Here is a 144,179-nt window from a genome sequence, read left to right as displayed (position 1 = left end):
CAGGACAATGGGACAAAACAGCACAATGGGAGAACTTGATATTTCCAAAAGTAGTGGAAAGGCAGAGAGAAAGTTAGTGAGCATTATAAGCAAGAAATTCAGACAAGTGGAAAATCACAAAATATGCTTAAGGTAGGACAGACTGTAGAAAGTATTTTTATTTTGACAGTTTTTTAATAAGTACATTGATTATTAAGCTTATGTTTAAAAACAATAATGAAAAATTATAAAACTAATGATAGCCCACTTTACTCTGTGCCAGGTGCTATTATTTTGCAGATATTGATCTCTCATCTAAATGTCCACAGCCCTTCCTACCCTGCTTAATTCTCAAATAAGAAATCTGAGGCACACAGAGGTAAATAGACTCTCCCAGACCATCAGTCTAATGATTAAGAGAGCAAATTTCCAAACCAGGACATCTGGTTCCAGATACCACACCCTGGATATTTATATTTCATCCTGAATCCACTCTGAAACACTGCAGGTTCTTTAAAGACACAAAGAATAGTTCCTTTATTGTTGTCCCCGTCAAATTCATACATAAATAGAGCTTAGCAGGTTCACAAGTTGTTCTTTGCCTAGGTTTCTTAATAATACCTTCTCAAGTTTCTGTAAAGATATATGATCTGATGTATGTAAAGTGCTTAGTACCGTGCAGGACATCACGTATTACAAGCACTTAACAAATAAGCATTAAGCAAATAATAAAGAAATAGTAATGGAAGAAGTAGCCTCAGAAGGGAGGAATAATATTGAAGCAGTAAGATAATAAACACATATCTACTTCTTACTCTGTGCTAAGCATTATTCCAGGCACTTCATGTTTAAATCATTTAGTCTTCAAAATGCTCTAAGACTTTGGTGATATTATTGTCCTTATTTACAGTTCAGAAAACTGAGGCACAGAGTTTATATTTCCCAAAAGTACACAGTTCTGGAGTCTAAACTCAGAAACATTGTACTAAATTGCTTTTTTTGTTGTTGTTCATGTTTTGTTTCTTTTAAAGATTTGTTTACTTATTTGAGAGAGAGAGAGAGAGTGCATGTGAGCAGAGGAAGGGGCAGAGGGTGAGAGAGAATCTTAAGGGCTCCATGGACCCTGATGTGGGACTTGATCTCATGACCCCAAGATCCTGACCTGAGATGAAATCAAGAGCTGGATGCTTAACTGACTGAGCCACCAGGCACCCCTGTACTAAATTGCTTTTATTTAATATGCATTTATTTCTCCATAGATCAGTAATTTCCAATCTGAAGAAGCACATCTTCCAGAGATCGAGCCAGAGTGAGCCATGTAGGCTATGTTTAAATCATACCCATTCCTTCTTGCTCAAGCCCATGGCTGTATGAGCTTTTGCAAATGATAGGTATATTTATTTTACTGGGGTGGGGGTTATATGGTAGACACAGTCAACGCTAAGTTATGTTAGATTTTCAAAAATAATTGAGCTTATTTCTAATTCTGGGATAAAGAAGTAAATTTGAAAATGCTTCAGAGATCAAATTTCTGTTAATTTTGCCTTTAGATTTAGGTTTATTTCTTGGATTAAAATATCTCTGGCTCTTATAACTGCATGAAAAAATTTCTTGCCTAACACTGAAGGGTGTTAGCACAAAGTTCCACCATAAACCCTGCTCATTTCTTCCTCTCTCTCTCTCTCTCTCTCTCTCTCTATATATATATATATAGAGAGAGAGAGAGAGAGAGAGAGGGAAAGAGAGAAAACATATATGGTATATATGTATATGTATTTTAGTTTGACAGAAAATTTGCAAAGATAGTAGTGCTCTCAAGTACTAGTTTCTAATATTATTAACATCTTACATTAGTATAATACATTTGTTACAATTAATAAACCAATTTTGATACATTTTAATTAAAGTCGCAACTTTATTTAAATTTATGTAGTTTTTTTTCTAATGTCCTTTTTGTGTTCCAGAATCTCATACAACATACCGTATTACATCTAGATGCCATATCTCCTTAGGCACTTTTTGTCTGAGACAGTTTCTCAGACTTTAAATTTTTTTAAGCAATTTTATTTAGGTATGATTAACATAAAAAAGCCATGCATATTTAATGTATGCAACTTAATTAGTTTGAAGATATGTATCTGTAAAACCATTACCACAATCTATGCCATAAACATATCCATCTCCTTCAAAAGCTTCTTTTCATCCCCTTTAATTATTATTATCCTTATTATTATTATTATTGATGAGAGTACAACATAAGATGTATTGTGTTAGAAAATTTTTTTAAGTTTACAATATTGTTAACTACAGGTAAAATGCTATATAGTAGATCTCTAGGAGTTATTAATCTTACATGATTGAAACTTTGTCCCCTTGGACTAAAAATGCTTCATTTCCTTCTCTTCTTTAGCCCCTGTCAGCCACCATTTTACCTTCTGTTTCTATGTGTGTGACTATTTTAGACCCTTCATATAAATGTAATCATGCTGTATTTGTCCTTATATGTTTGGCTTATTTTACTTAGCTTAATGTTCTCCAAGTCCTAAATTGTAACAAAAGGAAGAATAATATTCCATTGTATGTATATACCACATTTTCTTCATCCATTTGTTCACAGGAACTTAGACTGTTTCCATATCTTGCCTATTATAAATGATGCTGCAATGAATATGGGAGTGAAGATATCTCCTTGAGATCCTGATTTTAATTCCTTTATATATATTCCCAGAAGTGGGATTGTTGGATCATATGATAGTTCTATATAACTTTTGGAGGAACCTCCATACTGTTTTCCATAGTAACTCTACAAAATATATCCCCACTAGCAGTTTACAAAGGTTCCAGTTTCTCTATATCTTTGCCAATATTGTTAACTTTTGTTTTTTTTTATTTTTTATTGTTTATAATAATAGCCATCATAACATATATGAGATGTCTCTTCGTAGTTTTAATATGCATTTCACTGACAATTAATGATGTTGAGCATCTTTTCAGGTTCTTGTTGGCCATTTGTGTTTCTCCTTTGGAGAAATTTCTATTCAGTTACTTTGTTCATTTTTTAATTGGGTTATTTGATTGTTTACTCTTGAATTGCAAGGATTACTTGAATACTTTGGATATTAACTCTTTATATACATTTGGCAAATATTTTCTAACATAGGTTTCCATTTTATTTTGTTGATTATTTCCTTTGTTGTGTGTAAGATTTGTAGTTTGATATAGTCTCGCTTGTCTACTTTTGCATTTGCCTGTGCTTTTGGTGTCGCATCTAAGAAATCATTGCCAAGAGCAATGTGAAGAAGCTTTTTCTTTATGTCTTCTAGGAGTTTTATGATTTCAGGTCATATGTTTAAGTCTTTAATCCATCTAGAGTTAATTGTATTTATAGTTTAAGATAAGGGTCCAATTTCATTCTTTTGCATGTGGATATTTCATTTTCCCAGTACCATTTATTGAAGAAGCTATTCTTTCCCCATTGTACATTCTTGGCACTCTGGTTGAAGATCAGTTGACTGTATTTACATGAGTTTATTTCAAGGCTTTCTGTTCTAATCTATTCTCTATGTCTATTTTTATGTTAATACTATATTGTTTTGATTACTATAACATTGTAGTTTGAAATCGGGAAGTGTGATGCCTCCAACTTTGTTCTTCTTGCTCAAAATCACTCTGTCTATTCTGGGGCTTTTGTGATTTCCATATGAAACATGATGTAAAAAATTCCATTGAGATTTTAATAGGGATAGGATTGAGTCTATAGATTACTTTAGGTAGTGTGGCCATTTTAACCTATATTAACTCTTATTCTTTTTTAAGATTTTACTTATTTGAGAGAGAGAGAATGAGAGATAGAGGGCACGAGAGGGAAGAGGGACAGAGGGAGAAGCAGACTCCCTGCTGAGCAGGGAGCCTGATGTGGGACTCGATCCCGGGACTCCAGGATCATGACCTGAGCCAAAGGCAGTCACTTAACCAACTGAGCCACACAGGCACCCTATATTAACTCTTCTAATCTATAAATATGTGATGTTTTTCCATTTATTTGTGTTAGCTTTAATTTATTTCATGAATATTTTATAATTTCAATGTATAAGTATTTCATTTCCTTGGATAAGTTTATTCCTATTTTATTCAATATAATATTATATGGGATGATTTTCTTAATTTCATTTTTGTGATTGTTCACTGTTGGTGTATGGAAAAGCAACTGGTTTTTGGATATTGATTTGTATCCTGCAACTTTACTGATTTTGTTGATTAGTTCTAACTGTTCTTTGAATGAGTCTTTAGGGCTTTCAACATAAGGGATCATGTCATCTGCAAATGCATGATTTTACTATTTGCTTTCCAGTTTGGATACACTTTACTTCTTTTTCTTGCCTGATATCTCAGCCTAATGTCTCAGCACTTCATTGAATAGAAGAGGTGAAAAAGGGGTTTTTGGAAAACTACGGTTGAGTAGGAAGACACTAGGCTCCCCTTGTCACACAAACATTATCAAATCATCCTAAATACTCCAGTTGAACTGAAGACTGACAGAACAAATTCCACAGCTAAAGGGAGAGAAGAGACCACACTGAAAAAGGTAGTAAGTGCAGAGGACATGGTTTAGAAGCTAAATGGGTCATGGCTGCTGTGGAAAGGAGGGAGCCATGGTCACAGAGAGGGAGAGAGAGGAGCATGAAGAGGAATGCACAAGAATGTTTCTCCAATGGCATTGACTTGGAAAACAAGAAGGACTGAATTTCTTGAGTTCTTGCAACTAGCAGGGCTTTAAAGCCTGAAATTTTCAAGGTCAGAGGGCTTGGCTGGCCTAGAACCCAGAGGGCAGGCAAACAACCCCAGGGTGGGAAGACAGCATGGAAATAGCAATCTGAAGAACATCTGGGGCACAGAGTGGAGAGATTATTCGCTCTTTTCTGAGCAACAGCCTGAGAGGCAACATTAACAGAGACACCTCTCCAGGAACAAAGAGGCTGGCCAGTGCCACTTCCCTCCCCAACCTCACACCAGAAACACAGAGACACCTGTGAGAAGGCTGTCTAACTTGCTTGTACCAAACCTGCCCCCCTGCACTCTGGTGGGACTGCCTTTCTCAGTCATGCTTGCCTCAGTCCCAGCATGATGGGCCCCTCCCACAGAAGACCAGCACAAACCGCTGCCCACACCACATCTCCTGGCCAGAGAGTTCTACAGGGGTCAGTTCCAGTGGAGTGACAGTCTCATTTCACAAACAGACCAGAGCACACTTGGCTAAAACACACCACATTCAGTCCAGGGACCAATCACTGCCACAGCAGGCAAAGAGAGCCTCTGCAGAAAACTGACCTGAGGATAGAGCAGCCAAAACACAAAAGTAGAGCACACACAGCACACACCAGAGACACTCCCAGAAGCACACGCCCTGGGCACTACATGACTTCCTCATTGGAAGGCCATTATTTCAGGAGCAGGAGACTTAACTGGCTTTTTTAACACAGAGAAGAAGGAAGAGACCCAGACAATATGCCAAGATGGAGGAATGTGTCTCAAATGAAAAAAAACAAAAACAAAAACAAAAACAAAAACATGATATAGATCTAAGTGAGATAGATATAAGTAACATGCCTGATGGAGAATTTATTATTTTTTTTTAAAGATTGTATTTATTTAGGGGGCGGGGCATGAGCAGAGTAAGGGCAGAGGGAGGGGAAGCAAACTCCACACTGAACTCTGGCCTGATGTGAGACTTGATCCCATGACCCTGAGATCATGACCTGAGCCAAAACCTAGAGTTGGACGCTTAACCAACTGAGCCACCCAGGTGCCTCTGATGGAGAATTTAAAGCCACAATCATAATGATACTCACTGGGTTTGAGAAGAGAATAGAAGATATCATTTAGACTCTTACCACAGAGATAGAAGTGTTAAAAAAGAATCAGAGATGAAGAGTGCATTAAATGCATTTGGAAACTGGCTTGATGCAGTGAAGAGCAGGCAGGAAGTAGAGGGATGAATTAGTGACCTAGAAGACAAAGTAATGGAAGTTAATGGAGTTGAACAAAAGAGAGAAAGCAGAATTACACCGCATGGGAATATACTTAGGAAACACAGTGACTCTATCAAATGTCATAATGTTCATATTTTGGGAGTCCCAGAATAAGAAGAAAGAGAAAAGGGGGCAGAAAATTTATTTGAAGAAATAATAGCAGAAAACACCCCTAATCTGGGGAAGGAGAGAGACATGCATATCCTGAAGGCACAGAGAACTCCCATCAAAATCGGGGCACCTGGGTGGCTCAGTCGTTAAGCGTCTGCCTTCGGCTCAGGTCATGATCCCAGGGTCCTGGGATCGAGTCCCACATCGGGCTCCCTGCTCGGCAGGAAGCCTGCTGCTCCCTCTCCCACTCCCCCTGCTTGTGTTCCTGCTCTTGCTGTGTCTCTCTCTCTGTCAAATAAATAAATAAAATCTTAAAAAAAAAAGAACTCCCATCAAAATCAACAAAAGCAGGCCAACACCAAGACATATTGTAATTAAATTTGAAAAATACAGGGACAAAGAAAAAATCTTAAAAGCAGCCAGACAAAAGAAGTCCTTATCTTACAAGGAAAGACCCATAAGACTAACGGGAGATAGCTCAACAGAAATGTGGCAAGCCATAGGGAGTGGTATGATATATTCAAAGTATTAAATGGGAAAAAAAAATGCAGCCAATAATACCCTATCCAGAAAGGCTACCATTCAGAATAAAAGGAAAGGGAAAGAGTTTCCCAGAAAAATAAAAACTAAAGGAGTTCATGACCACTAAACCAGCCCTACAAGAAGTATTAAAGGGGACTCTTTGAGTGCAAAGGAGAAACCAAAAGCAACAAAGACAAGAAAGGATTAGAGAAAACCTCCAGAAACAATGACAGAACAAATAATAAAATGGCAATAACTATTTTGAATGTAAATGAAGTAACCACTCTAATCAAAAGACATACAGTGTCAGAATGGATAAAAAAAAAAACAAGTCCCATTTCTATGCTGCTTACAGAAGACTCACTTTAGACCTAAAGACAACTGCAGGTCGAAAGTGAGGGGTTGGAGAAACATTTATCATGCAAATAGACGTCAAAATAAAGCTGGAGTAGCAATACTTATATTGGACAAACTAGACTTTAAAACGAAGACTGTGGGCACCGAGGTGGCTCAGTTGGTTAGGTGACTGCCTTCAGCTCAAGTCATGATCCTGGAATCCCGGGATTGAGTCCCGCATCGGGCTCCCTGCTCAGCGGGAGTCTGCTTCTCCCTCTGACCCTCTTCCCTCTCGTGCTCTCTATCTCTCATTCTCTCTCTCTCAAATAAATAAAATCTTAAAAAAAAATAAAGACTGTAAGAAGAGATGGAGAATGGCACTATGTCAAAATAAAGGGGCAATCCAACAAGAAGATATAACAATTTTAAATACTTATGCACCCAAGATGGAAGCACCCAAATATATAAAATAGTTAATAACAAACATAAAGGAACTCATTGGTAATAATACAATAAAAGTAGGGAACTTTAATATCCCATTGACATCAATGGACAGATCATCTAAACAAAAAATAAATAAGGAAATAATGACTTTGAATGATGCACTGGGTCAGATGGACTTAACAGTTATATTCAGAACATTCTATCCTAAAACATCAGAATACGGATTCTTTTCAAGTGCTCATGGAACATTCTCCAGAATAGATCCCATATTAGATCACAAAACAGACCTCAACAAATACAAAAAGATTGAAATCATACCATGCATCTTTTTTGATGAAAACACTATGAAACTAGAAGTCAAACACAAGAAAAAATGTGGAAAGACCACAAATATGTAGAGGTTAAACAACATGCCACTAAACAGTGAATGGGTCAACCAGGATATCAAAGAAGAAAAATAACCAGGGAAACAAAAGAAAATGAAAACACAACAGTCCAAAGTCTATGGAATGCAGCAAAAGTGGTCCTAAGAGGGAAGTGTATACAATATAGGGCTACCTTAAAAGCAAGAAAAATCTCAAATAAACAAACCTAACCTTATACCTAAAGAAGCTAGAAAAAAGAACAACAAAGCCTAAAGCCAGCAGAAGGAAGGAAATAATAAAGATTAGAGCAGAAATAAATGATATATAAACTAAAAATTAATAAAATAGAATAAATCAATGAAACCAGGAGCTGGTTCTTTGAAAAAAGTAATAAAATGGGTAAACCTCTAGCCAGACTTATCAAAAAGAAAATAGAAAGGACCCAAATAAAATCATGAATGAGAGTGGAGAAATAACCAATACCACAGAAAATACAAAGAAGTATAAGAGAATGTTATGAAAAACTATATGCCAACAAATTGGACAACCTGGAAGAAATGAATAAGTTCTTAGAAACACATAAACTACCAGAACTGAAGCAGAGAGAAATAGAACACTTGAACAGACAGATAACCAGCAAAGAAATTGAATCAGTAATCAGAAAATTCCCAAGAAACAAAAGTCCAGGGCCGAATGGCTTCACAGGAGAGTTCTACCTAACATTTAAAGAGAAGTTAATACCTATTCTTCTCAAACTATTCCAAAAAATAGAAGAGGAAGGAAGCTTCCAAACTCATTCTACAAGGCCAGCACTACCATGATACCAAAACCAGATAAAGACTACACTAGAAGAGAACTACAGCCCAATATCCTTGATGAATATGAATGCAAAAGTGTTTGATAAAATACTAGCAAACCAAATCCAACAAAACTTTAAAAAAAAAAATCATTCACCACAATCAAATGCGATTTGTTTCTGGGTTGCTAGGGTGGTTCAATATTCTCAAATCAATTAATGTCATGCACCACATTAATAAAGACTAAGAACCTCATGATCATTTCAATAGATTCAGAAAAAGCATTTGACAAAGCACAATATCCATTCATGATAAAAACCCTCAGCAAAATATGTTTAGAAGGGACATACCTCAACATGATAGGAGCCATATATGAAACTCCCAGAGCTCAGATCATCCTCAATGGGGTAAAACTGAGAGCTTTTCCTCTATGGTCAGGAATAAGTCAGGGATGTCCATTCTCACCACTGTTATTTAACATGGTACTGGAAGTCCCAGCCACACCAGTCAGACAATAAAAAGAAATAAATGTATCCAAATCATCAAGGAAGAGGTTAATCTTTCACTACTTGCAGATGACATGATACTCTGTATAGAAAACATGAAAGACTCCACCAAAAAAACTGCTAGAACTGATACATGAATTCAGTAAATCTCAGGATAGAAAATCAATGTACAAAAATCTGTTGCATTTCTATACACCAATAATGAAGCAGCAGGAAGAGAAATTGAAGAATCAATCCCATTTACAATTGCACCAAAATAATAAATAAACCTAACCAAAGGGGTAAAAGCCTTATATGCTGAAAACTGTAAAACACTGATGAAAGAAACGGAAGAGGCCACAAAGAAATGGAAAGACACTCCATACTCGTGGATTGGAGAACAAATATTGTTAAAATTCTATACTACCCAAAGCAATATACCCATTTAATGCAATTCCTATCAAACTACCAACAGCATTGTTCACAGAGTGGAACAAACTATCCTAAAATTTGTATGGAACCACAAAAGACCCTGAACAGTGAAAGCAACCTTGAAAAAGAAAAGCAAAGCTGGAGGCATCACAATTCCAGACTTCAAGTTATATTACAAAGCTGTAGTGATCAAAACAGTATGGTACTGGCACAAGAATAGACACGTAAATCAATAGAACAGAATAGAAAACCCAGAAATGAACCCATACTTATATGGTTAATTAATCTTTGACAAAGCAAGAAAATAATATCCAGTGGGAAAAAGTCTTTTCAACAAATACTGTTAGGAAACCTGGACAGCCACAAGCAAAAGAATGACACTGGACCACTTTTTTACACTATACACAAAAATAACTTTCTGGGGTGCCCCTGTGGCTCATTCAGTTAAGTGTCTGCCTCAGCTCAGGTCCCAGAGTCCTGGGATCGGGCCCCATGTCAGGCTCCCTGCTCAGCAGGGAGTCTGCTTCTCCCTCTCCCTCTGCCCCTCCACCCTGCTCATGCTCTGTCTCTCTCTCTCTCAAATAAATAAAATCTTTTAAAAAAATAACTTTCAAACTGTATTAAATGTGAGACATGAAACTGTCAAAATCCTAGAGGCAGTAACCTCTTTGACATTGACCATAGCGACTCCTTTCTAGATATGTCTCCTGAGGCAAGGGAAACAAAAACAAAAATAAACAATTGGGACTTCATCAAAATGAAAAACTTCAGCACAACCAACAAAACTAGAAGATATTTACAAATAACATGTCTGATAAAGGGTTACTATCCAAAATATATAAAGAACTTAAAAACTAAACCTCCCCCAAATGCATAATCCAATTAAAAAATGGGCAGAAGACATGAATAGACGTTTTTCCAAAGAAGACATACAGATGGCCAACAGACACATGATAATATTCTCAACACCACTGATCATCAGGGAAGTGTAAATCAAAAACTACAATTAGCTATCATCTCACACCTACCAGAAAGGCTAAAATTAACAACACTAGAAACAATAGGTATTAGCAAGGATGTGAAGAAAGGGGAGCCCTCCTGCACTGTTGGTGGGAATGCAGACTGGTACAGTCACTGTGGAAAACAGTATGGTGTTTCCTCAAAAACTTAAAAATAGAACTACTCTACGATCGAGCAGTTGCACTACTGGGTATTTACCCAAAGAATACAAAAATACTAATTCAGGAAAAAAAAAAAAAAACTGATTCAAAGAGATAAATGTACCCCAATGTTTATAGCAGCATTATCTACAATAGCCAAATTATGGAAACAGGCCAAGTGTCCATTGATTGATGAATGTATAAAGAAGAAGATGTGTGTGTGTAATATTACTCAGCCATCAAAAAGAATGAAATCTTGGGCGCCTGGGTGGCTCAGTTGGTTGGGCGAGTACCTTTGGCTTGGGTCATGATCCTGGAGTCCCGGGATCCAGTCCTGCATCGGGCTCCCTGTTCAGCAGGGAGTCTGCTTCTCCCTCTGACCTTCTCCCCTCTCATGCTCTCTCTCTATCTCATTCTCTCTCAAATAAATAAACAAAATCTTTAAAAAAAAAGAATGAAATCTTGTCAGTTGCAGCAACATGGATGGAGCTAGAGTGTATTATGCTAAGTGAGTAGTTAGAGAAAGACAAATACCATATGACTTCACTTATATGTGGAATTGAAGAAACAAAACAAATGAGCAAATGGAAAAAAAAGAGAGAGAATGAGAGAAAGAGAGAGAGAAAAGCAAACCAAGAAACAAACTCTTCACTATAGAGAACAAACTGATAGTTACCAGATGGGAGGTGGGTTGGGGCATGAGTGAAATGGGGGTTGAGGATTAAGGAGTGCACTTGTGATGAGCACCGGGTGTTGTATGGAAGTGTTGAATCACTATATTGTACAACTGAATCTAATATTACGCTGTATGTTAACTAGCTGGAGTTTGAGTTAAAAAAAAAAGGTGAGAGAGGGCATCATTTTCTTGCTACAGATCTTAGAATAAAGGCTTTCAGTTTTTCACCATTGAATATAATGCTGGCTATGGGTTTTCATATATAGCCCTTTTTATGTTGAGCTAAATTCCTTCTATACCTAATTTGTTGAGACTTTTTATCATGACACCTTGAATTTTATCAAATGCCTATTCTGCATCTATTGAAATAATCATGTGATTTTCATCCTTCTGTCTGTGGATATAGTATATCACGTTGTTTGATTTATGTATGTTGACCCATCCTTTCATCCCAGAGATAAATCCCAATTGGTTACGCTGTATGATTTTAATGCTCTGTTGAACTCAGTTGCTACTATTTTGTTATGGAATTTTTAATTCATGTTATAAGAGGTATTGAATGGTAGTTTTGTTTTCTGTGCTGTTTGTATGGCTTCGTTTTTAGGGTGATGCTGGCCTCATAGAAAGAATTTGGGGGTGTTCTCTATCTCTTTTTGGGGAGAGTTTAAGAAAGATTGGTATTTGTTAAATGTTTGTAAAATTTGTCTATGACGTCATCTGGTCGTGGGCTTTTTGTTGTTGGGAGGTTGTGCTTAAGGATCAAATTTCTACTTGTTACTGGTCTGTTCAGGTTTTCTACTTCTTGATTCAGTCTTGGTAGGTGGTATGTTTCTGAGAATTTGGATGTGCCAAGCATAATGCCAGATATTATGAAATCATTACACACTCCACATGATGTTGGCATACTTTCTGTTTTCCAGAGAAAGTCAGATTACTTGCTGATCATTCACCTTTACTGAAAAAGAATTCAAAATTAAATTTGGCTAAAATCTTATCTGTATGCTTACCTCAATAAAACATACTTTTTGGTACAAGAGTCACAGTCTTCCCATTCCTTCATCAATTGTCAATGTTGCTTAGATTTCTGTGTATAGTTATACCTCTATGAGAGACACTAGCAAATGAAAATGTGTCTAGAAGTAGCTTCATTGGGGGAGAAGAAAAGTTTTAAAATTCTAACATGAATGGTTAAAGAGTTGAGGACTGTAATCTGTAGGAGAGAAAATTAAGCAGGGGTGGTTTTTTGCTGAATTATATCTCTCTAAATTCATTTGTTGAAATCCCAGTCCCTCAGAATGTAAGTATTTTTTAGACTTGAAGTCTTTAAAGAAGTTATAGAGTTAAATTAAGGCTGTCAAGCTGGGCCCTAATCCTACATGACTGGTATCCTTATAAGAGGAGGAAGTTTGGATACACAGATGCACAAGGGAAGTAACAGGACAAAGTAACAAGAGGGTAGCCATCTGCAAGCCAGGGAGAGAGGCCTCAGAGGAGATCAACTGTACTGGCAATGTATCTCAAACTTCCAGCCTCAAAACCTAGGAGAAAGTAACTTTCTGTTGTTTAAGCAACCCAGTCTGTGGTATTTTGTTATGACAGCCCTAAAAATCTAGCAAACTAATAGAGAGGATGTGTGGTAAAGTCATTGGATATCTGAAATAGTGTCATATCGAAGTATACACATAATTGTTTTGAATTATCCCATAAGGAAAAGAAAATGAGAGGCAAAAATTTCCAGAGGGCACATATTGAATGGAGCACTGGGTGTTATACGCAAACAATGAATCATGGAACACTACATCAAAACTAACGATGTAATGTATGGTGATTAACATAACCTAATAAAATTACATTAAAAAAAATGGATAGTTGTTCCATTTATGTTGCTTTAAATGGCAAAAAGGGGAAAAAAGGGCGGGAGAAAGAAGAAGGAAGAGAGGTTATCCCTTTTGGCTATATAATTCTTATATTTAGGTATCAAGTTAGGTAATACTTTAGGAAATACTTTGCTAATCAGACATCCTCTAGCACTCAGTACATTGTCTTGAAAGTGGTTGGTATGTGCTTGCTTTCTTTCCTATCTTCCATCCTAAAATACAAGAGGATATAAACCAGATCTGTTTTTAATCTTCATATCCAATATTTAGCCAGACTGGAAGAGAGAACAAGCAGTAATCATTTGCTGGAAGGAAGGGAGGAGGGAAGGGGGAATAGGGCAAGAAAGGAAGGAAGGAGGGAAGGAAAGGAGGAAGGGGTGGAGGGAGAGGATAGAAGAGAAGGAAAGGAGGAGAAGAAAGGAGGAGGGGAGGGGAGAGGGAGGGAGTGTTGAAAGAAGGAAGAAGGAAAGAAAGCAGGCAAATGAATGAATGAGGCAGTGTAGTCCCCCTCAGTTGGAATTATTCACAGAGAACTAAATGACTGTTAGGAGTGCTGGAGAAGGAATTCCCAAAGGTGGGTTATTTAGACTAAATGTCTTCTATCTCTTTTTAAGCTTGAAAATTCTATGAACTTATTATATAATGTGTTGAGAAACACTTCAAATATCAATATATCCTTCAAAACTCCTTCAGTTTTCTAATAAATGAGTTGACATATGTAGCATTTAAAATAGCAATTGGTTCTAGTCTGATTAATTGCTTGTTAGAATAATCATGCTCTCTACCTTCCCCAGGGAGCACTCAACTTAAGTGACATTCTTTATAACACATTATGTGCTTCCTCTTTTGAATTAAAAACCTTTAAAAATAGCCATATAATAATAAATGAGCAAGTAAACATCCATTTGCTCTTATTTGGTGGCTAATTGGGAGATAATTCAGAAGTCATTTTTAAAGTTGAAATTTCAGGATTAGTTCCAATAGTTTTTTTTTTTAATCCTTTTGTTTTATTTGGATGAAATGGATTTTTTAAAAACATTTTTTAGCTCTGAAAAGCTGAGGCTATATCTACATTACTTAGGCCCAATTTACACTCATCTAAAAAATCTCTCACCAGTGATAACCCATTTTTGATATATTTTTAATGAACCATTCAATTATTTTTCTATTGTAAAATTTAATTTGCCATTTTAGAGCCAAGTATTTTTGTACAGGATTTCCATACTTAACAGAAACTTTTTGAAGAGATCTGTACATTCACATTCAGTCACAGAACCAAATAATTATAATAATGCAATGATAATCATAATAGTGAAACAAGTCTAGGCAATTAAATGTCTTCTCAACATAGCTCATATTTCCCTACCTATTTTGGGAAGCTTTTTTCATAGCTTTCCATTTAATAACTGAAAACAAGTTGTTATGCTGAAGTTAGAAAATTATACATACTTTAGTCAGTTTAATGAAGTAAATGTAGCTTTTTATTGCCAATAACTGATGACATCTTTTTATAGAGCTCCTGTCCCATATAGATAGTGGAGAAAAACCAACGAAAAAACAATCTTAGTCTAACTGCAAACTCCCCTGTGAGTAATATAGGCAGTCTCTTGGATAACTCAATATTATTTTTTAAAATACTCAGTGTTATGGCCCAATAGAGGGGAATACTCAGTGGGTCCATAATCCTTAGTGTTCTGGATATATCTGGATATGTGTCCCCTACAGATCAGTGAGGGATATTGCCTCACTTCTGATTTCCAACTTCTTTACATCATCCCCCAGAAACTGGATGGGGGACGTTATTTCTTCTATGTAATATCCAATTTTAAACCTGTGTTAATAAAATGCTATGTCTAATTAGGCAAACCTAGTTTAGGATGAGCCAGATTGAAACTACAATAATTTAGAAAATCCTTTTCTGTCAACAAGCCTTCACTTTCAGAAATTGTTATTTCTATATTTTCTCTTCTAGCAAACAAAAGCTGAACATTGACTCTTTATTTCTCTTATCATTCCAGGGATATCGGAACTAATCAATGACACTCCCAATTTCACATCAATCACCACTATTTTCTCCTTGCCAAGCCTTAAGAGAGAGAGAGATTTTGACTGAGAAAGAAGAATATGTTATATGGAGAAATGCAAAAGGGAAAAGCCAACCAATTTCTGATTCCTAATCAATCAAGATGTTTGAGAGTTCAGGAAAAGAGGTAGCATTAATTTGAAAATAATTGGTATGTTAGAAACTGGGTGTCTGAAACAACAGAAATTTATTTTTTTCTCACATCTGGAGTCTAGAATTCCAAGATCAAGGCACTGGAAGGGTTGGTTTCCACTGAGGTCTCTCTCTTGGTTTGAAAATAGCCACCTTCTCCCTGCTATGTTGGTTGTCCCTCTGTGCATGTGTGTTCCTGGTGTCTCTTCTTTTGATAAGGACACTGGTCCTTTTAGATAGGGACCCATTCTTATGACTTTATTTAACCTTGATTATCTCCTTATAAGGCCTCATTTCCAAATATAGTCACATTGGGAATTAGAGTTTCAACATAAGAAATTTGGTGAATCCAATTCAGTCCATAAATTGAGATCAAAGAAAATATATTTCCAAGTATTTCATGCTTGTTCCTTGTTCTTTTCATAAATTTCCTTATTGTGCCTTTTTTCTTCCCTTTCAACTCTAGCAAAGCTTCAAGTGACTTTTATCCAAGAAAGTTAAGTAGACCAGGCAGTTACTGGTATATTTTCTTCACTGGTCTGTGCAGGTTCCCTCTGTTATTTGCTTGATTGATTGAGTGATGGATTGATTGATTCCATTTTATTCCCCTCCCCACCTTCACCTCCCATAAGCAATGATTCTAATGTTTTAATGGATGCCTTTTCATATACTTTCTTGCAAAATTGATACTGTTTTGTGTGTATCAATTTATATAAATGTGCTGTATATATTGTTTCTTTTTTTTCACTGAAAACAAGGTTTTTAAGATCTCCTGTTTCTATGTGTGCCTCTAATCTGTGTTTCTAACCACTATAAACATTCCGTGGTATGCATCCAACACATGGCTTTTGAATTTTGACGATTATCATTGTCATCTTTGAGTTAACTGAAATAGGGATCTATTCATATACCCACAGTTGCATCAACTGTGCATCAACAAAAGACCCCTCAAATTAAAACAAACAAAGAAAACAAGCCCAAAATTACAAGTGCAAATATAATATAACAATAATGATAACAATAATAATAGACTATAATGACAATAATCAACTGTTACATGAACTCATTTAAGCAAATCCAAAAATTAAATAAGAAAATATGAGCCTCCATGGTCTTCTGAAATTTTCTAATAAAGAGGCATGATGGGGTTAAACGTATGTGTATAAATAACTGAAAGATGAAACAAAGAGAGTAGAGTAAGGTGATTTAGCTTGAATTCCCTGGGAGCAAATCCTAAGGTAAGTAATCTGCACAAAGACCTATTAAAGAAATTTCCCAGGAGAAACTCTTTGGAACTGGGAGAAAAGCAGAATGAAAGGAAGAAGCAAAGCAAGAGTTCCATTTTAGGCAAAATGCCAGCTACAGGCTGTTCCTGCAGGAGAATCCTAGAGCATAAATGCAACCTCAGGGCCTGTCCGGATTTGTCAGAGGATTTGCATACAGCGCCACCCAGTTATTGAATGGCCTCTGAGTGGCTAAGTGCTGCCTGGAACTCTCCTGGGGGAGGGAAGTTTCTGAGTCCAGCACTCCTGCTCTTGTTGGCCAAGTGGTTACAGCAGCCCAGGCACAATTCTCTGAAGAGAGTAACAGGTGCAAGTGTATTAGGAATAACTGCACAGAAGCCAAGGGGTGGGTCTGAGGAAATGATAGGTGGGATCAGATGGGATCTGAACAGAACACTGATAACGTCTGCTATGTGTGAAAGATTGGAGAGATATTGGTCACGTGACTAGATTGTAATGCAAGATAACACCCATGTAGGACTGTGGATTGCCAGATTTTATGATTAACCAATGTTGTTAAATAACACTTAATTTACTTACTGCTGTTTTAGTACTACGTAAAATTGTTCTGGCTATGACTTGAAAAATACCTGACAGTTTTCTTCTCAGTTCTAGACCAGCACCTTCCTTTTGCATTTGAGATAATCTGAAACCTAGAAGGGTTAGGTGACATCTTTCATGCCCTGCCGAGTGCCAGTATAAGTTCTGGGACCCATGATTTCTGAACTCCATATTTAATCATGAATTTTAGAAAAATAATCATTTTACACAATAACATTTATAATCACACAATTTCTCAACTGCTTTAAAATGAAAACCTTGAAAATTTAGGCATTTTAGCCAGTAAAATTTAGAAGTACATACATGTTCAGGATAAAGAGCATAATGGACACAGAGACGTGGGAAATTAATTTTAATTAAATGAGGGGATGAAAATGAGAACACATAGGTGTGATAGTGGTGAATATAAAATTGGTGGCAGTCTGGATTATTTTCTTTAGGAATTAGCATATCTTAGAAGAATGCTTGTTCAATGTATTCAATTCTTAGAAGAGCTTTTAAGTTGGTCTGCTCAGTTAATCATGGTTTAAAACCTGTCAGTGAAAGCACATAAAAAAATGAAAAAAAGAAAAACTATCATTTTTTAATGTCCTATCTTTGACCTATTTTCATATTTCAAATTATTCCTTATAATTCTTCCAATATAACCTTCTTGAACTTAATAGTACTTTTAAATGTAATGCTTCTCTTTAGCTAGGTAGGTGATTTTTAGCTCTTCAAGTTGGTGTCATAAGTAGGTAAGCATAATGAAGTATATAGAGAGCAATGAAAATAAGCAATTTTTGAAAAGTTGTAGATTTAGGTTTGAATTGTGGGCTCTTCTAAGTCTTTTTAATCCAAAAAAAAAAAAAATCAGGCAGCATTGTTTATAGTTCAAACCATTTTTCTACTATCAAATACAGCTTCTTTTCCAGATTTTTACAGAAAATGAAAAAAGATTAAATAATTAGAAAATACCTTACCACATTTAAATGAAGGCTCTAGAAAAATGTTTTATTTTAGTGTGACACTGATAATTTATACTTGATTATAAAATAAAAATATGGTATATCAAAATAAATTTATCAAGTATTCAACATTTCAAAATTCAGTCACTTTAATGTATCTGTATCTTTCCTGCTTAAATTATATAACATATTTTTAACTTTTAAATTGAGAATTTTCCTTAAAACCTTTAATAAATAACCAATAGTATAACATCATTTTCCCAAATTAAGGTCAAGTTAAGGATCAATAAACAATTCAGATAAATTAAGCAAAAAATAATTATATGTATCTCTTTTATTTTATTGTATGATTGATTTTCTCTTAATTTTTAATGAGCATTTTAGGAAAATTACAATGAAATGTGTCAAACAGATTTAATTAACACTCATTTAATATGCAAAAAACCCTCCATTTTTCATGTCAGTGGGATTCTTATGTTTTTTTATCCACTATCCTAAAAAAATTGTGTCAAATTTTAAAAATTAATGTTATCATTAATACCAAACATGAAACATATGTAATTAGCAGAGTTGGTTCCAGGTTTTGTGGAACAAATGCTTATATAATTTGTGGGAGCTCTTTCAAAATAAAATGGTTCAACCTTACAAATATGAAATTAGTATACATGTGAATGTTTATTTTACACTGTGAAAGTAATTCACAAAAATTCATAAGAATATTTAAAAGGTGACAAATATCACAAATATTTTCTTTAAGAGACACCTGGGTGGCTCAGTCAGTTAAGCGTCTGCCTTCAGCTCAGGTCGTGATCCAGGGGTCCTGGGATTGAGCCCCGTATGGGGCTCCCTGCTTAGCGGGGAGCCTGCTTCTCCCTCTCTCTTCTGCTTCCCCTGCTTGTGCTCTCTCACTCTCTCTCTGTCAAATAAATACATAAAATCTTTAAAAAAAGCAAATATTTTCTTTACATTTAGATTTTTTTACTTCCACTAGGATTCTTCCTTTCCATCACAACTGAATCTGAAAATAATTCTGAATCCCAATAGCTCTGAAAAAATACAAAATTAACACTAAATTACACAAAATAATTGTAATGAATTTTAAAATTAAAACCATGTTGCATTAAGCCATTAAGGGTAATTAAAACAGTCATGTTGAATTCCTGATGAATATGTGTAGTTTTGTTAGTGGAATACTTGTTTATTTCCGTCACTTCCATATGTCAGAAGCAGTTTGTATGACTGTTTCTTCTTTAACCACTATTCTTAACAGTGAAAAGATATGTCAGGTACTTTGTAAAATAATCCCGATACCTTGGGTGGCATAAAATATGTAACTTTATATATCAACATATCAGCTGTATCCTGCTATTATATGAAAACTATTTTATTTGAGTTAAATTCACATGAAAAAGAAAACTGTGGTGTGTCTATGATTGTTCATGTTGTATTGCTGAGTATTTTTCTGACAGGAAAGAACTTTCTATTTGAGTAGGTCTTGCTAAGAACTTAATTTTCTGCTTTGCTTACAATTTTATGTCTGAAGATTATAAAAGTTTCCACAGGATAGTTAAAGACGCCATACCTTTTAGATCTTATTTCTTTTCCAGTTCACCACTACTAATAATGAGATTTAGGACATGTTGATATCACCGTAGCATCTCTTGTTTTCTACCTTTGTGTTATTATCCTGGATGAGTTGGCTCAGTGAGTGGTGAGGGTATCCTCAGACCCATCCCTCTACCTGGATACCTAGCAATAACTGCTCCCAAGAGTATGAACTACATAAGATTATCTCACTAAAACCAAACTTAACATACCCCAACATAAATTCCCCCTTTGCCATTTGACAAAAAGGCTTGATCTATTTCAATTCTAGTGAAGGAATTAGATAGTGAGGACATCGGGTAGAAATACATATCAGTCTTGACCAACTAGAGATTAAACCATAACATCCTATGAACCCACTCAAGAGCCTTACCATGCCTCGGGAAGGGCCCCACTGAAATGAGAATTCCTCAGCTGGTAAGTGTTTGCCTTCAGCTCAGGTCGTGATCCCGGGATCTGCGGATAGAGGGCTTCATTTTGCTCCCTGCTTCCCCTTCTCGTCCCATGTCCCCGCTTGTTTTATCTCTTGCTATCTCTATCTCTCTCTCAAATAAATAAATAAATGAAATCCTAAAAAAAAAGAAATGAGAATTCCTGAACCTTCCCTTCAGTAACTTCTTGTAAATCCAACTAACTAAATATATAAAGAAACACATGCAGCGGTTTCTAATGACTCTGCTACTGAAATCTACACTGAAGCAGTGCCCGAGAAACACTACGTTAAAGCACCTGAAGGATAATGAAAGCACACAGGGCTGTTCCTAATATGTGTTCCAAGACCCCAGAAAGAATCCCTGCTCCAGTCCCCCACCCAAAATACTTTTCATAGTTTCTTATTCACACAGAGATGTCTTTCTCAGGCTTAAATACAGACTTTTGGAAGAGCAGTATATTAATTCGAATCACTTTTGGGTATTATACACACAAATTTCACACATTGCATGATTTTCCTTAAACAGAAAAGAATATGATAGTGAAAAAATATGTAGAAAAACTCACAAAGGAACTGAGTTATTAAGTTTTTCTTTTTCCAGGCAGTAATAGATAAAGAGCTTTGCTGTGTTTCCAGCCCATTGGTAGGAGAATAGTGCGAACACATGTCAGAAGATTATACAAAATCATACATAAGGGATCAACATAGGGTGGATATTTATTAGATTGGTGACATAGGAAAAGCAGTTGAAGTAGGTAGTACTTGATCTATAAATTATAAGACAGATTTACTATAGATGAAAACATGTAAGGTCTGATGCCACCGCTTTGCTTGCTTACTGAACCAGAATTATCATTCAATACTCAGTCAAGTGGTAACTAACCCAAAAAGCTTTCCTCAACACTTCCTTTCCCTTCAGGAGAATTGGATCTTTGTTTCCTCTGTTTTCCTTCTATCATGTGTTCATATGATGGCAATTATCACTGTAAATGATAACTGCAGTCAGGAATATCTTGTCATTGGATAGTTACTGCATTCATGGCTTGATTCCGTCTTGTTCATTTTGCATGCCCAGTAAACAATATGTGCCACTTTGTTTGCATTCATGAAATGTTTGTTGGCTATAAGAATAAACATAGGAGCAATAGAACTTGTCAGAGTTATGAAAAAAAAAGCACATGGTTTATATTTGATGAATAGTAAGTTGATTTTGTCTTTATAATTTTTTATTATGTTATGTTAGTCACCATAGAGTACATCATTAATTTTTTGATGTAGTGTCCCATGATTCATTGTTTGTATATCACACCCAGTGCTCCATGTAATACGTGCCTTCCTTAATTCCCCATCACCGGGCTCACCCATACACTGTTGGTGGGAATGAAAGTTGGTACAGACACTTTGCAAAACAGTGTGGAGGTTCCTCAAAAAGTTAAAAAAAAATGTAAGTTGATTTTGATCAACAGTTGTGAAATATACACTTGAACAGATATCCAGAAATCTAGGCTGCAGCAATATTGAAGAGAGTTCTAAATACCAGATGACATAACTTATACTAAACTTGGTAAGTATCAGCCAGTCTCTAAAGTTATTTTAGCCAGAAGGGGGCATTCTTGAATCCTGACAAAGGAAGAATTGTGTTGTCATAAAAGCAGTTTACAAGCAGTGAAAAAAAAAAAAAATTAAGTACCTCTTTTTAATGCAAGGTGTATTCAGTTAACTATTGCCTGTTGATATAATTCAGAATTAATATTCTTTAACTGCATTATTGTGGACTCCAAAGAGCAGAAGAATGAAATTTATGTAGAAAATATACTTAAGGAATTAACTTTGAGCTGAAGAAGAATATTTTTGTAAACAATGTGATGTAGTGACATATACAGACACATAATTTTTCAGGAACTCGGGAGGAAATTGAGTTTATTTCTGATTGCCATGTGTCCTCTAGAAAGTAACAGACAAGGTCATTTGTTGTGTGGGTAATTGGGTTGAGGAAAAATGTAGGTAGAATTTGATGAGTTATAAAGAAAAAATAGCATTTGTGCGTCTGTATAGGAAGAGATGAGACCAGTGATTTGGAGAAGGTGATAGGGACCAAGCTAAGTTTCGAAATCATATATAATATATGGAACTGATATGTCATTGCTTCTTGTTTCCCTCCTGCAATGGAAAGCTACCATGGTATCAGATAACAAAACAGCATACAGATTCCATGAACATTTGTATTTTGCCAGTTTAGCTACATAAGAACTCCTTTTCCCAAAATATCTTTCTCTGAGCAATTTCATGTTAACATGACCTATATCTTATTCACATAGACATCTTTTGACTCGCATAGACATTTTTCACAAGATTTGAAAAGCAGAATGAAAAATAACAGCTATACAGCAATGATAGGTAGATAGATATATAAATATATAGGAAGAGCTCAGAAGGTCAGTACAAGGCATGAGGTGTTATTACTGCCTACACACATTATCACTCATGTGTTGGTTCCCCTTATCGGCATGGGATTGCATCTAGACTCACCGCTTCCTTAGACCTTGCCAAATCTTCCTTCAGTGTCCTCCACTCCTGGGCCAGATTACCTTTATTTCCATGACGAATATCACAAACTTCTGCAAGACACCCTCATTACCAAAACTGGAGGCCTGGAGTCATAGAGACGCTCATGAGGTTCCCATCGATCCTCTTGGTTTACAGCTCATCTAAACAGGTCTGATGTTACCATTGCTTGCCTTGCTTTGTATCCACTTTCTCTTCCTGACCACTTGTCTTGAGGATTTTGGTTTCCTGTGCCAGAGATAGATGCAACAGACTCACATAGGCCACATAACCAGCCCACACGATTGTGCAAAGCCCAGTCACTTAATAAACCTCACATTGCTCTACTCTTTTCATTAAACCCTAAAATAATTCTCATGTAATGTTGGTAGTTTCCACAACAGGCATAGTAGCAAAGAGATTTTAAAGTTCTGTTAGCAGTGAGGAAAGTGGCATATCAGAGCCTCTGGACTGGGCAGAGAATGAATAAAACTTCGTCCCTATCAATATAACTCATGAATAACCATTTTTTGAAGAATTCACATATTAGCCAAAAATAGTTGTTTTATTACTCAGTGATTATCTACAAATGTATGTAACTTTGAATTATTGTCCATCTCAGATATATTATCTGTATATATATGCTCTCATTTTAAATTGTTTTTTCTCTTTCCTTCTACATCATCGCTTCAATCCTGTCCTGCCAATGTGCATAGAGTAAAACATCTATTTTTGGAATGGCTAATTAATTTTGTCAGGAATAATAAGTAATCATTATGCTTGATCTACCACTATTTATATATTTGGCATCAATAGTATGTTGTCCCTATAGTAAAGCAATATCTTATACTTTAAGAACCAAAATGGTAATGTTAAAATTTTATTGAATTATTAGAGAAAAATAAATAGGATATTATCTCCAGATGGGCAGAATTTTATGTATCTTAACTAGTTTCAACTTCATCTTTTTTTAAAAAAATAAACACAGGAGGGGTGTCTGGGTAGCTCAGTCGTTTAAGCGTCTGCCTTCGGCTCAGGTCATGATCCCAGGGTCCTGGGATCGAGCCCTGCACCGGGCTCCCTGCTCAGAGGGAAGCCTGTTTCTCCCTCTCCCACACCCCCTGCTTATGTTCCATCTCTTGCTGTCCCTCTCTGTCAAATATATAAATAAAATCTTAAAAAAAATAAAAAAAACAGGAGGGAAGGTTTTCAATGATTACTCATGTATAGATATTGTGATGTTAGATTAATAGTTTAAAATTTACAACTGTATTACATGGAAACATATAAAGAGTTTATAATTGTTGATGGAATTTTCCTTCTAAACAGTTAAAGAAGTGGTCACATACAAACTACACTCAATGGAGGGGGTTAAAATAACAATTCCCTAGGACTTGTCATATTTATTTAAAATAATTGCGTCCTATTAAGTAATGGAAAAAATTAACTTAAGGCATATAAGGTGGTCTAGTCAATCTTTTCCCATAACTAACATTCTAAATTTAGTATTCTCTATGCAGTGAAATAGGAAACTTATTAAACATGTATCTTTCTATTTTACAGAATACACCTGCTACATAAATACCAGAAAATTACATTCCAGTTGTGAGAGAAGTCTAGCTATGTTTCACAGCTAACAAATAATTGCAAGCGAGACAAAAGAGGCTACTGTAGTATTATAAATTTCTACTTCCATTCTTTTTATTTTCCTACATTTTCTTTCTGAGTCAAAAATCCTCCCATTTCTAAGTATATTTCATAGCTCCAATAAAAAGTGATTTATGCAGGCTTGACTTAGTTTTGTGAATTTTAGAGGAGCACACTTTTAAGAAAAATGTTTTATTTTATTGACTTAAACAAAAAAACAATGTTTAGAAACAAGTTGATTATAGGGAGGCTGAAAATGAGAGTGATCATGGGGAAATTTTAGATGTGTAAATAGGTTTGAGTGCTAGCTTCATCAATTAGAATTTGTGTTATTTTGGACAAATTATGTGCTCTTTTCAAGTTTCAGTTTTATCATTCATAAAGTACTATACAAATACATCCAAAGTATTATACATACTTTGTTTTCCCTATTGTCAAACGCTGCTCACTTTGCATTTATAGGTTCTCCTTCCATCATCTGTATCTTTCTACATAACTCGGCCTTAGTCCTCTGCTGAGCAGGGCCATGCTGATACCTTAGATGAACTTAGTCTCTGAAAAATGTCCCTATAGATACTATTTGTCTTCTTAGTCCTCACATTTATTATGGAAATTAGGACACCTTAGCTGATCTTAAGCTAGATATGAAACTGGCAACCTATCAGGAGGTGGTTTTACGTGATTTACTTCGGGGATAACACCTTTCACAAGCTAAACTCACCCACTACCCTATGATAGATGCTAACAAGGGTTTAAGCTTCCAGACTTCCTTTACCATTGAGAAACTACCATTGGCCATAGTTTGCTCTGGTAACAGAGGAGATTTTTCACAATTAATTGAAAAAACTTAAAATATTCTTTTTCAAATTACGTATCTTTGTGGGTCCATATTTTCTTCATATAGGCCCAACAAAACAGTACATAGCAACTGATTGAATGCAGAAGCAGATATGGGGAATAAGCCACACTCTATTAAACTAGATTTATGAATAAAATGAAATATCATTAGTTATATAATTTTTAAATTATTTTGTTTTGGAAAACAGTTGTTTTTCATAAGAATGCTGTCTATAATAATATAGATTTAATACTGTCATCTTTAAATGAATAAATTTTTAATTTTTTAAATTTTGAATGTAGTAAATAAGAAATAAACAAAAAGCTCTTTAGCCTCCTCAATAATTTTCTAAGATTATAAACAGATGTTGGGATCACAACTTTTGAGATCCTCCCTTCAATTTTATTCTGTTGGTTGACTGGTCTGTCTTTACCTAAGTGGCATACCTTCTTAACTATTGCAACTTTAAAAGAAATGTTGGGGGGCCTGGGTGGCTCAGTTGGTTAAGCGATTGCCTTCAGCTCAGGTCATGATCCTGGAGTCCCGGGATTGAGTCCCAGGATTGAGTCCCACATTGGTCTCCCTGCTCAGCGAGGAGTTTACTTCTCCTTCTGACCCTCTCCCCTTTCATGCTCTCTCTCTCTCTCTCCCTCAACAAAGTAAATAAATGTTGGCGTTGACTAAGGTTAGTTCTTTCACTTTCTTTTTGTTTTTCTTCAGTTCCTTGTGGAGCTGAGAAGTAAGGAAAGAAAGGTGAATTTTACCTTATATTTCAAATACTCAAGAGGTCAGTGGGGGGAGAGGATGGGTTAAATCGGTGATGGGGATGAAGGAGTGCACTTGTGATGAGCACCGGGTGTTGTATGGGAGTTTTGAATCACTATATTGTACACCTGAAACTAATATTACACTGTATGTTAACTAACTAGAATTTAAGAACCTAAAAAATACTCAAGTATTATTTGAATTTATATTTTCATATAGACATGCATTATTTATACAATACAATTTAAATATGTAAATATTTAATAATACAAGATTGAATTAATATTAAAGATATAATAGCCTGAGTCATTTACAAATTCAAATGTCAGAACCTTTAACACATCAACAATAGGATATGGCCATGACTCATGAAAAGAAAAAGAAGAAACTTTTGAAAATGAAGTTGACAGTAATCAGAATGTCACTAAGAAATTGTTGATCTGAGAAGTATAAAGTGTTCATAACAATGCTGTTGGAAAAACACGGTATTTAATATGAATCGAAGATTTCTCAGTACTTAAACATGTTGGCAAGAATGCTGGTAGGAATGTAGAATTCAAATATAGAAATACTTCAAAAACAGAGTATACCAAAGAAAATTACAGACCAGGAGATATGCATAAGAAGATTTATAACAAGAATGAAACGTATAAGTACAAAAATTAAATATTTATTGATGTATCATATATATTACATTATATTAAGTAAACATGAATGAGAAATATGTCTCAAAATAAAGTGTTGAACAAAAAAGTCACACAAGAATAGAATGTACACGTATTTCAGAAATATTTAAGATAATTTTAACTTAAAAACACTAGTGACCAATTTTTCATCTAAAGTTCTTATATTCTATTTTTCTCTCTTGCTATATATATATGTGTATAGATATATATATAGAGAGAGAGAGGGAGAGAGAATGAGCCTATGAAATAGAATATATATAATATATATATGTATCATATTTTCCTTCTAAATTATCATAGCCAAACTTTATAATAAGTAAATCTATAATCTTGCCTAGGATAAAAATCAAGTTTAGAAGCACATTACCTGACATCCCTTTTTTAAATTACACTTCTTATTTTGTGATAAAATATAGATTCACATATGAAATAATACAGAGATGACTTACACCCTTTACTCATTTTCCCCAAATGGTAACATCCTACAAGCTTTAGTGCAATATCACAAGCAAGATATGAACAGTGATGATACATAACATTTCTGTCACCACAAGAATTCTTCATACTGCCTTTTTATAACCACACACACTTTCCTCCTGCTCCTGCCTCTTCAGTAAGCCCTGGCAAGCACTAATCTGACCTCCATTTCTATAATTTTGTCATTTCAATATTGTTATATAAATGAAGTTGTAAAATATGTAACCTTTTGGGATTGACTTTTTTCAATCAATATAATTCCCTTGAGATCAGTACAAGTTGTGAATATCAATCATTCCTTCCATTTTACTGCTGAGTGTTATTCCATAGTATGGGTACACCCAGTTTGTTTGACCATTCACCCATTGAAGGACATCTAGATCATTTCCAGTTTGGGCTATTATGAGTAAAGTTGCTATAAACATTCACTAATGTTTTTATGTGAACACAAGTCTTCGTTTTTCTGGGATAAATGTACAGGAGTACATTTGTAGGTTTGTATGGTAAATGCATGTGTAATTTTATTTTTTAATAAAACCTGTCAGATAGTTTTCCAAAGAGACTGTAACATTTTAAATTCCAATCAGTAATATATAGGTGATCCTGTTCATCCACATCTTTGTCAATATTTGGTGTTATCACTACATTTTTATTTTAGCCATCCGTTCTTATAGGTGTGTACTGATATCTTTACTGTGGTTTAAATTTGCATTTTGCTGATGGTTAGTGATATTTAACATATTTTCATGTACTTATTTCCATCTGTATCTTCTTTTCACTTAAATGTCTGTTTATGTAATTTCCCATTTTCTAATTGATTTTTTTTTTCATTCTTTAGTTCTGAGTCCTTTATATATTATATAAACTGGTCATTTGTTGGATATATGGTTTATAAATATTTTCTTCATGTGTGTACATTATCTTGTCTTTTTGTATGCTTAACAGTCTTTAACAGAACAAAAGTTTTAAATTTTGATGAAGCTCAATTATCAATTTTTTCTTTGTTGGATCATGCTTTTAGTGTCTATTGACTAACTATAGATGAGATGTGAGCTATTTAGGTTAAAAATCTGTAATGTACATCAAAGATTTTTTGTTTACTTGCTTATGGATGGGTAATTGTGTCAGCATCATTTGTTGAAAAGACTACCTTTACTCCATTGAATAGGATTCGCATCTTTGCAAAAAATCAGTGGGCATGTTTGCATGAGTCTATTTCTGATTCCTTTATTCTGTTCCACTGACCTGTGCAACCATATCTTCATCAATACCACACAGTATTAATTATGATAGCTTTATAATAAGCTTTGAAATTGGGTAAACTGTTTCCTTCTACTTTATAGGATTTTTTTAAAACTGTTTTAGCAATTCACGTTCCACTGACTTTCTATATAAATTTTAGAATAATCTTATTTGTATTTACAAATAGTCTTGCTGAGATTTTGATAGATATTGCATTCAGTCCTGTATATCAATTTGTGAACTGTATCTTTAAAATTTCAAAATAGTCTTCCAATCTATGAACACAGTGTATCTCTCCATTTATTTAGATGTTATTTCGGTTCTTTCATCAGTGTTACATAGTTTTCAAAAAATAAGTCTTGTACATGCTTTATTAAATTTTTATTGAAGTGTTTAATTTTTTAGAGAGATTGTGAATGGCACTGAATTTTTAATTTTCACACCTACATGTTTATTAGTGGTATATGGAAATATAATTGTCTTTTGCGTATTTATTTTGCATCATTAGTGTTTTTTTTTATTTCAGTGTAGTTAACTTACAGTGTATTCATTTCAGGTGTACAATGTGATTCAACAATTGCATACATTACTCAGTGCTCAAGATAAGTGTACTCTTAATCCCTTCACCTATTTTACCCACTTCCCCACCCACCTCCCCTCTGATAACCATCTGTTTGTTCTCTATAGTTAAGAGTCTATTTTTTGGTTTGTTTCTTTTTTTTCCCTTTGTTCATTTGTTTTCTTAAATTCCACATATGAATGAAATCATATAGTATTTGTCTTTCTCTGACTTTCTCTCACTTATTCCACTTAGCATATACTCTTTAGATCCATCCATGTTATCACATCATTTGAAGTTGCTAAAATCATTTATAGTTCTAAGAGAGTTTATTTGTTGCTTTTGTTTTCATATATTCTTTGAGGGTTTTTTTTTTTTAAGATTTTCTTTAGTTCTTTGTCAGAGAGAGTGAGCACACAAGCAGGGGAGTGGCAGGCAGAGGAAGAAGCAGGCTTCCCTCTGAGCAAGGAGCCCGCTGTGGGACATAATCCCAGGATGCCTCATGACCTGAGCCAAATGCAGACACTTAAACAATTGAACCACCCAAGCACCCCAACACTTTTATGTTTTCTAATACACACATTTAGTACTATAAACCACCCTCTCTGCTTTAGTTGTGGTCCACAAATTTGATATATTTTTATTTCTATTCGTGTGTGTGTGTGTGTGTGTGTTTATGTATATGTATTTCACAGACAATTTCTGTTTCACTTGTACTTTATTCAGAACTTTGCTGTTTATTTACCAAGCCTTTGGAGATTTTCCTGAGTGTTGATTAGATCCTTTTGGTTCATGGTGTTATTGAGCTCTTCTGTATTCCTACATTTTCTGTCAAGTTGTTCTATCAATTGTTTGGAGGGGGGATGGGGGACTACCAAATCTCTTAACTATAGTTGTGAATTTGTCTATTTTTCTTTTTCATTCTATCAGTTATTTTGTTTTGCATAATTTGTAGCTCAATATTTTAATGTATTCGCATTAGGTTTGTGCTTGCTTTTATTTCCCCTAGCCTTACTGAGGTTTAATTGACAAAAATTGCATACATTTTAAATGTACATGTGGTGTTAATATATGTATACATTGTGAAATGATTACCACAAACAAGCTCACTAACAAATTGATCACCACACATAGTTATTACCCCAAACCCCTGAATTGGTAAGAAAATTTAAGATCTATTTTTTTAAATAAATTTCAAGTATACGATATAGTATTATTAACTATGGTCATCCTGTAGGTTGACCTACAAGATCCTCAGAACTTATTCATATTAGAAAGGAAAGTTTGTATCCTTTGACTAATATCTCTCCGTTTCCCCACCCTGCAGGCCTGGTAACCACCACTCTACTGCCTACTTCTATGAGTTCAACTTTACTTATTTACATGCAAATGAGATCATTTAGTATTTGTCTTTCTTTGTTGGGCTTATTTCATTTGACATGATGTCCTTCAAGCTCATCCGTATTATCACAAATGGCAGGAACTTCCTTTTTTATGGCTGATAATATTCCATTGTATATATATGCCACATTTTCTTTATTCATTTAATGTTGTTGGAAATTTAGTGTTTGATTTTTTTTCTCATATCTAGGTTATTGTAAATAATGCTGTGAAGAATGTAGTAGAGCAGGTATCTGTTGAGATAGTGATTTTATTTCCTTTGGATATATACCCAGGTGTGGGATTCCTGGATCATATGGTAGTTCCATTTTTAATCTCTTAAGGAAACTACATATTGTTTTTCATAATGCTGTACTGATTTACATTTCCACCAACACGGTACAATTGTTCCCTTACCTCCACACCCTCACCAACACTTGTTATTTCCTGTTTTTTTTGTTTTGTTTTGTTTTGTTTTTAAGATTTATTTATTGGGGCACCTGGGTGGCTCAGTTGGTTAAGGGTCTGCCTTTGGCTCAGGTCATGATCCCAGGGTCCTAGGATCGAGCCCTACATCAGACTCCCTGCTCAGTGGGGAGTCGGTTTCTCCCTCTGCTCTCCCCCTGTTTGTGCTGTCTTTCTCTCTGTCAAATAAGTGAATAAAATCTTTAAAAAAAAGACTTATTTATTTATTTTAGAGAGAGAGAGAGAGCGAGAGTGGGGAAAGGAGCAGAGGAAGAAGGAGAGAGAAACTTAAGCAGACAATGCGGAGCTGATTCAGTGTTCGGTCTTAAGACCCTGAGATCAGGACCCAAGGCAAAACAGATTCGGATGTTTAACCTACTGTAGCACCCAGGCACCCCTCTTGTCTTTTTGATAATAGCCATCCTAACAAGTGTGAGATGATATCTCATTGTGGCTTTGATTTGCATTTGCACCCGGATGATTAGTGATTTTGAGTACCTTTTCATGTACCTGGTGGACATTTGTAGGTCTTCTTTGGAAAAATGTCTATTTAGATTTTCTGATAAATCATTTTTTCCATATGTAATATATCTCTCTAGTAATATTCTTTACTCTGAATTCTGCTTCATATGATATTAATATAGATACTTCTGTTTTTACTTAATTAATGTTTACTTGATATACATTTCTTCATCCTTTTACTTTCAAACTTTCTATATTGTTATATATATTTTTATATTGTTATACTTGAAGTGGGTTTTTTTTATAGACAACATAGAGTTGGAACATATTTTTAATATACTCTGCTAAACTTTGCATTTTGAGTAGTATATTTTACTATTTGTATCTAATGTAATCATTGATAAATTAAGACTAAAATATTCTAATTTATTTTTGTTCTCTCTGTTTTTTTTATTCTGTTATTTTTTTTTCTACTTTCCTGTGGGTTACTTGAACATTTCTTATAATTTTATTTTCATTTATCTATAGCATTTTTATTTTTTTATTTTTTTTTAAGATTTTATTTATTTGACAGAGACAGACACAGCGAGAGAGGGAACACAAGCAGGGGGAGTGGGAGAGAGAGAAGCAGGCTTCCAGCGGAGCAGGGAGCCCGATGCAGGGCTCGATCCCAGGATCCTGAGATCACCACCCGAGCCGAAGGCAGACGCTTAACCACTGAGCCACCCAGGCGCCTCTATCTATAGCATTTTTAATCCATTTCTATATGTAGCTTTGTTATCAGTTGTTCTAGATATCATATATGGAGTATTTATCACAGTGAACTGTTAATATTTTTTCAATTCACGTTAGGTATAAAAATGGTCCTGCCTTTTGCATACATTTATCTTTGACAGTTTAAAATACAATTGTCAAATATTTCCCCTACATACATTTAGAACTATTTTAGACAATGCTATAGTTTTGTTTCAACCATTAAATATAATTTATAAACCTCAAGAAGTTTGCCTGAATATGGTTTCTTACCGTATTCTTCCTTCTTGACATTCTAAGATTTCTTCCTTTATTATTTCTTTTCTTTTGGGGGAGTTCAATTGGTGACAAATTCTCTTTATTTTCTCTTTCTGAAAATATTGGTTTCCCCCTTCATTCCAGAGGGATAATTTTTATTAGCTCTAGGTTTCTAAACTGACATTTCTTTTCATTAAGCACTTGGAAAATATTCTGCCACTTTCTTCTAGTATCCATGGATTTTTACAAGAAGTTACTGTCATTCAAATTGTTTTTCTCCTTTGTATATGTTGTTTTTCACTGGTTTCTTTCAGTACTTCTATTTGTCTTTAATTTCCCAGTAGTCACCTCTGCAATGTCTTGATATGGATTATGGGTTTGAGATTCAATCACTTCTTGAATTACTCTCACAATATTACATATCATCCCTCACATATTACCCAGGAGGGTAATACTAGATTTGTCTCTTGATAAATATGGGAAATTTCATTCATTATTTCTTTGAGTACTTTTTCAACTCTACCCTCTTTTTCCCCTCCTTCTGTGATTTCAGCGAAGCAAATATTACATCATTTGTTATAATCTCATACGTCTTGTTCATTTTGTTTTTAGTCTGTTTTCTCTTTGTCATTCAGATTGAGTAATGTCAGTTTTTTTATCTGCCAGTTTACTTATTCTTCCTCTGTTGTCTATATCCTGTTATTTAATCTATTCACCAAACTTTTTATTTCTTTCATATTTTTCAGTTCCAAAATTTCCATCTGATTCTACTCTGTATCTTTTCTTTCCTTTCTGAGCCTTTCTGATGCATTGCTGAAGTTTTTGTCTCTAATGTGTTCATAATTATTTGTTGAAGCATTTTTATCATAGCCATTTTAAATGTTTGTTGGATAAATCTAACATCTCTGTCATCTATTGTTTGATGTTTTAAATTGACTTTTACTGGTATCACTGCAATAGGAGAAGGGGAATGCCACTTCATCACTGCAAGATAGACATAGGAGTTTTGGTTCCCCACTTGGACTACATGATTCCTAGGTATGAGGCTCCTGATTACTGCTGGGTAGAAATTGGAATTCCAGTTCTCCATGTAGTCTCCAGTGATACTGTGATGCAGTTTTCCTCATCACTGCTAGCGAATGGTGGAAGTCCTGACTCTGGAAATCAAGCTCCCTTCATGGTCTCCAGAGACACCACGGATGGGGCCTTGATGCCAACTGATGGAGATGAAAGTCCGCTTCCTACTTGGTCTTAACTGACACTACCTCTGTGAGGTATTCAGACGTTTCATCACAGTCTTATAAGAGTGGACATCTAGGCTTCCCGCCTGACTTTTGTTGATGTGGTTGAGTAGGAGGGGGTCACAATTTTTCTGTGGTGTTTACCTGATTTAAAGTAGTTATTTTCTAAAGGTCTCGCTAAGCTCTCCCTTTCCTGGTCCTTTTGCTAAAGAGAGAGTCCTTTTGTTGGTGCTTATTTTATTTATGCTTGTAGGTGTTTTAAGATTGCTAACTTCTTCAGCTCCAAGTCTGGGATATATGAAGAAGAAGAAATACAAACACACACACACACACACACACACACACACACACACACACACGCACACACGCACGAAACTTATCACCTTGTTACTCCTTATTTCCTAGTATTCTTAAGAGGTCTCCTTTTTTTTTCCACTTAAATTTCTGCCTTCTTATGTTTGTTTAATATGGAATGTCCAGGGTTTTTAATTGTACTTAGCAAAGAAATAGAAAGAAGTACATCTATTCTGTGTTTCTGAAACAAAAGTCTCAAATTCGTTTTTAAACATTAGAAAATCTTTTTTGAAAATCCAAGCCACATGGGTGTATCTTCAGTTTTTACTCACCATTTCCCTTCTCCAAAATTCTTTCAGGGTTCCTGGAACATTTTATAAATCTTTTATCTAAAATATTCCAGAATATAATGTTTTCAGTTCAGAGGAGTAACTTGGCACACTCAAATATAATACTATTTTTATTTTATTTTATTTATTTTTTTAAAGATTTTATTTATTTATTTGAGAGAGAGAGAGAGAGAGAAACAGCATGAGAGGGGAGAAGGTCAGAGGGAGAAGCAGGCTCCCTGCTGAGCCGGGAGCCCGACGTGGGACTCGATCCCGGGACTCTGGGATCATGACCTGAGCCGAAGGCAGTCGCTTAACCAACTGAGCCACCCAGGTGCCCCTATAATACTATTTTTAAATTAATTCACTAAAAGTAAGATTTCTTTTGCTGTTTTCAACTGAATGATAATACTTTGAGGGAACACAAATGATTTCCAAAATTTCATTATCTGTCATTTGTTAATATTATAAATCATGAACTTAATTGATACCTTTAAAGTCGACACTGAAAACTTTAGAAATAACTATATTAGCCATGATGTAAAACAATTTAAATGTCAAAAGACCATTCATAACACTGCAAATATTAAAGTTAAAAAAGAAAAGTATATTTTATATTAGATCCTATTCTTAGCTACCTTTCAACTTAAAGCGTTAAGATATCCCATTACACTGTCTTTTTGTTGTTGTTGTTGTGTGTTGATGAGCTGAAAGTTTGGTCTTCGATTCATAATTTAAATGTATTTCTTTCCTAGCAACCAAATTTGATAATTTGCCTTCAGGAGCAGGGAATTCAAAAGGTGGTGTTCATGGCTAAAATGAATATTTAAAAGAATAGGTGAGTAATTTTAAATGATTAAAAGGTCATGACTATTTTCTTTGACTGATTTTCTAGTCTCTCTAAATTGAGCATTTACTTATAGACCTTGCAATTAAGTCCATTGCTCAGATAAGGAAGTGAATCTAGGCTCAGACCTATTATAGCTCACACTCAAAACAAAACAAAAATGCTTTGTGACTGACTTTCACAGACATATTAAAAAAAAACCTATTTCTAAAATAGAAAAAATTTTTGCTATATTCAGGTATCTGAGTGTTGTGTGTATCTAATATTTATTAAAAACAAATATGCTCTAGTTCCATTCATTGTAGTCATCTTGTATATATTAAACTATTTTTTAATTAAATGAAATAATATCATCTTAGTCCATCTGGGCTGCTATAATGAAAAACTATAGACTGTGTAGTTTATAATCAATGGAAATTTCCCACATTCTGGAGACTGGAGGTCCAAGGTCAGGGTACCTGAATCATGGGGTAAAGGCTCTCTTCACGTTGCAGACTTTTCATTGTATCCTCACATAGAAAAAGGAGCAAGGGAGATCTGTGCAGTCTTCTTTATGAGAGCACTAATCCTATTCATAAGAACTCCACCTTCATAACCTAATCACATAGCACCATCTTTGTAATTAGGATTTCTTTTTTTTTTTTTTTTTTAGATTTTATTCATTTATTTGAGAGAGAGCAGCGCACACAGGCATGGGGAGGGGCAGAGGGAGAGGGAGAAGCAGACTCCTCACTGAGCAGGGAGCCTGATGAGGGACTTGATCCCAGGACCCTGAGATCATGACCTGAGCCATAAGGCAGACACTTAACTGCCTGAGCCACCTAGGCACCTCAGTAATTAGGATTTCAATATGAATTTTGGGGATGACACAAACATTCGGACCATAGCAGATATATTCTTGGAAAGTGGATAACATTTTAAAAAAATAGGCTTAAGCAACAAAAATAAGTAAATAGTGATGTTAGTTAAAAATAATTTATTAGGGGGCGCCTGGGTGGCTCAGTTGTTTAAGCATCTGCCTTCAGCTCAGGTCATGATCTCAGGGTCCTGGGATTGAGTCTGCATCGGGGTCCCTGCTTAGGGGAATGTCTGCTTCTCCCTCTGCCTGCCACTCCCCTGCTCATGCTCTCTCTCTCTCTCTCTCTCTCTCAAATAAATAAATAAATAAATAAATAAATCTTTTTTAAAAAGATATCAATTAATACTGTATAAAATGTCTTTATAATTTTTTTCAATGAAAAATACATCTAGAATCTTGACTAGTACTTTAGGTGATGTGTCAGAGAATGGAAGTGTCACAGGAGATGATGAGAAGTTACTGTCATGGAAATAACAAATGCAGACTACTAGATGCAGTATCTGATACAGAGTAAGTTCTCAACAAATGTCTTCTTTCAAGGCATCCACAGAGGTGATGATGGGGAAAGGTTTGTGGGAAAGGTTTAGTTCTACTAGCTGCAATAAATGTTAAAAGAAAAAAAAAACAATAATCATGATAAATCATGATTTGACTTAAAAACATAACATTCTATGAAATTTATATGCTATAGTGTTTTGTTTGTTTAAAGACAAGCGAATAATATTTTAGAGAAGCCAATAATCTTTATTATGACTGTTCTGTATAAATCTGAATGCCAGAATTATGCAATCACCTTTGCTTACAACATACCTTTTTAAATAAATTTGTATTATTTAAAGAGCATATCGACCCCTTTATCAAACATAGAAGGCCAAGGTTGAATAGAATTTATATAGAAAAGCTCATTTATTTTATTATTGGACCTAAAATTTCATGGGAAGAATGAAAAAAATATGCAGATATGAATGGTAATGTTACCTTTATTTTTTTATTTTTCTTTTTGGATCACTTGTGTTTCTCAAATGACAAATAACATCAAATTAGTGAAAAAAATCAAAGCAGTTAACAGTCTTGCTTCCATAAAACCAAAGTTTGAATAATCATAGTCTATACATTTCACTACACTTATGCTCAGGTAAACATAACATATTGCTAATTGACAAATATTATACAAAGGCAAAAATCTAATTTTCCCACATTTTGAGGAATAATGTGTTATCAATATGAATTCTCTTCTATTGCCTGTGCAGGTGGAATTACACATTTTGTTCCTTGTCTTAATTTAGAACACAGTTTTGTGTTTCTGAAAAACTAAAAAGTAATTTTAGTCAATTACCATGTACTCCTTTTATAATTGTAATCATGCCAAATTATGTAATTACAAAATATTACAAGTATCAGCAATCATATACTGACAGCTTGTAATTATGTAATTACCATGTGGACTTATAGAATTATGACACCTAAAGATGTCAAAAATATTTTAAGATGATTATTAACTCTTTCCTAGTATTATGAATCTAATTGAATTATGTTACATACATATAAAAAACAGGGACTCACTATGGAATCTGCAATTATAAATAGAAAAAATAAAGAAAACTTTGGGACAAGTAATTTATTTTAAAATGCTCTGAAATATCCATTTTATATACACACATACTTTATATTATGACAAAAATATTAAAGTGTATTTCTTGAACACTATAGTTTTTCATATCATTAAAATAATTCAAAATTGTTGGGGCGCCTGGGTGGCTCAGTTGTTTAGGCGACTGCCTTTGGCTCAGGTCATGATCCTGGAGTCCTGGGATCGAGTCCTGCGTTGGGCTCCCTGCTCAGCAGGGAGTCTGCTTCTCCCTCTGACCCTCTTCCCTCTCGTGCTCTCTATCTCTCATTCTTTCTCTCTCAAATAAATAAATAAAAATCTTTAAAAAATAATAATTGAAATTTGTTATATATTCAGTCATCCATATAAATGCATTTCTAGACAACGCATTCCTGAAAAACAGTGTATATATAATGCATAAACATTTTTTGAACTAGATGAAATTTCATGTGTATTCATCTGATCAGGTAAGTACCTTAACATACTTTAAAAAAAATAGTGACCTGGATTATGGGTGTTTTAAGGACTTTTGAAACAACAGGAAGCCCAAAAGGCATGAAGTAAACAACAGATATATTTGACTACATAAAAATTAATAACTCTGGTATGCTTCATTATGGTGAACTAAACTCACTACTGCCTATCTCTTCCACTGATTACAACTAATTACAGAAAGCAACCACTTAACTACTTTGAACAAATAAAAGGAAGCAATCACTTAAGGATTTTGAAAAATAAACAAATAGAATGGAAAAGAAAGTAAAGACTTAAGGAGGATGCCCAGGAAGGGATGAGTTTCATTATTTTTGTATGTGTTTTTCTGCTTTGTCTTGTGGCCTTGCATGGGGAACAGTCTTAAAGCTCAGAGCTGCACAGCAAAGTGGGGAGGAAGATGACTAAGTCTCTAATAGAAATCTCATCCTTATGGTCAGTGAGGAGAACTTTAAAAACTGAACTCTGCAGACAAGAGAGTGGGGGAATTATGATAGAGAAGAGCATGCTGAGGAAAGGGCTCTTAGGATCATGTGTATGAATCCTCATAAGACCAAGACACACCCCTGAGCTGTAGTACTCTGCCATAGAAAGAAAAGTAGTAGGGGTATTAAGGATCTGAAGAACATTATTCACCAACATGACATGGTTGACATTTATGGAAGACTCTATCCAACAACAGAATCATACGCTCTCTTTTCAAGTGCACTCAGAACACTCATCAACAAAGGCTATATCCTAGATATAACATGTATATTACAAGTTTAAAATTAGTAAATATATTTACCATAAATAACTACACTAGAAGTAACAGAAAGATATTTGTAAAAGTCACCAAATAATTTGATTTTAAAATACATACTATTAAATAATGGATTTAAAGAAGTTACAAAGGAAATTAGACAATATTTCAAATGGAATGAAAATGAAGCATATCAAAATGTGTAAGATGAAGCCCCAATCCAGTGCATACAGTAAAATTATGGTATTTAATGTTTACATTTGAAAGAAGAATGATCTCAATTATCTAAATTTCTATTTTGAAAAAACAGAAAAAGTAAAGGAAAACCAAATCCATAGATGAAAGAAAAAATAAAGCATGGAATAGAAAATACCAGTAAAACAAATATAAGATTAGCATAGTTAATCTCTAGCTAGACTGACCCCAAAATATTTGTTTAAGAAATGGCAGATTGGATATCACAACAAACACCACAGATAATAAAAGGATAAGAAAACATCATGAACTATTTTATGCCAATACATTATATAATTTAGATGGGATGGTTCAATTCCTTGACAAAGCGTTCACCCAAAAATAGAGAAAGAGAGATGGAGAGAAAGCAAGTTTGAATAGTATTTATTAAAGAAATTGAATCCATAGATGTAACCTTTTAGAAAAGAAAAATCCTGGCCCTGATGGCTTCATCTGTGAATTGTACAAAATGTTTAATGAAGGGGCACCTGGGTGGCTCAGTTGTTAAGCATCTGCTTTTGGCTCAGGTCCTGATCCCAGGTCCTGGGATCAAGCCCAGTTGGACTCCCTGCTCCATGGGCAGCCTGCTTCTCCCTCTCCCACTTTCCCTGCTTGTGTTCTTTCTCTCACTGCATTGCTCTCTGTCAGATAAAATCTTTAAAAACAAAACAAAAAAAAAGTGTTCAAGGAAGATTATACCAATCCTACCACAAATTTGTTTTGTGAAGCCACTATTGATATAAAAATAAAACAAACACATTATAAGAAAATAAAACTACAAATTAGTGTCCCTCGTGGGACACATTATCAACAAAAGAATTGCAAATAGAACTCTGCAATATATGAAAAGATAATATATTAAGAACAAAAGCGTTTATTTTCAGAATGTAAAGCTAATTCTACATTTCAAAATCTATCAAACATCACATCAGCAAACTAAAGAAAACTATATGAGCTTCTCAATAGATAGATATAAAATATCTGTCAAAATTCAACCTCTATTCATGATAAAAACTCTCAGCAAAATACAGAAGGGAATTTCCTTAACATTATAAAGAACATCTACGATGAAATACCCAGCTAATATAAAAATTAATGATGAGTAATGAATGCTTTCTCCCTAAAATTGGAAACGAAGCAAGTGTATCCATTCATACAAATATTTATAGTGGTTTTATTCATAATCATCAAAAAAGGAAACAACTCAAATGTCTTTCTTCTTAATCTAGTGAATAATTAAACTAACCATGATGCATCCACATAATGGAATACCACTCAACAATTAAAAGTAGCAAGTTATTCATACACCACTTGAAAGAATTGCAAATGCATTTTTCTAAGTGAAAAAGCAAGCTCAAAAAAAGTACATATGTTACATACATATATATATATGTACTTATGTTTATATTTTTTCCCAAAATATAGTACATATATCCCGTTCATGAACACTCTGTAATCATCACAATTCTAAGAACTAAAAGCAGATTAAGGGTTGCCATGGGCTTGTAGTGGGAAGATGACTGAAGATTTACCACATAAGGGAATTTAGGGGCTAACGGAAATGTTCTATATTGTGATTATCATGGTGACTAAATAGTAGTATGCATTTGTCTAAACTGTATGCCAGGAGAAAGAAAAAAATGTATGCCAGAGATTTTTGCCAGAGATGCAACATATTAGAAACATGTTACTTAGAAATAAATATGACAAAGCCTCTGTCCATAAACATTGAAGAGTTTACATCAGGGGTAATTTGAAGAGTCTTTATAAGTGTTATAAAAAATGGTAAACATAAGAGTGAGCTTTATGTTAAATAAATAAATATATTGGTTTTTTAAACAAAGTTTTCCTCAGATTCTTTAAAATGTAATATTCCTTTTGAGTCTTCAAAAAAGATATATTTTATGGTGTTTCCCTAAGTTACATAAACTCAGTCAAGAATTTTTTATAAGGCATTTATTAGGAATACAGTTATAAAGAGAAGACACTGAGGAAGGTTATATAATATAACACAAGAAATATTCAGCTTTCCATAATTATGGAAAAAGTGATATAACATTTTCTAAATTCTGGAAGAAATTAACAGAGAAGTTATTGAAAGGATGTAGCCTTCACTATACAAAAGAATCAAACAGATCTGTAAAGTGAACTGTATGAACTACCCCTAAATTATCAGCATCTTGATAATATAACCAATGAAATAATATGCAGTTGACCTTGAACAACACAGGTTTGAACAATGTGGGTCTACTTATATGCAGATTTTTTTTCAATAAATTGTACTGCTGTCTATATATTCTCTTTATGATTTTTTAAATAACATTTCCTTTTCTTCAGCTTTATTGTAAGAATACTGTCTATAATACAATATAACATACAAAATATGCATTGATTGACTGTTTATGTTCTCAGTAAGGCTTCTAGTCAGCAAGAGACTATTAGTAGTTAAATTTTGGAGAGTCCAAAGTTATATGCAGATTTTCAACTGCGCAGGGGCCAGCTAACTCTGATTCTAGCCCCTGCATTGTTCAAGGGTTGACTCTATATGTTGTCCAGCACCATATTTAGCACCTTGCAGAAACACAGTAAATAATGGTTTCCCTGTATTGGGTTTATTTTTGCCCCTTCCCATTTGAAAGTGAAGCTCCATGTTTGAAATTAAGAGTACCAAACCAGGTCTTTCTGCTGTTATAACCAGTGGGGTACCTGGTAAAGTGTTTGAGAGAATGCCTCTGTTTGTGTATGTGAGTGTGTAAGGTGTACATGTGTGTGCTGTGTGTGTGTCTATACATACATCTGGAAGAAAAAATAAATGTGTAAACTTTAGATTCCATAATAAAAACATATTGACCACTGCTTTTATACCACAGTGGTTTTAGAATTAATGATTCAAACATTTTAGCATATTGAAAAATAATATGCCAGCAAAACAAATTTTTGTTGACGTAAGTATGTGTGTGTGTGTATATCTGTGTATTTGGTTCTGATTTTTCACAAATGCTAACAAATATTTACATTCCACATACATGAGAGGCCAAGATGTATAGGCAGTTTCTTTCATAGTAATAGGAACAGAGCACATTTTCTAATGAGTATAGAATATTCTCATATTAAAATTGCTCTGCCTTTTTTTTTTTTTTTTGCTGCCACTCTCACTGGTCATCTAATATTGTAAACTAATAAGTACTTCCCCCTCACACACACTCTGAATTCAGAGGAGGAACTGAGTTCTGGAACTGTTCCATTTGTTCAGTTCCTTGTCTGATATCTAGTATGTTTGTAGGTGCGTGTGTAGTCCTAATTCAGAGCTCTACATAGAGAATTTATCCAGACTTTTGGGGGTTGCCGGTTACACAAAGAAACTTATTTTTTCCAGGCTAAAATTTTAAAGACCTCTTATTTATAATATATTTTAATCAAAGGAAGAGTATATAAAAGAGGCACAAGTCTGAAAAAATGAAAAAAATAAATTTTATAATTCAATAAAATTCAAGATAACTGTGAACCTAGCTGATTCCATGGGCAGTTTTCCTCATCTCAAATATAATATCTCTTATGAGACAAAAATATAGTAACAATAGATTTAACCATGGCACTCAGAATCTCTATTGACAATTATCTTAGACATTTATATGATGGTCAGATCATTTTTTTAAGATTTATTTATTTTAGAGCACGAGTGAGCTGAGGGAGGGACAGAGGGAGAGAGAATATTCCTGAAGCAGACACAGAGCTGGACCCAGGGCTCAATCCCAGAACCCTGAAATCATGACCTGAGCGGAAACCAAGAGTCGGCTGCTTAAGTGACTGTGCTACCCAGGCGCCCCTGGCTAAAATTTTTATTCGCCCTCTGCCCATTCTATCTACCTATTTTTTACTCTTTCTGTTTGTTTATATTTTCTATACTTTTGTAATTCACAATATATATTTTTTTAAATTCAAACTATTCTTGGATTAAGAATTTCTGTCTATAGATGGATGGACATTTCAATCCACCAGAAACTTTGCCCCATGTTCCCTTATTTGCATCTTTTAAATCTTCGAATCTATCCTTCTTGACCTTATCTCCTTAAACTGTAGACTATTGATTTCAACTTTTTCTTCAAGGGATGCCTGGGTGGCTCAGTCAGTTAAACACCTGCCTTCAGCTCAGGTCATGATCCCAGGGTCCTGGGATCAAGTCCCACATCAGGATCCTTACTCAGTGAGGAGCCTGCTTCTCCCTCTGCCACTCCCCCTGCTTGTGCTCTCTCTCTCTATGATGAATAAAGAAATAATACCTTAAAAAAAAGATTCAATATTTTCTTCAAAATACCTATTTAAAACACCCATGCTACTACCTCTTTCCTTCTTTTCTTCCATTTCTCCCTTCCTTCACAATTAATTTCAATCCAGAAGGATAAGAAAGTTGAGTGAAAGCATTATATTTCTTCAAGAAATACTGGATTTCAGTAATATTTCACTCTGAAAAGTCTTTCCATTAAGGTGCTAGTTCTATAAACAAATTGCTGTGCTTTGCTAAAACTTACAGATAATATTTTGTTTAAAACAATGCACAATTAAAATCAGAACTATCATGCTTTTATATGAGCTCTTAATTTGTTTTTAGCTTTACGGAACTGAAACTTCACAAATAAGTTTACAAATCCTTACAGTTTCCTTACTTGTCACATTGAGCCTTTGGATCAATAGTTTAGGTGAGAGATTAAAAGAATACGTAACTATTTCCCCAGTGCCCATACTCTATTTTAGAAATGAAGAATTGAGAGAGTTTTTCCAGGCAAATATGACATCCAGTACTACTCACAATTTCATTATGGCGGTTCTTTCTTTATGGCATGGTATGATTTTAGTTGTGTTTTTAGGATTATAACTGGCTTTAAATATGCAAAATTTTATTTTGGAATGTATGTTTTAGGGCATCTTTGAAGAAATTAAAACATTTGATATGATTTAAATTCCTCAACTTTTTTCAATTTTACATAAAAATACATTTTTGTTTGGAGTCAAAATTATTTAGTCTGATTTATATGATTTATATTTATATTTATATGATTTATATTTAGTCTGATTATATGATTTATAATTCCTCTAGTAAAACTTATTCTTCACCTGGTATTGAAGCTATTTAAGAATCCCGATAATGTTAATATTCAGGGCAATTATTTCTTAAATGACACTCTTCACTATGTTTAACGTGTAACAAGGTAAAGACTCAGTTATATTTTTGCTATATCAATATTTAAAAGCATTTGTCCCCAAAAAATGGAGTATGAAAGATAACCAGAAGAAATACATTCCAGTGTATGCCACATTAACAATTTTAAGACATCAAAACACCCTCTCTCTCAAATAAATAAAATATGGAAAAAGAAAAAGGGCGGAGGGGGTGGCACCTGGGTGGCTCAGTCAGTTAAGTGTCTGCCTTTGGCTCAGGTCATGCATGATCTCAGGTTCCTGAGATCCAGCCCCAGGTAGGACTCCCTACTCAGCAAGAAGTCTGTTTCTGCTTCTCCCTCTGCCCCTCCCCCCAGCCCTTGTACGCTTGCTATCTTTTTTTCTCTCTCTCCCTCTCTCAGATAAATGAAATCTTTAAAAAAAAAAAAAACAACACATACACTTACCACTGTATCACATATATTGCTACAAGAAAATATATCCTTTCTACAGAGGTATGAGATGGAAAATTTTTTTAAAAAAAAGGAATTTCAGCTATGAATTTACCATTAGGCAGAACAAAAAACGTAATTCCATAAAGTGCAAAAATTTTGTAGAAAATAAGAGTATAGGGACGCCTGGGTGCCTCAGTCAGTTAAGCATCTGCCTTTGGCTCAGGTCATGATCCCAGGGTCCCGGGATTGAGTCCAGCATCAAGCTCCTTGCTCAGCAGGAGCCTGGTTCTCCCTCTGCCTGCCACTACCCCTGCTTGTGCTCTTTCTCTCTGACAAATAAATTAAACCCTAAAGAAAATGAGAGTATAATTTGTTGGTGTTTGTGTTGGTGCCGTTTACACCAGCACCTTTAATTAAGATTATCTGGAGAAGAGGGGATGCATTTATCCTCATAGCTTTCATGATTAAAGGAAGGTGAAATAATAAAACAGTACATTTTATTCTCTGACAAATATGTGATATATTACAGGACAGCCCCAGTAAAATTTTTGATGTATTTACTTCAATACCTATCCTATCAAGTTTTTATTTGCCTTTTCTATACTGCCTGATTTCAGCTTTCTCTGCCTTGATTCAACTAACTACCACTTAGGGTCCCTTGCATGTAATAAGGCTTGGGATGGATCCATTTTGAGTTTTATTTCTTTTTCTGCCCCTGGTATGGTGTATACTGTGGTAGAGAGTGTACTAGAATCTGAATTGGTTGGATTAGGCTGTAAATTCTGTTACTAATAACTGTGTGACTTGTAATAATTTTATTTTGTCATGTAGCAGTTTTCTGTTTTTGATTTGTAAAGACTGGCCCTTTCCAGAACCCAATATCAAGCTTTAAGCCTTTGCTTCTCTTGGTTTTAATTTTTATCCCACGTCACAAATTTCTGGAACCTGCTTTATTCCATTCTAATTGAATAAATTACTTTTGTTCTCAGGATGAATTTTAAAAGTACTAGATTGCATATGTATTTATGATTACCCAACCTCTATTGCAAGGTAAATTTTCATTGATTGGAATAAAAATTTTTAATCTTCAGTTTCTAGTGATCAAATGTATGTTAGCCTAGTATATTCCATAGGTGTAAAAATGATTTTAAAGATTTTTATTTATTTATTTTAGAGTGTATGGAAAAAAAAAGGGGAGAGTGAGGAAAGGGCAGAGGGGGAGAGAGAGAATCTCAAGTAGACTCCCTGCTAATGGTGAGCCCTACACAGGGATTGATCTCAAGACCCTGAGATCATGACCTGAGCCAAAATTAAGAGTGGGACACTTAAGTGACTGAGCCACCCAGGTGCCCCAGTATATAAATGATTTTAATCCACAGTGGATACTCATTTGCCCCAAGCTGAAATTTCTCTAAAAGTTTGCTCATTTGCCCCAGCTTGAGGCTTTTCTACACATTAATTCCAACACTATAATGAAAGTATAATGTACAGTTTTATAGCACAGGGAGCTATTATAATATTTTAATAAAACCACTAATGAGTATTTGGATACATTATTTATATACAAATAAATGTATTTATTTTGATAAAATATTGCTGATAAAAAACATACTTAATAGAGCTTAGTATTTGATACCAGGAGATAATGTTTTTTTCCAATTTTTTATGGCGATTATAAGCAGTTAAATTGAGAAGCACAATTTTCAGACATATTGATCTCTCCAAGTCCTTCAAGCTATTCTGTTCTATTTGCTAACTTACTAGAAATGTAAGAGGAACAGCTATTTACCAAGAGGCTAGTGGTTCTATATTTAAGGAATTTGAATAATGGACAGTAGAGAAAGGAAAGGCCTAACTCTTCAATTACAATATTTCCTCTGTAAAAGCAAAATCACTGCCCACAGCTAGTCCTTTACTGCTGGATACGGAACCTTTTTTTTTTTTTTTTTGTCTTCCTAAACTGATAGGGTTGCTCTTCCTTCTATGGATTATGTCTGATAATCAAGAAGATAGACTCTTGAGAAAGTCAGAGTAATTTTATCAGCATCATTTTCTTTGACTGCTAGACCATTTTTAAATTCAGCATTTCAGTGAATTCTGAAACCACCATTTTCCATATAGAAAATGAAAGGACTAACAACATTCAGAAATTTTTATAACTCGAAGTATTTCATGTGGAATTTTGTGTCAGAAATGAAGAATGAATTTTGGAAGCAAAAGTTTCAATATAACAACTTAGTCAAAGATGTTTCATCACTAAAAGCTGTAGAAACATCTATAGTCAGGCATATCCTAGCTATGTCCTGATGATTGAAACACATAGAACCATAAATATGACTATTATTGGTTAGTCTTCTCTTTTTCTTGAAGGAATTATGTTTTTGCCAAACCAGTGCCGATGGTGTGTTTTTAGGGGTGACCCACTTTGTGCAATGGGGACATAATGATTCAGACTGAGGAGCCTTGAGTAGATCCGGCTCTAGAGTTGGCAACGGATATCCAAAATTCCTCCATATTCATCATAGATATCAAACTGAAAAAGAAAAGGAAGGGGGATTTAGAAAAATGAAGTAGGATTAATATTCACGACTTACTCTACACATTACTGCTAGAATTATCCAGACTCACATGGATTCCTAAGGGCAGACTGATACTTAAGAGAGTATTTATTACATTTAATGCCTTTTTACATTTCTATCCAAGGAAAATCATAGTTCTTAGGGATAGTAGCTACGTACATAAATATGTAAGGTTAAAGAAGGCTGTGCTATATCAGCTATATTATTTCTCTACTATGTTGAGATATGTTCCTGGAGGTATGTATTTTATTCCGAATTTTTTTAAGATTTTATTTATTTATTTGACCCTATACCCTATTTCTTTATAGTGCTTATTCTTCTGATTTTGTGGAGGTCAAAAGAAAATGTAGAAAATGCATGAACATGAAGGTCATTATACTGAGGTTCTGTTAGGTGATAAAATAAGAGGAAATTCGAAGATGACAACCATACAAAACATCTGGCATCCTGTCACCTGAATATTTTTATAACTAAACTGTTACATGTGCTTTTGTGTGTCTGTGCCAGATGGACACTGCAATTATATACTACAGTGAATTACTGGTCTCGGAGGAGGATGTTTGCATGTTTCCCCTTAAACCATTTGTGCACTCAGGGTAAGAGAGCCCTGCAGAAAAGAAACCAAAAGCAAATGTTGAAAAAAACCTAGCTGGCTCAATTTTAGTTTTTCTGTGACTATTGATTGCTTGATACATTAAGAGAAAATTATTAGATTGCCAAAATATATTTACTTTTTGTGTTAATAATATTGATACTTAGATGAAAATAACAGCAATCTGATGCCCACCAATTATCTTTTGCATAAGGAGAAAGACAGTCCAGGGACAGAAGTATCAAATAAAAATAAATTCTTACATAAAATTATTTGTATATTGATTCCCTTGGATTTCTTATCATTGACTTGAGAAATCAGTGCCTGGGTTACCGTGGAGATATTAGTCCTATACACACAGCGGCTCACTACCCGATTGGCATCATCAGTCTTCTTCCTGTGTGTCTACATCATCTTTTCTTAGCAGCTATTAAATACCAACAACTGCTTTCAGGTACTTTGGGAACTTTTTACCATATCTAGTACAAATAACACTGATTTCTTTTTAAACAAACTATTTGGAAACTGTAACCCTTAACAGCATCTAGAAAGTAATTAATAACTTAATTGTTAGATATATATATATATATTCATAAAGTAAAAAGAGAAGACATTGTAAGAGTCTAATTTGGGCCTGCTATTATAAATACATTATGTAATTTAATCTTTATAAAGATGTTTAAGGAAGGTAACATAATTCCACTTTCACCCGACGTTAAACTCAGCAATGAGGAAGACAATCATTTTATAAGTGGTAGAGAGAGAAGTAGAGCAAAACTCTGATTATCAACAAGATCCATGGGCTTATCACAATACCATACTGATATACATATAATTAGCTGCAATAACATGACTCATTGATATAAATTATTACTTTCAGAAATAAATTTTTCCATCTTTCTCTGATATCTGCACAAACCCAGTCCTGTTTGTTAAAGAAGCTCTCTTAAGTCTGGATTTCAGAACCATGGATTTTGAACCATATAATTATGGCTTATAATCCAGAATAAACAGCAAATAAATTCCAGAAACTTTCTTCCTTAATTATTTCACCTATCTGCAAATATTAAGTGTTACCATGTTGGTTTTGCTAATGAATTTTTTGAAATTAAAATCCCAGCGCTGTGATTTTTTTCAGGATGGGATAAGAAAGGTGTGAAATAGTATCTCATATTCTATAAATTTGTTTACAGATTTTATTTATTAGAGAGCATGAGAGGGGGGAGGGTCAGAGGGAGAAGCAGACTCCCTGCTGAGCAGGGAGCCTGATATGGGACTGGATCCTGAGACTCCAGGATCATGACCTGAGCCGAAGGCAGTCGCTTAACCAACCGAGCCACCCAGGCGTCCCAATATCTCATATTCTTAGAAGAAAAAAAAACTTCAGGGACTACTTTGATTGCAAATTTATTTTGTAATAGTTTGATTTCTATGGTTTCCCCTCAACTCTAAAAGTGTGAGAAAATGGAATGTTACTAAATCTAGATTTTGTTAGTTGCTTGGTTGATATAAATGAGGAAAATGAGTCAGTAAATCGGTAGCCATATTTCACTTCGGAGCCATCCATACTTTTCCCCTTTCATATATTTACTAAGATGTATCTAATATTATTTACCATATACATAGAACACATCAAAACATCAATTTAGTAACAGTGATTATTCTGTGAAATACAGTCCATCATTTCCAAAAACTGTGATCTATCTTAATACCAGAATCCCCTCTGGCCATTCTCATGAACTTTGGATGTTAATAAAGAAAACTGGGCAGTTTTCTTCAGTTTCACCCACACTTTGATAAGTCAGTACTATGTAAAAAGTGTTCTAGGTTAGACTGTAATACAGTAGTTTGCAATGATAGCTTGGATATGGCAACACTTCAGTGCAAAACAATTTCTGTTCCTTCCTGGGTGAGTCATAGAGGGGAGGTGAAGCCTTGTTTCGTTGGTTGAATTTTTTCTTCAAGTTATCCCCAGCTGGGTGGGAGATATTAAAAATCAGTTTAATTAAGTTTGAAGATGAACACTTGCTCAAATAGCACCAAGACCATTTTATAATACAATGCTAAACCACAACTGGCAGACTTGAGATCTCTGTCCATTGAGCAAAATCTCCAATTTGTTTGGTTGTCATATTTCAACATGTGTCATTTTTCCCAGAAAAAGTGCTGAAGAAAATAATCTCATTGCATTTTTATTATCTATTTGAAAGTTGCAGCTAGCCCAAAATAAATAAAATATACTTTACTTGCACATAGTCATAATCACATTAAAATATGTTTCACAAATATGACAAACATGTTTCATAAATAATTTAAGCTTTACATTGTGAACTAGCAACAACAAAATCCTTTCTCTATGGGGAAAAACTTTTTACAGATGTAGTAACTGCTGCAAAGTAATAAAGTGAAACAAATAAATTATATTTTATCATTTCTTCTAACTAAGGAAACACTCCCTTTCCTCCACAATTAAAACAAAAAGCTTATTATGAAAGCAGATTTAAACCAAAAGAACTATTAATCCTTTTTTCTAGATTACCACAATAAATCAGTCATGCCTGGACCTCTACATACACCATATTTACCAAGTTAGTTGCCAACTAAGACTACTATAATTGATGAAGGATTTTTTTTCCTCTTGCCCTACTTCAGAAAGAATAATTATTCAGAATTCATAAATTTCTGCATTAGTTGAAGAAATTGTGACTATATTCATGTTTTTTTCTCCAGTGGTTCTATACAGCTGTCCATATATACCTTTGAATCGATTTCTCAGTTGAGATCGTTTTGCATCAAAAAAAACCTGAACAAATTATCATGATGTTAGATATATTGGAAAAGTTATGAGGACAGGTATTTAAATAATTAACAGATATCATTAAAATAAATATGTCTTTAATTATTTGTGAATACAAATTTTGTGGGTCAGTGACTGTAACAAATAATCTACCATGCTTATATTACATTAAAATAGGTCTGAATTCAAGTATTTTACTTCATAAATCAGATGAACAGAAAAGTGAAGATGCATACAATTTTTAAGAGACTTAAGTTAAACTTAAGAAAGGAAGTCTATTATTAGCTTTGTTACAGAAAATAAACTAGTTTCAAAAATTGGATCAAAAAATGATCTACCTGTTTATTTGGTAAATATAAGTCCCCAAAATGTAAATGATGGATTCTACCTCCCTTGAAATTAATTTGTTATATATGAAACAATAATGAGTACAGAATGATAGAGGCAAGATTAAGAGTATACTTCAAATGCCATATATACGGTAAATGCTATTAGATTTCTTGAGAGAGTACAGCCCCTGTGGTATGGGATGGCTAGAGTCTACTTTGTGGAAGTAAAGGGGCTTACAGGGGTGGGACAATGAGAGTGGAGAAATTGACTATACAAATTAAAGTCCATGGAGATTCACTTTTTATCTGGTACTCAAGAACTAACTCTTTCCAATTTTAACCTGGCAATAAAATATTTCAGAGTTTCCAGAGTACAGGATCTAATTTCATGGTATTCTGTTTTTGGAGTTGTGAATAAACCTTATCATCCGAATGTAATGGAAAGGAGATTTGAGATCCAGCTCCCTGAGTTTGTCTTTGAATAGCTGTGAGCAAATCAAATTCAGAGATTTTGCCCTGAAGTTATTCTGAAATTCGCTGGTAAAGTTAGATGTTGTAAGATCAATGTTGGAATGGAATAGGGAGACAAAGGAAGGCAGGGTAACATGAAATTAGTTTTCTTCATAACTAGCATCAAAATTCATGATCTTCTCTTCTCAGCTTTGTTACCTTAAACAACCATCATCTTTTCGTTGTTTAAATGTAGATAAATTCTTTTTGACTCTGGTGCGAGGACACCTTATTTCCATCTTACTTCCTACTTTTGTGTGACATCATACAACCTGGGAGTGCCATGGCACGTTTGCTGCTGCTGTTGTTGATATTTATCCTTATTTTATGGAGAAGCCTAGGAAATCTTTTTACTACCTTCTTTTTACCAATACCTTTCATTGATTTTAATTCCTTACATGAATTTTTATTTTTTTAAGTTTTTATTTTTTTATTTTTTTTTGACAGAGAGACACAGTGAGAGAAGGAACACAAGCAGGGGGAATGGGAGAGGGAGAAGTAGGCTTCCCACCGAGCAGGGAGCCCAATGAGGGACTCGATCCCAGGACCCTGGGATCATGACCTGAGCCTAAGGCAGTTGCATAACGACTGAGCCACACAGGCGCCCCTACATGAATTTTTAATGCAGCCAAGATACTTCTAAATGATTTTTCTCCTTTTTGTAAATCCAAGGTCATAATAAAGAACCATGTAATAATCTTGGTCCATACATAAGTAGCACCAAGAGGAGAAATAATTCCTACTCAATTATTTTTATCCCTAAGTACAAATGGCAATTCAAGGCGTGTTCAGTGAAGGTTCAAAACTGAAATATAATATGAAGTGGAAGTTTGTACTCTGTATTCACATCTTTTGCTTTGTTTACTGGTTCGATGACCATATTCTCCATAAGATGTGAAGTTCTGAGAGGACGGATATCATTCCTGCTCTATTCAGTACTCTGCACCAAGTATCTGGCATTATACCAACCTTTTTTTTGTAGGCATTCAGTCTTTGTTGCATGATAGAAGTAAGCCTTATTCCCAGCAATAGTAATTAAAGAATAATTCTCAAGAAACAAGTATCAGTTTCATTTGCTTTCCAGTATAAAAAAAGAAAAAAGGGGTGCCTGGGTGGCTCAGTTGGTTAAGTGAATGCCTTCGGCTCAGGTCATGATCCTGGAATCCCAGCATCGAGTCCCGCATCGGGCTCACTGCTCAGCGGGGAGTCTGCTTCTCCCTCTGACCCTCCCCCCTCTCATGTGCTCTCTCTCTCTCTCTCATTCTCGCTCTCTCAAATAAGTAAATAAAATCTTTTAAAAAAAAAAGACAATCAGTAACACAATTGAGTTTATTAGAATATGAAGTATTAGGGAAACTACCTGAATATGATAATTCTATTTATAGGAGTTGGTACCTACACTTTCCATTCTTTGCCTTATATCCATCTGGACATTCATGGGATGCTCATAAATACTGCCTCATCGAGTCAGTGAACATATTCATTGTCAATGCGCCAACTGCCCATTTTCTATTAGTTACTGTTTTTCCAAAATTCTATCTTGGCCCAAGCCATCTACACACACTGGTCAGTCAAGGGCACGATTCCAGTTTACTGTGAATGGAAGGTATTATTTATAATAATGATTTACAATGGTAATTTGCCTCACTCTGTTCAGTTTACTCAGGAATATTTTTTACAACCTCAAAGATTTGAAAAATCACCAAAAATAGGAATCATTATTCTTCACTTCCTTTCTCATATCTATTCCTGAACTTGTGTTATGATTTTCTTTCATATTTTGTGGTATATAAATTGTATTTTTCTTGGATTTAGCACTCTGAGTTATAACTAGGATAATGAATAATTTTGTTATCCAAAATGGGGTACTTTCAAGAATGAAATGATATATTTGTAATAATTAGGCAGGAAAAACAGGCATAAACCAGCAGTATCCCAGGTAAAATTATAGTTCAAATTATATTCATATATCAATGAACAATTTTCCATAATTTAATTTATGATTCTTTCTGTATTTAAGAAATCCCAAATTTATCACTGTTTCCTGTTTTTCTGGTCTATGACATAAACATATACTATATATTTATTTTACTTTGCTTCAATAAATATTTATATATGAGAATGCACTGTGGGACAGACAGTGTATCTTTGACATCATTGTTGTGTATTTGGAGATACAAAGAAAAATGAAATATATTTCTCCAAAAAGAGCCACTTAAAGTAGACAAATTTCTATGAAACTAACACCTGTATGAAATTATACTGAGTATAAATAGATGAGCTAGTACTAAGGAGAGAGACATTTTCTATTTTTACAAGAAAAGTATTTAAGGTGAATTTTGATGGAATAAAATATACATAATGTCAGTCAAAATCTAATGAGGAAACAGGAAATTGAAATGATTATCTTTGATAAAAGAGCTATTAATGCAACAGTATAGTGAAACAAACTTGAAATTAGCGGTTACAAGAAAGCACTCTCATCTGTACACTGAACAAAGAAGGCAGGAGTGTTTCCAGAGCCAAAGGGTACCAAGGTCACCCAGCAGAAGTGGGAAGTGAGATGGTCCTCACTCACTGGAGCTGCAGGTCAGAGGCAATGCAGTAATTTTGGGAAAAGCAAAGAGGGAAGGAGAGTACTTCTCTGACTTGGTCCTTTCTCTTGCTCTCCAATTCCTTGCCTGTGCCTTCGTTGACTAAACTCATCTGGAAACCAGCTGATACTGAAGCCTGGAGAAGAGAGGGTTCTCGAATGCCAAGTAGAACAATGCAGGGGAGGGACCAGGGTATATTAAAAAGGGCTTTTAATCAAAATTACAAGGCATGGAAAAAATGGTAGGTTCTTCCTTGTATCTGAAAGAAGGAATGGCTAATAATGTACATTCCTTGTTGATCTGCTCAGTTAATCCTTCTACGTTTTTTATATTCTTTCATGTCTCTCTCTTTTAAAAGTTTTATTTATTTATTTGACAGAGAGAGTGCAAGTAGGCAGAGCAGTAGATAGAGGGAGAGGGAGAAGCAGGCTCCCCACTGAGCAGGGAGCCAGATGCGGGGCTCAATTCCAGGACCCTGGGATCATAACCTGAGCCAAAGGCAGACGCTTAACCGACTGAGCCACCCAGGTGCCCCAACCTTCATGCCTCTTTTGTGTTTGAGAATCAACTACCACTTGACAAAACTGTGGAAGTTCAGTGGGGACATCGATCATAGTAACCATCTCTTTGACCTGTGATAATGGCAAATCATATGGTCTGGGGCAATCGTAATTTATTCCTGAGATGTTACTATATGAAATTTCAAAGTTGTTTTTCTTTTTCACTATATCAAGAGTTGTAAAAACAAAACTATAGAACTACAGGCAGCTGGGTCTCTTGCCCAGAAATCATAGTAAGAAATGTTGAAGGAGACAAAAGTGGCCCTCCCCTCAAATCTCCATAAACTCTCCCGGCCCACTAATCCTATACTAAATAAATATGCAGCAATTTAGGGGAAACAGTGTTGTTACAAGTCAAACACAATCACTTCTTGGCCTTTTGGCTAAGATCAATGTACAAGTCAAACACAGCATCAAGTCTTCCAACCCCACCATTTTGATCAGATAGTCTACCCCTAAAGGATCAAAAACAGAAATTCATGAACTGCCATTCTCAGAAATCTGTATGGGAGGATAATTTTGGAATAATACTAATTTATAAAACCGCTGACGATAGAGAAATATTATACTATTTATGTATGACTTTATTCTATCTAAGTCCTAGAATGCTTTAACAGGAAGACATTAGCTCATGGGCTCTGTATCATTTATCTATTTTTATCAGGTCATAACGGAGATGGAAATTGATATAATATAATTTCTATCATCAGTTGAGTATAATGTAGTTGAGATGAGAAGAAAGATACAAGAAGGTAAACGTGTGATGATAGCTGTGTTAACTTGAGGGAGAGAATCCTTTCACAATGTATATCAGAACAACACATTGTACACTTTAAATACCTTACACTTTTATTTGTCAAATAAATGTATTTGTTTTTAATAAATTTATTTCATTTGTTAAAAGTATTTATACCTCATTAAAGCTGGAAAAAATAAATTGGTAAATATAATAAGCATCAGAAAATGACAAGGGTAGTCAGAGACTAGAATTATGGAGGAAGCACATTTTTAAAAGGAATTCACAATATGGATTAAATATGCAAAAGCATCAAGGGAGGAGAAAACCTGAGTTGAGTGAGGACATGAATAAAAAAGGAAAGTTTGGAGTATTTAAATCAGATTTAGGAAACAGTTTGACCCCAATGGCTGCAACAGAAAACTGTGCTTTCAACTTTCTTTTGGTGGCAGGGGGAGCTGGTATTTCAGGGAATTGTATAAAGAATTGCAGGTAAGTAAATTTGAAAATATAGTTGTAGCCTCATTCTTAAAGATCCTTAAAATTTGACTTCACAAAGATGATCCATTGTAGATAATAACCTATATTAGATATGCAGGAATATCTTACAAATGAAATGTAAAGATAACCATCATAATGACAAGGAAACATTTCCAAAATTGAATTAAAAAAAAAAAAGAAACAATTACTGAGACCTCTGGTACTTTTTTTACTTTATGTTTTTTATTTCATTGTTTTATTTATTGGATGTTTTATTTATTTCACTGAAGTTTAAAATACATTAAAAATGAACATATTTACTGATCAGTTTGATAAGTTTTAACAATTCTATATCCCCATGTACCACTATCAAAACAAGAGATAAATCATTTCCATATTCCCAGAGTGACATCTTGCTGCTTCTAGTCAGTCCCTTGCCTACTCTGCAAGAGGCAAGCACTTACCTACTTTTAACACTGTAGATTTATGTGCATGTTCTTAGAATTAACATCCTTGATATATAGTCTGGCTTTTCTGTGTCTGACTTCTTTTGTTCAACATATCATATTTGAAATTATCCATGCTGTATCATTAGTCCATGCTTTTTGATAACTGAGTAGTATTCCATTTTATGGCTTAAACATAATTTGCTTTCCCATTTTCCTGTTCATGAAAATTAAGGTTGCTTTCAGTCTGATACTTTTAAAAAGAGGACTGCTATAAATATTTCCCAAGTTGTTTCAAACACATAGCTTTTTCATTCCAATGGGTAAATGCCAAAGAATTTATATATCTTTACAAGAAACTGCCAAGCAGTTGTCCAAAAACAGTTATAGAATTTCATATGCCCACTAGCAAATTATGAATGTTCAGTTCCATATTCTGGACAATATTAGATAATATCCATTTTTTGATTTAGCCATTCTAGTGGGTTAAAAAAAAGCATCTGGTGATTTTGTATTTTCTTGATAAACTAAATAAACACTTTTTCATGTACTTAGTGGCCACTCTTATAACTTCTTTGGTGAGGTGCCTGTTCAACTCTTCTTCCCAGTTTTAACTGAGGGTTTCTTTTTTGTCTTCTTATTATGGAGTTATAAGAATTTTTGTAGCTATGGATAAAAATCTTTTTCAGATGCATTCACTGAAAAAAATCTTCCAATGTGTATCTTGACCATTCAATTTCGTAATGATATCATTTAATGAGAAGGGAATTTTTATTTAGTGAAATCGAATCAATTTTCTCTTTTAAGTCAGTGCTTTTTTGTTTTATCTAAGAAATTTTTGCTTAGCCAATTGCTATACATACATTATCTTCTTTATTCTACAAATATTTTCTAATTTTTATATTTAGTACTGTAATCTAGCTCAAATTTTTATGTATAGATGAAAGTAAAGCCAATACAATATATTTATTTTGTTGATAGGTCCAGTTCTAGCACTAATTTTTTAAAGAACTTTATTTTCCTCATTAGATTGACTTGGCACCTTAGTCAAGTTTAGTTGACTAATCTTCAGTTCTAGTTTTAGATCATCTGATTGATTCTTATACAGATAATAAGCTTTCTTAATTATTATAAGTTTACACTAAATTTTATTTTATTTATTTATTTATTTTTTTTTTTAAGATTTATTTATTTGAGAGAGCAAGAATGAGAGAGAGAGAGTACATGAGAGGGGGGAGGGTTAGAGGGAGAAGCAGGCTCCTCGCTGAGCAGGGAGCCCGATGCGGGACTCGATCCCAGGACTCCAGGATCATGACCTGAGCCGAAGGCAGTCGCTTAACCAACTGAGCCACCCAGGTGCCCCTACACTAAATTTTAAATAGACTCATTTTTTTTCATTTTTAGTTTTATCTGTAACTGAATTTACCTTTTTCAGCTCCATTGAGATACATTTGACATATGGTATTGTGTAAGTTTAAGTTACACAGCATGTTGGTATGATACACTTACATTTTGCAGTATGATTACTACCAGAGTGTTAGCTAACACCTGCATGACATTTCATAATTACTATTCCTTTTTTGTGGTGAGTACATTTAAAATTTACGTTCTTAGCAACTTTCAAATATATAATACAGTGGTGTAAACTATAATCACAGTGTTGTGCATTATACCCACAACACTTTTTCAGCTTCTAAGGGGGCATTTGTACTCTTTGACCAACATCTCCTTAATCCCTCAAAAGCTGGTAACCACAGTCCTACTCTCTGTTTCTATGGGTTTGGCTTTTTTAGATCCCACACGTAATTGATATCATGCAGTATTTGTGCTTCTCTCTCTGATTTCTCTCACTTAACATCATGCCCTCAAGGTCCATCCATTTGTCACAAATGGCAGCATTTTCTTCTTTTTTTGTGGCCGAATAATATCCCATTATGTATATATACTGCATCACCTTTATTCATCCTTTGATGGACACTTAGGCAGTATTCCTATTTTGACTTTTATGAATAATTCAATAAACAAGGAAGTGCATGTATCTCTTTGATATCCTGTTTTCATGTCCTTTGAATGTATATCCAGAAGTGGGTTTGCTGAATCCCATGGAAATTCTATTTTTAATTTTTTCAAGAACCTCCATACTATTTTCCATAATGGCTACACCAGTTTATATACCCAACAGTACACAAGGGTTCCTTTTTCTCCACAGCCTCACTAATGCTTGTTATCTCTTGTCTTCTTTGTGTCAGCCCTTCTAAAGGTTGTGAGACAATATCTCATTGTGTTTTTGTTTGCATTTCCTTGACAAATAATACTACTTAGCATATTTTTATGATCCTTTGGCAATTTATATGTCTTCTTTGGAAAAATATTTAATCAGTTCCTCTGCCCAATTATTTAGTTGGATTTTTCTCTTTCCTCCTGAGTTGTATGAATTTTGTGTATATTTGGGGTTATTAACCTTTTATCAGATATATGATTTGCAAATATTTTCCCCCATTGTGTAGGCTGCCTTTTCATTTTTTTGATTGTTTCCTTCGCTGTGCAGAGCTTTTTAGCTTGATGTAGTACCACTTATTTATTTTTGCCTTAAGTATTTGTATTTTTAGTGTCATATGCAAAAAACTGTTGCCAAGACCAATGTCAAGGAGATTTTGCCTGTGTTTTCTTCTAGGAATTATAAACTTCAGATCTTATATTTAATACTTTATTTTGAGTTAATTTTTTGTGACTGATGTAATATAAGGATCCAATTTCACTCTTTTGCATGTGGTCAGAGTAATTATTGGCTCTCATGTCAAATATTAGTTGGCTATATACGTGGGGTTTGTTTCTGAGCTTTTGTTTCTGTTCCATTTGTCTGTGTGTCTATATTTATTCCAGTACATACTGTTTTGATTATTGCAGCTTTGTAGAATAGTTTTAAATCAGAAAGTATGAGGCCTTCAACTTTCCTCTTCTTTCTCAGGACAGTTTTGGCTCTTTGGGGTCTTTTGCTCTTTCTTACAAATTTTAGGTTTTTTTTCTTTCTACTTCTATGAAACATGTCATTGGAATTTTGATAAGGCTTATAGAGAGTCTATAGATTACTTTGGGTAGTATGGGCCTTTTAACAACAGTCTATGAACATGAGATGTTTTCTATCTTTTTAAAAATGATTTATTTATCTATTTTAGAGAGAGACCAAGAGAGAGCACAACTGCAGAGTGGGGCGGAGAGAGAAAATTTAGAAGGGTTCTCGCTGAGCTCGGAGCTTAATATGGGGCTTGATCTCATGACACTGAGATCATGACCTGAGTGAACCCAAGAGGAGGACACTTAGCTGACTCTGCCACCTAAGGCCCCCATGAGATATTGTTTTCTATTTGTGTCTTCTTCATCTTTTTTCCTTTTCAAGATTATTTAGAATATGCTAAATCATTGCATTTCCATATATAAATTTTTGATATAAATTTTTATATCAACTTCCAATTTTTTTTTTCAAAGAGTCTACTACTGTATTTGCTTGGACTTCATTGAAAACTAATATAAATACACTTGGGAAGAATGGATATCTTACAGTCTTTCAAATCATGTATATAATTATATGTCTCTATTCATATCTTCTCCAATATCTCCAAGCATATGTTTTGATATTAATGCAAAGATCTTGAATGTAGTTTGTTACATTATTCACAATAATTTGTTATGTTTTAAAAACTATTGCAAATGGTATTTGTGTTCATTATCCCTGTTGTTTGTTTCTAGAATATAGTAGTACAGATGATTTTGCATCCTGACTTTGTTTTCTGCTATCTGGTCACAATAATTTATTAGCTTTAATAATTCTTTGCTGATATGGGGCGCCTGGGTGGCTCAGTTGTTAAGCATCTGCCTTTGGCTCAGGTCAGGATCCCAGGGCCCTGGGATTGAGCCCCGCATCGGGCTCCCTGCTCCATGGGAAGCCTGCTTCTCCCTCTCCCACTCCCCCTGCTTGGGTTCCCTCTCTCACTGTGTTTCTCTCTGCCAAATAAATAAATAAATAAATAAAATCTTAAAAAAAATTTGCTGATCTGAAAGAATATTGCATGTACACAATAATGTCATCTCTAGATAAAGACATCTAACTACCTTTCTGATCATTACACCATGGCTCTCTTCTCCCCTGGAAAAGGATGTCATTCTCTGGAATTTAGTTCATTTGGATATCTTTGTTTTCTGGGTTTGTTTTTAAAGGATTTTTAAAAAACAACAATGAAAACTCTGATTTTGTAGTTTATCTGGCTTGTTCTCATTATTTGGATGAGAAAAATATTGTCTTGTAACTTTCTACTTCCTCGTCAGACTCAAATTCCTTCATGTATTTTGCCATAGCTGGGAAATTAATTCTTTTAAGCACTACAATTTAAGACTGAGTATGTCAAAAGTATATTTACATAAGAAACGATGACAAAATATATCACATTGCCTTATCAACATTAATTTAAGTATCTGGTAATATTTAAACACTGAACTCCTCTAAGAATTTATTTCCATTAATTTCAGTAAGAAAGAAGTCAAAGGGCTCCTGGGTGGCTCAGTCATTAAGCATTGGCCTTTGGCTCAGGTCATGATCCCAGGGCCCTGGGATCAAGCCCCACATCGGGCTCCCTGCTCAGTGGAAAGCCTGCTTCTCCCTCTCCCACTCCCCCTGCTGTGTTCCCTCTCTTTCTGTCTCTCTCTCTCTCTGTCAAATAAATAAATAAATAAATAAATATCTTAAAAAAAATAGAAGTCAAAAGCAATAGCCAGAGACTTCCGTCATATATTCAGAACACAGAGAGTGGAAAGAGTGTCAGTCCCACCTTCACAACAATGCTGAACATTCTATCTTTTTAGGAAAATGAAAATAATGCAAATAACCACAATGAGATAGCAATACATACCTATTAAAATGACTAAAACCAATATAAAACTGACCATTCAAGTACTTATAAGGACATGGAGCAAGTGGGACTCTTCTAATTTGCTGTGAGAATGCAAAATTGTATGGCAACTTTGGAAAAAGGTTTTCTAGCTTCTTACAAAATTAAATACACACTTACTACATGACCAAATTATCTCATTATAGAGATTTACTTGGAAAAAGAAAGTTATGTTCATACAGAAACCTGTACTTAAATGTTTATAACAACTTTGTATATAATTGGCAAAATCTGGAAACAACGCAGATGTCCTTCAACCACTGAATGGATGTACTATGATACCTCGATATATTGGAATAGCTCTTAGCAATAAAAAGGAAAGGACTATTGATGCATGCAACGACATACATGTTTCTAATGAAAGGAGCCAAACCCAAAAGACTACGGACTATATGATTCTATTTGTTTGGCATTCTAGAAACGACAAAATTATGGGACTAAAAGCAGATCAATGGTTGCCAATGATAGGGAGTAGAGGCAGCAGTTAATTAAAATGGGATGCAGAGAGGAATTTTTACTGTGATGGAACTGTTCTATATCATGCCTATGATGATAGATCAGAATTCTATGCATTTGTCAAGCCTGTAGAACTGTATAACATAAAGAACACATTTTAATGTATGTAAATTAGTAATAAAAATAAGTTAAATGACCAAAAAATAAAGCAGTAGGAGAGGAGAAACTCCCCATCTAGGTTCAGACTCAAACAGCTGCCTAAAGCATTACTAGCTAGTACCTCACATGAGTTTTTATTCTGTAGTTTCCTAATTTACCAGGGCACTTTCTTACCAAAACATTAAGCAATTTGTAATCATTTAACAGGACAAAATTGAAAATTTCACTGTCATTGAATTAAACCCAGTGGAAACCCCCTGCAAAGAAATTAGGTGGTCAGGGAAAGAGCCTTGGGCAGAACCATTTCATGACTGTTCTTATTCCTCAGCAACATGTGATTCCCTGACACTTTTTATCTTACTGTGACTCCTCGGTGTACCTAGTGGATTTAGTTATTTTAAATGAAACTATTGTATATTAATTCAAAGTCTAAATGGAAAGAGTCCTTTATTACAAAGATAAGCTAATGTCAAAAATAAAACTAAGCCACATCCTTTCCCCTTCCCTTCTGTGACATCCTAGTGTGCTTAGTAAATGGACTCTATAGTCCAACATCCTATATCAGAAAAAGAGACATTAGCTAAAGTGCCCTCTTTTCTTCAAGACAGTACTCTCAGTGAGGCCTTTTTTCCAGTATTTGCTTTGGCAAATTTCAGTAATTTCTGCAAATCATTAGCTATCAGCAAACTGAGTGCAAGCCTTCTGCAAACTGCCTTTGTGATATAAGTATAGTCACTAAATCTGAGTATTTCTCTTATGTACAGTGTTTAGGAGTTAAAATATATATTTATATTTTAAATATATATATATATATATATGTCAAAATACCATTCAGTAGTATATGATTCTACAAGTCTTTCTCCTCTTTCTTCCTATTCTCCTTTAAAATACACACACACAAACACACAAACACACATATACAATACATGCACACACACCAACAACACTTACTGTCAAACCTGGTGCCAATTAGACAATATTTTATGAATTTTTAAATAATTCTTACTCAAATATTTACCTAATACTTTTTGAGCTTATAGAAATAACTTGCATAAAATATTGGCAAAAATACATTAGTTTAAAAAATAATTGGTTGTTTTATTTATAATAAAAGGTATAACATTAATATAGCCCCATCAATTCGATTTAAAAAATGTTTTTCAGTCATGAATTAGATTTAATCAAGTAATTCTGAGAAATAGTAGCTCTATTAACAAAATGTGTAAATGTTTCTCAAACATTTTATTTACATGGATCTTGAATTATTCAAATCATTAAATCACAGTAAAAGAAAATAACGACAGTTAAAGCAAAAGAAAATGAAGACTTTCAGAGTGAGGCAAAATGCTGATACCTAGCCTGTGTATCCTTGATCTAAAGGAATTGTAGACCTCATGTTTACATGTTACTGGTTAAAACATTCCCCCATTAAAAAGAAGAAATATATCAAAGGAAAGGAAATCTGGAAACAGCACAGTCAACACAAGTAACAAAATAAGAGCTACGTTTACAGACATGTAGTATTAATGATTTTCTCCCTTTATTTCCTTTATAAAATCTGGTTCAAGAATTTTTTTCCCCAGGGCGCTTGGGTGGCTCAGTCAGTTAAGCGTCTGCCTTCAGCTCAGGAACTGATCCCAGGGTCCTGGGATGGGGATCGGAAATAGCCCTGTGCTGGGCTTCCAGCTCTGCAGGGAATCTTCTCCCTCCTCCCTCTGCTCATGTTCTCTCTTACTATCTCTCTCTCTCTCTCTCATAAAATAAATACATAAAATCTTAATTTTTTTTTTCCTCATGCCACTTGTTCCAACTTTGTTTTCAGATTCAGCAAGCTCAGGATTGACCTTTGGCATGTTTAAAAACGAAGAACCTATTGGATTATAATACACAGCCCCCTTTAATTTCTTTGCAGCCTCATATTTCTTTTGCTTTACTCATTTGGGAATGAGAAATTTTTCAATGAGTACAATTTGTCCTAATCCAATTTCATCTAATTCATAAACATAATGCTTTTTAAATTTTGATACTACCTGGTCAATACACTTTCATAACATGATACATGATGAATGAAAGGGGAAAGCTGTAATACACGTGATAACGACAAATGAAAGATGCTACATAAAAAGAGACCATAAGTAATTATGCTTTCTTTGAATTTTCACATGAAAAAGAAAGCCATTACATATAATAAGCATTATTAATGTTTTAACCTATGCACTTAATTTGTATTTCTCCAAATAGGGAGTGTATTTCCAATCTTCCCAGCACGAGTTTTCATAACAGAATCCATGATTTATAGCTCCTGTGCTTATTTGTACCACTTTGCCAACAGGAAGGGACTGACTTCTTCCCCAAAGAATAATGCTGTCTGCAAGGTTGTGCATATTTCAGATTCTTTCAATTCCTGGACAAAATATCAGAAGTTGTAATCAGGCTATAGCATTTTTAGAGCCTAATTTATTATTTTGTGCTTTATCTTCAGGTAGTTTTCATAGACTCTTCCATATAGGCTGCTTTCTGTGTTTACAAAAATTAGACTAACTTAGGTGTCACTATGTAGAATGCTTATCCCCAATGACAACTTAACCTTTGAAAATCATTTTATAATAACTAAAACAACAATCCCTTACAATGTCTGAGGCGTTGTTTTATGTACACTTTAAGAAGCCTCTTTTCTTGCAGAAGTAGAGCTAAAAAGCTAATGCTCATCTACTGATATTGAAGAAAGAATTTAAAATAGTATCTCGTGTCTTTTTAAAAAAAATGCTTCAGTAACAAAATACAAATTACAATTTGAATACATTACAAATTGATCAAATATGTTAATATGTAGTTGGCACCTTGAAAAAGAAATGAAAACGCTGGATATTCAAATATATGTGATTTCTGTTATTTCCTGCAGTACATTCATGAACTTAACTCAGCCAATGTTACTTGCTTACCAGTGTATAAACTAATTTTTGGTTTTTTTTTTTTGGTTTGATGTTAAAGCTGTATCTTTACAACATGATTTTCTGTGGCCCATTTGCTTTTATTTAAAAGTGTGTCTCTCTTAATAGCAGGTCAGGCATTCTGCTCTCTCCATTCCATCCAGCTGATGATTTTTCCTTGCAGTTGCTGGAATTGTGTTGTTTATATTTTTTATGTTTTCAGTTTAATATTTTTTTTCTTAAAGAGCATATAGCACATTTGATATAGAGCCTTTATCATATCCAAGATTGTATACAGCTGTATTAGTCTGCTCAGGCTGTCAAAGCAAAATACCATAGACTGGGTGACTAAAACAACAAAAATTTATTTCTTACAGTTCTGGAGGCTGGATGTCTGAGATCAAGGTGCTGGCATGATCAGGTTCTGTTGAGAATTCTCTTCCTGGTTTGCAGATGGCCGCCTTCTTGCTGTGTTCTCACATGACAGAGAGAGAGAGAGAAATTGAGAGACAGAAAGCAAGCTGTCTGGTGTCTCTTCTTATAAGGGTGCTAATCCCTTTATGAGGGTCCCATCCTCATGACTTCATCTAAATCTAATTGCTTCCAAAGGCCCTTCCTCCAAATACCACCATCACATTGTGGATTAGCGCTTCAACATATGAATTTTAAGGGGACACAATTCAGTCCATAGCCATACCCTCAATATTCACGTTCTTGTTGCTTTTCCAGATTTCTTGAAACTGTGTGTCATCATCATCAAATAATGAGTTTCTTTTAACCTTTCTCCTGTCTTGTATTTATTTTATTTCATTTTATTTGCAATGTAGTTAACATAAAGCGTTAAGTTAGTTTGAGGTGTACAATATGGGTGTACAGCATTATTCAGTGCTCATCAAGATAAATGTACTCTTTATTCCCATCACCGATTTTCCCCAATCCCCCCTTCACCTCCCCTCTGCTAACCATCTCTTTGTTCTCTATAGCTGAGAGACTTTTTCATTTGGCTCTCTTTTCTTCCTTTGTTCATTTGTCTTGTTTCTTAAATTCCACATACAAGTGAAATCATATGGTATTTGTCTTTCTCTGACTGGCTTATTTCACTTAGCATTATACTCTTTAACTCTATCCATGTTGTTGCAAATGGCAAGATTTCATTCTTTTTTAAGGTGAATAATACTCCATTATAGATATAAATATGGCATACCTTCTTTATCCGTTCATTTATTGATGGACACTTGGGCTGCTTCCATATTTAGGCTACTTTAAAAAATGCAGCTATAAGCATAGGGGTGCATGTATCCCTTTGAATTAGTTTTTGTATTCTTTGGGTAAATACCCAGTAGTACCCAGTAGTGTGATTACTGGATCATATCATGGTTCTATTTTTAATCTTTTGAGGAACTTCTATACTATCTTCCACAGTAGCTGCACCAGTTTGCATTCCCACCAACAGTGTACAAGGGTTCATTTTTCTCCCGTCTTGTATTCAGTATACTTGCGCTTATGTTATAGGTTCTTTTTGAATGCACCGTTTCACCCACTTAGCCTTACAGTGGGTGAAGCAATTGGCCAAGGTATAGGAATATAGATTGCCATTTAATATTCATTATCAATCATAAGATGCTCATTTATTGCAAGTCCAAATAATTATTATTCAACACTGTCATTCCATCTACATAAGATATTTAGCATTATTTTTAGCTTTAGCTTTAGATGGATTTTATGCAATGATTTTTTAAATTTTATTTTATTTTAATCTATCAGATTTGACACTGGATTGGTTTATTTAATATAGACACTATAGTGGCATATCCAACTGTGTATGAGGCTGAAAGTTGCACAGGCCTAGGTTGGCCTTATTAATTAGATGAGGAAGAGTACTAGCAAGAGATTATGCCTGAGATGCCTTTTGAAAACTAGGTAGTAATTTGCTATATGAAAAGGAAGGAATGAGGTCTGCAGTGGTTGGGTTGAATTAGGTTTACATATATATGTTTCACCCCATGATAGTGATTTGAGGAGATAATTTTGAAAAAGGTATATTACAGGTGACTAATATTGACATAGAATTGTAAATTAACTTGATCCAATAGACATTTTTCATCAGCATGCTTATAACAAGATACCCAATGCACTTATTAAAAATACACATTTGCAGGATATTATGATTCAGTATTGAATCAATATTGGAAAATACTGGAGTAGGCAAGAGCAAGCCATTTTAGTCTTTTATGTAGGACAATGGCATGTTAAGTGCAATATGTCTTGTCTACCAGGGCCATGATTCTCCCAGTTGCCTCACAGTAGAACATAACTGTTCTAAAAATGAAACTGCATAAATTATTTTTTAAAAGATTAATCTAGAAGTTACATAAAATATGAATTGGAATGGGGAAATAATAGAACTGTAGTGGGCAGCTTTGGTATACTGGAATTATATGAGTGGATATCAATAAAAAAGAAAAACAAAAAAACAGAAAAAAATGAATCTATGTCACTATTCCCAAAGATTTCTGGCAATCTTTAGGTTTCATAGTACATATTGTAGTGGATATTGCTTTGAAATGTCAGTTATGTATTTTTGATAGAGACACAATAGAAACAAAATGGAGAAAGCCTTCGAACAATCAGCATTATATTTGCAGACTGTTGAAATTTCACTGTTTCAATGACATGTTGAAGTGTTGGGCTGGACATATGGCTCACTGTCATTTTATTATATATAAATGAATTACCTTTGCTTTTGCTATTCCCACTTTGTGTAGCAACCTTCATCTACCCCTATTTCTACCAGATGAAACCCTATCTATTCTTCAAGCATGAATTGCAATTTTGTATCATCAGTTTAATTGTATTTTTCTTCATAGAACTAAAGCTGATCTCTAATGAACATAGAGCTTAGTATTTCTTTCTTCTTAAGTTTCTAGATCATGATTTGTAACATTATAATTGTGTATATTGGTGTCCTCTATATTGTAGTCAAATTTGCCTTTTATCTTTCTATCTCTCATGGTCTTTATATCTAGCACTTTGAATGCGATGATCCTTAATTAGTATTTGTTTAATAAATGAATGAATTTTAAAAAAAAGATGACATTCTAATAATTCCTTAACCCTCTTTCATAATTAAAAGAACTGAGGCAGAAACCTCAGTGTTATAGACTGTTAATTTAATATTGAGATTGGTTGAAATCTTACTTTTAATGTTTCATTTCATCTCTTTTACTTTTCAGTTTTTGTTTTCAATAATTTTAACTAGGGCACCTGGGTGGCTCATTTGGTTAGGCGACTGCCTTCGGCTCAGGTCATGATCCTGGAGTCCCAGGATCGAGTCCCACATCAGGCTCCCTGCTCAGCGGGGTGTCTGCTTCTTCCTCTTACCCTCTTCCCTCTCGTGCTCTCTATCTCTCATTCTCTCTCTAATAAATAAATAAAATCTTTAAAAAAATAAAAATAATAATTTTAACTAAAAGCATGTTAACTTAAGAAATATTTTTATTGCCTAATATAAAACTTATCCTAGGCCACATATACAAGAAATTCAAGAAGGATTTTTTTTTCAAAGCAAACGCTGTATGGCATCCTAAGATTCAGTGTCAGTTTTGAATGGAGGCTCTAAAGTGGTGCTAGTTTTATGTAATTGGTAGCATATGTGGTAGCAATTACTAATTAGATAATTGGAAGCATATGGCAGTAATTACTGTCAATCAAAATATGCACTATCCCAGTAGGTATAGTAGTAATACCTTCAGTGCAGAAATGTCTGATATGTATGTTCTCAATTTGATCAAGGGATTAATGAGAGCATTCTGTGCTATAGTTTGAGTCAGTACCAATGAACAATGCTTAGAAGCAATCTATAACTTTAATTGAGGTCGTGGCTACAGTATGTGACAGCAGCTATGAATTGGCCCATCCAATTTGTTGTGGCTCATTAAGATATCCACCGTTCAAGAATTGTGTAGACAGGTCACAACAAATCATACCAAGTGAATTGTTCAGTGAGGTACTACTCTATTGTACAGACATGGCCTAAGGCCAGGTTTATGTATCACAAGAAAAATGCCCATGATATAGTATATACAGTGTATCCAGGTCTTAGCTGGATTGTCAGATGCATCATGTTCTCTGACAGCAATAGCTCATTAAGATCTATATCCAGAGAATAATGGAGCCCATACTTATAATATGTCATGGTTTCTATGGAAGTCCATAGATATACCACTATTAATCTGTTATGAGAAGGAAACCTAGTTTTGGAAGGCAGAGCACTCTGCTTGCCTACAAAAATTGCTTTCATAAACGATATGGATATGTAGGCTCCCTTGCTGATCCTTCTTGATCAAATTCTGCTCTCAACAATGCATACTCAATATGCTCAGAAACATTCCAAGTTCAGTTGAAGAGATGAATCATTAAATGTATTATGACGGTATCAAACCTCAGATCAGAATACTTAGTTACTCTTCTATTTTGGACAGCTGTAGATAACCTTATTACCAGCCTCCATATTGACAGAATTAAAACTTGCTTGCCTATTTAGATCTCTTTCTTCACTTTTACCTTTGCGCTTTGAATGCTTACATCAACAATTTTGTCACATATTCGTGCTCACACATGCATCTACAGTTACACACACAGACACTATACACGTTCTCATAACATGAGTCTACTGTCTGTGTTGGAAACCCAGAAAAATCGTAACTTCAATGGGATCTAATAATAAATAGTCTTCCTTTGTATCAAGAGGTTCTATTTTCCTCTAACAGTCACATATGACAGTGATAGACAACTGTTGTTTTAATGTTATGCAACACCCAATTATAATAACTAATATGTGCATGCTCATCTATATATAGACACTGATAAATACTGTATTATACATCAGCAAAAATAACGGTAATAAATAGCCCTTCAATTTACCTGGCATCTAAAGCTGCAAATCTGCTTTGGCTATTATCGTATTTCCCTTATACCATAAACACTTCATACACACTTTTAGGTTTCAACAAATCCACTCAGCAGATATTTATTGTCTAATGGGTTCCAAGCAGTGTTGTAGGTCCTGTGTGCATAAGATGAATACAACAGGAATAAAATTTCTGCACTCATAGAGATATAGTTTAGTGCAGAAAACCAGAATAAACAACATGAATAATAAACTATATAAGTGCTAAGTAGGAGAAAGAAGCAGTGAGAACAGATGGGGAGAGACTGTGGGAAGCAGGATGAGGAAAACAGTGAGCAAAGTCTTAAAGGAGATGAAGTAGAAGGCCCTGTGGAAATCTGGAAGAATTGCCCAAGTAGAAAGCCCAGCAGTTGTAAACACCCTGAGGCAGGAAAGTGCCTGGCTTTTTCCAGAAAAACCAGGAAGCCACTGTGGCTGAAGGGGGATGCAGGAAGGCAGAGAAGTTAAGAGATAAAGAAGTTATGGAGGTAACTTTCCCTAGGGCCTTGAAAGTCATCTTAAGGACTTTGGTTTTTACTCTGAGTGACATAGGAAGCAACTGGAGACTTCCAAGAAAAGCAGTAGTCCAACTGTACTTTAAAAGAATCACTGTTGCTGTCATTTACAACAGACTGAAGGGGAAGGATTGCATCATAAGATCCAACATCCAGGCAAGATGGAAATTATGAGAAGTTAAATTCTAGATCTGTTTACAAAGTAAAGCTGATAGCATATGATACTCAACTGAATATAAATTGTGAGAGAAAAGGGGCTTCAATGTTTTAACTTGTGAAATTTAAAGCATGGACTTGGCTGTGAATGCAATGAGGGAGACTGTAGAAGAGGCAAGGTTTGGATTGTTTATATTTTGTTTGGTTTGGCTGTTTATTAGTATGTTTGTTCTCTGGTGAAGGATGGAATATTAAATTTGGAAATGTTAAATTTAAACTATTATATGTTGTCAACTTCCATGGAGAGAAGTAAAGTAGGCAGTTTGACATTGTGCGAGAGGATTAACAGAACTTTTCCTGCTGGGTATGAGAATTTAAGTTTTGTTTAACTCTCTGTTTTTGTTTTCCTGGAAACCTGATATGAATAATATGCTAATGGTGTTACTAATGATAAAGTGTTAATATACTGACAGACAGTAGGTGGAACTGAAAATTGAAACCAAAACTAAATTATTTCAAAACAGACTGCAGTATGGTACACAAAACAGAAATATACCAAACCAAAACCGTGATGATCATCACAAACTCTATCCTCAAACTCTTTTAACACTAACTCGTTCGGAACCCTGTGTTACAAGGTAAGACCATGAACAAATTGAATTAGCAACCACTCTCTGTGAACCATATATTCTAAAGGCAAGGTCACTAACTAGTCCAGAACCATCTAGTTTGCAAAGACTGACAAATCCCTACCAACACCATTCTATGACTAATTCTAGAGCTCAAAATCCTGAAAGTACCTCTCTTTAACTGTCCCTTTCTGAGACACCCGTTAATCCTCAGGTGTGCCCTTTGTTGCAACAAACTCAATAAATATAAACTTTTTTTTTTTTAAACTATATGTATGTCAGTGGGTGGCTTTGGCAAATGAACTTTATTTTTTTTAAGATTTATTTATTTAGGTTAGAGCACACGAGAAAGAGAGCATGAGTGAGGGGGCGGACGGCAGAGAGATGGGGAGAAGCAGGCTCTCCACTGAGCAGGGAGCCCAATACGGGGCTCAATCCCAGGACCCTGGGACCATGACCTGAGCCTGAGCCTAAGGCAGACGCTAAACTGACTGAGCCACCTAGGCACCTGGACAAATGAAATTTAACACAAAGCAATGTTGCTTATGGCAAAAATAACTGATTAGTAAACTGCATCTGGACAGGGAGAACTAGAACTACTTTAAAGGAAGGCATATAGCTTTGCGCTTCCCTAAATGCAATGAGTGTGATAATTAGGCATGCCCCTTATGGAGACCCTGGAAGCTATGCCTGTTGAATTGTTACAAAAATAGAGCTCCCTTGGTACATGAGGTTTTTTGTTTTTTTTTTTTTTTTTTTTAAAGATTTTATTTACTTATTTGCGAGAGAAAGAATGAGAGACAGCACGAGAGGGAAGAGGGGCAGAGGGAGAAGCAGACTCCCTGCTGAGCAGGGAGCCCGATGTGGGACTCGATCCTGGGACTCCAGGATCATGACCTGAGCTGAAGGCAGTCGCTTAACCAACTGAGCCACCCAGGCGCCCGGTACATGAGGTTTTAAAAGCTAAGTGAATCATGCACCCTCCTGGAAAGGATAGTTTCCTTGCACCTGAGCTGTGTCAACTGCTGTGGGGAATGCTACTCAGACTTCAGGAGTTCCCTGAAAAGCTACTCCACCTGGCACGCTTTGGTAGCTGTCATATATCCTTTTCTGAAGGCTGGAGCCAACTGAGGACTAAAACGGTTTTGTAAGTCTGAAAGTTTACCTGAAATTAGGCAGAGTCCTTGGTGGTCATCGCAATGAGGCAGCCTGGAGTTCATAGGGAAGTTCTTTATGCAGATGAAAAGCGTATAGGTGATACTGAAAGCCAGGAAAGAGATGAGATTTCACCATAGTGAATGCAAATAAAGAAGAAAAGGCATCGGAAGAGTGGGGCCTGGGGCATTCTAAATTTAAAAACTTGAGGAGATAAAGAGAACCAAGAAAAAATGTTGAGAAGAAACTCTCCGTGGTGAGGTGCAATAATTCTCCATACTAGAGGCCAAGTGTTTTAAGGAGAGGGTAATTAATTTTATCAAATGCTTCTGTTAGATCAAGGAGGATGAGGAATGGGAACTGAATATCGGATTTAGCAACATATGGGTATTTGCTGACACAAAATCAGAGAGAAATAGCTATGATGAATGAAAACTGAAATAGCAGATAATACTTTTTGTAAAGAGAAAAGAAATAGGGATATTGTTGGAAAATGTAGTAAACACAAGACAGAGTTGTTTTTTTGGATTTGGGTGGGTTTTTTTTTTTTTCTTCCTTTTATAATATCTTTTTCGTTACCCCCCAACCCCCACCCTCCAGAAGCTTATAAGGCAGCCTGCATGTGTATTTTCTGGATGGTCCACCAGAGAGGGATAGTGACAGTGATGCATGAAGGGGGGTAGGAATCAAAGGCTTTAGGTAGATGAAGAGATAGGCACAAATGAAGGGTTGGCCTTAATAAAAAAGCACAATGTATTTATCTGTAAGTCAAGTCGGCTCAGAAGCTTAAGAGAAAGCTTGAAGACTTCTCTCCTTTCAAATTCAACACAATGAGTTTCTCTTTATTTGTTCATTAGTGAAATATTTATTCAGCACCTTCTAGACCTTAAATATTCTAACTGCTGGGACACAGCAGTGAACAAAACATTGAAATCAGCCTTTACCTTCATGATGTTTGACTTTTAAGGAACCTTTTGAATTTGAAAAACAAGTTGAAGAATAAGAAAACTTGTTACAGTTTTTGTCCACTATCTTTTTAAAAAATCACTTCAGTGTGGCTTTAGTTGTCTTTGTTGAAATTTCAGTGTAACTATTTGCTGGGGAAAGAAGGAAGAAAGAAACAGCTTGGGTACCTTTCTTTTAAAAGAACTCCTTATTCAGCTGACAGAAATGACTGTGTCTGGTAATCACTATTTGCAAAGAACTGATGAGATTGTGTCAGTAGAGGTTTGAGAAGGAACACTGAATACTTCCAGATCTAGTCCATAAGTTCTTTCCTGAGAATGGCCAGACAAAATCAATATAAAGCCTCCATAGGTTTCTTTTCACGTCCCATGGAAAAATAACTAACTTGGCAAATGCGGCAATCAGTTACATCTTTTCAACATCAAAATCTATTTCAGTGACTAGATATGGCTTGTAAATAATGTTTTGTATAAAAGACAATTCACTATCTGTTACTTTAAATGTGGTCAAGAGAACACTTTACCACTCAAGGTAATAACCACAATTTTCCCCACAAAGATATCGTTCATTGTGCATGACTCGTATTTCTAAATCACCTCAAGGACCTAGATAAGCATTTAATTCAAAGGAAAATAAGAAAAACCTATTTGTTGAGACTTATTTATGTACAGGAAAAAACAACAAATAAAAAGACCTCCCTACCCACTAAAGTAGGATATTTCTTCTCTGAACCTTCTTTTCTGGCCTACTTTTTTTTTTCACCACACAAATTTTTATCTTGATTTTTATCAACACTTAACCAATTTCTTAAACTTTCTATGCATTAGTTCATTTCCCCTGTGATTCTATAGATTCCACAGTTGGGTAACAAATACCCTATTTGATAGACTCCATTGAAAAGCTATTGATTTAGAATTTCTTAGAAGTGAGAGTCCAGTCATCTTCCTTTTTTTAATGATTTATTTATTTATTTTAGAGAGAGAGTGAGCGAGTGGGGGAGGGAGGGCAAAGGGAGAAGGAGAGAACGTCTTAAGCAAACTTCGAGCCCTCCATGGGGCTCTGTCTCAGGACCCTGAGATCACAACCTGAGCTGAAACCAACAGTCTGACACCTATCTGACTGAGCCACCCCATGCCTCTTGGACATCTTCATTTTAAAGCAACACCCAGATAAGATATACCCACCTTGAAGCTTGAAAACCAGGAGCCTGCACCTTCTAATTGGCCCTACATTTGAGGAATATTTTTGGCTAAGAAATAATGCTGGCATCTCCTTTAACTGATTTTGCCCTTAATTTGAAGACCCTGATGATTCTGAAATGTTGTTGTTGCTGGTGTTGTTGTATTTGGGTCTTAATACCTAAAGCTGTGGTTCTCAGCTGGAGGGGGGTAAGATTTTTTGCCACCCATGGCAAATTTGACAGTATCTAGAGTCACTTTGGGTTGTCATTTAGGGAACTGGGCATTGCTACTGTGTCTATTGGATGGAAGTCAGGGATGCTTCTTAACATCCTACAGTGCATAATATAGGCCCCTACAAAACAAGAATCATCTGGATAAAAATGTTAGTATGATGGGAACTGGAAAAAAAAAAAAAAAACTGCCCTACAGCAACTGCCTAGAACTGTTGACAGTTGCAGCATGCTTCTTGGTCCACACAGCCCATAGCTCAAGGGCATTTTTTCTCTTTTGAAATAGCTAGGGTAATCTACTTGTAACCATGGAAATTCTACAAGGAAAGGGGCAGGCCACTTACAGTATTTTGATCTCCCTCACTCTCCCATGCTCGATTAAACATACAAGACAACTAGAGTTTCTCGGTGAGGTGGGGAGGAGTATGAAACAGTGTACTAAAGAAAGGAACATAAAATCTGAAAATCTGTGAATGCCAAAATGGCAGATGGCACAATGGTATAAACTTCAGGTATTCTTTTATGCTCTGGATACCAAAGACATATTAAAGGTAGAATCTTACCTATGAGAGTTACAACATTCTAAAAATCTCTAATGGCAAAGAATAAATGAAGCTGATGGTGTTTTTTCTTTTTGACTATACAATTAAAGCAAGAATTCTTTGTTAATTCGTGTGAAATTTCATTTGTTATGTAACAGTGTTTTAGAGAATTAACAGTGTGCCTCTGTGCCATCTGGGATTGTTAGCTAAGCAAAGTAGAAACACCATATAATAAAAAGGAACAGTGGTTTAGGTTATCCAAATTCACCAGCACAGTCTTAGAAATCAATAATAAATTGACATTCCAGAAAGCATACTCAGGAGGGCAATTCCAGAGCTATAGAAAAACCTATCCTCCTAGCACAGAATTATCTCCTGTAAAAAGTAAAACAAAAAATAAAAGCAAAACAAAAACATGGTAGAAATCGAGTAAACACAAAGAGACAGAGTTCTTGCTCTGATTATGGAATAGCTGCATTAAGATTTAAACATCCCTTATATTAAGAAAAAAATTTCCAATTTGACAAAAACAAAAAAGAGACAACAACATTAGATACTAGAGGTCTTTTTGAAAGATTATCCTTTTTCAAACATATAGTTTTATGATTACAGTATGAAAGATTGTCCTGTAGAATAATTTGCCAAAAGAAGAAACACCTCAGAAAACTATACAGTAAAAGTTTACCACTCCCAAATTTATATAATATTAATTTTTATTTTTTCATTAATATGACAATTATTGCATGAATGCCTATCATATACCAGTTTCTGAGTATCTGTAAGAATATTGAGGTTAAACAATAAAAGCACCTTCTCGTATGGAATTCCAATTTCATTGAGAGCAAAAATAAAGTAAGGAAGGAAATATGCACTTTTTGTTAAAAAGAAAGTTAAAATAGATGACAAAGGCTGGTTATGGATAACTATTATACATATATGTGTATATTTCTGAGGGTTTCTCTGAGGAGGTATTTGATACTGTGCTTTATTTTCCATCTTTTTATACAAATGTAATAAAAAATTTGTTGAAAAATAAGATTTTTATAGTCTGTATACTATTCTATCATGTTAATGTTGAACTTATATAACAATGTCATATTTTTATTTATTTATTTTTACAATGTCATATTTTTAGTACATAGTTTTATATCAAATAATGGGTCAAATTGAATAATTTTAATGTTTGACACAAATTTTGAACTTACCTTTGGAAGAATTTTACAATTTTTAATCCCATGAAAATGTGCAAGACAGATTTTCACAAAATTCTAACCAACATGTGCATTTTCCTTAAAAATATATGTATCTCAATTTCAACAGTTAAAAAATTTGTAGGGGTGCCTGGGTGGCTCAGATGGTTAAGCGTCTGCCTTCAGCTCAGGTCATGATCCCAGCTTCCTGGGATTGGAGCCCCCCCGCATCAGGCTACCTGCTCAGCGGGGAGCCTGCCTCCCCCTCTCCTTCTATTGCTCCCCCTGCTTGTGCTCTCTCGTTCCCTCTGTCGAATAAATAAATAAAATCTTTAAAAAAAATTTAAAAATTGCATAGTATTTTTGAAGTTACATTTTTAAATTTATTAGTGGGCATGACTATCGTACATGTTTATTGGGAATTTTTATTTTCATACATGTAAATATACTTTATATCAACTGCTGACAGTTCTTGGTGACTTCTTAAAATTATGTAGCAAGAATATTAAAAGCTTGGTAATTGCTTATATTGCAACAATTACTTATAACTACTTTTATATACAGAGTATTATAATTACTTTCAATTATTTGAACTATCCTCTTTTATCATGGGGTACTTTCACATTTGAAAGAATACCTTGACATTATTTATTACCAATGATAAACAATCAAGATTTCAAACTCAAATTAGAATTTTGGAAAACTTTTATCTGAAATTATAAGGTTGACAGTTTTCCAGCACTTCAAAAACTTTCTGTTAAGATGGATAGTAATATTAATGAATGGGAGTTTTGATATTGATATTAATAAAAGAGGTCTCAATATTTGGAAGATCTCATTGAATAACTCACCAAATCATATTTCCTAAGAGATTAATAGATGGCCTTATAGAAGCCTGCATGAATAAAGAATCTGTTTAAAGTTGCAAGAAAGATCAAAGGATTGTATTACAGCAGACTATGAAATATCATTGATAAAGTATATTCCATATTACAAAATTACCACTTGTTAAATTTTGGTGTAGTATTAAAGGAACATATTCAAAATTATATAAAAATGTCATGAAAATATTCTTCCTCTTTCCAACTACTTATTTGTGAGACCAGATTTTTTTATATACTTCCAATTAAAACAACATATAGCTGCAGATTGTATCAGAAGCTGATACAAGAATCCAACTATCATCTATTAAGTCAGACATTTAAAATATTTGTGAAACGACAAAACAATGCCAATCATATCACTAAATACTTTTAGAAATTATAGTTATTTTTCATAAACATGTTATTTATTTATTTATTTATTTATTAAAGATTTTATTTATTTGAGAGAGAGCACATGAGAGGGGGGAGAGTCAGAGGGAGAAGCAGACTCCCCGCTGAGCAGGGAGCCCCATGCGGGACTCGATCCTGGGACTCTAGGATCATGACCTGAGCCGAAGGCAGTCGCTTAACCAACTGAGCCACCCAGGTGCCCTTAAACATGTTATTTATGTTAGCATGTAATGGGTTTATTATCATTTTTAATTATTTAATTGATCTGCTACCAAGAATTGTGGCTACTGTTAGGTCATAGATGAGTGACAGGAAAATTTCCTTTGCTGAAATGGTCTTCTTCACACAAGATCATGCCCGCTCCCTTGAGTAAGTAAACTGTATCCAATGATGGGTCAAAGTGGGGTTACACAGGCTTGACTACCGTGCCTCTGTGGGGCAACACAGAATGGCCACCTCAGCACCAGTGTTCCTCAGGGGATCCACTGAGACATCTGTTGCAACTGCTTCCTAGTTCAGTTCTCCTTCAGTTTAATTCCCCATCTTTCACTCATCTCAGAGCACATAATAACTCTCCTGCACACAGATAATCCTTCTCATTGTCTATTTTCCAGAGAATCTGTTCTAAAGCATGACACGGATAAACAATCTTTATTTTAGTCTTTACTGATTACTTATATTATGTATTGTGGATTATGTTAGGTCTACTTTTGTACACATTATATAATTAACTCTTCCAGAGTCTAATGAGGTTAAACTTTTCTTAGTAATACAAATTTTATCAAATGGAATTTGGGTATTTGTGTATATATAGGTAGAGATATAGGGTGGACTATATAAATATATTTGTCAATTTTTAATCAGTAGAATATATTCATTTTTTTGGGAGTGAACCACTTTTGCATTTCTAAAAAGTATCACTAGTGGCGATGATGTATTATGATTGCATAGGTTCATTACTGGTCTCTAATTCAAGGATTAGGCAGATTAGCAACTGTTCTTTATTCTCAGTACTTAATATTAAAATGACAATACCCATCGAACACTGAAGGCTTTTAAAAAGTGAACCTTTCTGTAGATGTCAGGATAGCTCTGCCCTTGTTGGAGGAATATTAATCTAAGAATAAATTTAGTTTCTCAATCTTGTGATTATTACAGTAATCTTCATGTTATAAATAAATATATTAAGAAACCAGTGAGAGATGAATGAGAAAATAGAGTTCTTTCACTGTAAATTAGGTTGAATGCTCTGGAAACATTCAAAATTATTGAGCTGCTTAAAATTCTACAAAATTTGGACTAGACAAGACAAATTATAAAAAGTGAAGAGATGAGAAATTTTGTAAAACTATGGAATATTTGGACACATATTGTTTTCACAGGCTTTAGATTATTACTCTGCTTTAAAGAAAAAGTGAATTTTGAAAATGTCTAATGCAATAAGGTTGTGATTTATGGAAAAATGAAGATCAAAAATGGCACTCAGCAGACCCTATGATTCAAGATTAGACCATGGCCATATGTAAAAAGAGTTGTGAATGAATTCAAATATATATGTTTCAAATTTAAAATAAAGGCTTAAGATATATATTTGTCATTTTTTGTGATTTCCTTCTTTAATTTTTTAACTTATCAAATATATAGATTAATCAAAAATATTCTCACTGGAGAGAAAAGAAAGCTTTTAAAGTGTTTTAGGGGCACCTGGGTGGCTCAGTCGGTTAAGTGTCTGCCTTCAGCTCAGGTCACGGTCCCAGGGTCCTGGGATTGAGCACCACATCAGGCTCCCTGCTCAGAGGGGAGCCTGCCTTTTCCTCTGCTGCTTCCCCCTGCTTGCGTTCTCTCGCTCTCTCTGTCAAATAAATAAATAAAATCTTTTTTAAAAGAAGTGTTTTAATTTTTGCTAGTGAAATAGGATAGTGAATTCATGATTGTAATTTTGTGATTGTAGCTGAAGCTCAAATTAGAGAAAATTGGTAAGAAGCACCACTTTAAAAAAGGTTGCTAGGACAGTGAATGCCAAACTGTCTAAGGATAGCTACACTACCCACCCTGTCACGCATTTACAACTCAGGTAAGACCAGAATTTCAAACAGGGACTTGAAAGTCGCCAAAATATACGGCTTTCAACTTAGTAGGATACACTGTCATGGAGTGGGGAGAATGAGCGAAAAGAATCCACTGAGAACGAGGACAAAAAGCATCCTGTCATCTCACCTCCAGGGTTATTTCTACTCTGCAGAGTTCTATGAGCCTATCCTAGCACACAGCACTGGAGTAGCGTGCCTTCGGAGAGTTCACGTTAGAACTTGACGTCTGTCTCCTAAAGCAATCTATCCCTAGAATGGTCCATGAACTACTTAGTATGGATAAATAGAGAAATTCGAGAATGTGTCATATCTGGCAATTCGAGAATGCGTCATATCTAATAATAATACAGAACTAGATTTCTACTAATACATACATTTTTGTCTTAACATTTGTCATTTTTCTAATAATTTACTTTTATTCCATTTTACATAAGCATGGTCTGTCATAATTGAAAACGAAACAGATACCTGATTTATTCCTCCCTATAGAATTTCAGATGGGGGCCTGGGTGTCTCAGTCGGTTAAGAGTCCGATTCTTGATTTTTGCTCAGGTCATGATCTCAGGGTTGTGAGATCAAGGTCCGCATTAGGCAAGAAGTCTGCTTTTGTCCTTCTACCACTCTGCCCCCCCCCACCTTGGCTTACGTGTGTGCTCTCTCTCTCTCTCTTGCTCTCTTTCTCTCAAATAAAAAAAAAAAAAAAAAAAAAAGAATTTCAGAAACACCATCCTAGTGTATGGGGAACAGCTCGTACCCACCTTTCATCTGAAAGTCTGGAGGTTGGCTGAAGCATAAGTCAGAAAAAGGAAGAAAGGTGGCATGGGGTAGCCTTAGTGTTCCTCCTGGACTAAGCAGAAATAGAGGCCGAACCCCGTTGAGCAGTTTAAAAGTGTCCTGACAAACAGGATGATGACCTGTCAGGATGCGAGAACTTCAGTTCCAAAGGTTGTGGGGTTACTGGAACAGGAGGTTTGGCATGGGTTGGTCACAAGGGTCTAGCTATACTGGGGATCCTTCTCTTCAGAGGACAGTGCAATGCATAGTTAAGAATTTCAAACCAAAGGTGCTTAAATTTGAAGTCTCTTAAAAACTGATGATTTCTTGGATGATCACAAAAACTTCTTTGTGTGTGTGCTATTTTTTTTTTATATGCTTGAGTAAAAAGATAGTACAGAAGAAAGGCTGTAACAGGTCTGCGTACTTAACGTATTTGTAGCACAATTCCCAGCATATATTCATTCATTAGCTAAATATTTTAGAATCTACTCCTTCAGGGAAAATATTATTAGGGAACTTCACATAGTCCATCCTCATGGAGTGACATTCTAGAGGGAGAAGTGGATGTTAAATGTCAGAATACAGCTTAGATCAGTTGTTATTCTGAGACTTCTATAGTGTAGCCATTCACATTCCCTCCAACAGCTTTAAAACATTTTAAACTCAACATAGAAGCAATATTGGAATCAGATTTATTGCAATAAAAATGGATTTGTGAATGTGGCTTGGACATATATTCTATTTCTTTACCCAAAGTGTAGATCTTACAAACTACCTGAGGAGAGAAATTTGAAGTGAAGAAGAGAAAATAATGAGGATGTCTTCCAGCTTACAGGTTTCTTAGCTCTACAAAGGCCCTAAAAATTTTTACCATTTTCATGTAATTAGAGAAGAATATTAATATAGTCAATTATGGATCTCTAGGTGTCCAGAGGATAACTCATTTGATAGGAAGCCAAATCACTTTCTTCTTTTAACTTCTTTAGAGCTATGTTACAATTCTCTCTTCCAAATTAATTGATAAAATGCACAGATTGAGTTTGGATGATACCCATGGCCTCTTTTAAGCTCCTCATTCCTAAGGGAGTTGATTGGAAAATGTGTTGATACCTTACTCTAAAGCTAACAGTTCTCAAGATACCAGTGTCTTGGGCAGTAATTCCTAGTGGTATAAACCAATTCTTCCCAAAAATGGTTTGGTGACACACTCCTGCAATGATTAACTACACTTCACTATGAAATTACATTCTGTATAATCATAATACATCTTCCAAAACTATCAATTGTCTGATCACTATCAGATTTTAAAAAACAATAAGAATCAGCACATGGACTCAAACACTCTGACAAATGGCAACATGAGAATACAACTCTGAAAACATAACTGGATGTATGGTTTTTCAAGAATATTTTTGTGCCCTGGAACCCTGATTTGTATGTAAGCAACTTAAAAGTTCTGAATGCCTATGAGAAAAATTCTTTTGAGAAACTTAAACTTTATGTATGCCATATTCATTTGTTTAGTGCACAAATTATAAGGCTTGCATTTTACTCCTTAATCTGCCAGTGATAATTCTGACAAATATGATCTGGTGAGTTTATTCCTCAGAACCTCAGACTTATTATTTATAAAATGGGTATAATTTACTAGACCAATTATTTCATACTATCTTCTCTGAACCATCGACTATTACTGGGTAAAGAGAAGGAAGAAGTCTTCGTGGTTAAGCCTGTAGGATTACTCTTTTGTGGAAATGATCCCAGGTGTCATTTATTTATTGTATATACATATAGATCATGGAGGCAAGATCCCTTTGAAAGATGCTCCGATATGCCTAAAAATCCCCAGATAAGCAGTTAATTGAAGTCTTTTCTTACTCTAAATAGGATTCCAGACTGAAAGGCATGAGATTATTATTGATGTCAGTTCATGTTCATTTTAGTTAAATTGTATGAAATTACAGTTTTTGTAGGTTAAAGATAGGTTCAACTTAATACGGAAGCAATACCTTTACAGTCATGCTTTTCCCCCTGCCTCAAAATATGTCAGTCCTTACTCTGCTTTTATATAAACAAATTAAATAAAACAGATGTTTGAAAAGTTTTAGCATCTAAGATTTGTTTATACTACATGTCTGCACTGACTTTAGGAAATGATAAGAAAGAAATGTGAAGGAGAGGAATGCAGATATTTTCCAGAGTATCTTATTGAAGTAAAAAATTACATATTTTTAAAAAATAAAATAGTTACAATTTTGAACTTCATTTATGAGAAAAGTTCATTTTTACTTCATTTATGAGACAGTAGGTAGGCTGCTGTAATGGAGGAGGAAGGTGAGGAGGTATGGGAACATATGGAATGTTCCTTTTTTGGTACCTGTGTCCAGGTGTAAGTAACCCATTGGTCGGCTAGGGTTTATGGATATTTTGAGGTGGGTCACCTAATGGGCCTTTTTGTATTCAGCGACAGGGTAGCAGGTCACTGTGGATCCTTCTACTTTACTCAGGTTTCCATTGTTCAAGTTAGCTGCCCAAAAGTGGCCTCTACAATGTCAAATGAATTTACATTTGCATTACTAAATATTCCAGTATGTATATGTACATTATCTCTCTTAGTTTTATTGATCAGTACACCAGTGGCAATCCAAATATTTTCTAAATTTACATCTTGAAAATAAAGGGGTATTTAAAGTTATCTGTTTAGAGAGTAAATATTTTTCTCGTAAAATATTTCATCCAAAACAAATTTTTCCATTGTGTTTTGGAACATTGTATAGCCCCAAATATTTGTGAGGTTTTTGTGGGTAATCAATATGAGCTCTCAGTGAGTTTACTTCTGTCATCTTTCTTTCTAATGATCTCAATAAAGTAGAGTAAGATAGGAGTGCTTGGGTGGCTCAGTCGGTTAAACATTTGCCTTCAGCTCAGGTTTTGATCCCAGAGTCCTGGGATGAGCCCTGCATCTGGCTCCCTGCTCAGTGGAGAGCCTGTTTCTCCCTCTCCATCTGCTCCTCCCCCTGCTGGTGATCTCACGTGCTCTCCCATGCTCTCTCTCTCAATCTGTCAAATAAATAAAATCTTTTAAAAAAATTAAAAATAAAGGAGAGTAAAATAAATATATAAAGGAAATTCTAATTTCGATTTCTCACTTCCAAAAAAGCTTTCCCAGATGAAGACATCTGGGAAAACTTTATTATCCACCACCAGAACTTGTACAGTAGGAACCCTGTCCCCTGAATTAGAAGCTGCCTAAAAATTGAAACTTAAGGCAAATCTGGATTTGCCTCAAGGGTTTCAGGGTATTCAGGCTTTAAAGTCTTATTCAGACATATGATTATCATATTTAAACTAATTGTCTTCCCCTCCCCACCACCCAAAAAAGACTCTATCATTTAAGTGTGTCATTTAAAGTCATTGTGTTGTGTTGTTATCAAAATCAACATAAGGAAAGAACAGAGACAAACTCTCCCTAGGAGCTAGAGGATGTATCTTATATAAATATTTATGTTCTAAGCAGAAATATTCTAAATGCAACCTCCCCTTTCCTTCATTTAGCTATCACCTATCATCTATATTAGATGTCAACATTCCAATATAATCACCTGGAGTTCGATTAATCATTTAAGGTTGTACAGTTAAAAGGCAAACATTTACTAAAGGTAATATAGAGCCAGGATGATATTTTGGGGATCTTGACCTGTTTTTTTGAGGTTAAGAAATGATTCTGTCATATTTCTATAGGAGACAGCATCTGTTATGCAAGGTAAAATGTTGTTTCTCTAATATATCCCAACCCCAAAGAACCAGCTGATTAGAAGACTGGATGTTTGCATGACAAGCTTAGGTATTTGCTTGCCTCTGTGAAAATTAAATTGTCATTGTGCCAAGGGTATACAGAAAATATCCATTAGCAATTGATGTCAGTATGTTTATGTAGAATTTGAATGGGCTCTTTATACAGATCAAAATTGGTTATGTGGAAAGCAATAGAGATCAATTATACACTTGGAACCTGAATTCTTAAATATCAAGGCTTAAAGGGAAGAGGTACTTCAGTTCTTATCTAGTTCCACTCCTGAAGCTCTGATAAAGGAAAAAAAAAATTCCCTTATAAGAAAAATGATTATGTTATTCACAGAGAGGTTGTAAAAAATTGAGATTTTTATATGTGAAAATGCTCTGAATTATTGAGTTGATAGCAATGTTAATCTAAATCTAAAATAGAGTAACAGCTTTAAAGAACCTATCATAGCATGAGGTTGAATTCATTGCATTTATACAAGATTTCTTGTTAGCACATGTCTTTAGAAATATATATGTATATGTGGACCACCATATTTGTCAATTATCACTTCCACATTCCTATGTTCATTATAATGACAGGCTGTTTCCACTTATTTCCTCTTTTGATTTGGTTTACTGGAAGTAATACCTTTCATGTTTTTGCAGATAAAGTAGAGAATAAAAAACTGGCAGGATTATTATTAACATAACCAAAAGCCAAATGGTGAAGAAGGTAAGTGTCATAGACTAGAAAATGGTTGTATCGATTTAAAAAAAATCTTAAAAGGCTGATATTTTGTTAATTGTGTATTTTATGTTAGTTGGAAGGTTGATGTGTCCTATGTTGTTGATTGTTAGAGGAATGGAGAAAACAATGATTTTGAAACCATCTGGCATTTTGGCACATAGGAACTTTGAATATATTCTCCTATTTATTCTTTACAAACATCCTATTATATGTGTAACAATATTGCTCATTCACAAAAGACAAACTAGAGTTGAGAATCTTCAACACTTATGTTAGTGTGTGATAGATTGGTGATTTAAACTCCAATCATTTTAATCACCAAATCTCAAGTTCTTTCAAGTATATTGTCATGCACGCAGGCTATGTGTGTTTATACACACACATATTTATAGGCTCTCTATTCTTTTATTCTCACTCTATTCAAACTTGATTAAAATAGTAAAGTTCATCAGAGGTTGCTTACAATATGTTAGTTTAGCATATTCACACATGCAGCCAAATACTTAATACATTTAAGAGTATAGAAGAAAAATATGTCATCATTTTTATCTTCAAAAGATTTAGCACATATTGTGGCAGCTATAAATGAATAATGCAAACAGAATATCTATATATTTGTGTATATTTAAATACTGAACTTTTAATCTGGAGAGAGTATTCACACAAGGATAGAAATGGCTGTGGCTATGGGACTAAAGTCAGCAAAGTAGTGTAACAAAAACAAGGAGTATAGGTGGCAGGGTCATAAAAAATATGGTTTACCAAGTCATATGGGATAAAGAAATTAAAATACACACCAAGATCCTAAATTGTCTTCACCATGGTAGGATCAGTTGGTGAAGAGCTATAAACAATGATGAGCTGGTAAATGCTTAACAACTAGTTCACCAGGTGGGAAAAAAAGAAAAAGTATGGATTTCCACCATTTGCTAATTTCTGTGGTGTAAAATCCTGCAGCATGACCAATTTTAAATTCTCAATTTTATGTCACCACATGTGGCAATGGGAAGAAGTGGTCAAATTGGCTCTTGTGAGACAGTTAAGTTTGGCTCGAATATATCACTGAATAAGTAAAGTATAAATAATAAGTGCTTCCTTCAATAAATACTGACCTTTAATTAAGAGAATGCCATGAATAATGATGCTTCTAAGATGGCTCACGAATAAGAAATTTGAAAGTAGGGAGGACAGTTGAGGTGACTGAAGTCTGAGAGTTAAGTCTGCATTTGGATAAGAAGCAGTGCAAATAGAGACCAGACAAAAATGAATATTTTCTCTAAATGCTATGTGGATAAAAATTTAAAAGCTTAACATATGTGAAGGAACTTGAAGAAATTACACAGATATGTGTAATTGTGTTACTAAATTTGTAGTAATGTTCATTAAGTGAAATATTTGATGAGTTAGATTTGGATTGCAATATTTAATCAGTGCTAGACTTATTTTTTTTTAATATTTATTTATTTATTTAGAGAGCGAGAATGAGAGACAGCACGAGAGGGAAGAGGGTCAGAGGGAGCAGCAGACCCCCGCTGAGCAGGGAGCCCGATGTGGGACTCGATCCCAGGACTCCAGGATCATGACCTGAGCCGAAGGCAGTCGCTTAACCAACTGAGCCACCCAGGCGCCCAGTGCTAGACTTATTTTAAATCAAGTACAAATGGTTACTACTTAATTTTCTTCACTTAAACAGGCTTTGAAGATATGACTATATTTTAAAATAACTGTTTCAGTGAAAACAAAAATGATGCATGTCTTAATTTCCTAACTATTGTTATTGTTTATCATATTTCTTGGGTCTTCTTAATTTCTGCTGCCAGTCCTCATTATACATTATGAAGTATTTCATACTTTTTCTTTCCTGTTCTCTCTATTTCTGTCTTTCTTTAATGCATTGGGAGAAAAAAGCCTTAAAATATAAAGTTCAAGCTTGCATAAATTTCTTGACAACCATAATGAACAAAAAGAAATATCTATGCTAATATAAATATTTTCCATTTTTGTGGCCCCAGTTCTTAACAAATAGTGGGTGGGAAATAATTATGCCTTGTAATGAATAGATTTGATTAAATAATGTATCCAAGTAAATGTGAACATAATATGATTATTAAAATTTTTGGGGCACCCGGGTGGCTCAGTCGTTAGGCGTCTGCCTTCGGCTCAGGTCATGATCCCAGGGTCCTGGGATCGAGCCCCACATCGGGCTCCCTGCTTCATGGGAAGCCTGCTTCTCCCTCTCCTGCTCCCCCTGCTTGTGTTCCCTCTCTCACTATGTATCTCTCTGTCAAATAAATAAATAAAATATTAAAAAAAAAATTTTTATCATGACTTTTTTGAGTTATCAACTAAAAGTGCATGACTATAAATTATTTTTAGTTACTGGCATAATATGAGAAATTTCACCATATTTGTGTTAGTTATATGTCCTAATTGAATAGTATTCTAAACAAATATTTTATTATAGCTAACTCATATAATTGCAGTAGAAGTTATTGCACTGAACCATTGTCAGTCCTTTATTGGGTGATATTATTTAATAAGCCATTTATAAAAGCTTGATAATAGGGATGGCTTGGTGGTTCAGTTGGTTAAGCATCTGCCTTCTGCTCAGTTCATGATCCCACAGTCCTGGTCTGGTCCCTGCTTAGCGGGGAGTCTGCTTCTCCCCCTCCCTCTCCCTGCCACTCCCCCTGCTTGTGCTCTCTCTCTGTCTTTGACAAATAAATCTTTAAAACAAAAGTTTGATAATATGAATAACACATAAATTTCTTATGTAAAAATAAAAAAATGTTTAATGATATAATTTTGGATCTAATCCATAATTATATTACTGAAAAGAACTTTGTAGCCATGCTTGAAAAAGAAAACTCTCATACACACATTTTATAGCCCTTACTTTAAAGCATTTACGGTTTTTTTTGAAATATTACCCTTTAAGCCAAAATTTCTTACACTCAGCTTCAAGGTACAATATTTGGAAAGGTTAGTAAAATTCCATTAAGTCATTTTGAGTTATCTAAGGGTGAACTTTAAGAAATTGTTCAGATAGTTTTAATACACTTGAGTAGTTGAAAAGTAGTTTTGTTTTTAAAGTTCACACATGGCCCATATTTAGTCTTCACTGAAGAATTGACACCAAAACTTCTTGGGGCAAATGGAGGTACTTTAGGAGTAAGATTGAAAATCTCTCTACTTGCTGTCTGATTCCTAAGTTATAGCAGAAGGCTCTAGCCCATGTGAGACTGAAAGGAAGAGATATTTTATTTTTGGCCTATTAATATCCTTATGCCTGTCTGTCTTCTCATATATTCAATTACTCTCTATGGGCCATCCTGCTGGCAGAAATCTCATAATGGATGCAAACATTTTCAAATAAGAGAAAAATATTTTTTTCAAGACAAACAGATTTATCTCTAGATTTGCTTTAAACTGCCATAGTTTTATTTATGTTTCTTTCCTATTTACTCATGGATGATCTTACATGTGCAGTGAGCCTTATAAATAATTTGAGTTAAAGAAGGGACTTAACCAAAAAAGTGAGAGACAAAGAGAGAGACATAATCAAGAGCCAGTGGAGGTGGTGGTAGAGACAGGGGACATCTTTAATTACTTGCTTCAAACATAAAGTAAAACATAGCATTTTATATTTCCAAAAATAAAAACACTATGCCAATACAAACCAAAGATCAAAGATTTAGTCTAAAATGTACATTAAAGTTGAAAAAGTACAATAAATTATAAAACCCAGAATACCAATTTATTTTTATTGAATGAAAAATATTCAAAACAGAATGCAGACATATATTGCTTTTGAACCAGAATAAAACTTGACAACAAAATGGCACATATATGTGTGTGTGTGTGTGTGTGTGTATGTATATATTTTTTAATTAGTAAATCAAATCTGGTAATGTATGAAAATAATTATATACCTTGCACAAGTGGGATTTATTCAGTGTATCTAAGTCTGGCTCAACATTTGAAAATCAACCAATGTAATTGACTATATTAACAGGCTAATGAAGAAAAATCTATGACCATATCAACTGACATAGAATAAGTATTTGATAAAACTCAACACCCGTACGTGATAAAAACTTGCAGTAATTTAGGACTAGAGGAGAACTAGTTTACTTAGATGAAAAGCATGTAATAAAAACCTACAGCTAAGTTTATACTTAATAGTGAAAAACTAAATCCTTTCCTCCTAAGATCAGGAATAAGACAAAGATATCTGCACTCACCATTCTTATTTAAAGTAGTCCTGAGACCCATCCTCTCTCATAGTTCATCTCCCCCTCCGATTTCCCCCCACCATTCTTCCCCTCCTGCTATCTTCTTCTTTTCTTTTTTTTCCTTAACATATATTGCATTATTTGTTTCAGAGATACAGATCTGTGATTCAACAGTCTTGCACAATTCACAGTGCTCACCATAACACATACCCTCCCCAATGTCTATCACCCAGCCTGAAAAACAAACTGAGGGTTCTAGAGGGGAGGGGGGTGAGGGGATGGGTTAGCCTGGTGATGGGTATTAAAGAGGGCACATTCCACGTGGAGCACTGGGTGTTATGCACAAACAATGAATCGGAACACTACATCACAAATTAATGATGAAATGTATGGTGATTAACATAACAATAAAAATAAATATCCTTTAAAAAATAAAGTAGTCCTGAAATTTCTAAACAGTTCAATAAGCCGAAAGAAAGAAAGAAAGAAAGAAAGAAAGAAAGAAAGAAAGAAAGAAAGAAAGAAAGAAAGAAAGCCCACTGATCAGAATGGAAGAAATAAAAACTGTCTCTATTTGCAGATGACATTATTGTCTACATAGAAAATCACAAGAAATCTAGAAAAACAATCTCTTAGAGCTATCACTTAAGTTCATCAAGATCACAGTATACAAGATCAACACACAAAATTCAATCAAATTTTTATACACTAACAAAAAAACATGGAAACTAAATTAAAAAGAAATCATCATTTATAATTGCCCCAATGAAATTGAAATACTTCGTTATAATTCTAACAAAATACGTACAGGATTGTGTCCTGAAAATTATAAAATGCTATGAAAGGGATCAAGGAAGACCTAAATCAATCAAGCAACACACCTTTTTCATGGGTTGGAAGATAAACATAGTAAAGACGCCAATTCTTCCCAGGTTGATGCCTATCTTTCCCAAATTGATTTAATGCAATTCTTAACAAAATTCTGTCAAGAATTTTTTAGTAAAATTAGATAAGCATATTCTAAAATTTAACAGAAAATTAAAAAAAACACACTAAAATAGCTAAAAATGTCTTGGAGAAGAATAAAGTGGAATGAATCACTCTACCAAATATTAAGGCTTAAAGTACAATAATTATGACAATATGGTAATGACAATGGGACATATACATAGATCAGCAGCAAAAAAGTTTAAAAACCCAGCTACAGACCCACAAAAAAATGCCTGCTATTTTTTGACTTTACCCAAGTCACCACTCTCCCAAGGTAACACATATTAAAGCCAAGTAAAACCTTATCAGCTTATGATTTCTCCCACGAGGGAAAGTTAGAGTGTGTGAGTGAGCACCTGCCTTCCCTATCTGTGCAGGATACTGCCAAAGAGGGAGGCCTATTTCTCTCTCACCCTATTCCCAGTACTAAGTCATGAGATGTGCAACTAATGGATGCAGAAGAGGCTGGGAGAGAGCAGATAGGACCTTCAAAGGGCATTAAAGGAATTCAGACTCTACTAATCATGTCAAGGATGCAGTAAGAAGCCTGCCCATAAGCCACTGGGGACACCTTTCCCATCTATCCCCCGTAACTGGCAAACAGGCACCCCAGCACTCCATGTACTTCACCCACATACACTCGCCTCTACCATGTGGCATGCTCTCTGTATGCACTCCTGATCGCAGTGAGAGTGAGCCTTGGCAGATGGCCAGAAAGCATGTGGCCAGAATCTGTGTACAGGGAAAGACTACAAACTTGAGCTTTAGCACCCTACTTGGTAAAACAAAAAGGAGACCGTCAACATTAAGCTTGGTGTATTTCAGGATCAAGAGAAGGCATACAGGCTTAAGAATTCTGCCACAAGTGAGAGCAAGAAGTATGCAACAGATCTGAGAAAGCCTCAGAAACCCTAACAGTGCTGACAGAAGGTATTTTATATCCAAAGCCAGTCAGAGAAGACTGGAGGAGGAGACTGTTACTTCAAACACATGGACAGCAATGCAAGACGTCAAGGGATATGAAAAATCAAGGAAACAATACATGACCAAAGAATCACAAAAATTAAGAAACCAACCTCAAATATATGGAGATCTGCCTTTTGCCTGATAAAGAATTCAAAATTGCTGTTTTGAAACACTCAGCTACAAGAAAACACAGGAAGACAATTCAACAAAATCAGGAAAATAACACAGACACAAAATGAGAACTTTAATAAAGAGCTAGAAATCATAAAAAAAGAACCAAATAGGAATTTTAGAGCTGAATAATTCAGTGAGTGAAATGATAAATGCAATGGAGAGCATCAATAAAAGAATGGATCAAGTAGAACAAATCTCTGAATTAGGAGACAGGAACTTTGAAATTATTTCTTCAAAATAGAATAAAGAAGAAAGAATGAAAAAGAGTGAAGAAAGGCTACATGATCAAAACAAAAACAGAAACAATCTGTGAATTATTGGAGTCCTAAAAGGAGAAAAAAGGGAGATGGATCAGAAAGATTGTTTAAAGAAATAATGGCTGAGGGGCGCCTGGGTGGCTCAGTTGGTTAAGCGACTGCCTTCGGCTCAGGTCATGATCCTGGAGTCCTGGGATCGAGTCCCACATCGGGCTTCCTGCTCAGCAGGGAGTCTGCTTCTCCCTCTGACCCTCTTCCCTCTCGTGCTTTCTATCTCTCGTTCTCTCTCTCTCTCAAATAAATAAATAAAATCTTTCAAAAAAAAAAAGAAATAATGGCTGAGAACTTCCCATATCTGTGGAGATTTAGATATCCAAGTTCATGAAGTTTATCAGTCCCCCAACAAACTGAGTTTAAAGATATCTTCTCCAAAACACATTATAATAAAACTGTCAAAAAGAAAAAGAATCTTAAAAGAGAAAGAGAAAAGAAGCTTGTAGCTTTCAAAGGAACCCCTGAGAAATTCATCAGCACATTTCTCAGCAGAAACTTTGCAGGCAGGGAGAAAGTAGGATGTTATATTCAAAGAACCAAAAGAAACAATAACTGCTAACCAAGAATACTCTGTCTGGCAAAATTGTTCTTCAGAAATCAAGGGGAGAGATAAAGTCTTTCTGAGATAAACAAAAATGGAGGGATTTCATCGTCATTACACTTGCCTTAAAAGAAATGATGAAAGGAGTTCTACAAGATGAAATGAAGGGATGCTAATTAGTAACATGAAAACATATGAAAGTTTATAACACAGTGGCAACGGTAAATATATAGTCAAATTCTGAATATTTAATATTGTAATAAGGTGATGATTAGCCACTTAACTCTAGTATAAAGGTTAAAGGACAAAAGCATTAAAAATAGTTAAAGCTACAATAACTTGTTAATGAATACACAATATAAAAAGATACATTGTGACATCAAAACCATAAAAGGAGGAGGAATAAAAGGTTAGAGTTTTTGTATGCAATACAAGTTAAATTGTCATCAGTGTAAAACAGGCATCCATAGGAAATTTTATGTAAGCCTCAAGGAAAGCATATAAAACAAACTATAGTAGATACACAACAGATAAGGGGAAGGGAATTGATGTATACCACTAGAAAAAAATCAATACATAAAGGAAGACAGAAGGAGGGAAGAAAGGAATAAGGGAAGTGCAAAACAGCTAGAAAAAATAAGATAGCATTGGTAAGTTCTTACCTATCAATAATTACTCTTAATTGTAAACAGATTAAATTCTCAAGTCAGGAGGCGTATAGTAGCTGGATGAAAACACACACACACACACATATACACACAACTAAGTACTAACTACATGAAATGCACTTCAGATATTAGGGCACACAAAAGTTAAAAGTGAAGGGGATAGAAAATGATATTCAATGCAAGTAGAAACGAAAAGAGACCAGCGGCAGCTATACTTACATCAGACAAATTAGAGTCAAAAGTTGTAAAGGGACAAAGAAGATTATTATATAGTGATAAAGGGATCATCAAGAAGATATAACAATCATAAGTATATATGCATCTGACACTGAAGCACCTAAATATATTAAACAAACATTAATAGATAATAGAGAGAAATAGAGAACAATATTAGGGGACTTGATATCCCACTCAACAATTGATAAATCATCCAGACAGAAAATCAATATAGAAACATCAGACTTAATTGTACTTTGGACCAAGTGGACCTAACAAACATATAGAACATTCCATCCAATATCAGCATGATATATGTCCTTCTCAAGCACACGTGGAACGTTATCCAGAATAGATCATATGTTAGGTCACAAAACAAACATTATCAAATGTAAGAACACTGAAATCATACTAAGTATTTTTTGACCATAATGTTATAAAACTAGAAATAACAGGAAGAAAACTGGAAAATATACAGATGTGTGGAAATTAAAACAACATATCCCTGAACAACCAATAGGTCAAAAAATAAAAGGAAAATTAAAAAAAAATCTTGAGATAAATAATTGTGAAAATACAACATACCAAAAGTTATAGGATACAGCAAAGCAGTTCTAAGGGGGAAATTCATAGTGATAAACATCTTTATTAAGATACAAGTCAGATCTCAAATAAACAACCTAAATTATACCTCAAGGAACTAGTAAAAGGGAAAGAACAAAATAAGCTCAAAGTAGACAGAAGGAAATAACAAAGACTATAACAGATAAATGAAATAGAGACTGAAAAGACAATAGAAAAGATCAGTGAAACTAAGAGCTGTTATTTTTTTAAAGAAAAGCAAAATAGACAAACACTGAGCTAGTTTCATCAAGAAAAAAATAGAGTACTCCAATAAATAAAATTAGAAATGAAAGAAGAGGGGCACCTGGGTGGCTCAGCTGGTTGAGTATCTGACTCTTGTTTCTGGCTCAGATTATGATCTCAGCGTTGTGAGATCAAGCACTACATTGGCCTCTGTGCTCAGTGCAGAGTTTGCTTGAAATCCTCACTCTCTCCCTCACCCCCTCCCCCTCCCCACCATCTCAAATAAATAAATAATATTTTATTTAAAAATATGAAAAAAGATACATTGCCACTGTATCACAGAAATACAAGGGACCTAAAAGACTGATATGGATTGCAACAACATGGATGGAGTTGAGAGTGTGTTATGCTAAGTGAAATAAGTCAGTCAGAGAAAAAAAATACCATATGATTTCACTTATATGTGGAATTTAAGAAACAAAACAAATGAACATGGGGGAAAAAAGAGAAGAAAACCAAGAAACAGATTCGTAACTATAGAGATCAAATTAATGGTTACCAGAGGGGAGCTGGGCATAGGTTATAGAGATTAAGGAGTGAACTTGTCATGCACACTGGATGTTGTATATAAGTGTTGAATCACTAAATTCTCTACCTGAAACTAATATTACACTGTATGTTAACTAACAGGAATTTAAATAAAAACTCAGAGAAAATGGAAACCAAGAGAAAATTGGATAACCAAGAAAAAATGGATAAATTCCTAGTGGTACACAACCTGCCAAGGCTGAATCAAAGAAATAGAAGATCTAAACAAATTAATAATGAGTAATTAGATGGGACCAGTAATAAAAAAAAAAAAACACCCAATAACAAAAAGCCCAGGTCCAGATGGTTTCCCTTGTGATTTCTACCACACATTTAAAGAACTAATCCAACCCTTCTCAAACTCTTCCAAAAATTAAAGAGGTGTGAAAACTCCCAAACTAATTTTATGAAGCCATCATTATCCCTATACCAAGCCATATAAGGACACTGCAAGAAAAGAAAATTAGAGGCCAGTATTCCTTTTGAAATTAGATGCAAAAATCTTCAACAAAATATTAGCAAGCCAAATTCAACAGCACATTAAAAAGATTATATGAGGGGGATTTATCCCTGTGATGCAAGAGTGGTTCAACATTCACAAATAATATAATACATCGCATTAGTTGAATGAAAGATAAAAATTATATGATCATCTGAATACAGAAAAAGCATTTAAAAAATACAATACTTTTCATTATACTCTCAGTAGGATAGAAGGAACATACCTCAACAATATAAAGGCCATACATGACAAGCCACAGGTAACATACTCAGTGGTGAAAGTTGAAAGCTTTTCCTGTAATATCAGAAATAGGACAGGGTGCTCTCAACTCTGACCACTCCTATTTAATATAGTACTAGAAGTCTTAGCCAAACAATTAGGCAAGAAAAAGAAATAAAATGCATCCGAATTAAAAAAGAAGAAGGAAAATTATCTTGGTTTGCAGATGTTATCTTCTATATTGAAAATAATAAAGACTCCACTAAAAAACTGTTGGAACTGATCAACGAATTCAACACAGTTGTAAGATACAAAGTCAAAATGCAGAAATCAGTAATAAGATTGGAGGATTTTGTCAATGTCAATATCCTGGTTGTGTTAATGATCTATAGTTTTACAAGATGTCGCCATTAGGGAAAACTGAGTAAGGGTACATGGGATCTTTCTATATTATTTCTTATAAATGAATGCAAATCTAGAGTGATATGAAATTCAAATTTTAAATAAAAAAAAGAATATAGTATAACTACCCATGTTTAACTGTATAATACAAAGTGGGTTCTCTTTAGTTTCAGTGTTTATAAACAAAGAAGAGGTAGAAAATTAGTGACTAGCTCAAGAAAAAAAGAATTTAATTGCTATAAGGATTCCCAGTGGCCTTAAGACTTAAAGCTCAGGACAGAAAAAAGAGTAAATGTGCATAGACTTCACCTTGAAGACAAAGTCTAGAGAAGAAAAGTCTAGAATGCTGAGGTCACAAATTCTTCATCTGGGTGCTTTGCAGTATAACCTAGATTTACGTTAGAAAGATGGCATGCATTCTGTGTGTCTCTTCTTGGGCATAACAAAGCTGGCAGCCTATGACAGAGGCTAGAAGGAGAGCTAGAGTTTATATTTCAGTTGTTACAGGTCAGAATATTCAAAAAGCTCATAAGCTAAGTATCCAAGGAAGTTAAGTCACAATATCAGAGATAAGGACAAACCAAAGATTTGAAGTTCTGTCACAGAAGCAAAATATGCTAATATAAATCTGAATTCTGTATTCTAACACATAATTTATCTGCTTTGTCCAGAGTATATAATATAGCCTTCCCAACTCATGTATAGTCCTCTACCTTTAGAATAGTTGATTAGTTTCATGTCATGAATAAAGCCATGATAAGTTTCTGCTCGAGGTTTGTTTCACTTGCATTAGTCTAGGTTCACACACAGTGACTTTCTGTGGAAGAAAGATTGTAGTAGAGAGCCACTATCAAGTCCTGGATATAAACCTTCTTGTTCTTTCCATTTATAAGCTAAAGTAAATATTTCCCAGTGCTGTTATCCCATACCAATATTCCCCAGATCCCAGTAACTGATAAATAAGTCTCTTATGTATTAATTTAATTATAATATTTTACAACACACTTGGAAAAACAAAACAAAGTAATGATGAATTGCAAAGCAATTTCTGTATGTGAATTGAAATATTGCTGTAAACATTTGACTGCTTTCAAACTCTTCCAGTCACACAGTAATTTATCGGGCAAACATGGGTTCAGTTCATTTTAGGTTAACCTAGGAAAATGTCTGATGTTCTTTTCATTTTTTTTAACAGATAGAAATTGCAATTTCCTCTTCTTCAAACAAATGGAATGTGCTAGGCACTCTCGTGAGTAGAGACCAGAGAGTTACTACTTAATGCCACTCTTCTATTTTTTCCCTATTTTAGCTATGCTGGCTTCCTTGTTAATATTCTAAAATACAACAGTGATGTTCCATTTCAGGGACTTTGACACATACTGTTCCCTCTGCTTGGATTATTCTTCCAGAAATATTTGTACACAGTCCCTCACTGCATTTAGGTTTCTGTTCAGATGTCACCTCCTCAGAGAATCTTCTCAGACCCTTCTTCCTAAATAGTACCTTTTGGTTCTATTATTGAACGAAAGTTGCCAGATAAAAGGGGATATTTAGTTTGTTTATCTTTTTAAAACAGAATTTATTTATTTGAGAGAGAGAGTGAGAGAGATCACAGAGGGAGAGGGAGAAACAGACTTGCCGATGAACAGAGAGCCCGAGGGGCTCAATCCCAGGACCCTGAGCTCATGACCTGAGCCAAAGGCAGACACATAATGACTGAGCCACCCAGGTGTCCCAGGGGACATCTAGGTTAATGTGAAGTTTAGATAAATAACAAAATTTTCAAAATATGAGTAGTCTAGAATATTTTATGAAGGATTTATATGGCATGGGACCTACTTACACACACAAAAAAATGCCTTTATCTGAAATTCAAATTTAACTAGGAGTGTGTATCCTTATTGGCTAAATCTGTTATCTCTATTTATTATACTCTTTTTCTCATAAAACTTTATATGACACTCTATTATAAATTTATTTGTCTGTTTCTTCCGCTGACTACTAGATCCATGAATATAGGCAACTGATTTTTGTGTTCAAAGGTAAATGATTAGAACCTAGAGTAGGAGCTGTTGCTTATGAGATGCTTAGTAAATATTGGTTCAGGCAAGGGAGCAATCATAATGTGCTCCTTGCTCTGTGTGTGTGTGTACACATATATACATACATACACACACACATAAATATGCAAAAATGGATACATGTGTATGTTTCACATTCTCAATAAATATCTAGAAGACCAAACCAGAAAGAATACTTCTTAAAGCCCAGACTAGGTGGTTTTACAAATGATTTTACAAAGCCTATGGAAATTGAAACATGAGAAAACCTAATTGTACAGACATTAAAAATCGAGCAAGCTAGGACAGATTAGGGAACATTTTAAAGGTCAATTTTACATAAAATGATCTGCTTTAGCATATGCATATATCGAAGCGATATTACCTATGATTGAAGAGGATTCAGAAGGCTAATGCAGACAAATGTGGTTTCATTAAGAGGTAACACTTTCTACAATTTGAAATAGCAATTACATTTTTTATTGCTTTTTTTCCAAGTCCCCTTATTTTCTATGAGGACATAATCTCAACTGTGTAGGTTTTGGTAATCAGTATACTTTTCAAGAGTGTACACCCTGCTTGTGTGACTCTGCTTGGTAAGTACAAGTGAAAATTCTGGCAGCTGATACAGGGCCTCACGTATGCTAGCCTTATTTAGGCAAAGTGACTAATGGAAATGAGTGGGTGAGGAGTCCTGAAGGATTGGAGATGGTGGGAAGCATAAGAAGCACATCTGGATTGCATCTAATTATTTTAGGGATTAAGAACACAAACCTTAAGTGTAGCTTGACACCAGTGCCGATGGTACAGTAAACCAGAGGCAGAGGGGTCTCAAAGAGTTTATTTATCTTCTCTCAGGCTCTAATACCATTTAATTACAAAAAGAAACCAAAGGATTAACTTCAAAATGGACTTTGAATAATGTTTGAACTTCCAAGGTGATTTTAAAATAATCTTCACATTGACAATAATGCTGTGTGATTTTTTCCCATTTTTATCGTTAAAATACTTGATATTGCTCCATGTACAGATATTCTTTTTTTTTTAAGATTTTATTCATTTTTTTTTTTTTTTTTTGACGGAGAGAGAGGAAACACAAGCAGAGGGAGTGGGAGAAGGAGAAGCAGGCTTCCCACTGAGCAGGGAGCCCAATGCAGGGCTTGATCCCAGGACCCCAGGACCATGACCCGAGGCGAAGACAGACGCCCAACAACTGAGCCACCCAGGCGCCCCCATGTACAGATATTCTAACATGATTTGTGAGAGAGGACTATTGCAAGTACAAAATTATAAATGTATTAAAGTTAAATAAACTGGGCAGCTAGAACTAAGCTTTAAATGGCTGATTGTCAGAGTGCCTGGGTAAGCATCTACCTTCAGCTCAGGTCATGACCCCAGGGTCCTGGGATCAAACCCTGTATCAAACTTCCTGCGCAGCAGGGAGTCTGCCTCTCCCCCAGTTCATGCTCTTTCTCTCTCACTCTCAAGCTCTCTCTCAAATAAATAAAAAAATAAATAAATGGCTGATTGCTGTCCTCAATGAATGTCATCTCTTCTATATAGGGCCCAAAGCTGTGATAACACAGATGGAAGATAACTTTTCTCAAAAGTTTATGGCTTTTAAAGAATTTGTTCCTAACCCTGAAGGCTCAGAGCTGCAGGTATTTGTCAATTAGACATGCCAACATAACATTTTACTCATTAGATGTTAGAAAACAATATTTCTACATGTTTTCTGAGAAAGTTCAGTATTTAATTTTTAATTTTGTAAATCTTTGTGAAATTTGAATTAATCAAATTATGTTAAAGTGTTTGTTTTTACAATCATGGCTGTTTTATTGGTCGTTTTTCATATTCATATTGAATTATTGACCTCATAAATCTAGAACAGTTGAGTACTTTTTTTTTAAGTAAACTCTATCCCCAGTGTGGGGCTTGAACTGACAACCCCAAATCAAAAGTCACATGCTCCACCCACTGAGCCAGCCAGGTGCCCCGAGAACCCTTGAATGCTTTTAACAGTTGAAGATTGGCAAGTTCTGTATTCTGTGTGTACTGTGAACTAATGATACATTTTCTGTCAAAAGCAGATTTATAAAATATTGTACTTCCCCAGTAAGTAAATTGAAAGCATAAAAAGATTATATACTGCTAACTTTTTTTTCAAGACAGTTTAAAAATTTTTGTTTTAAATTTGGCTCCATTGACTACTGAGCTACCATTAACCCAGCAACAGAAAACAGACAAACAAAAAAAAAACATTTAAATGGTTTGTGTTTTAATCAAACTATAATAGTTACACTCATGAGATCATTTGTGTAAAACCAGAATTCATTAACAATTTTATAAAGCTTCATAATTGACAAAATGCTTTCATATGTATTATTCTCTGGCATTATCTATTAAATGTTTCACTTTAATGCTACAGTATTTAGGTACTTAATGATTCAGTATCATTAAGATACTGAATCGTCAGAGGTTTTTGGGTCTACTTCTGAATTTTGTTTTTCTTTAATATTGGCCTATAGACCTAATAAAAAACCAATACTATACTGTTGTATTTATTGAGGCTTTATGTTATATTTTTTAAATGAGGTATAGTTTATGCTTACTCATACTTCTATTTTTAAGTGTTTATTTAAATTCCAGTGAGTTAGCATACAGTGTAGTGTTAAATTCTGGTGTACAACGGTGATTCAACACTTCCATATAACACCTGGTGCTCATCAAAGTGTATTTCTTAATCCCCATCACCTAATTAACCCATCCCCCCACCCCCCTCCCCTTTGGTAACCATCAGTGTGTTCCCTATAGTAAGCATCTGTTTCTTGTTTGGTCTCTCTGTTTCTTTTTTTTGTCATTTGCTCATTTGTTTTGTTCCTTAAATTCCACATATGAATGAAATCATATGGTATTTGTCTTTCTATGATGGATTTATTTCACTTAGAATAATACTCTCTAGCTCCATTCATGTTGTTGCAAATGGCAAGATTTCATTCTTTTTTATGGCTGAGTAATATTCCATCACATATGTATGTATGTATGTATGTATGTATGTATGTATATATACATACATATATAATTCCATTACATACATATACTACATCTTCTTTATTCATCAGTTGATGGACACTTGGGCTATTTACATAATTTAGCTATTGTAGATAATGCTGGTATAAACATTGGGGTGCATGTATTCCTTTGAATTATTATTTTTGTATTCTTTGGGTAAATACCTAGTAGTGCAATTGCTGGATCTTAGGGTAATTCTATTTTTAACATTTTAAGGAAACACTTCATACTGTTTTCCAGAGTGGCTGCACCAGCTTGCATTCCCACCAACAGTGCAAGAACTCATACTACTTATTAAGAATTTTTTTTTCCTCACAGTATGGAGGTTCCTCAAAAAGTTGAAATAGAGCTACCCTACAACCCAGCAATTGCACTACTGGGCATTTACCCCAAAGATACAAATGTAGTGATCTGAAGAGGCCATGTGCATCCCAATGTTTATAGCAGCAATGTCCACAATAGCCAAACTATGGGAAGAGCCTAGAAGTCCATTGACAGATGAATAGATAAAGAACATGTGGTATATATACACAATGGAATATTATGCAGCCATCAAAAAAATGAAATCATGTCATTTGCAATGACGTGGATGGAACTAGAGGGTATTATGCTAAGTGAAATAAGTCAATCAGAGAAAGATAATTATCATATGATCTCACTGATATGTGGAATTTAAGAAACAAGGCAGAGGATAATAGGGAAAGAGAGGAAAAAATGAAACAAGACAAAACCAGAGAAGGAGAAAAACCATAAGAGACTCTTAATCTCAGGAAACAAACTGAGGATTGCTGGAGTGGAGCGGGGAGAAGGAGGGTTGGTCTGGGTGATGGACACTGGGGAAGGTATGTGTTGTGGTGAGTGTTGTGTGTTGTATAAGAATGATGAATCACGGACCTGTACCCCTGAAACAAATAATACATTATAGTTAATAATACATACATACATACATACATACATACATACATACATACATACATAAATAATAAAAGTTTCTCCCCCCAAAAAGAATTTTTTTCTCATTACTTTTATTTGCTTATTTTTTCAGATGACCATGAGAATCAACCTGTCTAGAAAAAAGTTTTAATATTTTCACTGAGAATATATTATACTTACAAATTTAGGGAAAATTAATATCATTAAGCTTTTGAGTACCTCGCACAAGAATTGCATGACTTACCATATGTACATTTCTATTTTTGTGTGCTTCAGGAAGTTTCACATTAGTTTTAATTGGTAATTTTTCCATTTTTTCTATTTATTTTTCATAATGTCTTGTTTCTGTTATGGACTCAATTTTTTAGATACCTTATTTATATTTATTTAATTCATAGAGTCTATCAGACTGTTTTATTATCTAAAATCCTATAATATGTTTAACCTTTAATCCTTGCTCATAATAAATATTTTCTCAGTATATTTTTTAATGTTTAACTGAATCTAATTTATAGCAGTGTTTTTCCTGGGAATCCTGTGCAGCTTGGTTAGAATATGTTTTCCTGTACAATGATTTTTCTCTCTGTTTTACATACTCAGGATTATTATGTCCTTAGGGATAATTTTTAATTTTAGTTTATTTTCTTTATAGTTCCTATGTCACAGGAGCACTGTAAATTCACACCCAAATCTGTATTCAAAATAGTTTCTTAGTTACAAGTTGTCAGAACATTTATTCTTTCTACCCAAATCTCAGGCAGAGATATAAAACTTTCCTCTTTTACCTGTATACATGAGGAGAATTGTTTCTCCAAACTTAACTAAGAGTGTAACATTTCAAGGCATTTAGAGATTGCAAAGTACATATTTCCAACTTAATTCATATTACTTCCTGTTTCTGTTTGTATATTGAAGCATAGAATATATGGCAAATTAATTAGCAAAGCAAATAATAAGTATGCAATCACATGTGTAATTATGAGACCAATTATATAACCAATTATAATTACTTCATTAATCAGAAGCCATTAATATTGATACACCCTCCATAATCACATAACAATCACTTCATCAACTCATATACTCATGGTTAAAGCTATGGTTTTTATACTTCTCTATTTTCTATTGTAAGAATACCAAAATCTTAAAATTATTTTTAGGAGTCCCTAACTAATTGAATTTAAAAAAAATTAAATTAAAAAATAATATGTCCATGAGACTAAATAACTGTAAAGCACTGTGACACAATAAGGCAATACTATTTAGGTATTCATCTCTAAAGTGAAATATAGGCAGGAATAGATAATATCAATTTTTCCACAAAGGATCACATACACACATATATACACACAGACATGTGTGTATGTCTGTATATGTGTGTATGTATGTGCATGTGTATATATACACACACACAATAAGAGGAAATTTTGGCTTAAATAACTGATAGCCAATGTACTTAACACAGTGTTGATTCCATTCTACTGGTATTAGTGAGATGCCAGATCCAGGGGTCCCAATCATGGTTGCCAATATTGGCTTGTTATGGCAAACGTCCCTTGTGATGACTCCAGCAGAGTCTCTCATGGTTTGTCTCCCTCACTGATTTTGTCTTGCCAAAAACCTGTTTTCAAAAAAAAAAAAAAGGTAATCCTCAGGCTATGCAGGAAGAATCTTTGTTTTTCTATACATATTTCATTGAAATAAAATGAAAGTTCCTTTGGCATTAATTTAATGAACAATGATATAAAATGCTTATATGATATACTCAGTTTCATATTATATAAGCATTGGAAAATTGTTAAGTTTCTTTTAATCTTATTAAACATTTAGTATAAAAAGAACATTTTAATGATGTGAATGTTAATGTTATGTTTTTTAGTTAATATTAAGAGGAATAAATTAAATGTAAAAAAAACCCACTAAGATCTAATTGGAGTTACAATAGCTATTGAGTATGAAATGTAATTTTTCATATAACTTCTTGATCTAAAGATAGAAATTAACTGTTTTGAGCATTTATATTAAAATAGTACAAATAGAATATGTAAAGAATACAGTCATGGTTCCTATATGATATAACATAACTAATTACACAAACATCAAATAACAATATACAAACTATAATAACATCTAAAACAGGTCTATAATATTAAAATGAAAGAACCCCAGAAAATTAATAGTGTAATTATATTGAGAATATGAGATTAATTTATTAACATAATTAAAAGTTAATACAACTTCAGCGTCATGATTCAGCATTTTTAATATTTCCATTATTGTATTAAGGGAAATTTGAAATAGAAAGCACTACATTGTTAGATATTACAGCAAAATGGAGAAGTAGAGAGTAAATTAATATTGGTGGTTCAGAATATGTACATATTATATTGAAAAATACAGAAATGGAATGTAAATAATTTTAGTCCATAAATAAATCTCCATATTATATTGGATTATTTTTTCTGTTTTATTTCACAAAACAAAGGTGATAACTCTAGGATATGGGTCACTGTTCGCTTTAAGATAATATGTTACATTTTGTTAAAATATGCTTCCCTCTAAAATGCTCTAATGAATTGGTTGCTCTCTTAGGTCTTCTAAGAGTTGCTTTGTGTGTCTCATCCAAGTTGGATCATGAGCATAATGCACCTCTGTAGGGAAAATATGTGTAAATTACATTTCCATGAGAACTTTAGAGTATCCATTGCACCTCTTCTCATATTGGAAATTTATTGTCAGATTTGAAATTTTTAACAAAATAATGTGTGGGGGATGTTATTTTAATTTGCATTTAATGATTATTAGTGATGCTGAGTGACTTTAAGGTCCTATTAATTGACCAAGTCTGTGGATCATCTGTTAACACTTTTTTTTTTCACTTTTCAGTGGGTTGAGATTGGTTCCTATTTTTATATATATTTTTAGAAGCTCTTATACATCTCATCTAGAATTTTTATAAAATTGTTAATAATGTGTGTGAGTGAAGACATTCCTAACTGTCATTATTTTAGTGGAAATAATGCTTGGGAATTACCTGCAGATGTATTTAGGCTCTTGGGTTGAGAAAGATTTTGTTTATCATGTTTAAATAAGTATAATCGCATTCCATAATCTTTCCCCATGTGTGAAGGAGAGTACTATTTTTTTTAATGTGACCCATTGCTATGTTAATAGATTTTAAAATAGCAAAGAAAAATCTTTTTAGAATAAAGAATACTTAATATTCGTATATTTTAACTTTAAAATATTGCATATTGAATATCCTAGGACATTAGTTAGGATTATTTTCCTATTAGTAAAGAGGATATTCTGTGCTTTCCTATTTTGTATGCATTCTTTGTGATGCAAACTCTATAAAGTAAGTTTTTTATCTATGCATCATTTTCTTAGCTCAAAATCTATTTTATAATATGGGAATCAACTGTTCTTAGTAGAAAGAAAATATTTTCATGTTAAGTAATCTAGGCCTGGTCATTGTTTCAGAGGCACTCATTGAGATGTCATTTTGTTTAAAAAAAAAAAAAGAGTCCTTCTATGGTTTTATTTCTGTGTAGGTTTCTTACTTCCTGAGCCAAAGTCTTTTAGAAAACACCTATTTCATTAAAATACTTTAGAATAGAGTTCTGTATTATAATGTTATTTTCAAATCTCCCTATATTTGTTAAATTTCCATTTGATTAGCAACAAGTTGACTTGTATTGTTGATTTTTACAGGCCTCTTCACTAGAGTTGTAACTATTACTTTATTTCTGTTTATGACATAAATTCCTTCTCTTAGCTTAATTAATTTCCTTTTTTTAAAGATTTATTTATTTATTTATTTATTTGACAGAGAGAGACAGCGAGAGAGGGAACACAAGCAGGGGGAGTGGGAGAGGGAGAAGCAGGCTTCTCACTGAGCAGGGAGCCCGATGCAGGGCTCCATCCCAGGACCCTGGGATCATGACCTGAGCCGAAGGCAGACGCTTAATGACTGAGCCAACCAGGTGCCCCTTGCTTAATTAATTTCTATAGGTTTCTTTTCTTTTTCTAACTTCAGGTGCTATTTAAATCCATAGCATTTTATTTAAAAATTAAAACACTAAAATCTATTGATTTGCTTCTAGTAACAGTTTTTGGTTAATGGCCTATGTTTGAGAGGTGGTGTTTTTACAGTTGTTTTTCTATATCATAGGAATTTTATTTATTTTAGTGTAAGAATTATTTAATGATTTTACTCCGCTGTCAGCTGCTCTTAAAAGCCTTCTCACTTGAAAAATCTATGTTCTAGGAACAAATATTTCCTTCTGTGTTTAGGTTTCCAACTTCAGAAAACCTGTCAATTTCTTTAGCAACTCTCATTATTTCTACTAACTAATTACTGGTCCCACACATAGTAAAAGAAAGCTTCTAATGTAATGTGATGTATCTGAGCTATTTTTAAGTAGATTCATTTCAAATTAGTTTACATTTTTATGATTGTTTTTTTCCTAAAACGAATAGTCATACTCTATATACCTTTTCTTAAAATCCTTTGATTAAAAGCAGTAATTTATTTTAAGAGAAAAATAGTCCAGCTTTTGAAATAGAAAAATGGTAAGCTAGAAGATAAGGTTTGGAATGAAGGTTCAATGCGTCTCTACTCCTACATATCCTAACTCAGTTTACTAGAGTTCTTGTGCTTTTACTTAGGAAAACTCTTATTCCCTATTACCTCAGGAAATTTCTAGATGACTAGGCAGTCATAAAATGATAATCAAATCATGCTTCCTGTCTCAGGAGTACTTAACCTTTTATATACCAATTCTAGAGGCTTGATCCTTTAAATACTTGTAAAAAGATAGTGGAATAGTAGCTTTTAGAGCAGGACTGCAGGGGAAAATAGTTTTCTTGTAGACATGTTTCTGGCAGTGTCCCTCCAATCAATATATAAGGTACTGTTCAGTCAGTCCTTCTGTGTAGAAGTTAGCTGTCCTCAAATTCATCTTGAAAGATAATGAGTTAAATCAAAAATCAAATATCTGTAGCACTCTATTATGAATGATTATTATAATAATGTTAATTAATAATGGAAAAGTATTTACCTATATTATAAAAAGGAGAGGAATCTATTAAATAGAACTCAGGCATTAAAATCATATGGTAATAAAAGGTTTCTTTCAATCATTTATAGATCAGTTTTATTCAGGCTTACTGCTATTTGGTTAATCTATGAGTAGTATTTTTATCCATCTCATTCACTTGGAAATGACTGGAACTGAATTTTATATGTATTACTCAGTGAAACTTACTTAGTGGTCTTATATATTCATAATGAACTGCTAACAAGACATGAACTGTCAGTATATCATCTAATGCAAGTTTCTCTACCTTGGCGCTATTGGTGTTTGGGGCCATATTTGTTGGAGGGGAGACGTTCTGTGCATTGTGGGATGTTCAGCGGTACCCTGACCTCTAGCCAGTAGCTTCCTGATACCAGTAGCAACCTCCTTCCCCAGGTATGACAACCAAAAATATCCTCAAATATCCCTTGGGGAAAAAATCAACCCCAGCTCAGATCCACTGATCTAGTAATGTACTTAAGAAGGATAACGGTTCTGAGGCAATGAAATCATTTTAAAGCAGCAGGGTCTTAATAAAGAAAAGAAAATTATGGTCACCAATGTTGCATTTTAGAAGTGATAGAAAATTCAGATTCAGAAATCAGTAATACCAGTGCTCCAGTTTTAATGCATACATTTTAAAACCTTGTGAATAACTTATTGTATATTTAGAAAAATGACAAATCATGGGTGTACTGTATTTTGCTCATATCTGATTATTCAGAATATATAGTCTCTCTGAAGCTGGGATATATCTATGAAAATATGAGCCCTGATGGACAGCAAAGACTCATGGATATAATATTATTCTTTCCCTCCCTCTGTTGTGAGTTATTCTACTCACACACTATTGTCTTTATCAGCTACATGTCATTCCCTTGTCATGAAAACAGTCTTATAATTTAAATCACACACAAAAAAAATGATACCTTTATCTGACTTTTCTTCCGGGCATGGGGAACAAAACTTTAGATTTTATTTGACTGTTTGGTAAATCATCCATTCGTATCCCTATAAAAAAGTCTAACATAATTTTTCTTCGTTATTCACTGAGAAAAATTGTGTCATGGGGTAATATTTCACCCATGTGTTCGTGGTAATATCTAATTTTATGTTAAATGCCACAAATATTTTATTTTATTTTTAAGATTTTATTTATTTATTTGACAGAGAGAGACACAGCGAGAGCAGGAACACAAGCAGGGGGAGTGGGAGAGGGAGAAGCAGGCTTCCCGCAGAGCAGGGAGCCCAATGTGGGACTCGATCCCAGGATCCTGGGATCATGATCTGAGCCGAAGGCAGACGCTTAACGACTGAGCCACCCAGGCGCCCACCACAAATATTTTAAATATCTACGATCCCACCAAAAATAAATCCCAGAAAAGAAAGTGAAGATGATCTAAATTTATAAAGCATTAAGATGAAGATATATCTCATTGCCCAATTTATCAAAACTAGTAGTTTTTACCCTGGAAGCATATTAAAAACACGTGGGAGACTTACAACTATTGATATCCAAATCTTTTTGTAGACCTATTAATCAGGCACTGACAGATTGTTTTGAGCACCTATATCTTTTCAAGCCTTTACATTGATTCTCATGGCAGTCAGTGTTGGGAACAAATTATCCAAATTCTCACTATGGTCCAGAGACTCTTGGGGGTTCCTTAGATGTTTGCAGTAGTACATAGGTCAAAACTATTTTTATGCTTATATTGAGATTTTATTTTCTATTTTTACTCTTATTTTTCAAGTATAGGTTGGAGTTTTCCAGAGGCTAAGTCATGTACCATATTGCAGGAAATTAAATACAGAAGCAGGTACAACTATCTGACTGTCTTTTAATAAGACAGACTTTATATTTATAAAAATGTAAACTAATTCCACTTCCTTCACTAATTTTTAGTTTAAAAAATTATTTGTATGGGAAAATTATATAAATGATATATTACATTTAATAAAATATAAACTGCACTATAAAGCATACAATAGACTTATTCCTTCTATTTTAAAGGAATTCATATATAAATATGCTACAATTTCTTAATTTTAATTTTGCTAACTATTGATAGATATAACTACATTTAAAAAAGTTCTTTAGGGTCCTCAAAAATTTATAATTGAAGTATAGTTGACACATAATGTTACATTAGTTTCAGGTGTACAAGATAGTGTGTTTCGATAAGTCTATGTTATGCTCCGCTCACCACAAGGGTAGCTACCATCTGTCACCATTCAACACTATTAGAGTACTAACCCCATGCCTCCCTCTGGTAGCCATCAGTTTGTTCTCTGTAAGGTCCTCAAGTTAAGAGTATAAAAGAATTCTGAGCGTAAATAGTTGGAAACCACTGATCTAAGCCAATATGTCTAAGCCTGATCTAGGCATCACAAATGATGGAACATCCTTACCCCAGATTTCCTCTTGGTCTGCATGATTTCTGAGCAGTCATTTACTTTATATGTAGAGCTATTGCCTGCTTTCAGTCTGACAGCTGGTAAAATTCTGTAAGACTAAGTCCTTCCTTTGATGTCATTGCTGCATACAAAATTATGATTACCCAGCCTATGTAAAGGAGAACGAATTTCTGAGAAAGTAACCTGCTCTAGCTTATGCAGCATTTTAGTCTAATATTCTAGTTCTTGTTAGCATTATTTGCATAGGCTATGAATAATCATAACTAAGCTTGATTCATGTGGTATAGTTATATAAGAAATTCCTAAAATTGACAAAATACAATGAAAGTCTGCACAGTTTGGGTGCCATAGATACAGAACCCATCTACAATTAAGGCAGAGTATAGGAAGTTAATCTTATATTTTAGCATCTATATTTGAGAGAAGTAAACTTAATGCCACATTTTGAACAGGACTAATTTTCTGAATTTAGTAGACATAGTCTGATTTTTTTCATATATCCTTCAATATTACTTGGAATAATATCATAATTAAAATATTGTAGAACATAGAAAATATTTTTATGAAAGCGAACACAATGTGAAATTAATCATAATTGTCTATTTTTGAATCATACAGTTTATCCAATCATAATATTTCAGTTCTGAGTTAACATTTAATCTAGAAATATCCAATATGAAATATTAATAGTTCTTTTATTTGTTTGTTTTGTATGTGTTTGTTCAAATTAAGTTTTTCTCCAGTCATCTACTTACTTCATTTTTTTCATTTTATAAATGATAATATAATCAGATTACTTATTATTATTTGCACTTTCAGTAAGGATATTTGTTGCTCATTTCTAGAATTTCACGTCTCTTGGTGCCTCTGATGCTTTTTAATTTTTAAATGTAATTGTTCTATGCTGTTTTATGATATTGTATACTAGAAATTGAATTCAAAGATAACTGGATTCTGAGTTTTAAAGTAGTAATGTAATAACTGCACAGCTGGGAGGAAACCAAATTTTGAGGCACCAATTTAATAGGAAACTGAATTGAATATCATTGTTAATAAGCACAGTCCCACTGAAATAAATGGCGCAGAAATTCCATTCACATCATGGAGGCTTGGAACAATACAAATAATGTATAAAAAGATTGTTCCCTAATATTGATATAAAAGCTATTCAATAAATTTATCTTGAACAGTGTGGCCCATGCATTACACTAAGCAGTAGGGATTCAGAAATAAATAAAATATTCTCTTTACCCTCAGTTTTCTTTGTAGCTATGTCATCTAACCCTAGAAATACAATCATAATTCTTCCTAACTTTCAAAGGATTTTTTAACCTTGAATAAGACAATGATCCCAATTTCTTATCATATATAAATGAGGCATTGTACCTCATGCAAAAGGGGAAAATCTTACCTGCTTCTCTCTTGATCCTTCCTTTTGCTGGAAAAATAATCATTATAAGTTGATGGTTACCAAGAAACAGTAGTCCAAACCTTTCTGCTCCTTTTATTTTTTTTTTTACTTATTTAATCACTTATTTAGGAAAAAGTTTACATATTAGGAAAAAGTAGAAGTTAACCTAGAATCTAATCATTTCCAACCACCTATTTTTTTTTTTTTTTTAATCTTATGAAAGCCATGAGAACAAGCCTCTAGCAGGAATTACACTTGAGAGCTGTTAAGAGGGAGAAAGGTTCTGGTCCTTCATTACCTCACACTGAATGATATGCACTGGCTAAGTTTTATCTCATATTACAAAAACTTCAAGCATATGGATGATTGCCTTTAGAAAGTCCAGCACAAAAAACATGACCCATGACCCAGACTGCCATCTCCAAAAAAGACTTGACATCCTCACATATACATACATACATACATACATATATATATGGCAATACAGATTAAAAGCCCTGGTGCTAAAATAATGACACTTAAAAAAAATAGCCTCTACTGTAAATTGTAATTGGCACAGCATTTTCACTTAAAATGTTAAACAAGTGAAAACATACACTTCATTATGAAAACTGAAACCAGGTTAGAAAATTTTTATGGAGCCTAATAATGACTTTAAGAATCTATTTCCACTGACAGCAACAGTGGCAGTTGATTGGCCCCTATGCAGCACACATATGTACACAAGTACAACACCCAAGTGCAGACACACACAGACAACACTGCTCACAAGAGCTTCAGAGCAAGCAGACAGTTCTGCTTCTTTTAACAATTTTTTTTAAGAAAATTAAAAAGTCAAGAATCTAACTGCACAACTAAGTGAAATCACTTTTAAAATTATTCTGTTAGCTATTTTAATTAAATAGATTGTAGTATAATGGGTAAGGGGAAAATTACTATTTAATGCCCATGCAGGCTTGGCAGAAGGAGCAAAAGAATTAGTAATGGGAGTTGAAGAGTGAAAATGAACATTAAGAACCACTAAATAAATTTATTTCAAAATTGCCCCAATTATCTTTTCCACAATTTTATTACATAAAATGAAGAAATTCCTGGCTATTTTAAAACGTCTATTATTCGGGGGCGGGGACTTTTTTACCTTGAAATCTAAAAAACAAAATTTGCTTACTTTAATCAGATTTTGCTTAGGGAAAGTGAGATTCTTAACCAGGAATCTGGCAGTCTGAGGGGCAGAAATTGTACCTGAAAATAAAATCACTCAAGTTCTTTACAGTAAGGCAATAGAATTGATGAGGTTAAGGTCTTGGGGACAATCCTGTGTCACAAGATGGTTCAGTGTACAATTCCCTAGAGTGAGTGAAGCCATCTTCCACTTCAGATAGATTTGAACACCTGGTTTACAAATTACTCTCTAACCCATGATCTTATATAACCCAAAGTCACCACAAAGTCTGTGGGGATGAGAACACAATACAGTGTCCTAATAGTTTCTTTATTTCTTTAAAGGCAAAATCTTCATAGCCATTCTAATCAGCTGAAACCTGCTAATCACCTGAAGCTGCTGTTCTTTGTTTTCCAGGTTAAATTCCAAGGTTTATGTTTCTTCCCACCAAACAGGCAAATGGGACTAAATCATAGTGTGCACAAAAGGTAGTTTAGAATTAGGTAAGATAGTAAGCAGGGTTCATAGGTAAGATAATAAGTAGGATTTATATATTTCAAGGCCTGGCAAGCAGTATTAAAGACTTTTAGAAGTGTCAGGTTTATACTGAGAAGTCACTGAAGGGTTTGACATGGGAGTAACTCATCCCTTTATCTAAAGCTACCTTTAAAATAAAATGCCCCATAATATGTTAGTTTATCCTGTCAAAGCTCACCTGTATTACCACTCCAAATCTCAAGATGGATTTTGTGCCAATAGATTACTCTTCACTAACCCATCCTATGCACTGCCAACAAAATAATCTCTCCAAATGTGACTCTGACCTTGTTGGTCTGCCCACTGCAAATCCGTCCATAGCATTCTATTGCCTTCAGAATGGAGGCATGACTCCTTTGTATGGTGCATTTTTCCGGATTCAATCAATTCCTGGTTATATAAATCTATTAGAAATTTAAGTTAGGTAATAATATTATTTTCTTTTATAGTTATCTTTTATAATAATGATGTTGGAAAAATATATTGACTGTTATTTTTTTTTTTATGCCATCCTTTTAGATTTTTGCTCTGTCTTAGGGATAATGTCCATAGTTTGCTCTGAGGTAGCACCTTTATATTTTGCAATCTTTTTTTTTTTCAAATTTTTATTTAAATTCTAGTTAGTTAACATATAGTGTAATATTGGTTTTAGGAGTAGAATTTAGTGATTCATCACTTACATATAACACCCAGTGCTCAACACAACATATATTTTGTGATCTATGAAGAAGTAGAAAAACTCTTTTGCTTAGTAACTGAGGACCAAACGGTTTGACATGACTTGAGTTTCCTAGTCAGGAGTGGGACTCTACAATGAATAGCCCTACTACGCGGAGAGAAGGAGAAATGTTCTAAAAGAAAGATGGGTGCTGATATCAAAAAAGAGAATAGATGCAAGAGAAACAAATTTCAGAGTTCCACTTTAAAAGACAAAAAGATCCTTCAAAATTTAACTTTGTGTCTTCTATTACCTCTGTATCAACATTGACATATCATATAGTTCCATGTTCAGTTTAAATTATAATGAAATCTACCTCCCTCTTCATGCTTTTCTCTTTCTATTTCCTTTTTCTCTCTCATTTCCTCTCTCCTAGTCTCTCTTCTCTATTCAAACCCTCCATATTCATAACTTAGAACTCCACTTTATATTTCAAAACTCATTTTTGGTCATTACTTCTTTGGTCAAGCTGCCCCCAAACCTCCAACTATTTGTGTTCCCCTTCTTCTGAGCTTACTCACCCTCAGTCAGAATTGATGCTGTACATTCTCATTATCTTTTAGTGTCTCTGTTTTTACCACTCTACTTCCTTCTATATGATTAGGTATAATTTTTTTGTTTCTTTATTTTTTTCATCTCAAATGTCTTTCAAAGTGTCTGGGATGAATAAAGACTCGCCATCACATAAAACATAGCAATGAGCAGCTGAAAGTTAGTAAATGGAGATATCTCAAGGCTCTCTGTGGGTGTGCAGGAATCACCGTGAAAAAGAGATAGCAGGAGTTAAATGGATATCAGCAACACTCATAAATGTACTATGAGGTTACTGTGTAGATTTAATCACAGGGGAGGAAGATGGATGGACTGCAATACTAGGTAACAGACACTAGACAGATTCTTTATTGTGGCAGTTGCCTTGGCCAGCATCCTGTTTTAGGAGTAATAAGACTAGGGAGACACATTTCCCTAGGGAGACTTGCAAAAGGCAGCATTTCCCAAACTCTTGTTCACAAGTGAAACTGAGTACTCTGTGGGGGAAAGAAAAAAAAAAAAGTACCCAGTCAAGTAAGTTGGGAAACTGAAGTGTAAGCAAAGTAAAGGAAGTCTTTTATGGAACTTGTCACAGCTATGCTATGGATATTGTGAATCTCTAAAACAGTGAAATGACAGGCATAATTTTTATGCTCTTTGACTGTAGAATCACCCAAACCATATTAACATCCCACAAAAATGATGTTTCATGAATACACTTTCAGAAATGCTAATATAGGGGCACCTGGGTGGCTCAGTCAGTTAAGCATCTTCCCTCAGCCCAGTTCGTGATCTCAGGATCCTTCCACTGAGCCCCATGTGGGGCTCCCTGCTTAGCGGGGAGTCTGCTTCTCCCTTTGCCCTTCCCCCTGATCCTCTCTGGCAAATAAAAAACAATCTTTAAAACAAATTAAAAAAAAATAAAAGAAATGCTAATATGGTTGAATGACATTGGGCTTTAGCACCAAATAAATTTGCAGTCAGAACTTAGCTCTGATGTAACCTTCTGCAGCAGTTTAACCACCCTAAGTAATTAAGATTTCTCATCAACAAAATAAGCATATAATATGTATGTTTCAGAATGGCGGTGATATTTAATAAGAAAGTATGCTTCATATTTGGCAATCAATAGTTGAAGGACTTTAAGAAGTGACTTTTCTGAGACAGACAAGGAGGTCCACTAATACAGGCCTTGGGCAAGAGATAGGGTTGTCTCTCTAGTGAAGGCTCAGATTCCTAGATAATCTCTAATCCCTGCTTTGATTTCTCAATAACCTCTACTGTAACCAAATTCTTCCAATATTAATAAGCCCTGTCTCTTCAGTAAGTCTTCCCAATATAACCTATGTCTTTAGAATTCCCTTGTCCATGCCCACCACTCCTGCCCCATAACTTAATATCCATACTTTCATAATTTTCCTCCAGAATTATGTTTTTTCTCCCTTTTTTTCCTTTTCCTTCATTTACTTAAACTATCAAAACTGAAGACAAAATATTATACTCCTGCCCCATAACTTAATATCCATACTTTCATAATTTCCCTCCAGAATTATGTTTTTTCTCTCCTTTTCCTTTTCTTTCATTTACTTAAACTATCAAAACTGAAGACAAAATATTATCAAGCACATGGATAACAATAAAAAAAAACTAAGAAAAGAAATTCCCTTTTCTTAGAGGCAAATAATTGATCTTTAAACCCTTTCAAAAGAATGAGAATATATATATGACATATATATCCTGGCTTGAAAAAAGAAATGCCTGTGTATCAAACAATATGAAAGTTACTATTCTGCCACCCACATGGAAACAAGTGGTTATTGAGGCAGGACTGGTCATGAGTGGAGGCCATTACTGCATATAGGTAGGATGAGTCAAAAAAGGAAAAATGGGCTTAATCCTAACTTCTGATTCCTAAAACAGTAGTTCTCAGCTCTCTTTACATATTAAAGTTAAGAACCTATGAAACTTTAAAAATGTCAATGGCCAGGACCCGTTCCAAATAAATTAGAATTTCTAGAGATGAGATATCAGTGTTGGTATTTTTAAGAAAATTTCAAGATATTTCTTTTTTCTTTTTTTTTCTTATGTTAATCACCATATGTTACATCATTAGTTTTTGATGTAGTGTTCCATGATTCATTGTTTGCATGTAACACCCAGTGCTCCATTCAGTACGTGCCCTCTTTAATACCCATCACCAGGCTAACCCATCCCCCCACCCCTCTCCCCTCTAGAACCCTCAGTTTGTTTCTCAGAGTCCATAGTCTCTCATCATTCAACTTGCACTGATGGTAGGGAACCACTGCTATAAACAAGGGTATGTTGTGACGATATCTCAAAGACTACATTTTCTTCATTGCCACAAGGTTTATTTTGAAGGGGGGAGGCATGTAAATTAAGGGATCTAAATATTGAAATTAACAAAAGTGATATTACCTTTTGTAAATTTGTTTGGGGAAAGCAGGGTTTATAGTCTCATGATTATAAAAATGGCATCCAAGTCTTGAACTTTCACTAACTGGCTGTATTAATGTGAGTAACCCTTTCAAGCTTTGGAACTCAGTTTCTTCATCCATGAAACTAGAATAAAAATAAAATCACCTTACTTACAGGATGATCTGAGAATAAAATTAAAGAATATGCATGTAAAAATAGAATATTATCTCAAAGCAATATGTACATTATTGTTTGTTTTAGGGACACTCATACATCTATAGTTTGAAAGTATGACTAGGATATGAGGCCTTTTTCAACTTCTTTTAATTCCTGATCTGCAGTTTGATCTTTCAATTAATAACAGAAATGAGGTGATGCATTTTCTAAAAAAAATGATATGAATAAAAATAATAATCCCTAACATATAAAAGAAATAGAACATTAGCTGGAGCTCACACTAAAATAATAAATTTATTTGCTCAAAGCAAAATAATTATGTACTTTAGACATGACTCCCAAACACTCAAAAGCTTCAAAATTCTGAAGTTCACAGTAAAAGTATTGAGATCCTGTTTCGTTCTGTTCCATTATTCATCCTGCCCACTGAGGTGGTATGTAATTGGTAGGCAGAGACTAAATAGCTCTAATTGTGAAAGCTAAATAGGTATGCCAGGAAAGGGAGGCGAATTCTTCCCTCCATTTTTCATTTTCCTACCATTAGGTCATTACTCACATCTCTTCTTTTAAAGCCGTCAGTCAAGTTTGCTGATTGATAGCCAAAGGCAAATCACTAACAGAAACACTTTCTCTTGTTTTTATAGCAATCTCTTTTTTTCTTTTATAAACAGACAACTGTTTTATTGTTTAAATGAAATGAAGAAATGTAATCAATGTAATTGCAATGACTTGAGAAATTTTCTTAATATACAGTGCATTTATTTAATCTAGAGAGTCTTAATGTATCTCTTGCCATCAGAGGGTGAGACTTTTGTTACATTGACAATAATTTTTTCTATATATGTTCTTGTTCAAAAGGTAGATACATCAAACTATGCTGGCAATAAGGCAATTGTTATGAAGACTTTCCAGTTCATTTCCCTTGCTCTGGTTCTACCGTTATTAAATATTCTGAATACCTTTTTACTTTCCTGTCAAGACAATGAGCTGAGCAGAGGCAAAAATTGTCTAGTTTACCTTCCAGTTATATTTCTCATTGTAACTTAATAAATTTGGCTTTCTGGTTTCACATTCATCTATTGTATGTCTGGTTGATGAGTCAGTTCCCCTAAACCTTTTTAACTCTCATCCACTGAGCTTATGAATTTGTATGTCTGTTTCGAATGGCTCAAATGGAAATTTCTACCCTCTAATCAGTGTCTGAGTGGCCAGCTCATTCATTCTATAAGAGCTCCATGAATTTCTCTTTTATTTTTTTTAAAGATTTTATTTATTTATTTGAGAGAAAGAGCGAGAGCATGAGCAGGGGCCAGAGGGAGAAGCAGGCTCCATCCCAGTGTCCTGGGATCATGAGCTGAGCCAAAGGCAGACACTTAATCAACTGAGCCACCCAGGCGCCCCATCTTTATTTATTTATTTTTTAACAGAGGCATGTTTAGGAATAAAAGGTCAGTGACATGTTACCTCAGTACTACTCAAGAACCATGGCTTTGGGCGCCTGGGTGGCTCAGTTGTTAAGTGTCTGCTTTCGGCACAGGTCGTGATCCCAGGGTCCTGGCATTGAGCCCCACATCGGGCTCCCTGCTCTGCGGGGAGCCTGCTTCTCCCTCTCCTACTCCCCCTGCTTGTGTTCTTGCTCTTGCTATCTCTCTCTGTCAAATAAATAAATAAAATCTTTAAAAAAAAAAGAACAATGGCTCAACACAGGTAAATAAGTTAAATAGCAGGAGGGGATTTGGACCAGGGAATAACCAGATATCAATGTTCAATAAGAGAGTGAACTATAGGAATTGAAGGCAGCTACAAATGAGTGAAAGTATAGATAGATATTGATGGTAGAGATGAGGAAAAAAGCCCCCAATAGGTAAAACACTAGAAAGCAGGGAAAATGTTAAGAGTGGTAAGTCTAAGAGGCTCCACCCTATACAGAAGGAGGAAAATGTTTACAATGAGGCAGAAAGTCAGACCTGAAGCAAGTGTGTTATTTATCAGAATAAGTTCAACAATTAGAGGACTGGGAGCTGAGCTAAAACAGGTCATGTTTAGGGAGAAGAATTATGTTAGAGAGTGAGTAAGCTTTGGGAGTTCCAAGGGGTAGTACTGGGTGGGAGACAAGCTGAGTCTGAAAACTAAGGGATGATAATATCAACATACCTAACTCCTTTCCTACTACATCTTCTCTGTACAGACCACTCATTTTTCAACTATATTCTGATAACTACCTTTGAACTTCAATGTAGTTCATGAGGGGGGACTATAAAGTGAAAATCCTGTATTTTTCCTACTTGTGTAAGCAATAAGTAACAAAAACAAAAACAAAACAACAACAAAAAAATTACCTTTGATAAAGAAAAAAGACCTAAATAATAAAAACAACTCAAAATTAGATTATTAAAAATAAATCAAGAAAGAAAATCCAGTAACCTAATCTATGAAAAAGAAATGATCACCACAATTCATCAAGAAATGTTTACTCTCAATTAGAGACTTCTTTCCATCTAGAATAATCTAGCTTTATTTTAATCACTCCATTTTAAACCCAGAGTAATTGAAATTTATGTATTAACTCAATTATTCAATTATGTATTAACTTTAAGTTGCCCATTTCTATGATAGAGAGACTACAGATACAAATGCAAAAAAAAATTAAATATGGATGAAATTAGAGGTCAAGATTTTCTTAAGATTTCGGAATTTTGGAGGACAAAAAATCAATTAATGTTAACTTGAATCTCCGGTTTTCCTTCCATTGTTCAGGCTAGTAAAGTGATATTTTGAAATCTTAATATTTTGTGGATGAATGGATGAATGAAATGAGACTTTATATTCTTTTTAAAATTATGTATGTTTCACATGGTGTCTGAGTCAATAGACTGTAGTTAGTATACATCCTCTCCTCTCTCTAAATAGACCGTATCAAGCTTTCCTAGCTCAACAATTTCCTACCTCAATGACTCTTTCCTCCTTCCTTTCTCCTCTCCTTTGATGAATATTTGTTTTCCCCACAGTGTGCTCAGTGCTGAGAGAATAAAGGGAAACCTCATGTATCTCCTGTCATCAGAGATCTTATAGCCTTTCTAGTAAAGGAAGATAGGCATACATCCCCTTGTAATAAAGCAGCGAAGTCCTACAAAAATAGGTACAAGAAAGAGTGGGGCATAACTAAGAGAGTAAATCATTCCATTTGAAAATTCAGTGGAGGCTGCATCTTAGAAGAGGTTATCAGTAAGCTAAGTAGAAAAATTGAAAAAAAAATTTTGGAGCCGACATAAAGAGAAAAAAACAAAACAAAACAAAACAAACAACATGAGAGGGAATGTGTTCATGGAATAGCAAACAATTGGTCTTCTTTAGGACAAAAGGGACATGAAAGGACCTGAGAAATGAGGTTGGAAAAGTAAGCAGGGGCATATGGAGAGAGCACTTGTATGCTATCTGAAAATTCCACTTTACCTTGTAGACCTTACAGCCTCAGTAACAAGTTTTAAGCCTAGCAATATCATCATCATGCTGGCAATGTCTGAGTCAGTCTGGAGACTCTATGGAGGGTAGATTGAACGGATGTAAGTCTGAGGTAGGATGGCATTTCTACGATCCAGGAAAAAGATAAAGCTTGACTTAAAGCAGAACTGGTGGCTTTTTTGTAACTTCATGTTCATCTTTTTCAAATCTGAAGTGAATCTTAGACTATTTCAATAATCAAATATTCACTGATATCATGTTAAAAATAATATCACTATTTTACTATTGAAAAGTAAATATTTGTGGAGCATGATTTATGATTTTATAATGTATGTAGCTTCCTAAATTTCATAATAATTGTTAGAGATATTTAGTTCAGATCTATCCTTGGTTTCAGGACAGAATCCATTTGAGTTGGGTGGGTCGTGTCAGTATAAACTACAACTCACTACTTTACCCCCTACTCTCAGCAAAACAGAAAAGAAAATTCTAATTCACAAATATATTACTACTTTTAATCTGGCATGTTCACTGAAAACTCTAATATATTTCAGTGTGGGTGAGAATATGGCATTTTTCCCAGTGTCTACACAAATTTCACATATGACTCTAACAATGTGAGCCCAGGTTTTGATTATGGTGATACAGCATAAATAAAATATACTTCAGGGAATGCATGTTTTCTATTGCAGTTCTATGACAGACATAATTCAACTTTAATGTTTCATCTAACTGAAAGATACCTGTGCGCTGCAGAAAACTGGGTTAACACTTGACTATAGGCTACATGCTTTGCAGCAAACAACTTTATTCAAAGACAGTCTCTAGTCATGGAGTGAAAAAGGCTCAGAGTGCTGAGAAGTACTCTGTTCTTAATCCTATCAAAAATCCTGAAAGGAAGGTGAGGGTGGGCAGTTGATAGAAGGTACCTTATGTGTAGATTTAACTTTCTTTATCTGAATGCTTAAAGATTTTGTTAGGTAAAATTCATAATATATTTATATATAATAAAAGACTTTTAATACAGGTTACCTTTAAAGCGAAAAAGGGAAGGGGAGAAAGAGAAAGAAGAAAAAGAGGGAGTCAGAGAGAAATTATTTTTTCTGATCATGTTTATTGCTGGATGGTGAGCAGAAAATTGGAAAGTTATAAAAGCTCCACTATGCTTAATTGTGCTTAACTGATCCACTCCGTTTAACCGATACTCTTGCAGACCAGGAATGATGAATGTTCATGAATCAGGAAGGGTCATTAACTCAAAGAATGTTGATGTTAGAATGAACTTACGGAAGTCCAACATCCTTCCAAAATAGGAAAATATTCTATGACGTTCAGGAGGAACTTGAATTCTTCTTTTCATGACATTAACTGGAAAAAGCAAACATAGAAGAAAGAAAGATTAGCTAGAGAGAGAGAGAAATACATACAATACATTCATACTTAATAGAATTCTTAAAACTTAGAGCTATTTAGGCTTAACTTTGATGAGGTTGAGGATGAGAATGATGAAAGAACTTCTTTTGTTACATTTAAATATTTCTAATTTTAACATTTCATGGCTTTTTAAGGATTTTAAATTCTCTTTCTTAAAACACATAATCTCAAACACATATCATTTAGAAGATTAATTTACTTAAAATAGATATTTGTCACAATAAGAAAATCATACTGCCGCAAGAGTTTAGTTTGGGTTTACAGTGGCAAGAGTTCTGGATTTTTTATTATTATGTTCGATTAGCCAGCATATAGTACATCATTAGTTTTCGATGTAGTGTTCAACGATTCATTAGTTCTGTGTAACACCCAGTGCTCATCACCACATGTCTCCTTAATACCCATCACCCAGTTAGCCCATCCCCCCACCCCCTCCCTTCTGTAACCCTCAGGTTGATTCCCAGAGTCCAGAGTCTCTCATGGTTTGTCTCCCTCTCTGATTTCTTCCCATTCAGTTTTCCCTCCCTTCCCCTGTGGTCCTCCACGCTATTCCTTATGTTACACATATGAGAGTTCTGGATTTTTATCAATGATTCCACCACAGCCCAGGAGAGGAAAGTTAGAAATCAATTCTTTCATAGTATAGGGCCATGAAGATTTATGATCCTTAAACTTGATCATTACAATAGACTTGATGTTTTTGGCACATAGTTTTTGCAGAACTTCAAAGCTCTTAGCCACTTTCTCCTTAGACTAAGCATGTGCTATAATGTCCCACTAAATTCTATCAAGAGTGAAGGAGTAGTAAAATCAGTTATGGGCTTAATCTCAAGTTGTCAAGAAATATCTAGCATCTACTGTGGTCTTTGTGATATATATATATATATATAGAGAGAGAGAGAGAGAGAGAGACATCATTAAAATGAGAACTAGGAGTTACACATATTGATAAGTAGCAGAAGGAAAGTATTAACAGAATGTCGTCCATGGACCACTTGTATCAGAATCACCTGGCATGCCTGTTACATTTGCAGATTCTTTGGTCACATGACTTCAAAGGTCTATGGTAAGTCCTACTATTACACCTTTTTAAAAGATAATCATTATGCTCACCTAATTGTTGTTTTGACTGAATTATGAGAAACACTGGTTTCCAAAATGCATGCTTTTGTTAATTGTTTTTAATCTTATTTCAGACCACTCTGAAATAATTCTGGATTAAGAAACACGGTCTTCACACTATTTAGAGAAATCCTTTCTTGCTTGGGAAAAGCTCAGTATGGAAATACTCTCAGAAGAGATTGTGGATTTGTGTTCAAAATTATATCATTCAATAATAAACTTTAGAACTCAGTCCTTCACCCCAAGTTGTCTTCCAATCTATGTCAAATCCAGATTTAGCCCATGCCGTCCTTTACCATATGTAACTATATACAGATAGGAGCAATGGCTGATGCCAGAGATGGTACATCAAGTTCAGGAGCTGGCCCTGAAATACTCTTCCCTAACAGAGAATGGAATAAAAGAAAACATAACTCACAGACCAAAAGGAAGACAATAGAAATTGTTTGCAGAGTTCTAACTTAAAACTTTATTTTGATGTTTCTAACATCTGAAATTTATTCATCCAAAATGGGGAAAAATTACATTATTTTAAATAAGCCAAATTAAGCACAAACTCTATACTATATGTAGCCCCTTTATGAAGTTATAGTTTAAGTTATCACAAGAGGTTTTTTGGTATAATTCGTTAATAAATATTTACATATTCTGAAAATATTTGGAATGACGTGTGTATGTATCTATTTTAAAATAAATCTGGATTTGACCTAATGATAGGAAGACAACTAGGAATGAAATATTGGGTTTCAGAATTTACTCTTTTTTTTAAAGATTTTTTTTTAATTTATTTATTTGACAGAGAGAGACACAGAGAGAGCAGGAACACAAGCAGGGGGAGTGGGAGAGGGAGAAGCAGGCCTCCTGCTGAGCAGGGAGCCTGATGCGGGGCTCGATCCCAGGACCCTGGGATCATGACCTGAGCCAAAGGCAGACGCTTAACGACTGAGCCACCCAGGCGCCCCCAGAATTTACTCTTGAATGATATAATTTTGAGCACAAATCCATATCTCTACAGTGTCAATAACAAAGTGATTAATTTCATTTTCATTCAAAATATGATTTCCATTCTATTGCTTAATTATTTCCTTTCAGAAACAAATGCTTAGAGGTTAAGAACATATACCCTACTGACTATTGCTGCCACTTATTAGCTTACTTAGCCTTTCCATTTCTCAGTTTCCACAACTTAACAATTGAGGAGATAAGAGTACATGACTCAGGTATTGGTTAAATGGATTACTATATTTAAAGTGGTTGAGACAGTGCCTGGCCCATAGTAGATGAAATATCAGTGCCCACAATTATTATTATTTATTATTATTATCATCATCATCATCATTATCATCATCATCACAGCTTTTCAAGTTTATACTTTGCAATCTTTTCTGAATTTAAAGAATAAGCGTTTTTCATAAACAATATACATGTAAATTAAATTATCACTAAGAAAATAAATATATATTTTAATAACAAATATGTTAATAGTGGTTTAATTCCATCCTGTTTTCTTTCTTAGTAATTGTAGAAATCTTTTCATGCAATGTCTAATGAATGAAAGAAATGTGAAAACATTTCTTCCATATGGTATTGCTGCAGAACAACTTCTAGGAAGAGATTTGTTCAATAATAGCACAGATGTTCCAATCTTCGTTTCCATAAGATGCCAAGATATGTCTGCTGGGAACAAAACCAGGGGGTAATTTGTGTAAATCATAGTATGTTAAGTGCATTATGTATTAAGTGTTTGTCTATTAGTGCTAGAAAAATAATGTCTTTTAAACTTCTGCAGCCTGTTGTCTACCCTGTAGCAAGAGAACTGGATTACCCTAATAAAAGACTAATGAGCAACTTAAATTCTGTGCCACACATCAACAAGAGGTTTTACAAGATAAATGTTATTCAGCATTTAGTTTTCCCTGAGAAGCAGAGAGTTTGACTGTTCCTTCTTCTGTTAGAGATTGAGTAACACAGAATGCTATTGTAGCTTAAAGCAATCACATTTTTTGCTATCCTCTCCACATGGGCTACCTTTACATTGTGATGTTTGGCTGTCAATTTAAATTAAATATTAAAATATACAGAGTAATGTTGCAAGCAAACCTCAACCTTCCATGAATGACCATATCTGTAATTCTTAACAGCACACATCTTGTGTCAGAGCATCAGGAACGCTAGACATATTTGTTCTTTAGGGTAGATCAGCATGTTCACCATCTATCTTCCTAATACTCCTATGGCTAGCCAGTTGCTGAACTTGCATAACTAAGTACAACAAAATACTCTTTGGTATTTTGAGATTATTATTCATATGTGTCTAATGAAATTATTCACCTTGTCATTCTACTGGTAATATGAAAAAGCATTTCTTACATAACACATCCTCCAGCTACTAGTCCATAGATATCCCACACTGCTATAAAATTATGCATTTGTTGCTTCATCTGTTTTCTGCCTGGCTTCCATTTCTGGTTCCTAGACAAAATATAAGAGTCTGCCATTCACTGCAAGGGTCACTTGCTTAAGGAAATCACATCCCTTTTCCCTGATGTTTTTAATTAGCAAAGACATAAGATGCTTTTCTGGAAAGAATTCTCTTTCTTGTATTTCTTGCTTAGTAGACAAAGTTGTTATTTTATGCATCAGATATGTTTTTAATCCAGTTGACTTCATTTTGAAGTTTTATTAAAAGTCTGCTTAACAAAATACCTTCATTCTCAGAGTAATCAACGAAACTCATTTCTTGGTAAAAGGCGAAATTATACTGTATTTCTTTAAAATCCTCGTTTTTAGGGGATCCTGGGTAGCTCAATCAGTTAAGCATCTGACTTTATTTTGGTTCAGGTCATGACCTCAGGGTTGTGAGATAGAGCTCCACCCTGGGGGTGGAGCCTGCTAAAGATTCTCTCTCTTGTTCTCCCTCGGCCCCTCCCTTGCTCTCTCTCTCTCTTTCAAACTAATTAATTAATTAATTAAATTGTTTTTTTTTTAATAAATGAGAACTTCCAATGTTTTGAATGGACAAAATATATTTAATAATCAAGAGTTTGCTATCAAATGTTTGCCTATTTTCCTATTGATTTTTTTTTTTTTTTTCCTAAACCATCTTCTGGGGTGGGACATAGATTTGGAATCCATGGATTCTTCAAAACGTGAGAGGTCTTCTCTTCCTCTTTAGGTGTGTCCTCACTCTCGTGTCTACATTGTCAGGTCATATTATCTTAATCTGTTTTCAAACATAGGTGGAGAAGAGAGGTGAACTGTATTTTTCTATATTGAGGGAAGCTGCTCAGTTATCACATGGTAAAGATCTCTCATTATTTTACTATCACCTCACAAATAATTATCATAGTTCAGGCTTTTCTGCTCACTTACTGAATTCTGTTTATTTAAATGATGCTTCTACTATTAATTCTTAATTTCTTATTATTTGGAAAACTAATGTTTTTTTTGTAAACTAATATTTTATTTTTTATTTTTCTGAAATTATATTTTTGAAATACATATGGGGAGCTTGTTAGTTACTTTGGATTCCTTATTTTATTTATTTAAGTGATATACCCTAATGTCCATCCTTTATGTAAACTACTGAAATGCTACATAAAAAAATAAATGATTTATACAGTAATTTTTCATGTTTAGATTGTATATTGCAAAGTCAAAGAAATTCTTTTCCTCTGCATATGTCTATTTTCTACTTCTAAGTATGTACAAATGAATTATGATGAATGAAATTGTGACTCATTTATCTATTCATTGAGTAATACTGTTTTTAGATTAAATATTTCCTTGAGCAATAATGGATATCATGCATTGAGGTGTGAACAAAAAAACTGAAATAGTTATAATTATGACATTTTACAAGAATTTCAGTAAAATAGTAAGTGATGAATATAAGATAATGAGTAGTGATTAAAGTTACCACCTGTTTCAATTCAATCAAAGGAAAAAGAATACTCAAGTCAGAAAATGAATATAGATTATGTCATGCTGAAAATGCATCTATTTTTTGTTATACTCGAGACTCTTTTGTGAACTATCTCTAATACAGAGACTAGTCTTTTGGGAAACTTAGATTTCCAGTATGGTGCCAGCTTCAGAATTTAAAATAAAATAATCAAACCAAAATGCCAAGATCTTTTTAATCAAAAATGCAATTTTTGAGGGGCGCCTGGGTGGCTCAGTCGTTAAGCGTCTGCCTTCAGCTCAGGTCATGATCCCAGAGTCCTGGGATCGAGCCCCGCATCAGGCTCCCTGCTCCACGGGAAACCTGCTTCTCCCTCTCCCACTCCCCCTGCTTGTGTTCCCTCTCTCGCTGTGTCTCTCTCTGTCAAATAAATAAATAAAATCTTTAAGAAAAAATGCAATTTTTGAGCAAAGAATTAAACAATTAAAAATAGCCAATAAGCTAGAAGCCCAAATGTCTCATATGATAAAATATAATAATAATTAAAATCTTCATAAATAAAAATAAAGACTGTGATTTTAATATGTACAAAAGTTAACCCCTCATGGTGGAAAATAAAAAATTCAGGAGAAGCAGCTAAGGCTTGAAGATGGAAAAAAAAAACTGGAACAAGTCAGAGGAATAAAGGGAAAATATTTATCAGTGAAATAATGCTAGCACAGCTAGTCACTTCTAACCCTGAAAATAGTGGAGATGAAGGCATATAAAAAAACAAAAAAGGAACGAGATTGTTGCTGAAAAACAAAACAGAAGATTTTATATCCATGAGGGCTGAGGATGCAACTCATAATGTATTGCTAATGTGCATTAGCATGGGAGGGGGAATAAAAAGAACGTGTTAGCCACATACTGTTGAAGGGCTATGTCTGTCAGTCCAGGGCACATGGAAACAGTGAGAGGAAATACTCGTTTGTACTTCAGTGCTTTCTTCAAAACCATAAAAGTTAGGAGTTTTATAGTTCTAGCCATACACAACTACAAACAGTGTGACAAGACTGGAATCATCACAGAGACCACTGAATATCAGTCTTTTGAGAAAGGAAATGGGTGAAGCTGAATGTAAGCAGAATAATTAGAACAGCACCAAATCTGTGTTATTTGCTTCATGTCAGAAAATGCATTTCAACCATAACAGACTTTTCAAAAAGTGGTGCTTTGAGGAGTCACTTAGATCTTCTCTTCTGGTACACACCCATGTTTAAAGACTGTGTGAAATGATATGTCTTGGTCTAACTTTAGCTTTTCTTATCTGCTATCTTCTTGGACATTAGGCATAAGTATCATTTTTCATAGCAGGACAACATACATATTTGCTTGTATCGTTAGTTTTCAGATTATATAAAGAAAGATTTTTGGATACATATGGTGATAAAGTGAGGGTCTGTCCATAAGGTGTTCCTATACCTAAGCAGTCTGTACAATTTATAGATTGGGGGTACACATACAAAGAAAAGTACATAAGGGGATAGGGTGTTGAGGTTTTTCTTAAACTCTGGGTCCCAGAATTTAGTTTATAACATAGGCTATTTCAGATCACAAAAAATCGCAGATCCCAAAGCAGAGGGAATTCTTGGGTGGCAGTGGTATTGCCAAGCAGTTTTGCTTGAGGAAACCAATCACATCTCCCACTACCATGGTGTTCTTTGCTGACAGTCTTCTGTTTCTCCAAGCATGGAACATTCTGAAGATAAGGTTATAATGGATATTTAGACCTATGACTGGAGCCTTGGAGAGGATCAGAACACCACACACCAGAAGAATTCTTATGACCTGAATTGCCCTCACGGAGGATAATGAAACAAGAAAACAAAGAGTTCAGCATAATTAAAAGAATATAAATTACTTGATAAAGAACTGAGTTACCACTAGGCTTTGGGTTGTTGTGAGAACTCGCTGGTCAAGCACGCAGTTGATGTTCAAATGCCTCCTAACTTGTGACACAGCCTGGAACCTTGGGTGACATGGCAAACATGGATACAGGTTTATGACCTGGAAGAGATGGTCAGTAAAACCGCACACACATGGAGCCCTACAGACCATGTTACTCTGGAATCGTTGCTTGTTGTGTATAACTCTGAGGAAGATAGCATCTCCCCTCTCTGGGGGATAAAAGAATTTCTCTAATCCCCCATGACAGCTACTTCAGTGACTCCATTGACGTGACAAAGAGCCTTTCATCAAACTGCGGTGTGATGTAATTTTGACAAGGTTTTCAGAGAATTCCGTTTTTGGCCAAGAGACAGTATAGGGCTTCTTCTGTTAAGAAGAACAGAATGAGTAAGAATGTCTCGCCCCCCTGTGCTGAACGAGGCTCAGGGAATTGTACACTCATTATAATTGAACTAGTACCCCAAAATGACAACGCAAGTCTAGTCAGTTCCATGTATCATAATACTGTCATCATCTGTACACAAAACTACATCTCTCTCATTCATTTTGTGAAAAGTGTTTCTGATTTGGAATAACTTACAAGCAGTTATAAATTCTAACACATGGATAATGCTAATTATGTTCCTTCTCTTAATCTTTTCTAGCTCTACACTTTAACAAGTGATGTAAGGACTTAAGGTCTTTTATAGGAGCTACGATTTTTATTTTGTTTCTATTACACTTAATGTGCATATTTCTATACATTTCAAACAAATGTAAACCAATGCTTCTTCCATCTTAGCATAAATAATACTTTCTACTCTAAAGTTTCATACTACAAGAAGTATGGATTTTATAAAACTCAATCCAACAACTTGGAAAAATATATTAAAAATAAAATGAAAAACATTAAAATATTTAATTAGGCAGGTACAGAAGTATATATTTCCTGCCTACTGATACCTGCAAGTTTCATAAAATTTTAGGCCAATTTACTTAATTTAGAGCCATTATTTTTATTTACAACTTGTTTTTGAAATTTTTCATATTCAACAAAAAGCACATTTTTCTCACTTTACTATTTATAATATTGAAATGCTTTTTATAATTAATGATGTCTTAGATAATGAAATTGAGTAGCATTGATATTAAGTATCATTTGTTTTGTGCTTTCTGTATGTCAGAAATCTTTTTTTTTTAAAGATTTTATTTATTTATTTGAGAGGGAGAGAGAGAGAGAGCACACAAGTGCACAAGAGCGGGGGAGAAGCAAGCCTCCCGCCGAGCAGGGAGCCCAATGCAGGACTCAATCCCAGGATCCTGGGATCATGACCTGAGCCAAAGGCAGATGCTTAACTGACTGAGCCACCCAGGCGTCCCTGTCAGAAATCTTTATAAACACTTCATTTAATAACAACTGTAGGACCTAAGAATTATTATTGCCCCTCTATGGAGTTGAAGAAACTGAGGATTAGAGCAGTTAGGGAATTAGGTCAATGTTACCCAGCAGGTATGCAATAGAGCAGGTGATGTGCTGGGACACTGAAAGTCTTACACTGTGTCAGTGTCCTATACTCATTACTAAGGTCCAAGCAAGCCAGAACCAGTGAAATGCCTTTGATTTTTTTTATTTCAAAATTGTAATAGAAGAAAACAGAAGGTGATAAATTCATAATCTTGATTCCTATTGTGGGTAACATTGTTCTATCATGGAACCATAAAAATTCTCAAAAGTCTACTTTTTTACTAGTTATTACCTCTCCCCCACTATTCAAGAGACGCTGTATTGCTAAATTTCTCTCTCTTCCCCATTCCCCCTTATCCCTCCTTCTGCTGCTGCTTCTTTCTAGAGAATGTACATAAAACAAGCTTCATTTTTCCTCCCAAGCATGCTCTGCCTTCCCAGACTAATTCTTTACTAGCTCCAGTAAGCAAATAGAAACAATTCTGTAGGACTGATACCTTCCTCAGAAGGAAGTGGTTAATATGATAGAGTGAAGCACTTATGAGCCAATCAAGTCCCATAACAATTTTTAACAATTTGCCCCTGGCACTCTGGCTTAATCTTTTATTTTTTCAGGGAATTTCTTCATTTTCTCAGGGCAATTGAACAAAACTGCTATTTTCATGGTTGAGTCTATATCTACATGATCCAAAACAATCCCTCATTTTAAATTGGACACTAGACATGCACAAACGATCAGTGTTTCTCATGTTTGGTTTAGGGTATGAACCTCCTTGGTCTTTATTCAATAGCTTATTAGAGGTTTTAGGTCCAATTTGTACTGAACTCTTCTCCAGATTGCTGGGAGGATTTTTGTTTTGAATAAAAATACTGGTAACATTTGCTAGAAAAAGTTATCGTTGTGTATATTTACATTTATTCGTGTTTGAATCAGCAATTGAGGAAACTATCACAGTGTACTTCCCTCTCAGGGTTATTGCTAGGATCAGCCTTACTTCCTAGTGTGGATTTGTACAGTCAATAATTTTTCTCTTATTTTTATAAACATAGCTTACAATGTAAATGAAGGGTTATCAGCAAGCCTGCAATTTATTATCTTCTTTACAGTGGGATGACCAAGGGAAGGGCAAGTAGTGAGAAATCTTTTTAAAATAAGCCAATGACAAACCTGCTGACAAACACACAAAACTTAAAAATTGTATCGGTATTTATTTCTGAAGAGTCCTTCTATATGGTATGCTTTTAGCAGGATTTACTTAAATCTATGGTTTTAATATGTATTACTAGTTGGAAAATACCACAAAAGCTAAACTTTTGGAGTATAAGACAAAGATGCTTAATGACCAAAATATCTCAAACTTCCACAATGTTTTAGGCCAGTTTTATCTCAATTAAAATATATATATATGGAGGGAGTAAACTTGGACAGGAAAAGACACTGCTTTAATTGTGTTTAAACAAATTTATCTCTGTAGATATATAGGATGGGAGAAAGGTGAAAAGTTTTACTTTTATTTAAGTTATTTCATCTTTGCAATGGGTAGCATCATAACTGCTGAGGGTGAATAGGTAGAAGGGGTTTGTGTATTTGAAGAGTGGGAAAAGGCGTTGTGGAGAGGCAGAGAAAAGAAGCTGATAAGGAATAAATGATAAAGATGGTAGGCAGTAATGATAGATTAATCTGTCTGCAACATGCAGTATGAATTCATGTATTTTTTCACCAGCACAGATTATTCTTTAGCTGTATGTCAGGCACTATGATAGACACTTGGGTGTATAAATATAAATAAACAAACCTAATCACAAGGAATTCGCAGTCTCCAAGAGATATACTGGGAATGTAAAAAAAAAGGTAGAAAAATAGAAGGTAAACAAAAGAAAATATAAAAGGTAGAAAACACACAGAAAAAAAGTGTGAAGAATATTGAAGAGGTTGAAGATATTTCGACTGTGATTGGGGGAATGCAAAGGAGGCGAAGGATCCAAACTGAGATGCCTGCTCCATACACTATGGTATTCACAAATGTGCGGTTTTGTGTTACATCGTTGTGCAAGCTGCTTGTAGCAGAGGGCTTCAGGAAGGAACGGGAGCATTTTAAAATGCTAATTCTTCATACTCCTAGATGGTACTGAGGTGAACAAAAAACAAAGGATTGTTATTTTTCCTGATGCCTGCCCAAAAGAAGGCAGACTATGAATCCCAGAAAGTCATTTCAAGAACTTACTTGTTCTCAACTTTCTCAGATTTTGCTCTGGTATCCTAGGAGGTATGTGTTCCAGACACAGGAATTCAAGTGCTGTATTTACGTATGCAATAAGAAACAGAGTAATTCCCTGAAAATATTACTGTGACCAAGAACATAAAAGTTTTGCTGTAAATAAGGTAATTCACTTCCTGGTGACTAGATGGAGGAGTAACGGTTAAAATAATCACCCATTCTTAAATTTGAAATATCCATTATGGTATTGAAAGAAAAGATGTCATGTTTCTCAGAATTTAATTCAGTCGAAAGGAAATAAGATGATCATAGACAGTAATTCAAAATAGCAAAATATCTTCACCTTTAGCGGTCAAAAGTAAAAATTGCACAGTATTGATTCACTTGCATAAACTATTTCAGGCCGATTAGTATTTGATACCACAGAACTTGGACTGACTTAGGGAAAAGTCCCTGCTAATTCTTGTCTATGACAAAGTAATTTCAGTTTAGAAAATAAACACAACACAAAAATCTAAGTGATTAGATGTGGGGAATGCCTATTGCTCTTTCTTTTGAGTGTCGAGAGGAAAAATAACTTATGGCAAATACAAAATTATTTTCTTCTCCCCAATTTTCGTTGTCCAAGACCATTTACATTGCCTAGCTGAAATCCTTTCCCATAAAGGGCTGTAGTAAGATGTGTGGAGATCCCCACTGCATGAGAGCTGCTGTCTGAGCATGACTGAGGCATTTTCAGCAGATACTTTTCTTTGTGCTAAATTAATGTCAAAGAAATCTGTAGCCGAAAAGTGAAGCAAATAACCTCTAAGTTGCATTCCTGCCATAACACTTTATGGATCTATAAATTGGTGCTTGAATGATATTGCCACAATCCCGTGTAACAAAGATGGAAACAGAAAAGATGCATCCGGTGGTTTGCTCAGAAGCACATGGATTGATAAGCACCAATAATATTCTTATTTCGTATCTCCTTAGGGCCATGTATAATTTTCTTATGGTAAATGGATCATTACCTTGAGTTGTGTTTTTTAAATATATGTAATTTCCCCAACAAAATTTTAATGCCACAAATTAGTATACAACTCAAATAGTTTTTTATATCTAATCCAGTTTCTTACACACACTGAGCTCACTAGTTTTTTGTTTGTTTGTTTTTCCAACAAATGAATCTGGAAACTAGTAACTTAAGAAATATCTGAGCCTGTTATTCTGAAACCACGATCATGCCTGCAACTAAGGGTTACTGCTTCAGTCCTACCTAGTAACAAAGGTTTTGTCCTTTTGTTACACGGATCTCCTTGGCCATTATCAACAGCTTTTTGATAGATTGGCTCTACTTTCCACAAAGGCTTGAGTCAGTTGCCCTCAGTTTTTGCCAGATTACCTAAATTTCCAGGTCTCTCTAAAGAATTCCATTGGCTAGGTTTTTATTCTGTCTCATGCCTGAGGAAATGAATTTATTCACAGAAGATTGAGATGAACAGAGGATCTCTCTGCCTCATTCCTCTTGTCCTCAGTTAATGATGCTGCCAAAATTATTTCCCATATGTATTTATAGACACATCAAAAGCTTCTAAAAGATTCCAATGGCTACAAGTTATTTCTAAATTTAAATTAAGTTTCTGAACATCATTAAATGTTTCCTTTAAAGTCAAGTCTGAAGCTAATATAGCCAAACATTTCTAGGATTATTCTAAAAGTCACTTTCATTGAAATCAATCTACTATACATGCGGGTTCTATGGCTTCATTTTTTCTCTTTTTATTTTTTTTTCTTTTTTTAATTTTGAGAGAGAGACAGAGAGCACAAGTGGAGTTAGGGGCAGAGGGAGAGAGGATGGACAAGTAGATTTTTTTGCTGAGTGCTGAGCCAGACATAGGGCTCGATCCCAGGACCCTGAGATCATGATCTGAGCTGAAGTCAGACACTTAACCAACTGAGCCACCCAGGAGCACCTATGGCTTTGCTTTTAAAAACTGAAAATTCAATTCACAAACATCACTCATTCATTTATTCAGGAATTCATTTAGCAAATATTTCTTGAGGATTTACTATGTACCAGAACTCTCTTGGAACTGGAGATACTGTCGTGAATGAAATATTTATGTGTTTTATAAACATTTCACTAACATTTTGTCAGAGAACACATCCATTAAAAAAATTTTTAAAGTGTACAGAATGTTCTGCAAGGAAGGTCAAGGTGCTGATGAATCTTAAAAGGAGAGAATCTAACCTGGCCTGGGAGATTCATTTCTATGGATATATGGTAATTCAGTTTGGTCAAAATTATAATAATTTAAATATTGTGCTTTTTGGTTAAATTTCAGCCTGTCTGAAATATAACTGCTTTTCTATACAGCTTTTCTTTCTAGATTTCCCCTACATTGTTATTATTAAATCAAAAACAAACAAACAAAAATAACTTGTGGTTAAATTTCAGAGGAAATGTGTATACTATAGGAGTTCCATGAAACAGTCTGTTTTATTTTAGTTGTTGCTGACAGGTATAGCACACTCTTTTTTTAAGTAATGCCAGTTAATTTAGAGTCATTTAAGTCTTGATTCTATGCTCCCTAGTGTATGACATTGGAACCCAGCAATTTCATTTTTCATGTCAACACTTGTTCTTTCTTTCTTCTTTTTTTTTTTTTATCGGTAGTGGTAGTGGTGTGTAGGCGAATGTGTGTTGAAGTTATGATATTGATTTTTTTCTCCACACAGACTTAATCTTGTTTGTATCTCTCTGTTAGCATTTCTTTCTCTCCCTCTCTCTCTTTTTCTCTCTCCCTCTCAACCCCCTCCCTCTCTCTCTCCATTACCATCAATATTTAAAGCAAACTTTTAAAAATTAATAAATAATTTTCTGTGTTCTGTGCTGAGAATTATCATAGGAATTAGGGCAAATATGATAGAAAATAGACACAGTCTTTGAACTATTAGAAGTGCTTTTTTTTTTCTTAAGGGAGGGTAACAGACTATGTCATAATCAACTAAGACTGTTTTTAAAATTGCTGGGCCCCATTTTGGACATATTCATTGAAAGTCACTGGCAGTTGGGCTTTGGAATGTTTTTAAAAAGTAAATCATTCACTTCCCTCTGTTTCTTCAAGCTCACTTGCCTTATTGCCTTGATTTTGCTTCTAATTCCTATTTTATATATGTCCTTATTTGACAAATATATCCAGTCTTTCTGTCCACTTTGACCTAACATTACACCTCAGAAAGAATCTAATCTTTATTTTTTTTAAGATTGTATTTATTTATTTGACAGAGAGAGAAGCGGCGGGGGTGGGGGACAGGCAGAGGGAGAGGGAGAAGCAGGCTCCCCACTGAGCAGGGAGCCAGCCAGAAGTGGGGATCTACCCCGTGATCATTTCCTGAGCTGAAGGCAGATGCTTAACCGACTGAGCCACCCAGGCACCCCAAGAATCTAGTCTTTATATTCACCCTCCATTGACACTAAGCAGGGCCACAGGTTGGAGATAGACGAGATCTCCTGATTCTCCCACTTTGACCCACAGAGCTGAACAAGTGATCCCGCATTATGGGTTCTCTCTTAGGGAAGATATTTTGGATCAATTATTTAAATTCTTACAAAATCAATAAGTCATGGAAATAAAAGGGCGTAGGGAATATAGTCAATGATATTGGAATAGCATTGTATGGTCACAGAGGGTAGCTACACTTGTGGTGAGCATAGCATATCGTATAGAGAAGTTGAATCACTAGGCTGTACACCTGAAACTAATGTAATTTCGTGTGTCAACTATACTCAAAACATTTAAATTACCCCTCAAAATAAATAAAATTCCTATGAAGATACATCTCATGATTCATCAGTTCAACATGTGTATGAAACTCAATAAATTGACTAAAACTAGAAATATTTACCACTCTCCTAAGTATAAGGAAACAAATATAGTTTATACATTATTCTAAGATTTTTAAAAGAGACTAGTGGTAAAAATGAACACTCTAGAGCATTATTATTCAGTTTAACATCAGACAACCTCCAGCTTATTCTTCTCAAGAATTTAATACAATTCAGATTTCTGGACATGCTGCGGACTTTTTTTTTTTTAAGAGTTTATTTATTTATTTGACACAGCGAGAGAGGGAATACAAGCAGTGGGAGTGGGAGAGGGAGAAGCAAGCTTCCTGCCGAGCAGGGAGCCCGATGCGGGGCTTGATCCCAGGACCTGGAATCATGACCTGAGCCAGAGGCAGAGGCTTAATGACTGAGCCACCCAGGCACCCCATGCTGCTGACTTCTAATCTTAAAATCTCTAAGGGTGGATTTCTGTTACCTGCGTGATGAAAAGCTTTCCATATAATTATTATGCACACAAAAATTTGAGGTTCAATATTATGTATTTATACAGATTCTTAAATTTCTAAATATAATATTTATGCTCTATTTATTTTATGGTTTTTGGGATCATCTTTGGATGGTTCACAATTTGAGTACATCGTGAACATATATGAAAAAAATATTTTTTTGACAAAAACAAATGTCTTCTTACCTAAATGTGTTACTGAAGTTAGCATGGCTTATAGAAATAATGACCAGATATGTCAGCAGAATAATATTATTTGCAACAATAGAAGACTGAACCTATAAATATTTGTCATAGCAAAAGCCATATAACCAGTTGAAAATAGCAAATTGTCGATGTAACATTTGCTTCAGCAATACAAAGGAGGTCAAATATTATTTCTATTTCTTTAGTAGATATAATAAAAAAGACACTTAGAACGTCTACAGCTCAGTAGGCAGCAAGAAAACAATGAAATTCTCTTACAATTGGTATAGGAGAACAATATCTTGGGAGAGTATTAAAGGTTTCCAAATAAATGGAACCCTGACTTTAAAAATATTCTAAGATTAAGGGGTGCCTGGGTGGCTCAGTCGATAAGCGTCTGCCTTCAGCTCAGGTCATGATCCCGGAATCCTGGGATCGAGCCCCGCATCGGGCTCCCTGCTCAGCGGGAAGCCTGCTTCTCCCTCTCCCACTCCCCCTGCTTGTTTACCCCCTCTCGCTCTGTCTCTCTCTGTCAAATAAATAAAATCTTAAAAAAAAATATTCTAAGGTACAGAATAGAGAACCCTATATTACTTGACTACAAAACCTCATGCTGTTTCATATGATGTATGATTATTTACAAAAACTTAAAAATATCCTATAAAAACTGTTTGTATTAAAGAACTACCAAAATTAATAAACAGTAATTAGTAACAGCAGTGGACTCTGTTATGATACAAACTATATTATAGTCTAATAAGAGAGCCTCATGTGTACCAAGTAACCATATAAATTTATCTAGAATATAATAAATGCCAGAGGTATAAAAGTAATGTCATAGCCTAAGGGATGGAGAAATAAAATCATAAATAGGGATCATTTCCATGGACATTTTTAAGACACTACATTTTAAACATTTTGTATGTGCCTTAACAACTCCTTCAATAACCAAGTATAATGAAATCAGGACAAAGATATTATTAGATAACAGAGTGAAAACCAGAAGATTGAATTTGGATTGTCCTTTTTTTTTTCTGGTTTACTGATGTTAAAAAAAAAAATCATCCCAAACCTGGGAATCAAAAGAGAGTACAGTATATCCTTTCAATGACATACTGAGGCAATATTTAACCAACATACCAAAGGATTCTTTCATGATAAAGAAGGAGGTAGGAATATTCCACGCTGCAATTTACTATTTGATCAGAACCCAGATGGTAAGAAGTTAAATGTTGCATTGCAGACTGCAGCCCAATAGACAAGATAACCACAAAGGTTATGCTTTTATTGTCTTATAGGACACAAAACAGTGTTGTATGTCACCTAGCATCATATTCTTTTGCTCTTTTCTCTCTTAAATGATTTTCTGAAGTACTGTATCAGGGTCCCCAAGCTTTTCTTGTATAGATTCAGATAATAACATTTTCTGTTTTGCAGGACATGTATCTGCCTCAACTACTTTATCATTGCAGTTTAAAGGTGACTATAAACAATACATAATCAAAGAATATTGCTGTGTTCCAATAAAACTTCATTTTAAAAAATAGTAAGTGATTGGATTTGGCCTATGGGGCAATAAGATGGCATTTTATTGGCTTGCTCATTTTTCATGAACATGTTCATGTTTATCTTATATGTGAGTTATAGTTTTACCTTTGGAAAATAATATATTGACAATAGCATATAGTAAAATAATGGGGGAGAAGGTGGCCAAAAAAAATGTGTTCTCCTTTTTATATTAATCAAGGCAAACTACCTATAGTATCACAATCCTGCACAATGAATACATTGGGACATTTCAAGGATCATTTTGCCCAATAACCAAGACAATTTCATTGTGACACTGTTAAATGACATAAATTATTGTGATGCATCTTATTGATGTATTTTTTCTACATTTACATTCCTGTAAATTTAAAATTCTCTTAATGTTTGGCAATTTACTCAAAATAATTTGGTTCAAATATTTTCTTAAAACCTAATAGATTTTGAAAATTGTCATATTGAAAATGTAGCTGCATCTCATTTTTTAACAATGTAATATAAAGCCATTGTGCATCTCCTGGAAAGGAAGTAATGAAGTAACCTTGATGAATAGCAGGCTTTTCATTCAAGTGCCAATAGCATATCCCAAATTCAGCTGGAAGACATTTTTAGTTAAATATAAGGTTTTTTTTTAAGATTTTATTTATTTATTTGACTGAGAAAGACACAGTGAGAGAGGGAACACAAGCAGGGGGAGTGGGTGACGGAGAAGCAGCCTTCCCGCGGAGCACCGAGCCCGACGTGGGGCTCGATCCCAGGACCCTGGGATCAAGACCTGAGCCGAAGGCAGATGCTCAACCGACTGAGCCACCCAGTTGCCCCTAAATATAAGTATTTAAAATATTTTGGTTAAGACTATTAAGAGGAAAAATTTAATAAAAGCAATTTTGATGGATGGCTACAGGACCCGAGTCAGCCAACCAGTGAATTAGAGATGAGGAAATGTATTAGGATAAAAGGAGTAACATAAATAGAAAGCTAGTATCTGACTCTTACCTAGTGGCTGAGAAAAGGGTGGGAAATAGTACAGGCACAGAAGCTAGGGAAAAACAGCTCATAACAGCTTCTGCTTAGAAAAATTAAGAGACTTGGTGTGGTCAGAAAGGCATATGGTGTAAATTCAGGATCACTAGGGTCCAGGATCGGAACAGACTTATTCAACTCAAGAGTCTCAGAGTAATCACCTGGGGCACCTGGGTGCCCCAGTCAGTTCAGCGTTTGACTCTTGATTTTGACTCCACTCATTATCTCAGGATCTTGAGACTGAGCCCCCTGTCAGGCTCCATGTTCAGTGTGGAGTTAGCTTGAGGTTCTCTCTCTCCTTTCCCTCTGCCCCTCCCCCTGCTCATGCTCTAAATAAATAAATAAATAAATAAATAAATAAATAAATAAAATCTTTAAAAGTCTCAGAGTCATCGTCTATACAATGTTTCATTTAATACCTATCTCAGGAAAAATAAGTGAGATAATTTATATTTGGAAAAACATTATAGGTCTCCACTACATTGTTTTAGATTTATTTATGTAAAATGTTAATTTAAATCACAGGCCCTTAAAGTGTGATTTTGAGTGAAGAATTTGACCCAGTACTTCTTGAGATTGCAAAAATGGACTACTGGACTACTACTAAAATGAGAAGATATTGGTATGTCATTTACTTTAATATTTGAATTAAGATCATGTTTATGTTGCATTTCTTCACTGCAAACTTAAATTTTGGTCTCTGCTTACAAAAGAGGGAAATAGATTAGTTTCAAAAGTTATTAGCTAAAGGCTACTGAGTTTGAAATTATATATTTGTTAAAATTTCCATGGTAGAAGAATGTGTATATCCCCTTAGGGTGATAAACTATATTTGTCAGAAGATTGTGAAAAATAACTGCTGACTATTAATGCATCAGCCTTTTTATGACTAACCCTCCAGAAATTAAAAAAACAAAACAAAACAAAACTATAGATATTCTTGAATTTAGAATAACAAATGAAAAGCTTTTCATTGACTAGGTTTATAAAAGGGAAAGTAATTGAGATAAATAAAAAGTCTAATTTTAAAGGAATACTAACTACTTTTTTTGGCATATGTACACAGGCTTTGACAAGAAAATAGTTATAATATTTTCTACCTTTCTTTCTCAAATCTTCTACTTCCTTGATTTTATGATCTCATTCAAGAATTGGAGCATGTTTTGTACTATGTACTTAAAAAATCAGAACAATATAAGACAATAAATTGCTCCACTATTCTGAAAAAAAAAAGCATAAATAAAAATATCTTTCACTGATTTTCATTTTTCAGCTTCATGTCTAAGATCACATTTTGGTTAAGATTTAAATCAGAATATATCCAAATGATAAATCCTCCCTGACAGATAGGAAGTATAGCTTTTCTGTAGGGTTTTCTATAAATAATTTCAGTGAAATCTTCAAACACTATACTAGGCAGAAAAATGGTCCCCCCAAAATGTCCATATTCTAGTCCTTGGAACCTGAGAGTCTATTCACTTACATGGCAAAAAGACTCTGCAGATGTGGCTAAAGTAAAGACCTTGAGATGGGAAGATGGTCCTAGATTACCCAGATGGGTCAGTGTAATTGCACAAATTCTTTAAAGGGAAGAACTTTCTGGGCTGAGGTCAGAGGAAGATGCAACATTTCTGACTTTGAAGATGAAGGAAGGTGGTTATGTTGCCAAGGAATGTGGGTAGCCTTTAGAAGCTTGAAAATGCAAGGACACTGATTTCCCCCTAGAGGCTTCAGAAGGAACACAGCCCTACATTTGTGGTGATTTGTTATGACATAGATAGAAAACTAATAAAAGCACCTCCAGAAACTACAAAACCATCTTCATATTTGCTATTGCCTCTCCTTTGCCTGTGCTCTCCATGTAAAGCTACCAAGTCACTTAAGCAGAGCTTCTTAAACTTTAACTGCAGGCGATTAGCTTTCTTTGTACCTCTTTACTTCACCTATAAATTCAGTTATTTCCCTTAACTTCCTCTCTTATTAAGGTCATATTATGTGTTTTAAAAGTTTGTAAAAATTCCTTTTTTTAAAATATTTATTTTCAGAGGGGCACCTGGGTGGCTCAGTCGTTAAGCATCTGCCTTCGGCTCAGGTCATGATCCCAGGGTCCTGGGATCTAGCCCCACATCGGGCTCCCTGCTCGGCGGGAAGCCTGCTTCTCCCTCTGCCACTCCCCCTGCTTGTGTTCCTTCTCTCACTGTGTCTCTCTCTGTCAAATAAATAAATAAAATCTTTAAAAAAATATTTATTTTCAGAGAGTGAGAACAAGAGAGAGAAAGAGCACAAATGGGGTGGGGGAGGGGCAGAAGGAGAGGGAGAAACAGACTCCCCGCTGAGCAGGGAGCCTGACATGGGTCTCAATCCCCGGACCCCGAGATCATAACCTGAGTCAAAGGCAGATGTTTAACCAACTGAGCCACACAGGCGCCCCAAAAATTTGTAAAAATTTCTGAGAGAATAAAAGATAAAGAGTGCTGAGCATAATTGCCTGCCTTTTGGCCCATGGACATATGCTGGTCAGAGTTTCAAGGAATGCTGAAATACTATTTATGATAAAGAATAAGGTACATAGTGTAGAGATTATGTCTTGCACAATAAAAAGGGGGATGTAAAAAGGTGCATGAAGAAAGGTTGTTGCTCCTGAAGTTGCTGTAAGTTAGCAGGGCTGCAGTTAGGAAGAAAATCTAGACATGAACTGGGGGAGCAAGGACACACTGGAACTCACGTTTGCTTCTCAATGCCTCTAATGTTGGTGGAACAACTCTTCTGTAGGTGAACTACAGAAGAGCCTGCTGACTTTGGTCACGTGGCTGAGCATGCACAGCGTTAACACTCAGAGAAGATGAAGTGATTGAGCTGGTACAACCTGGTAGAGCAGCACATCCCGCAACTTCCCAAACCATGCCAACCAGGCTAGGTGGCATATCAGAGACAGCATCTCAAACTTCAGTGGCATCCGTGCCCACCCAGCTTCACAGCATATAGAGGTCAACCCCTTCTTCCTTCCAAACCTCATATAAAATTCTCTTGTGGTCACCTCTAAACCAGAACCATTCAGTCAAGTGAAGTTGGGGGATCGTAATCCCATCAAATTGACAGGGTCCAATCCACTAAAAGGCTCTAAAATCTTAGGCTCATGTATTTTGGTATTTTCTATTGAGTGCTCGTATGTAAGAGTTAGCTCACTCCCCATCATAAAAAATCTCCAGGGCTTTTTATTGTTTCATTTGTGTAACATGCACCTTCAGAAGTAAAAGGATACTCTTGTCCTCTGAGATCTTGCAGAACTAGCAGTAGAGAACGGCAGTGCCAACAGTCAGGAGTCAAGGAGAAATATATTCCAAATACATGTGTGAAAATTCTTATATCCACTCATGTGATCTTTACTCAGTGTTCCAAGTAAAGTAACCATAAAATTTGAGTGAAGTGCTACATGTTTGAATTTTTCAACATTAAGTTAAATTTATGTTGGGGAAACCAGTACTCTAATCCAAAGCTGCTTCGGAGAGAGAGCTGTCTCTAATGTTTTAATATGAGAAGTTGTATATAAACCCAGTTTATTTTAGTAAAAAGCAACAATGAATAGGTCTGTTTTCACCTCTCAGATTAAGATGACATTTCACTTCTTAAAAGAACAGATTGCTTTGCTTCTGTGTTTCTGAAGTATAATTTTACCAAAACACAGTTCCAAAACTAATCAAATTCTTTCCTTCATGAAGAACTCCATTGATAAAAATAATCAAACTATTCCTCTTCACTCGGCACCCAACTAGAGGTAAGAAAAATATTCAGGGTGTTTCATGAGCTCATACGTATACTGCAAAATTGGGACTGGGAATTAAAAAAAAATAGGTGTTTGGCAAAATTTTTTCATTCTGCATTCATTCTGTGACTTGTACAAAATGAAAAATTGCTAACATATATTTAGTTTTTCACACTAAGACCATTCTAAGAGTGTTTTTGTTTTTAATCTACCTACATATATCTAAAATTTGATGGGCAGCTCATGGTAATGGGTGAAGAGTCAAATTATCAAGACAGAAAGACTAGATAAATTTATATTTTAAAAACATAGGATTCTTAAAGTACACACAAAATGGGTAAAGAGTAAGGAAGACTAAGTTAGTTTGAGAGAAAAGTCCAAGTGTTAGAGTTTAAGAAAAGAGAGATTTATATCAACACTCATGCTATATAAGAATTCAGGGAGAAATGGAAAATAGTGTTTTTAGAAGTTTGTTCTGTGCTGTGCTGTTTTATCTCCTTCCTCCTTGTCTTTAAGAGACTTCATCAAAGACATAAGTTTCAAGATTTTTTGTATTTACTTGTAGATTTGGTTCAGGCTATAACATTGTACTGAAATTAAACATAAGGCCATACAATTTTAGGGAGCTTAACACTTATTGTTTCATTTTGTATGCATTTATTGAACAGGATTTTTGTGCCATGATCTTTTGGCAATGAGTTCACACAGCTCCCTCTTCCCCCAAACAAGCAACAGTCCCCCCCCAAAAAAACAGATAGATTGATCATTACATCTCAAGTTGGTTAAGTGATAAGGAAGAGATAAACCAAACTTGCTGTGGGAACAAATACAAAAAGGAAATCAATGTTCAAGAATATAATACATTTGTTAAGAAGTGATGATCTTTTAAAAAATATCGTAACTTATTAAAATATTTATAAGTAGTAATATGGAAGTATGAGCAAGTATGATTTGAAGTGAATAAAATAAATTAGGATCGCACCATTAAAATAATTTGGCTAGCAGCTTCTGGAATACTCTCTCCTGATTTGCCTTTAAAATACCTATAAAAGCAGCAATGTCCACAATGGCCAAACTATGGAAAGAGACCAGATGCCAGATGTCCATCAACAGATGAATGAATAAAGAAGATGTGGTGTATACACACACACACACACACACAGACACACACACACACACACACACGATGGAATACTACTCAGCCATCAAAAAATGAATTCTTGCCATTTGCAATGACATCGATGGAACTAGAGGGTATTATGCTAAGTGAAATAAGTCAATCAGAGAAAGACAATTATCATATTATTCCACTGATATGTGGAATTTAAGAAACAAAACAGAGGATCATAGGGGAAGAGAGGAAAAAATAAAACAAGATGAAATCAGAGAGGGAGACAAACTATGAAAGACTTAATCACAGGAAAGAAACTGAGGGTTGCTGGAGGGGAGGGACATGGAGGGATGGGGTAACTGGGTGATAGACATTAAAGACAGCACATGATGTAACGGACACTGGGTGTTATATAAGACTGATGAATTGTTGACCTCCACTGCTGAAATTAAAAATACATGTTAATTGAATTTAAATTTTAAAAATTAAAAAAATAAAATACTTATAAAATATTCACAAAAGAAAATGATGTGTGTGTGTGTGTGTGTGTGTGTGTGTGTGTGTATGTTGTGTGGGTTGAGAAAAAAAACTTGTTTGGCATATAAATTAAAGATCATGGACACAGATACATATT

This window comes from Zalophus californianus, chromosome 7, assembly GCF_009762305.2.
Source record: "Zalophus californianus isolate mZalCal1 chromosome 7, mZalCal1.pri.v2, whole genome shotgun sequence".
Classification (NCBI taxonomy): domain Eukaryota; kingdom Metazoa; phylum Chordata; class Mammalia; order Carnivora; family Otariidae; genus Zalophus; species Zalophus californianus.
Note: the sequence above shows the minus strand (reverse complement) of the source record.